At 43.4% G+C, this 144,179-nt stretch overlaps 2 protein-coding genes across 10 annotated transcripts in view; one reads left to right on the top strand and one right to left on the bottom strand.

Moving 5' to 3' along the window:
• Nucleotides 1-43,237: 43,237 nt before the first annotated feature.
• Nucleotides 43,238-101,799, bottom strand: CTSB (cathepsin B). 3 transcript variants are annotated; one of them, XM_085862372.1, is made up of 10 exons: nt 101,671-101,799; nt 81,576-81,715; nt 81,349-81,434; nt 75,163-75,274; nt 74,965-75,080; nt 69,610-69,695; nt 63,448-63,594; nt 51,770-51,886; nt 46,407-46,535; nt 43,238-45,173 (listed from the first exon to the last, which is right to left on the bottom strand). In XM_085862372.1, the coding sequence occupies exons 1-10, from the start codon at nt 101,762-101,764 to the stop codon at nt 45,094-45,096; spliced, it is 1,107 nt and encodes a 368-aa protein (XP_085718498.1). In that variant the 5' UTR covers nt 101,765-101,799; the 3' UTR covers nt 43,238-45,093. The 3 variants fall into 3 exon arrangements, with proteins under 3 accessions (XP_085718498.1, XP_085718499.1, XP_085718500.1); XM_085862373.1 differs by lacking the exon at nt 101,671-101,799 and adding an exon at nt 88,306-88,327; XM_085862374.1 differs by lacking the exon at nt 101,671-101,799 and adding an exon at nt 84,681-84,701.
• Nucleotides 101,800-122,061: 20,262 nt separating this feature from the next.
• SPO11 (SPO11 initiator of meiotic double strand breaks) overlaps nt 122,062-144,179 on the top strand; it is a 51,076-nt gene continuing 28,958 nt past the window's right edge. For 2 of the 7 annotated variants that reach the window (XM_085862364.1, XM_085862366.1), the window contains exons 1-6: nt 122,062-122,304; nt 130,556-130,669; nt 132,429-132,480; nt 136,175-136,325; nt 137,660-137,726; nt 138,474-138,582. In XM_085862364.1, the coding sequence (XP_085718490.1) occupies nt 122,159-122,304; nt 130,556-130,669; nt 132,429-132,480; nt 136,175-136,325; nt 137,660-137,726; nt 138,474-138,582 (639 nt within the window). In that variant the 5' untranslated portion in view covers nt 122,062-122,158. Of the gene's footprint in view, nt 122,305-122,747; nt 122,817-130,555; nt 130,670-132,428; nt 132,518-136,133; nt 136,326-137,659; nt 137,727-138,473; nt 138,583-144,179 lie in introns of those variants that run through there. The other 5 variants (XM_085862365.1, XM_085862367.1, XM_085862370.1 and 2 more) reach the window with 4 other exon arrangements.

Genomic DNA, 144,179 nt, shown 5'->3' with positions numbered 1-144,179 from the left:
TTTTGCTTCGCTCGACGTTACGAGTTCGTTTTAACTTCGATTTTAATTTTGTCTTCGGTTTTTGCTATCGCTTAGGACGCTTAAAACTCGATTGTCGAAATTCTGGTAAAAATCGGATGTTTTGGAGACGTTTTAAGATTGTATAAAAAATATTTCACTCGACGCGTCACGGGTCGTCACGTGATGCAGTGCACTTGAGCAGAGGCGTCGTTGACCACGTAAAGGTTTTCCGTGTTCGCGCTGACGGTGTTTTCGATAAAGATGGTGTTTAAAAGGCATTTTTTTTATCCCAATAAAGGTTATCGTCGCGTGCCTGACTCGCTAAGCCGTCGGATTGTGTAAAGATTGTTGGTGGATGGCCGAATATTACGGTTTTGTGACTTTGATAAATAATTGCGTGGAGAAATGGAGATTTTTGCTTCGGTCGACGTTACGAGTTCGTTTTAACTTCGATTTTAATTTTGTCTTCGGTTTTTGCTATCGCTTAGGACGCTTAAAACTCGATTGTCGAAATTCTGGTAAAAATCGGATGTTTTGGAGACGTTTTAAGATTGTATAAAAAATATTTCACTCGCGCGTCACGGGTCGTCACGTGGTGCAGTGCACTTGAGCAGAGGCGTCGTTGACCACGTAAAGGTTTTGCGTGTGCGCACTGACGGTGTTTTCGATAAAGATGGTGTTTAAAAGGCATTTTTTTTTATCCCAATAAAGGTTATCGTCGCATGCCTGACTCGCTAAGCCGTCGGATTATGTAAAGATTGTTGGTGGATGGCCGAATATTACGGTTTTGTGACTTTGATAAATAATTGCGTGGAGAAATGGAGACTTTTGCTTCGGTCGACGTTACGATTTTTGATGGTTTGGTACAGAATCATCGTAGAAACTTTTGGTTTGCGTCGCTACCTTCTCTCGAGACAGCTTTTATGCTGAACGCTATACTTTGAACATTAATCGGAAGACAAACGTGCGGTTCAGCACAACTTTGTCTCTGAATTTGTCCCGAATCTGGCACCAAAACACAAGGTCAGAGGTCAAGTTGACGATTTCGTAAGTACCAGTCTATGACTGCTTGTTGGTTTGTTCTTTCTTTCTGTTCGTCCACAGAACGTGAGTATATGCATTCATTACATTAGACCCTTTACAACCAAAAGACCAGAAAAACCCTTTAGCACCTTTAGACCCCGAAGACCTTTTGGACCCCTTTCAGACAATTCCGACTTCAAATTGCCATACACTCTTTCGACCCCTTTGACCTTTTTTTTTTTTAGACCTTTTCAGACCTTTGACCTTTACGCATTTTCAACTCAACCATTTAGAGTTTAGACCTTTCATTAAGTACATCCTTCTATTTATTTGACACACAAAATACACCACATAAAACAAGTCCTGGTGAGGGCCTGCAAGCTCTGATTGCTCTTCCTTCTTCTTATTTGTGGTGGTTTTGAAGTCGGGTATAAAATGAGGAGTTTGACCATATTTATACACTGATGAGCCAAAACATTATGACCACCTGCCTAATATGCTGTTGGTCCTCCGTGTGCCGCCAAAACAGCGCCGACCCGCCAAGGCATGGACTCAGACTCCATGAACCCTGAAGGTGTCCTGTGGTATCTGGCACCAAAACATTAGCAGCAGATCCTTCAAGTCCTGTAAGTTGTGAGGTGGAGCCGCCGTGGATCGGACTTGTCGGTCCAGCACATCCCACAGATGCTCAATCGGATTGAGATCTTGAGAATTTGGAGGCCAGGGAAACACCGTGAACACTTCATCATGTTCGTCAAACCATTCCCGAACAATGTGTGCAGTGTGGCAGGGCACATTATCCTGCTGAAAGAGGTCAGTGCCATCAGGGAATACCATTGCCATGAAGGGGTGTACCTGGTTTGCAACGATGTTTAGGTCGGTGACACGTGTCAAATTGATGTCCACATGAATGGCCGGACCCAGGGTTTCCCAGCAGAACATTGCCCAGAGCATCACACTCCCTCCACCGGCTTGTCGTCTTCCCACAGTGCATCTTGGTGCCATCACTTCCCCACGTAAACAGCGCATACGGCAATCCACATGATCCAAAAGAAAACGCGACTCATTGCACCAGGCGACCTTCTTCCACTGCCCCAAGGTCCAGTTCCAATGCTTGCGTGCCCATTGTCGACGCTTTCGACGGTGGACAAGGGTCATCACGGGCACTCTGACCGGACTGCGGCTACGCAGCCCCATACGCAGCAGGGTGTGATGCACTGTGGATTGTGACACATTCCTCCCGTGACCACCATTAAAATTTTCTGTGACTTGTGCCATAGTAGACCTTTTCAAACATGGCTGGGGGGGTGGGGGTGAGTTTGCTGGGGGGGGTCGAGTTTGCTGGGGGGGTTGGGGGGGGGTCGAGTTTGCTGGGGGGTTGGGTGGGGTCGAGTTGGCTGGGGAGGTGGGTGGGGTCGAGTTGGCTGGGGGGTGGGTGGGGTCGTGTTGGCTGGGGGGTGGGTGGGGTCGAGTTGGCTGGGGAGGTGGGTGGGGTCGAGTTGGCTGGGGGGTGGGTGGGGTCGTGTTGGCTGGGGGGGTGGGTGGGGTCGAGTTGGCTGGGTGTGGTGATGTTTTTGGCCAAAGTCTCTCACGAACTGGCTGGCCAAGCCTGATGCTTAATTAAGTAATTAGGGCTGGAATTTATTCAGAGTGCCAGCGATAACTCACCTACTCTTTGCAAAGGACACAATGAGATCATTGAAGTCGAAAAACTAACGCCAGCAGACGGGACGCCCAGTTTAACGTCTATTCGACGGACGGCACATTCAACCTGCCTTGAGACACCAGGATGACAATTAATAGATAGGTCGGGGTTCAAACCCAAGCTAGACAGGTTGGAAATGAGTACGTGTACCTCTCGGCCAGTGATTCTCAACCCTTCCTCTGTCATTTACCCCCTCGGCTTGATGTATTTCGCCATTTACCCCATTACTCCCATGCAAAAAAATGCATTGCCGGCATCGACGCACAGAAAAAAAAGATGAAACAACTTTATTATCAAGGTTTTGCACAAAATAAACTTTGATAAAGGAAAAAAAAATACAGTCCACTTATATCAACTCATAACATGATGTATCAAATAACAAAAACTAAAGTTACTATCAGCATCAGCATTATAAAAATAGCGACATTGAGTTAGAAATGAGAATGATGTATGAATAAAAAAGTACATCATCATTGTAGTCTTGCAAGCAAAGTATACAAATATATGAACAGTTTTGTTTTTATGATTCATAAATTTTGAACGAATATATATGATTTTATTATGAAAAACAAAGGAATTTTAGGGGGGTATGAAAGATAGTTCATCCTCCCCATCCAACAGGAAGTGGGGGGGGGGATGCATCCCCCCGATCCCCCCGATCCCCCCAGGATCTACGCCCATGCCAGCCATAATTTTTATAAAACAGGCTGACCAGGTATAGTGTATTACAAAATTAATACTTAATTTTCAGGTATGATGTATTTACCCCCTGCCATGTAAATTTTTACCCCCAGGGAGTAAATTTACCCCTGGTTGAGAATCACTGCTCTAGGTCATTCTGCCGGCCATAATTTGGAAGCAGGTCACTCTGTGAAAAGAACAGCTACCCCTTCCCAAACCAGGTCTACCTTCAAATTATTTCTCAATTTAGGGATGCTCTAAATACAGCTGATAATGCACATTTGCAAAGTGTTTGGGCACCACAAACCAATCGCACAACAATCTCAGACAAAAGCCAGAATGCCATGGTACTTGTCAGTTACAACTGTTGGGCAAGTCTGTAATCAATGCTTCTCCACCTACAACCCTGGCCAATGTATAATATTGTAGCAGAAATTGCCCTTAGTGTGTTATTAAATATAGGATTAGCCCAGATCCCCCATTAAATGCATGTTTAGCCAGGTTGTTCGGTAAATGGACATTACATGTGTGTCGGGAGGTGTAGGAGGCATGTTCATTGTTCGTACGGTGGTGGTGTACCGAGAGCTTCTTCTTTGTTCCCCTCTCTGGACAATAGGCCCGCCCAGCGCTCTGAGAGGGAGTGGCCTAGAGAAGCGAGCGCCGGGAAGGCGAAGGTGGGACTGAGAGCGCCGAGTTGGGCGGTCGGCTGTACAGGGGACGTCTGTGTCTATTTTGCGATCGGCTTTCGTGAGGAGCGAGCCGAAAGAAAGGCTGGGAAGGGACTGCATGAGGTCTGTCTGCCATCTGCCGAGGGAGTAACTGAGCCTGAGTGTCGAGTGAGGATTCTGCTGTATAGAAACGACTAGTGGGAGGCTGCAATCTGCGTCTAGAGGAACTGGCTGCTGTGCGAGTCGGCCATCAACTTTATGAGGAGGTCATCGACAGGTTCAACCTGCGTCTAACCAAGGAGCCTCTGTCCTTACTCACGGCACGTCTCGATACGTCTTGTGGTCCCATCGATCCGCCTGCGGAGCCCAACACCCCGATTTGGCCTAACCTGGTGAACAGGCCAGGCCCGGACTTGTATACTGGACCTTGTGAAAAGCCAGCTGGAGCATACCATAGATCTTTCGTCTTGGGCTGTCGATCTCGTGGGGTCTGGGCGCACAGGGCTGCGTGCGCAAACTGTGCCGGGAGAAGAAAAAGGACGATGCCGCCATCTTGCCACGCGGCATGCTCAAATCCGTTGACATCGGCTTGTCAGGAGCCGCATTCGGGCCTTTGACACTTTTCCTCTCGTCCATGAAGCATCACCAGGTACTCTGTGTCTTGTCTGCATGCTGTCCGTGTCTTGTCTGCATGTTGTCTAAGGTTTATCTCACGAGGGTTTCCTTCGAAACCCGTAGCTCCCGAGTTAAGAACGGGTTATACATTAATTATAACATTGTCGTGAATGCTTTGCTTGTGTTGTGTTCCCCGATGTGTCCCCAATAAATCTGGCTGAGTTATACGAGATTTGCTGCCTTGAATTTTTCGTGCCGTGCTGAGAAACAATTCGCTCGATTGGTATATAAAACCAAAATGGTTACAGACTGGCAGAATTCGCTCGGTCTCTGACAAAACCAGTCTGTAACCGGGGTCTATATCCCCAACTGGTAAGGTCCAGGTGTACGTTGGTATTGCGATTCGAGGCGCGTGACCCGAGGCCTGTGCCGAACCAGCCGGCGTTATAACCCTGGAGACGGCGGTGCTGTTAAGGCCTACGTCACATTTGCCACGGCGGCCGTGGGGTCTCCAAAATCTACGGCCACTAGCAATTATACGGTGGCTGCGGTATTTCCATGGTCACACAATGCAGCAGTCACATATGTTTTTATTTTTCGGGAGCTGCATGGCGTATTTATAAATTGTGGAGACCGAAAACGTGGGGTTGCCGTACGGTCTTTGATTTGATGTCACACGGTGACCTTAGGGCATTCCTGCGGCGGTCATAGAATTTTCTAGGCAGACGCAATGTGCCCGCAAGGCGACCGCAGGGGGGCCCTAAGGCGAACGCGCGGCCAGACGGATGGTAACTAATGGGTAAATTTTTTTTTTTTTTTACCAGTTTTTTTTTTCGGCTTGTCGAATTGCTATGGCGAACGTAGAAATGAAAAAAGTTATAACTGCGCGTTGTAATTCCACGGCGACCTTACGACCTGTAAAATATAGCCATACAGCATAGGGCCACCCTGAGGCCACCTCAAAAACTGCGGCTGCCGCACGTTTCTGTCAATTCAGAGGGCGTACGGCCTCCGTATCCTTGCCGTAGAGCAAATGTGACTTAGGCCTTAGGTCTTAGAAATTGTGGAGACCGAAAACGTGGGGTTGCTGTACGGTCTTTGATTTGATGTCGCACGGTGACCTTAAGGGGGCCCTGCGGCGGCCATAGAATTTTCAAGGTGCCCGCAAGGCGACCGCGGGGGGCCCTAAGGCGAACATGCGGCCAGACGGACGGTAACGAATGCGTTAATTTTATTTTATTTTTTTACCAGTTTTTTTTTCGGCTTGTCGAATTGCTACGGCGAACGTAGAAATGAAAAAAGTTATAAGTCCGTGCTATAATTCCACGGCGCCCTTACGACCTGTAAAATATAGCCAAACGGCGTAGGGCCACCCTGAGGCCACCTCAGAAACTCTGCAGCCGCCGCACGTTTCTGTCAATTGAGAGGGCGTACGGCCGCCGTATCCTTGCCATAGAGCAAATGTGACTTAGGCCTAAGTGACGTCAAATCCTTAACACTGGGGTCAAGAGTCGGGTGCGAATCCCGCCACCGCTGAATCTATAATACTGGTAGTCAGGATTGGGATGTGAACCCATCCACCCCCATAAATTTACAGGACACCAATTCAACAACAACTGGTGTCGTTCGCACCTTCAACATTGGTTACAAGAGGCGCGGGAAAAAAAAAAACAGGAAACAAACAATCAGAAACTGAGACAAAAAGGTTTTGGGCAAGCAGCTGTATTTTTTTGTTATGGCATATAATGTTGTCATCAAATAAAACTTTGGTGGCTTTGAGAAACCCATAAAACACAATGAATTCAGTTGAAATTTTGCAAGTGTTACTTTTTAAAATCACCACATAAATATTGAGTTCTGCACTGCCATCTTGTTTACTTAAAATTTTCCCATATATTGTAAAATCATGCTGTGATACATGTTCCTGTGCACATAAAGCTTTCATGATGGAAATTAAAAGTTTTAAAGTTTTGCGTTGGAAATGAAAATTTTAGGTTTTGTGTTGGAAATGAAAAGTATAGGTTTTGGGTTTGAAATGAAAAGTTTTCAAGTTTTGTGTTCGAAATTAAAAGTTTAGGTTTTTTGTTGGATATTACAAGTTTAGGTTTTGTGTTGGAAATGAAAAGTTTTCATGTTTTGTGTTGGAAATGAAAAGTTTAGGTTTTGTGTTGGAAATGAAAAGTTTAGGTTTTATGTTGTAAATGAAAAGTATAGGTTTTGTGTTGGAAATGAAAAGTATCGGTTTTGTGTTAGAAATGAAAAGTTTAGGTTTTGTGTTTGAAATGAAACGTTTTCAAGTTTTATGTTCTTCATGAAAAGTTTAGGTTTTGTGTTGGAAATGAAAAGTATAGGTTTTGTGTTTGAAATTAAAAGTTTTCAAGTTTTGTGTTAGAAATTAAATGTTTCGATTTTATGTTAGAAATGAATAGTTTAGGTTTTGTGTTGGTAATAAAAAGTTTAGGTTTTGTATTAGAAATAAAAAGTTTAGGTTTTGGGTTTGATATGAAAAGTTTTCAAGTTTCATGTTGTAAATGAAAAGTTTAGGTTTTGTGTTGGAAATGAAAAGTTTTCAAGTTTTGTGTTTGAAATGAAAAGTTTAGGTTTTGTGTTGGAAATGAAAAGTTTAGGTTTTATGTTGTAAATGAAAAGTATAGGTTTTGTGTTTGAAATGAAACGTTTTCAAATTTTATGTTCGAAATGAAAAGTTTGGGTTTTGTGTTGGAAATGAAAAGTATAGGTTTTGTGTTAGATATAAAAAGTTTCGGTTTTGTGTTGGAAATGAAAAGTATAGGTTTTGGGTCTGAAATTTAAATGTTTTTTCAAGTTTTGTGTTGGAAATAAAAAGTTTAGGTTTTGTATTAGAAATAAAAAGTTTAGGTTTTGGGTTTGAAATGAAAAGTTTTCAAGTTTTGTGTTGTAAATGAAAAGTTGAGGTTTTGTGTTGGAAATGAAAAGTTTTCAAGTTTTGTGTTAAAAAGAAATGTTTCGGTTTTGTGTTAGAAATATAAACTTTCCGTTTTGTGTTGTAAATGAAAAGTTGAGGTTTTGTGTTGGAAATGAAAAGTTTTCAAGTTTTGTTTTAAAAGGAAATGTTTCGGTTTTGTGTTAGAAATAAAAAGTTTCTGTTTTGTGTTGCAAATGAAAAGTATAGGTTTTGTGTTTGAAATTAAAAGTTTTCAAGTTTTGTGTTAGAAATGAAATGTTTTGGTTTTGTGTTAGAAATAAAAAGTTACGGTTTTGTGTTTGAAATTAAAAGTTTTCAAGTTTTGTGTTAGAAATGAAATGTTTAGGTTTTATGTTGTAAATGAAAAGTATAGGTTTTGGGTTTGAAATGAAAAGTTTAGGTTTTGTGTTGGAAATGAAAAGTTTTCAAGTTTTGTGTTTGAAATGAAATGTTTAGGTTTTGTGTTGGGAATTAAAAGTTTAGGTTTCGTGTTGGAAATGAAAAGTATAGGTTTTGTGTTGGAAATGAAAAGTATACGTTTTTTCTTGGAAATGAAAAGTTGAGGTTTTGTGTTGAAAATGAAAAGTTTAGGTTTTGTGTTGGAAATTAAAAGTAAAGGTTTTGTGTTGGAAATGAAAAGTTTCGGTTTTATGTTTGAAATGAAAAGTTTAGGTTTTGTGTTGGGAATTAAAAGTTTAGGTTTCGTGTTGGAAATGAAAAGTATACGTTTTGTCTTGGAAATTAAAAGTTGAGGTTTTGTGTTGGAAATGAAACGTAAAGGTTTTGTGTTTGAAATGAAAAGTTTTCAAGTTTTATGTTGTAAATGAAAAGTTTAGGTTTTGTATTGGAAATGAAAAGTTTAGGTTTTCTGTTGGAAATGAAAAATTTTCACGTTTTGTGTTTGAAATGAAAAGTTTCGGTTTTGTGTTGGAAATGAAAAGTTTTCAAGTTTTGTGTTTGAAATGAAAAGTTTAGGTTTTGTGTTGGAAATGAAAAGTAAAGGTTTTGTGTTGGAAATGAAAAGTGTCAGTTTTATGTTTAAAATGAAAAGTTTAGGTTTTGTGTTGGAAATGAAAAGTTTAGGTTTCGTGTTGGAAATTAAAAGTAAAGGTTTTGTGTTGGAAATGAAAAGTTTCGGTTTTATGTTTGAAATGAAAAGTTTCGGTTTTATGTTTGAAATGAAAAGTTTAGGTTTCGTGTTGGAAATGAAAAGTATACGTTTTGTCTTGGAAATTAAAAGTTGAGGTTTTGTGCTTGAAATGAAAAGTTTTCAAGTTTCATGTTGTAAATAAAAAGTTTTGGTTTTGTGTTGGAAATGAAAAGTATAGGTTTTGGGTTTGAAATGAAAAGTTTAGGTTTTGTGTTGGCAATGAAAAGTTTTCAAGTTTTGTGTTTGAAATGAAATGTTTCGGTTTTGTGTTGGAAATGAAAAGTTTAGGTTTTGTGTTAGAAATGAAAAGTTTAGGTTTTGTGTTCGAAATGAAAAGTTTAGGTTTTGTGTTGGAAATGAAAAGTTTTCATGTTGTAAATGAAAAGTTTAGGTTTTGTGTGAGAAATGAAAAGTTTAGGTTTTGTATTGGAAATGAAAAGTTTTCAAGTTTCATGTTGTAAATGAAAAGTTTAGGTTTTGTGTTGGAAATGAAAAGTTTTCAAGTTTTGTGTTTGAAATGAAAAGTTTAGGTTTTGTGTTGGAAATGAAAAGTTTAGGTTTTGTGTTTGAAATGAAAAGTTTAGGTTTTGTGTTAGAAATGAAAAGTTTAGGTTTTGTGTTGGAAATGAAAAGTTTTCAAGTTTCATGTTGTAAATGAAAAGTTTAGGTTTTGTGTTGGAAATGAAAAGTTTTCAAGTTTTGTGTTAGCAATGAAAAGTTTAGGTTTTGTATTGGAAATGAAAAGTTTTCAAGTTTTGTGTTTGAAATGAAAAGTTTAGGTTTTGTGTTGGAAATGAAAAGTTTTCAAGTTTTGTGTTGGCAATGAAAAGTTTAGGTTTTGTGTTTGAAATTAAAAGTTTTCAAGTTTTGTGTTAGAAATGAAATGTTTTCCAGTTCCAAAACAATGAGTGTAGTTGATCGATTATTGCAAGGTGTCTGCACAAGTAGTCTCAACGTTGTCGTCGGTGTGCGGAGGCCGAAGCTGGTTGAAAGGGACCAAGTCGGAGAAAAATCCTGAATTGGTTCCAGATTCCCCAGCTCCGGCCAGGCACCTTCTTGCCAGCTGCAAAGCTCCCCAAGCCGCCAAACATCCATCAGTCTCTTCCTCCTTGTACACTTCAAAACATGTCCGGTATACATAGAACGATCTACACCGATTAATATGGAATCACCGGTGTGATGTCTGAATAATGGCTTCGCAAGCTGGAATGACCATAATGTCGTTTATCAGCAAAGTTAACAGAACACGCATCTCGTGGGTTTTGATATCGTGGGATGTTGACTACAAGGTCTGGTGGATGGTTTATGCAAACGAACATACTTCTTTACATTCCATAGCCGAAGGTATCCGTATGGCCAGGTAAAGAAGCATGTCCGTGTACGCAAGCTGCTCGTCGAACTGACACCCTTGGGTTTGACCTTTTGACTACTTTGTTTCCCCACCACAACTACTTCTGCAATATAAATAAATATTTCCTAGTCCAGATGTTAAACTAGGATGTTCCGTCTGCTGGCATTAGCTGGTTGATGTTAAAGATCCTGCCGAGTCCTTCCCAAAGAGTAGGCGAGCTATCGCAGGCATACTGAACAAGTTACAAATTCTTACCTGAACTGCATGTATGCCGTGGTCTGGTCGTCTTGAAGGTTCCTTGACACCAGGTTACACTGCATGCTATCTCACAGTGTGGTTCCTGTTCGGTCAGTAGCTTCTGCACTTTAAACAAATAATTGATTGGGTAGTTCACATGTTTCATGTGAATGGTGATCTTTGGATATGAAGAGGCAACCAAGAACATACCATCCCCAGTGCTCCTCACGTGGTTCGGCATCCTAGAAGCAGGTAAAACAGCTGTTTCACTGGCACTGCTGATGAGACATCAATTTCATGGTATTTGCCACAGCAAAACCAATAACCATTTCATTCTGCAATTTGCATTTCACAACCAGCTCGTGGAATAGGGTATAAGTGCATTCTCTACCTTTCAGGCAACCTTAATCATCATTCTATTGCTCCTCACCTGCAACATGAATGTGAAAGATCTCATTGGATGGGGGGTGTAAAGCCTGGTGTTTGCTTAAGATATAAGGGTGTTTAGTTCGAGCTCTTGTTGGGACATTAGAGCAACACCAGGTGAGTTAACTCAGTCTGTCATCCTTCCAAGGTCGAAAAAATGAATCCGAGCTTGATGGGAAGAATGAATGAGCCATTTGAGTATCCCGCATCGGAATGGTGACCCATCCAGGATTGTGTCCCCTAGCCAAGGAAAAACTAGCTCGCAGCCCCTATGAGTTTGAAAACGCGAAATGAATGGTTTTTCTTCATAGGGGTGGACCATTGCCTTGACCCGTTACACCCTTCTGGTGTATAACGATCAAGGTTGATACCTTGAATTGTGAGCCTCCAACATCATGAGATGAGGACAGATGCGTTCGTTTTCAAAATTATATATCAATATTATTTTGTCGTACATTACATGAATCACATTGTTGGTGAAGAGATGGATGTCAAAAAGATCCCACGGTGTCATCTTCAGAAACGAACCTGCACGTGAGCCTTGACTTTGGCCAAATTCCCGGAGCGGGTCGATAATGTTCTGGTTTCCCGGAGAGGGTCGGTGGATCATTACCCATTAGCAGCCACCTTTTAATAAGCCATTGTCTCGGTGGACACTAAGACCCGTCTCATGCAAGAGCTTCGAGCTGGATATCATTTAATTATTTTATAAACCGTATCCAAAATAATTACAGTGCACCCAAACACGTACATCATCAAAATAACCCGATTCCTTTAGTCGACGAGACGAGATGTGTAGTGTCGTCTCTGCCATTGATGTGCCTGAATCAGGAGATGTACTTAGGATAAGATGGACAAGAATCGATGCGGAAACTTGATTAAAAATGACACAAAAAAAAAAACAATACAAGCTGAGTCACTTCCAAAGGTTAAGACGTAAAGTCAAGTTAAGGATGGAAAATGAAAATTGATCAAACCTTGCCAGATGACCGACCGTGCGCGTTCCGTTAATTTCTGTAACAAAAACCAAATGCTTGTACAAATCGATTAACCGAAGAAAAAAAAATTCTCCATTATCGTACAGGTGTTCAGAAAACGTTGCATTGTTAAAAAATGATAACCTGGAAGTACTACCGAAATAATTATTATTAACTAGGTATCTGAGATCACAAAACGATCACCAAAGCTGTAAGCTTCCCCGAACACAAGTCCAATGATGGCATTTTTGTTTTTTGGACCACCATATGACCTTGACCTTCAACATTTAGTGATAGAATGAATTAAGAAAATGTGTCCCCATCTACAGTCGATCCATGAAACTCGACATCATGAAAATCTGACAAATTACTCAAGTTGTGATGAAAAAGGTAATTTTTGTTAATTAGGTCACAATCTAAAAAAAAAAAAAGTAGGGTCAAGGACATATCAAACATCAGGTGGACAACGTCAGTCAGTGCAGGACCACTGTTATGATGCAAGAACATCTTGGAAAACCAAGCAGTCTGAGATTCCACAGCAGACGAGATTGAGCGATGACAAAAAACGTGCTTTTTTATTTATAGAAACCAATTATTGAAACAAACCCGACAACAACTATAAGCCAGCCTTCCCCTACAACAGCTGCAACAGCTATAATTTCAAGTCCTCAACTCCCCTGCCTGCCCCTGCCACCCACCCCCGCAAATCCTCAACCCCCCTCCTCATAACCCCAAGTTCTCAACTACCCTCTCCCAACCGCAAGTCCTCAACTACCCTCTCCCAACTCTGTTCCCTCTTTCCCACCACCCCAACTCTCTGTCCTCCCCCTTTCTTCAAAGCAAGACAACATTCTTACATCTTTGCATATTATTTCTTCATTACTTTATTAAAATGGTCGAACATTTTTCACTCTTTCTACATCCCCTCCCCCACACACCCATCCATCCATCCATCCCCCTTATTGTTATGCCTTTCCCAATTTCATGAAAACCAATCAAAACAACAACAGCATTGTTCCTACATCCATCCATTGGGACCATACTCTGTGCAGAGCTGATACTCATTTTGCCAACCTCAGAAGGATGGCAGGCTGAGTCAACCCCACCTGGTATTAATTCAACCTGGACCAATCCAAGTCAAGTGCAATTTGAACTCAGGATCCCAAGCCCACCACCCGAACCATTTTGCCAACACCAGACATACATTGTTCCGACATGTCATGGTTTATTCGTCAAAAAAACGTCCAATTCACAATCTCGTGAGATTCCGTCATCTGGTGATGAGAGAGACAGACAGACAGACAGACAGACAGACAGACAGACAGCCGAGCATATTATTATCTAGGTAATAATAATCCTAATACTTATTTAACAACCCCAATTATTCCTATCTTCTTGTGGGGTTAGCTGGGTTAGAACATTGTTTTTGTCACAAGTCTTTCACGCATCGGCTGGCCAGGCCTGACATTCGACTTCGGTGATTTAGGCAATAATTCGGAATTTGTATCAGATGCTGAGGAGAACTCGCTTACTCTTCATGAACGGCACTGTGGGGTCTTCAACGTCCCCACAAGGCCCCCACTGTGCTGGCAGATGGGACCCTCTGCTTAACATCCTTCCCATAGATGGCGCACACATCAATGCATTACCCTGTATGTGAAACATCAGAATGAGAGTTTATAGCTGAGTTGAGATTCCAACCCAGGCGAGACAGTTTAAAGACGAGTGTGCATCTCTGTTGGCTTTCCTGCTTCACTCTCATGATGATTATGATGACAATGACACAAACAACAACTCGGGTTGCTGACAACTATCTTGACTTCTCAGCAGTAACACCTTCATTTGAAAGAAGGAACCATGAAAAGCCTTCATGTCATCTTTTTCTCTGCAGTTATCGGGAATTTGAGGATAAATATCCTCCTCCTCATAGATGCCAACCCAGGGTGTTATCCAGGTGCTATCCTCTAAATTCTGAGCATCGAACGAGGAAGCAACACGTCTTGTGCTGCACCACTTGCTTGAAGCCCCGAATGAAGGATGGCATTGAACACCCTCAGGTTAGGTGGTTTCACAAATAGGAGAAAAGAGGAACAAAATGGTGGTTAGGTGGATAGCCTGAATGTTGACAGTTTTACCACAAGGGGGTTGCTAAGAGAACGCGAACATCATGCAGGAGATGGGGATGGTCAGATGAGAGAGAGAGAGAGACCCATAGAGGTGTTTAAAAAAAAGGAAAGCACTAGACCACTGACCAATATCTGATTATGATTCCTGAAAAAGAAGAACTCCTCCTTTCACGTCTTCGGATGCATAGAGCTATAGAAACAGTTTTTCCTTGGTTAGGGAGCACAATCCTGGAGGGGTCACCACTTTGACACAGGACACTCAAATGACTCATTTTTCCAACCTCAGAAGGATGACACAATGAATCAACTCACTGAATATTATTTTTTGACAGCAGACAGGGGCTCAAACTCAGGACCTTAAGACCTTTAGCCAGCGACCTTAACCGTTAAACCAACACTGGGTTTTAATGATGACACCAACTTCAAGTATTTGACCAAGCTCACTGTACTTACTGATCTTACAGATGTCGACAAATTGCATTTCACTAAGCTCAGAAAAAACAATAGCTGATGCATTTTGTTAAGCTCACTATTTAAATTAACCAAGCTGAGAAATGTTACCAACCTCGATCACCAACTCGCTCAACTCAAAGTAAAACACCAAGCTCACAGAGCTTCACAATTTCACCACAATCTCACTGTTCTGATGGGATGATGTACAGGTAAGTTCACTTACCATTGAGTTGTCTACAGTCTGAGTCTGATTCCCGACCCGACTGTAAATTGTCCGATTCAATCTTCACAGTTGAAGAGAGGGTGTTCCATCACAATCTGCGTCAGTCCCTCAGAAGGAGGTTAAGTCAGAGGACCCACCTGCCAGCACCAGGCGTTCGTGGATGTTAAAGATCCCAAGGTGTCTTTCGCGAGCCTGGTGTTGGCTTTAATGATCAAGGTGGCTGGCTTAATATGTTAGAGTCCTGAGTATGAGCCTTGTCATCTTGTTAAAATAACACCTGGTGGGTTGATTCGCCCCGTCATCCTTCAGAGGTCAGCGAAATGAGGTGGTAAGAATGAGCCGTTTGAGTACTCTACGTCGGAGTGGCGACCAATCCAGGGTCGTGTCCCCTAGCGAAGGAAAAACTGTCTTGGCAGCTCTATGCGTCACAAGATGCGAAAGGAGTGGCTCTCCCCCTTCTTCTTTCTCTTTTCTGTCTTTTGCGAAGGATACAGGTGAGGTTTCACTGACACCTGGAACAAGCTCCAAATTCTTGCCCCAAACCACAAGGGCATTCCATCAGCGAATTAGTTGCTCTCCCCTGAAATGATGTAACATGCAGGTCGAACTCGTAATTCACTTACAGTCCAATATGCCTCCAAACGGAAAAAAAAAAAACCACTAACCTCGTCAACCCCCCTAACATCATAGATTACACAAAGGTCACAAACAATGTACTGAGGTGATCACCCCAAGTTGACAAAACTCAGCAAACTCACAATTTCAGCTTCACCACGATTCGTCTTCGCTCAATAGCGTTGTGGATAAATCCACACCTTCTGCTCAAAGCCCCTTCAACAAATCTCCGTTCATCTTTTTCTCTCTTGATCCTTGGCTCGATCACCATTAATTTGGAGAAAAACTGAGCTTTCTTTTTGGGACGGCTCCTCAAAAGCGGTCCGCGTTTATGAGTTGAAACAAAATGCCAGATCCTCTCCAAACCAGGGAAGCTCCTCTTTCGAACCTGTAACTTTGGCAAGTCTGGAAAACGACATCAGCAGCTCTTGAGGATTTAGAACACTTTACGAGACCGAGAATAGTCTTTAATCCCGTTGTCCAACTGTATTGTCCAACAATGAGTTTGGAAGTTGCAGATGTGAGGAAAGCCATTTTCACCTACTGCGCATTCAACAACAGCCTTGGCTGTCCTCTGTACACCTTACCATGACCAACTTGGTACACCCCTCCCCTGCCCTCACACCACCCCTCCATCCAAGCATCCTCCAGCAGCGCTGCCCTCTTCACAACGTCAATCAAGCTGTCAGACACGTCCAAGCCGGCGCCCAGCTATCAGCCGCTGCTTCTCATATCTTTGGCCTCAGGACACCGTTCCACTCTGCACCACTCACTCGGCACTCCCTTCTGTCTTCCTCGGCATGGTCGATTAAGGGACACAAGCTAATACACATTCGCTGCCCCACCGCCATCCAACCGTGCAGAGCCTCAATTTTCCTCCTCCCTGTTGGCTGGAAAATCCATACAGATTATCATCAGCTCGAATCGGAGGAACAGATTTTGCTCTGCACTGCTTTATAGGTTGGGTGTCCTTTATTTTCCCTATAATTCCCCCTCTTCAACCCTCCACGTCCTCCGAGAGGCGCATTGCGATTGCATTTGGGTTCTTGTGAACTAAGGGGGGGTTCTACAGTGTACATCATATGTACGATGGGGATGAGAGGTAAATTGAGATAGCAGACATTTCAGGAAAAGAAGAGAAGGGAGGGGGAAGGGAATTGTACGGAACATATAGTGAATGGGTAGGGGGGGTCAAACGTTTCACAATTTTCCAATATTTTTAAAAGTAGCATGATGTATAGGAGAAAAACAAGACCAATTGTGATTCACAATGACTTCCAATAACAAAATATGGGAATAAAGGTGAACCACAATGGGTACACTGGAGCATCACATGTATAGATTGGCTGGAAGGATAGCCTAGTGGATCCACACACTTAGCTCTAAGCTGTCTAGCCTGGGATCAAATCCTGATTAGCGATGGTTAATCAATGTGTGTGTCGTCTCTTGGATGGGTGTGTCTGCTGACATGAGTTGGTGGACGTTAAGATCCCACGGTGTCCTTCGCAAAGAGTAGGCGAGCTATCGCCAGAACCCTGGAGAAATTCCAACCCCACAGCCTTGTGCTGCAAACTAAAGAAGAAGACATGTGTATACCAGAACAGGTAAGGACAGGCAGATTACCACCTCCCTAAATGTCATTAGGGAGACAACTGGGTTTTTTTTATCACTAACGATGTGGCAATTCTAAATCTGGCTGGACTTCCTGAAGCTCAGAATTCAAATCACCAATTCTACCTTCTTCATTTTGGGTTTGAATCCACAACCTCTGAGATATACAGTACTCATGTGTGGACATCAACTCGCACATGATGTCTCTGTGTTCATGTAGGTTGTCTCATAAAGAATTGGATTGATTAGTAAACAGCTTCCTCCTTTCATTAACTCACCAAATCCTTTCACCTCGTGTCATTGTGTCCATTTGTAAATGCATTGTCTCGGTTGGTTGCTTTAATTCCACCTGTGGCGTTTTCACCTGCGGCATTCAACGTCAACACACCTGGACTCAAGTCGGATCAGGAGCACCTGTAGGAAAAAAAAAAGAAGCAAAATTGCTGCTTCCTGTCTACCTGCTTATCTAAATGAGACAAAATCCATCCCAATTTCTCCCAATCAACTGGAACACTGTAATGTACGTGGGCCCATTCTTTCACGCACAGGTGATTCCGAACATCATGCTTCTCCACTCTGGCTTTGGTCTGCAAAGTAAATGAGCTGTGGTGGAATTTGGGAACTTTTAATGCAGGACAGAGGAACATGTTTTCAATCTAAAGTTGAAAACCAAGGCTTTCAAGATCATTGGAGTCTCCCACGATGAAATCAAGTCTCTGGGTCTGTTACTCTCGCATTGAGGACAGGTCGACTTCTACCGCCTCCTTTCTGGCCATGCACCCTCTGCTCTTTCTGTGCTTCTCTGCCACCCCCCCCTCCCCTTCCACCCAGGTTTCTGCAGAGTCCACGCAGCACGCAGTCCATCAGTATTCTACTTCTGGTGAAACTCCCAAAATCCTGAATCAATACTCACCTCCACTCTTTTTGTTCACCTTTTCTCACCTGCAGAACCAACTTCCACATTCTCTTCAGTCTCATTCTTCCCTCCAGATCTTCAAAACAACTGTTCACCACGATCTCAGATTATACCCAATCCAAAACCATGATCTTTTCTACCCTGTTAACCCCCTACCCTCCCACCCCAGATCCACCTCCTTCCAAACTTCCAGTTTTACCTTCCTGAGAGTTTGCTTCCTTATCTTCCAGCTTGTCCACCCCATGTATCCTTCCCTACCCCTCATCCCCGCGTTTGTCCGTCCCTGTCTATTTTCCCCTCAACCCTGCCGTTGGTGAACCCCCCCCCCCCATTTCCACTGTTCCTTTTGTTCTGTTGTATCCTAGCTCTTCCATGAGCCTTGACTGTGTATTTTTTTTAAATGATTTTTTGTTTTGTTTTCTCCTACATGCAGACCGCATCACCAGTGGTGAATTCCCCTCCATACACGATTTACAGGTACATGTGCTTGTTTTGCCTCATTACGCGATTCTGTGTTCGTGGAGAAAGTCATTTGGTTAATGCCATTTTCTGCTGATGTCACATTTTGTCTTCATTTGTTTGTTCATTTTTATTCTCAGTACCATGCAATTATAGTTATAGAATAAAATAGGCACCTTCTCCTCTTGAGTGCAAACATTATACAGCAAGAACAATACAAGGTGTGTTTTCACAATTAGCTCAACAAAACTATCAAACAACAAAAAGAGCAATCAGACATTGAGTGGTATATTTTTTTATCGGTTTTAGGGTAAATCCAACATGGCTGCCAAACCATGTGACCTATGACATCATGTGTCCACAGCTCTGTTGTTTTAGATGGCATTACATATCATGTAAATGTATACTGGCTATATGTTCACCTTTTGTTCCTCGTGGATAGGCGGTCATACGTGTAAAGTTTCACCTTGATCTGTTCAGCCACTTCAGAGAAGAAGATTTTTGAAGGTTTAAAAGACATACATAAATATGGTTGCCGAATCACGTGACCGATGACGTCACCAATTTTTTCTCTGTGGACCATTTTATCCCTAGATGACCCTCAAAAATGGTCATACTAATGAGATGTGGCATTATACATATGAAATTATGAAGGCCCTTGTGACGTCATCGAAAAATCACACTAATTTCTCATGAGGAGTACTTGCCATGGGTCAAGTTTCAATTTTTGCCCTTGGTGCGGTTTCAGAGACACAGAGGTCCAAAGTTTTTTTTTTTTCTTCTGTTTTTCCAACGTTGCTGCCGCACCATATGACCTATGACGCTAATATAGGCCCTGTCACACCTTGACGATTTAGCCAGCGTACGCCGACTTATGAAAAATTTGTCTAAAAACGCCGGCACACGTGGAATACGTTATGGGTAAGTTTGTATATTTTAAGAGCATGCTGAAAAACACTGCCATACATCGTAGTACGCTGGCTTTCATCGTTGTACTTTGCGGTTGTTCTCAAATTTTAGCATGCTTGAAATTTTACAACGTATGCCAGCGTATGACTCACATGTTCCGCTACACACACACACACACACACACACACACACACACACACACACACACACACACACACACACACACACACACACACACACACACACACACACACACACATTTAAAGGCCATTTTCCCTGCTAAAGCGGGGGTTAGCCTTGCGGGCCCCATGACAATCTTCTCCACTTTACCCTGTTTTGTGCATCTCCCCTTCTTAATCCCCTTGCCCACATTTCCTCTTCCACCACATTTAGCCAAGTTTTTCTCGGTCTTCCCCATCCTCTACTTCCGACTACACTCATTTCCAACACTCCTCTCACCCAGTCACTTTCATCCTTCCTCAACACATGACCCAACCATCTCAACCTGTTTCTCTTCACAACCTCCATCACAGACTCTATTCCCATCATCTTCCGCAAGTCATCATTTGTCTTCCTCTCTCTCAACGATACTCCACACATCCACCGAACCATTCGCATTTCCACCCTTTCCAGCCTTTGTTGCTGCTCCATGTTCAGTACCCATGTCTCACTCCCATAAATCATCGTACTCCTCACACATGAAGCATACACCTTTCCCTTCAGCTTCAACGACACTCCCCTCTTTGTCAGCACGCCACTCAGTTCCCGAAACTTCTTCCATGCACATCTCACTCTAGCAACCGTTGAAGAGTCTGATCCACCTTCTCCATTCAGCATGTCTCCGAGATCGCAAAATGTTTTCACCCCTTCCAGCTTCACACCATCTCCGAGATCCAACTCTACAATTCCTTCATCTGCTGCTCCCTCGATGCACACCTTACACTTGAATGTAGCTGCCACACTGGTTAATGACCCTCTCACCCCACTACATTTTCGATGAACCCATTCAGCACACATTGTACACTGAATGGAGTTCACTCCGACACCCTTCCCGCACACAGCACACGGCCACTTCCCAGTCCTTTCCACCTCACCACATGCTTTACCACTTGCCATCACCTTCGTCTTTCCGATATTCACCTTCAAACTTTTTGCCTCCATACATTCCTTCTACTTGTTCATCTTCTCCTTCAGTCCATCCATACTCTCTGCAATCAACACCAGATCATCTGCATACAGCAGCTCCCACGGTAAACCCTCCTTTACCCTCCGAGCCAGCACCTCCATCACCACTACAAATAGAAGTGGACTTGGTACCGACCCCTGGTGCACTCCTACCCTCACCTCAAACTCACCACTGTTCCCATCCTTCGTCCTTACAGCTGTGCGCGCACTCTCGTACATGGCCATCACTACTCTGAGTAGTGAGGCGACCGAGCACGAACCACTCGCTCAGGGTGACCAAGCACGAGCCACTCGCTCAGGACGATGGAGCATGAACCACTCACTGAGGGTGACTGAGCATGAACCACTCACTGAGGGTGACGGAGCACGAACCACTCGCTGAGTGTGACGGAGCACGAACCACTTGCTCAGGGTGACTGAGCACGAACCACTCGCTCAAGGTGATGGAGCATGAACCACTCGCTCAGGGTGACTGAGCACAAACCACTCACTCAGGGTGACGGAGTACGAACCACTCGCTCAGGGTGGCAGAGCACAAACCACTCGCTCGGAGCGGCAGAGCATGAACCACTCGCTCAGGGTGACCGAGCACGAGCCACTCGCTCAGGACGACAGAGCACGAGCCACTCGCTCAGGGCGACGGAGCACGAGCCACTCGCTCAGGGCGACGGAGCACGAGCCACTCGCTCAGGGCGACGGAGCACGAGCCACTCGCTCAGGGCGACGGAGCACGAGCCACTCGCTCAGGGCGACGGAGCACGAGCCACTCGCTCAGGGCGACGGAGCACGAGCCACTCGCTCAGGGCGACGGAGCACGAGCCACTCGCTCAGGGCGACGGAGCACGAGCCACTCGCTCAGGGCGACGGAGCACGAGCCACTCGCTCAGGGCGACGGAGCACGAGCCACTCGCTCAGGACGACGGAGCACGAGCCACTCGCTCAGGGCGACGGAGCACGAACCACTTGCTCAGGGCGACGGTGCAGGAACCACTCACTCAGGGCGACAGCACTGACCACTCGCTCTGAATGACGTGGTGGGCAAAAGCATCTGCAGTGAGTGAAGGATTCGCTCAGAAGGATGCAGCGCAGAACCTCTATTGACTGTAAAGTGTTCAGCAACTGGCTTAAGCACTCACGCAAGCACTCCAATAAAATGGTTGATAAGGTATGGTTGGCCAGGCTGTCGCTGCAAATCATATAGGATCCCTATAACTTTAAAACCGGTCTTCTCCACGCAGACAGCAGTTAATGAAATAAAAACAATTTGTTCAAATAATGACTTTATCCACAAAAGAGTTGCAGCTTAATACAGAATAACTCTGGAGACATCGCAAAGTTCAATCGCCCGTGAAATAAACATTGCAGAAAATCTGCCATGTTGCCTGCTCGTCTGTGCACGCGTCAAGTGCTGCATCAGTTCGAGATCCGCGCAAACGTTATGACTTTTTTTTTTGTAAAACGTCCGTTTTTTTACCACATTTGCTTTCATTCCATGTCGAGCACCTCGCGAAACCTCTGAAAATAAAGATACAAATGTGGCAGACGTTATGGATAGGCAGTCCCTCTCGGGGACATGACGCGACGTCAAGCAGTGAACACATTCAATCACATATCTCAATAAAACTGGTTAATTTTGTTACATTCCTAAAGTTTTTGTTCACTCAATAATTCTCCAAACAGTAGAAAAAGATAAGTTTAATACTTTGGAAATTTCACATCTTCTTGTGCATCTATGGAGAAGGAGGGACCATAGGCCTTGCTTGATTAAAGTAAATAGGTATATCGGATTAGTTGAAAAAAAACTCATTATTTCTTCAAATTATCAGATTTCACAACAGATTTCGACACTTATTTAATCCGGACGATATCCAATCCTCAAAACCGAAATAATATTTCGATGTCCTTTTATTAGTCCATGAGAGCACATCATGGAAAATCGTATCAATAATGCCTGAAATCACTCCAAGGTCCTAATTTGAAAACTATAGTACTGACAAAAGTGATGCATACAGCGATTCGGAGCTATGATGAACATGCATTCGACAATATGAGTGAGGAAAGTGAACAAAAACTTTATCGTGAAGAAATCGTTGTGTTCTGTTCCAAGTGAAGGTAAGCTTGAGCAGGCCAAAAAACATGGTGGCTTCAGACCCCAGCGAGGTTACCCAGGAAATGCCTGAAGACCCCAGAGAGCAAGGTGGCTAAGGATCACCTGATGAGAGATATAATTAAATAAGGCCATTAATTATCTTCAAAAGGGATGTTTTAATGAACCCAAACACCCAATTTTCACTCTTGCACTTCCTTGGAGTTCCCTTAGTATGCATGCAAAGTTTCAGGCTGCTAGGTTTTATGGTTTTGGTGTTATGGAGGAGTTACACACACACACACACACACACACACACACACACACACACACACACACACACACACACACACACACACACACACACACACACACACGTACACATTGACATTTATTAGTATAGATGCAATTACATTGTATTTTGGGTCACTTGACACCACTTTTTTTGGTCAGTGTTTGATGAAGTTAATTATGAATGGTCAACCTTTTTAGTTTCTTTTTTGTCCTGCATATCATTGTAGCCTTGTGCTCTTAAATATAAAACTCTCTCACAAACCACTTCATCAAATATATAAAGCTTATATTTATTATGTCTGAAGCAAGCCCCACTGATATGTATATATATATATATATATATATATATATATATATATATATATATATATATATATATATGTAAAATTATGTTTACACACACACACACACACGCACATACATTTTGAACCAATGACTCACTCACTGATATAAATGTTTAGTACCTTCTAGGTGTGGTGGAAAGCTGAAATCTTGCACACATACAACTCAGAGCCAATATCTCAGGAAAAAAAAAACAGTTGGAAAATTTCTGCAAATGAAAATATTCGCAAATCAAAGCCAGTCGAAGCATCCTCGGTCTGCTCACTGTGGGTCACGTGACCCAAGACAATGGAGCTTAAACTGGAACTGGTTAATAGGCAACGCTAACACGCACCTCTTCTGCCTCTTATTTTACAACTTTTGCCATATTTACATTAAAATTATGAAAGCTAAAAACTATAACATATAAAGCTCTTCTAATTACCAATTATTGATTTAACTGCTTTATTTACCTGCTTACAGAATGCAAGCATAATATAAATATATATATATATATATATATATATATATATATATATATATATATATATATATATATATATATATATATATATATATATATATATATATATATATATATATACAAAGCTCTTTTACAATCCACATTATCAAATATACAAAGCTTATATTTTTTAGCTCACTTGAAATGTAGTTCCGGGGAGCTTATGGGATGGCGCGTCGTCCGTCCATCCACAAATACTTACAACTTCTCTGAAACTACACATACAATTTGGATGAAACTTTACCACAACATTCATCGCCATTTATGTACCAAAGTTTGCTCACGACATGAGAAAAATTGGGGTCGAAGGGGTTCTACAGAGGTTGCCCCTCAAAATATGTATTTGCTTTTTTCTCTGAAACCACACACACAATCTCGATGAAACTTGACCACAACCTTTATCACCCGTGATGTAACAAGGTTTGTTCATGGCATTAAAAAAAATCCATAGGTATTTACTTTATTCTCCATTACATATTTTATGGGTTATCCATGCCGACCAGTGGTTGCCTGGTCATCTTATTTAGCCACAACCAGGTGAGCACCCAGGGGTATTGCCCCTGTGTTGGTATATGTACGCAGGATGTCCCCGAGTAGTTGATTGAATTGTGCAAGGAATGCCGTGCTGGTACATCAGGAATATATATGTAAATGTATACTGGCTATTAATGCACCACTGACTGTGACTGGTGAGGCCAGATTGTATTTGGCCCCCAACAAGTACCATCTGCCACATGGACACATTGCGTTATGTCCACCAATCACAACCAGGAAGCACCAATGTTGTTATTAAGCAGTCGAGGAATGTACCAATGGAACAATGAACCAATGCTTAATAACAATAATGTACCAATTGTATTTTTATTTTTTAATCTTTTTTTTTTTTTAACAGGAATAAATTCCTGTGTGGGGTTGGTGTGTGAAAGTTCTGACTCAACCTGAGACTCAAACCCAAGCATCTCATGACTTACATAGCAACAGCTGATTGAACTATTGAGTCCTTGCATCAACCTCAGAAATTTCCCACACTAACACTGCAATCTTTATCATGGCCGACATCTTACGTGCCTGCTCGGCATACCCCATTACCCCGTGTGTATTTCATAAACTTTAAATTTCATAAACAGGAATAAATTAAATTAAATAGACATAATAATCTGCAGGGATAACACGAAGAATATATTCTCTTAACAGAAAAAGCATAAATGTTGAATGAAATGAGGGTGAATATTATGAATAATTTACAACGTAATGAAGAAATGAAACAAAGTTGAATGAACTCACACTGGGATGAAAGTTTGATCAAAACTTCAGCTTTTAGAAGTTCTTTAAGCTTCCTTGAAGTCTTCAGCGAAATCCTCCCGAATGAGTGGATAAAGTCTGATTTTGGTTCCTTCGTTTGCGTGATCCTATTAGTGTTATTGTTAAAAATTAAATTTATCATATGATTCGCTTGTATAACGGATCCATTTTTATTCGTTGATAACTTAGGCATGGCCAGTTTTATACTCCGCAAAATCAACAGTACAATGTCCAAAACATAGACCTTTTGCGAAAACACCACTGAGTTTATGATCTCGCAGGGAGAGTTCGAGGGGAAAAAAGAAAAGGAAAGACCTGCTCGAGGTGCGATGTTTGGCACCTTTTTATAATGGCAAGGCCATAATAAGCCAGCACGTAGCCTCGAGGTCGGCACTCCAGGCAGGAGAATGGACTTATTTGGAGATGGCCGGCCAGGAATAGCGAGATATGTGGACTGCCGGTGGGGGTGGGGGTATGAACCAGCTGCCTTTGTGGGGAAAGGTGGGTAGTCAAATGCAGACAGAGGAAGGAGACCGAGTTAATAAACGAAAGATTTGCTGAACACCACCGTCCTCCCCCCTCCAGACCCCCCAACCTTCCCTGGCACCCAAACACTAAGATAAATTTCAATGCAAAAGAGATAGGAAACGGGACCAGAGGTCACAACTTCAGAGAAAAGAAGAGGAGTGTTAGGAAGGTAATTAGGTCGCAGTCTTTCACTCATAAAGTAGTTAGTTAACCCATGGAATGGTTTTCATGGAAATATAGTGGCAACAGAAATGGGTGATAAGTTTTGCACTGGCGTTGGATGGATATCTAGAATATTGAAGATTGAGGGGTACATGCAGGATATTGGTAGGACTGGTATATAGTTCAGTTAAGGATAGGTTATTGTAATAATGTGCTGTGATTATGATGTCTGAGAGAGCGAGGGTCTCGTCGAAAGAGGAATGCGCTGTCAGAGTTGTGGTTTTGTGTTTTTTGAGTACATGGTCGAGGTTCGTGGATGAGCTACAGTCGAATGGAAAGGGGGAAACACCAAGAGCACAGTAGAAGTGTCCTGTAATCTTATAGTGTAATGTAATAATGTAAGTGTAATATCATGTTCGTGTAATGTAACGTTATATAATATAATGTAAGTGTAATGTAGTGTAATATGATGCAATATCCTGTAATGTAACAATGTAATATAATGTAAGTTTAATGTAGTGGAATATAATGTAATATAATGTTCGTGTAATGTAACATAATGCAATATAATATAAGTGTAATGTCGTATAATATAATGTAATTGTAATGTAACGTAATGTAATATGATATAATGTAAGTGTAATCGTGTAGTGTTATAGTGTAATGTAATGTAATATAATGTAAGTGTAATGTAGTGTAATATAATGTAAATGTAACGTAACATAATGTAATGTAATATAATTTAATATAATGAAAGCTTAATGTAGTGTAAAATAATGTAAGTGTAATGTAGTGTCATGTAGTGTGAGAGTCTAATGTAATATAATGTAATTGTAATGTACTCTAATATAATGTAAATGTAACGTAATGTAATGTAATATAATTTAATATAATGTAGTGTAATATAATGTAACGTAACGTAATGTAATGTAATATAACTTAATATAATGAAAGTGTAATCTAGTGTAATATAATGTAAATGTAACGTAATGTAATGTAATATAATGTAATTGTAATGTACTCAAATATAATGTAAATGTAACGTAATGTAATTTAATATAATGTAGTGTAATATAATGTAACGAAACGTAATGTAATGTAATATAACTTAATATAATGAAAGTGTAATGTAGTGTAATATAATGTAAGTGTAATGGAGTGTCATGTAGTGTTAGAGTGTAGTGTAAAATAATGTAAGTGTAATGTAGTGTCATGTAGTGTGAGAGTCTAATGTAATATAATGTAATTGTAATGTACTCTAATATAATGTAAATGTAACGTAATGTAATGTAATATAATTTAATATAATGTAGTGTAATATAATGTAACGTAACGTAATGTAATGTAATGTAATTTAATATAATGTAGTGTAATATAATGTAACGTAACGTAATGTAATGTAATATAACTTAATATAATGAAAGTGTAATGTAGTGTAATATAATGTAAGTGTAATGGAGTGTCATGTAGTGTTAGAGTGTAATGTAATATAATGTAAGTGTAATGTAGTGTAATATAATGTAAATGTTACGTAACATAATGTAATGTAATATATTTAAATATAATGAAAGTGTAATGCAGTGTAATATAATGTAAGTGTAATGTAAAGCCTGGTGTTGGCTTCGTGGTTGGAGTGGCTGGCTTGGGATCGTAGTGTATGGAGTTTGAACCTTGTTGTTTGCTGAATTAATACCAGGTGGGGTTGACTCAACCTGTCATCCTTCTGAGGTTGGTGAAATGAATACCAGTGTACTCGTATAGGGGCACAGCATCAGTGGCACCGCTGTGCTCCAATGAAGTGATGGCTACCCAGCAGCCAAGCTGCCATATACAAGAAGAAGAAATGTTGTGTAATATCATGTTATCTATGCTAATAAAAGGCAATGTGTGTGTGTGTGTGTGTGTGTGTGTGTGTGTGTGTGTGTGTGTGTGTGTGTGTGTGTGTGTCAGTGTGTCTCCTCCATAACTGCAAAACTATAATACCGAGCAGCCTGAAACTTTGCATGCACACTAAGAAAACCCATGGAAGTGAAAGAGTGAAAATTGAGTGTTTGCGTTCATTAAAACACCCCTTTTGAAGATAATTAACGGCCTTATTAAATTATATCCTTCATGACCGTCGGCCACCTCGCTGTCTGGGGTCTGAAGGCATTTTCTGGGTAACCTGCTGGGGTCTGAAGCCGCCATGTTTTTTGGCCTGCTCAACCATGCCTTGACTTGGAACAGGCCACAACGATTTCTTAACGATGAAGTTTTTTTTTCATTTTCCTCACTCATATTATCAAATGCCTGTTCATCATCGCTACGAATCGCTGGGAACATTGCAATGCTTATAAACACCTGGAGATGCCAGCGTTCGTGGCTTTATTTCATTTACGCATATGTGATCACCACAAGTATCTCTTAAAACTAACCAGAATTACAAAATGTAAGCTCCAGATATGAAAGTATCAGCAGTGCCGACTCCCTAAAAAAAGTGTTGATTTGTCCAATTCGGACATTGCTTGGGTGTTTCCGGGTGCACAGTTATATCGATGGCAATTGGTAATCATTTGCTCAGCCAGGCGTTCCGTTGGAGTGCTGGCTTGAGTGCTTAAGCCACTTACTGAGCTTGCCAGTTGATAGCGGATTCTCCGCGGGTGTGTGGACATGCCATACAGTTCATGTCAGTCGATAGCTGTACAGTTCGTTTCCCGATCGGGATGTAGAGTCAACAGTTACTACAAGGTAGAGGTACGTGTACAGCACACACAGACGTGGTACATATGGGTAGATTTGGACCTGTACGGACTCTCCACAGGTGTGTGGGCATGCCATGCCTGTTACAGGTGCTGTGGTGGCAAAGTTTCATCCCCTATCTTATGGAGGTTTTATCAGGTTTTCCTTTGTCCTCACTCCTATTTCTGAAGCATTTCGTTATCGGATTTGTTTTACAAAGGTTATCTGTTTCTCTTTGTGAGTTTAAAAACAAAATATATTTGATAACGCCCAATTTCCCAGCCGATTGCCGTATTAATGTGTTTTCTAAATTACCGAGCCAATTTGCTTTCCACATTAACGTCTACATAAATGTAACATTGTTTTTCGGTGGAAGCTACACAAGGTTTCTGGGTTTTATACAATACATACTGGAGTCGGTAATCACACTGACTCCAAGTTGCCGATTCCCAAAAAAGTGCCGATATTGGCCGTGTGTGTGTGTGTGTGTGTGTGTGTGTGTGTGTGTGTGTGTGTGTGTGTGTGTGTGTGTGTGTGTGTGTGTGTGTGTGTGTGTGTGTGTTGTTCACACAAAGCATAACGTATTGTTGTAGATCTCCGCCCACCGGCGTGCGAACGACCGCGTTTAACTAATAGCGGCCGCTTCGCCCACTGAATGGACAATCCAGTCGCGGCTTTCCGGATCAACGCCGAAAACCAGCCACGGGTGTTTTCAAGCACACCACAACCTTGTCCGTACTCTACCCGTGCTACAGGGTCCGATCGCCAAATTGTCAATATACCTAATTAATCGTGCGGGTAGATTACCGAGAGATTGTACCTCAACGGGACCACTTGGAAACGAGCCGCTTAAGCAGCTCGCTTCCTTTTGGGATAACCGAGCGGGGTATTATCGCGCAGTCCCGTTGGACTTGATCACTTTACCGGATATTTAAAAACCAACTATATTCCGAGTGCAAGATGGCAGCTCAATTAAGGAAAAGACGCAACGAACGGGGTACATTTAAACAAGCACATTTATTACAAAGGCACGGATGCAGGCATGCACGTATGCAAAACACGCATGCAATGATGCATCAATCAAGCAAAAGTAATGTGAAAAAGAGCTAATACCGTCTATCGCTTATGTACAGTCACTTATACAGTTCTACTTGCGGACATAGTGCCACAACATTCATTCAAAAGCAAGGGAAAAAACCCCATGAAAGACGAGGGGTAGACTAGACCTCTTTGGGTCTTTATTGCATGGAGCCGTGTAGACCGCAGAGGCTCTGCGAGGCCGCACTGGTTACCTTCACCTCGCTGGGGCGACTCGCGACGTCCCGTCCCTACGGCCGCTGTCGCGACCGCGGTCCGGCCCAGGCCTCGTCTGACGGCCCGGTGATTTGGGCCCAGCCAGCAACGCCTCAGAGGAACGAACGGGCCTTATGCTCTTTCCGAGTTGATGCTCTCTTTAAGAACCTGTCTATCCCTCAGCGATGCTTGGATGTCCTGAAACCCGATCACCTCTGACCGTTCGGTGCTGGCTGGCGAGCAAGCTCCAGGTGTTTCCACGTCCCGTACATGCACGCGCAGCTCTGCGTGGCACAGCAGGCTGGGCTGTGCCTACAGCTCCCGTCTCCTCCGCTCTCCTCAGCTTCCCCACCGACTGCAAGCTCCAGACTTCTGCGCAGCTCCTCGACCCTCCAGACTGACTGAACTGGCGCTCTGCGCGCTGTTTTATAGGGTTCGTGAGGCGAGATCTGATCTCTGCACTCTCACCTCTGACCCCAACTGGCTCCGCCCCTCTCGCTCTCCTGATCCGTATTCCGAGGCAAAGCTTGCACAGAGCGGACGTGCACGAAGACAGTGACCCTGGCGAACAGACGTGCGTGAAATCACCGACTTGCGCGGTGAGGAAACCCCCGCGTCTGTTTGCAGCAATCTCACCGTTGCCGGCGCAAAGATGGCGGCGCCCGCGGAGTTGAAGGTGAAGAAGCGATGTTGTTCCGTTGTTGGGTATTGGGGGAGATGAGGTTTGGGAGATGGTGGCTGTGATTGGCGTTGTGGAGAAGGTGGTTGTGTGAGGGCGGTTGTGGAGGAGGTGGTTGTGTGAAGGCGGTTGTGAGAGTTGGCGGTTGTGAGAGTTGGTGATTGTGTGAAGGCGGTTGTAAGAGCGCTGTTGGTGGTGGAGGTGGTGGTTGTGAGCGGTTGGTCCAAAATAACGATAGCAAAAGAAAAACGGCTAACTCAAAGATCACAGCCCCGATCACACGAATAAGCCCATTAGACAACGGTGGGGAAATCTGTCTGAACACAGACCTATCGGCATAACTGATCTAAGGACCTAAATGGTGCTCTGCGAATTTCCATAGCCGTAACAATATTCTCTCTGATAACTCCCCTACCGCCCACCCCTCTTACTATATCTCTCTCTCTCTCTCTGTCTCTCTCTCCTCTCTCCTCTCTCCTCTCTCCTCTCTCCTCTCTCCTCTCTCCTCTCTCCTCTCTCCTCTCTCCTCTCTCCTCTCTCCTCTCTCCTCTCTCCTCTCTCCTCTCTCCTCTCTCCTCTCTCCTCTCTCCTCTCTCCTCTCTCTTCTCTCTCTCTCGACATATCCGGACAGTCGTTATGCCTGGACGGTGGTTATGTCTGGGCAGGGGGTTTGTCTCCAGACGTGTCCGGATGGTATTTATCTCCAGACGTGTCCAGATGGTATTTATCTCCGGACGTGTCCAGATGAGAGTTTGTCTCCGGACGTGTCTCGGTGGTGTTTATATCCGGACGGGAGTTTGTGTCCAGGCGGTGTTTATGTCCAGATGGGAATTTATCTCCAGAAGTGTTCAAGTGGTGTTTATCTCCGGACAGCTTGGCTCTGGACGTGTCCAGGCGGTGTTTATGTCCTGACAGGAGTTTATCTCCGGACGTGTCTTGGTGGTGTTTATGTCCGGATGGAAGTTTGTCTCCGGAAGCGTCCGGGCAGTGTTTGTCTCAGAATGTGTCTGAGCGGTGTTTATGTCCAGATGGGTGTTTGTCTTCAGACAGCTTGGTTTTGGACGCGTCTGGGCAGTATTTATACCCGGGCGGTGTTCGTCTGCAAATGTATCCGGGCGGTGTTTATGTCTGGACGGGAGTTTGTTTCTGGACACGTGCATATGGGAATTTGTCTCCGGATGCGTCTGGTCGGTGTTTGTCTCCGGACGCCTCCGGGCAGTGATTGATTGTCTCTGGACAGCTTGGTTCTGGACGCATCCGGGAAGTGTTTGTCTCTGGGTGGTATTTATAGTATGACCGGTAGAAACTGGATTTCAGACATTATTTTTATATGATCATATGAAACCACAAAAGTAATCCGCTGGCACATCTGCAAAAATTTGAAATTCCAGTTTCAGAAAATTTGTGGGAAAATTAACCAATGGCAATCACTGAAAACATTGAAGTACCGCTCACGTACGACCTAATGATCCTATCGGGCATGAACATCGAAAACAGTGTTGCGACGAGATATCATACTTGAGTACAAAAAAAGAGAAGGCATTGCTAATTGAGGTGCTAATACCAGTGATTCTGGACTAACGATGCAGAAATCTAGAAAATGTCGGAATACCAAGACCTTAAGAATGAACTGAAAACATCCTGGAACCTCAAGAATGCCAAAGTTGAACCATTGATGATGAAGAACCTCAAAGATTCTGGTTTCATCATTTTCCATTCCTGGGAATATCACGACAAACGAGCTGCATTTGGAAGCCGTCCTGAGCTCAGTAACGATCCTTGAGAGAGCCCTCGGCACAAAACTTTGAGAACGGAAAACTTCACAACTTGGTTCATGAATCACGCGTGACCCCTTACTGAAATGAAGGTGGATACTTTGAGCCCGCCCTGGGAGGACTCCATTCCACATTCTGAAACCCACACATGTAGATACCAATCAACGACACACACACACACACACACACACACACACACACACACACACACACACACACACACACACACACACACACACACACACACACACACACACACACACACACACACACACACAGTGTCTTGTTTAGGGCCAACTATGATTCAAAGAAAGATGTAGGGATGGTTTCACATGATCATTTTTTTGTGACCATCCCTACCTTGTTTACATACTTTTTGGAGGAACATCCCTTCATCCTTTGGCATTTTTACCTCCACCACCAAAGGTGAAGGAGGTTATGTTTTCACCCCTCTCTGTCTGTCTGTTTGTCTGTCTATTTGTCGCCTACAGGTCACAATTTTAAACCGATCTTCATGAAACTTCACCATATGGGAGAGTGTCATAAGGAAGAAGCCTATTGTTTTTGAGGTCAAAAGGTCAACATAGGCCAAAGGTCAATAACTTAGGTGAGATTTCTAAAATCCTCAATTTTCATCCGATTGACTTGAAATTTGAAGAGGATTTATATTTCAGGTCACTGAATTCAACTAGCCAATTATTTTTGATGTCAGCATCGACCAAAAGGTCAACATAGGCCAAAGGTCAACAACTTAGGTGAAATTTCTAAATTCTTCAATTTTCATTCGATTGACTTGAAATTTGAAGATTTATATTTCAGGTCACTGAATTCAACTAGCCAATTATTTTTGATGTCAACATCGACCAAAAGGTCAACATAGGCCAAAGGTCAACGACTTAGGTGAGATTGCTAAATTCCTCAATTTTCATCCGATTGACTTGAAATTTGAAGTGGATTTTTTTAAGGTCACTGAATTCAACTAGTGAATTATTTTTGTGGTCAACATGGACCAAATGGTCAACATTGTTACTGAGGTGTTATTTATAAAATCCTCAATTTTCATCTGATTGACTTCAAATGTGAAAAGGATCTCCATACCAGGTCACTGAATTCAACCACCAATTATTTTGGAGGTTCACATAGGCCAAAAGGTCAATATAGGCTGAATTTCTAAAATTGTCAATTTTCATCCGATTCACATGAAATTTTAAGAGGAGTTGCATATTTGGTCATTGAATTCAACCAACAATTATTTTTAGGTCAGCATCGACCAAAAGGTCAACATAGGCCAAAGGTCAACAACTTAGGTGAAATTTCTAAATTCTTCAATTTTCATCCGATTGACTTGAAATTTGAAGATTTATATTTCAGGTCACTGAATTCAACTAGCCAATTATTTTTGATGTCAACATCGACCAAAAGGTCAACATAGGCCAAAGGTCAACGACTTAGGTGAGATTGCTAAATTCCTCAATTTTCATCCGATTGACTTGAAATTTGAAGTGGATTTTTTTAAGGTCACTGAATTCAACTAGTGAATTATTTTTGTGGTCAACATGGACCAAATGGTCAACATTGTTACTGAGGTGTTATTTATAAAATCCTCAATTTTCATCTGATTGACTTCAAATGTGAAAAGGATCTCCATACCAGGTCACTGAATTCAACCACCAATTATTTTGGAGGTTCACATAGGCCAAAAGGTCAATATAGGCTGAATTTCTAAAATTGTCAATTTTCATCCGATTCACATGAAATTTTAAGAGGAGTTGCATATTTGGTCATTGAATTCAACCAACAATTATTTTTGAGGTCAAATTTGTTTTATGGATTTTGCAAGTGTCGTGCTCTGCTCGACGTCTTCTTCTTGTTTGTTACTTGCAAAATCGAAGATTTTTCAAGTATATTGGTCAGTCGATTTTGTTATTCTGTCTGTATGTTTGTTTGTCTGTCTATTTGTCGCCAACAGGTCACAATTCTAAACCGATCGTAATGAAACTTTACTAAGTTATAGAGGTAGTCTCTACTGAGAAGCCTATTAATTTTGAGGTCAAAGGTTTGGTCATCTTGAGGTCAAATTTCTGAAATCGTCATTTTTCATCCGATTGACTTGAAATTTGAACAAGATTTGCATATTACGTCACTGAATTGGGAATCCAACTATTTTTGAGGTCAAAATGTCAAAGGTCAACTCAAGGTCAAACTTCTAAAATCATCAACTTTTTATCTGAAAAATCATAATTTTTCATCTGATTGACTTGAAAATCAAACAGCAATTGCATAGTCCATCACTGGATTAGGAAAGCAACTGTTTGAGGTTAAAAGTTCAAAGGTCAACTCAAGGTCAAACTTCTAAAATCAGCAATTTTAATCTGAAAAATAATCAATTTTCATCCGATTGACCTGAACTTTGATTAAGATTGTGAATTTTAATCTTAATGAAATGGACAATTTGATATATCCATGGCAATCTTTGGAGAGGGGGCAGAATTTACAAGTATCGTGCTCTGCACGATGTCTTTTTCTTGTTTGTCTGTCTGTCTGTTTGTCGCCTACAGGTCACAATTTTAAACCGATCTTCATGAAACTTCACCACATGGTAGAGTTTGTCATAATGAAGAAGCCTATTGTTTTTGAGGTTAAAAGGTCAACATTAGTCAAAGGTCAACATAAGCCAAAGGTCAACAACTTCGGTGAGATTTATGAAATCCTCAATTTTCATCCAATTAACTTGAAATTTGAAGAGGATTTATATTTGAGGTCACTGAATTCAACTAGCCAATTATTTTTGAGGTAAACATGGAGCAAATGGTCAACAACTAAGGTGGTATTCCTAAAATCCTCAATTTTCATCCAATTGACTTGAAATTTGAAGATGATTTGCATATCAGGGGTTACTGAATTCAACGACCAATTATTTTCGAGGTCAACATAGGCCAAAAGGACAATGTGGGCCGAATTTCTAAAATTGTCAATTTTCATCTGATTGGCTTGAAATTTGAAGAGGAGTTGCATATTTGGTCATTGAATTCAACCACCATTTATTTATGAGGTCAAACTTGTTTGCTGGATTTTGCAAGTATCATGCTCTGCATGATGTCTTCTGGAAAAAAAAATTGTCAAAATATTTGTTTAAAATTCTGTTAAAAATTTGCACATCCAGGTATACATGATAATTTGGGAAAATATATATGCTGTGATTGTTGTACATATATGTCACCATTGTTTTCTCTCTTTGTAAGTCGTTGCATTTTGATTTCTGTTACTAAAAGCTATTTCTTCAAGAAACTGCGTCTTGTCTTATTCTGTCTATTCTGTTGGTGGCATAAGACTGCTGAGGTGTTTGACCAGCACTAATTTGTTATTTAAGTTTGATCTCAGATGTGGTTATGCAACATTGGTTCTGCTCGGTTGACTGACGAAGGTCTGTTGCATAACTGCCGACACGGTACCCGCTCACACTCAGTGTTTTGCGAATGGTAACACGACTCTGGGTGTGGGATCCCACGGGAAGTTCTGGAGCGACTGGCAATCATGGTCTCTTAAAGACACGCCCTCCTGTCAGAGTTATCGAGGAGCGATGTCTGTCACAACATATTTAAACAAAATAATCACCCTGGTGATGTCCCGAAACCTGCCCTACTCCTCCTCTCCTGCCATACCCAGTGACTTGAAGTCTATAAACTTTTGCATTTAATTAATGTGGTGTTGATAGAGCACAGATATGAATGGGCCAAATATCCACCTGTGTTCACAAGGTTCCTTGTATATAACCTTTATTTTGTGCTGTCCTCCTGCACTTCTGACTATTCACACTCCCTTCTTTCACCCTCAGGTTGAGCAACATGTGTCAGTGCCACAGCTCCAAGGCAGTTCTCCTTATCAGCCTCTGAAGCGAGCTGAAGCGAGCTGAAGCCATGTATGGCTCACAGCCAATACTTACATTGCGATTGTGAAAAGGCTCCTGCTAATGGGCATTGGTCCAGTTCGTTTATTATTAGCGTGGATTGGGCTTGCAGTTTATGTACCCATCAAGCATAGTATATATATATATATATATATGTATATGTATATATATGTATATGTGTGTATATATATATATATATATATATATATATATATATATATATATATATATATATATATATATATATACACAGCTGTGGAATGTAGTTAACAGCTACATGGAATATTGTGCATGAAGCTATATATACATACTGTACATATACATATATACGTATATATATATACATACAGTTTTTATATATCTGGCAGACTTATAGTTGTTTGTTCATTCTCTGCCCTTTTTAAATGCTGAGCATCAAGCAAGGAAGCAGCACAATTTTTATTATTATTTGGTATGACTTGGCCAGGGTTCAAACCGCCGGCCTCCCAGAATCAGAGTGGACTCTCTATTACATCGCCGAGTCTGGTAAGGGGGAGATCTGTTTGACAAGGTTGAGTCTCAACATTGCCATCTGATTGGTTGCAACAAGGCAAGTTGTATTTAGAGAGTTATCAGTGCCTTGGAACAAGAACATGGAGGAGATTCATGAGAGGAAGAGGGAAGGTAGACTAGCTTGAGCTGGAAGCAGAGTGTGGGGACAAGGGTTGGTAAGTTTGTCAGCTACTGTATTTGAGGTGGGGTGTGGAGGATGTGAGGATCGCTCTGACACCAAAAGTGGACAAAGTTATGTTTTCACCCCTGTTTGTTTATCTATGAGCAGGATATCTCAAAAATTTTGGACAGATTAGGAATAAATTTGGTGAACATGTTTGATGTGTGATGAGGACTAATTGATTAGATTTTGGTGAAGATCTGGTTCCTTAAAAAAAAAATTTTTTAATATGCTCAGTGATTCTTCACCATCGAGAGATGGGACCAAAAATGATATGTTGCATGATATTTCAAAAAGTTGTGGACACATTATAACAAAACAAGGTGGATGAGTGGGTAGGTGTCAAGAGCAAGCCGATGAGGTTTTGGTGTTTGACAAGGACGAATGGTCCGGATGCTGATCCAGCCTATCAGTGGGATGCAAAAGGTAATTATAATTGGTTGCCTTTCTTATCTGAACAAGGCCATTTAATTGTGAACTTCCTGGTTTACAGTGCAGAAGCTGCTGCCCTGACAGCAATTACACTCAAACTTAGTAAACAGAGTAACCTAGTGTTAAGGAACCTGTGTGAATACCAAACCACTTACTTCCCTGGAGTCTTGGCAAGGATTTGTCATTTGTTCAGGGTACTGGTGATAACTCACCTTCTCTTAATAAAGGACCATGAGGTATTTGACATCCACCAACTAATGCCAGCAGAAACAGCACGCAGTTTTGTATCTATCTGATTTTAGCAGCACATACATTGTTACCTCACCTTGCCTATGAAACACCAGAATGACAGTTTACAGTTGGGTCGAGATTCGAACCCAGGCTAGAAAGCTGAGAGACGAGTATCCATCCCTTCAAGCCATAAACACACAAAAATAATAATTCCAACATCCTTTAAATCTGTCATTCGCGGGGGAATCGTGGGTCTTCATTTTCGTACACAAACATTTTGCTGAAGATCTGAAGATCAACAGCAGATTCAAATTGATTGGACCTGCCAGCAGGGGTGATTGATTGATTTTTTTTTTTTTAACTCAGCGAAACAAGCATGAAGACAGTATCGAGAGTTCAGAAGGTAAGACTCAAAAAATACATCATAAAATATAAAGTAAAACATTCAAAGAAAACAAAAGAGAAACAAACACAAGAGTTGATTTTAACCAATGATTACCCCAAGAAGCCAATTACATTGTCTTATTTCTATTGGATGCAGATTTCCATATAACCAATAAATCCATAAATTGAGAAATTCCAGTTTTATCAGTTTTACCAAAATCTGCCTCAATTATTATTATTTAAAAAATAGGACCACTGGACCTGCAGCTTCTCTGGGGCCTGGTCTAATGTTGCAACCCTAATTTGGTAGAATTCTAACTGGTGGGTCTGGAGAAGAAGATTTTTGAAGAAATTTACTAAGTCAGCCATTTTGACCTCCTTAAAGTCAAGTGACCGGAACGAGCTTTGCAATCCCCATTACCAGTCAGGAGCAGAATGTTGCTGCCAAATTTCAGCCGGATCGGCCCAGCGGTTTGGCAGAATTCGAAATAGGAGACGGACGGACGGTGCATGATAACAATACCTTCTCTGGAATTTAAATTCCAGATAAGCTAAAAATTATTTTTTTTTTAATTGTTATTGGAAAGTCGTAATTGTTTATTGGGTCCTTGCCCTTTATTCTCCGAATAAAGTCATACCCTGCTTATCGGGAAACAGCTCGGTTTTATTGGGAAAGTCGTATCCTTGCCCTTCGGGTCCTCACCGAAAGCAGACGATTGTTTCAGCAGGGGCTGCTTGCAGCCTATGTTGATCTCTGTAAAGCGTTCGAGTCAATGAATTGGCATGCCCTCTGGTTCTTGGTCTTCGTGGGGTGCCACCAAAACTGATCGGTCTGATGTCTGAACTCTACTCTGGTACTGAGAGTGCTGTGAGATGTGGTGGTTCCATCTCTGACTTATTTCCAGTTGTTCCTGGAGTTCGTCAGGGGTGTGTACTGGCCCCCACACTTTTCAGCGCTTGTATGGACTGGAATCTGGGGAAGATGTTGGCGAGATCAAGCTGCGGTGCATCATATGGGAATGTCAAGATCTCTGACCTTGATTTCATTGATGATGCAGTCATCTTTGTGGAGACTTTAGATATCATTTTGTGGGGCTTGAGGTGCTGAATGAGGAGTTGCAGCCAATGGCATTATGGGTTTCCTGGGTCAAAACTAAGATCCAGGCTTTCAATGACATCTTGGATGCTGCTATCTTGTCTGTACCTGTTTGTGGTTTCACTTACCACAAACACTTGGTTTCAGTTGGTGGTTTGTGTTTGTGAGAGATTCACTTACCTTGGCAGTGATATTCATGTCTCTGCTGGTTGTGAGTCAGAGGTCAGTAGACGTCTTGGTCGGGCTTGGGGAGACATGGATTCACTGGATAATGGGGTGTGGTACTATCAGTACATGTGCAGGAGGACGAAAGTCTGAATCTTCAGGTCCTTGGTGCTTCCAGTCGTACTCTACAGCTGTGAGACTTGGACTCTGATCAGAGATCTGAGACAGAGACTGAATTATTTTGGGACCAGGTTTCTTCTGAGAATCCTTGGAAATCGCTGGTCGGACTTTGTGTCAAACAAGTGGTTGCTGAGAGAGACTCAACTGAGATTTGTTACCTGCATACTTCGTGAGCGTCAGCTGCTGTATGGACATGGGGCTCATTTTCCTGACGCTGATCCTGCTTATCAGATTCTCTCAGCGAGGGAGCCTTATGAGTGGAGGAGGCCAATGGGCTGACCACATGCCTCCTGGTGACAACAGGTTGATCAGCATCTCAACGAGATGGGGATGGGCCAGGTATCTGCCTGGGGGACGGCCAGACGGAGGCCCCTGGAGTACTTGCAAAAAGTGGACGCAGTGACGCGCTGCTCCAGCGCATGCTCCCATACCTGACCTGACCTGAATTGTTTACAATCTACAATTGCATAAAATCCACATTATTCACAATTCTTAAGTCCCATTTATTTATTCGTTGGGAACTGGTGACTAGTAATTGACACTCTTTCTCTCATTAAATAACTATCGTAGTAGGTGTCCACAACCATCCTTGGCCATGTTGTGGAAGGTCAGCCGAAGCCCTCACGTTTTTTTTTCTTCCTCCCTCACATTTTCACCTTCATTAGTTTCAACCCAAAAGGGATGTGAGACGATTGCAACGTTCCCGTCTGTGTCTATATAATTTCGCTTTAAAAATGGTTTTCCCTGCAACTGCCTGTCTGATCAATGCAAAACTTTAAACCCAGGAAGGGCTCCCCATGGAGAATATTTTATTGCGAACTCTAACATCATCGATCACATGGTTTTATTTATTCGCATGCAGCCTGTGGCTGCATCATTTTCTGGGGGCGAGGTTGTGCCGCTGATGCAGTGCCACGTTACCAGTAAGCTGGTACTCATTTTGCCAAACTCGAAAGGATGACAGCCTGAGTCAACCCATCTTGTGTTATTTCAACAGCACAACAGAGGGGTTGAAATCAAGGCCCAAACATCTTCAGCCCGTCACCTAAACCGTGAAGCCAACATCAAGTTTGGTCCCATGGTATGGCAGCCATATTGGATTAAAGGGAAAAAAATTGGACATCACGAGTTCATTTTAAAATTTATCTTCTCCACAACCACTTGAGCGATTGACATTAAACTTTCAACATTGGAGCAATGTTTTAACAGTTACATGATGATTGGATGGAAAATGTGGCCAGCATTCCAAAAAGCCTGTTTTCTGTAGGCATAGGTTGCAGGGTGTTTCACACATCAAAAATACACGACCTCGACCTCACCTCACTCAGCCGGATTAATCAATGAATTTAAATTAAAAAACATATTGCATATTAAAATAAATTAGAATTAAATTTATTGAATTGGGTGAATTGAATTCTTCTTCTTTAATGGCGATAATTATTCCCACCTTCTTGTGGGGCTGGCCGGGGGGGGGGGGGCGGGAAGGGGGGTTTGGTCCAAGTCTTTCACGAACCAGCGAGCCAGCCAGGCCTGACATTTGACAAAATTTGTAATTTGTTCAGGGTGGTGGTGGCGATACCTCGCTTACCATTTGTGAAGGACTCCATGGGATCTTAATGTCCACCAACTAATGCCGGCAGACGGGACTCCAAGTTTAATATCCATCCGAGGGATGGCACACATATTGATGAATCACCCTACTTGGAAAACACGAGGATGTGAGTTTATAGCTGGGTCGGGATTCAAACCCAGGTAAGCAGTTTTGAGGCAAGTGTTCGTACCTCTAGGCCACTGTCAGCCCAATTGGGTGAACCGATTCAAAATAATTAAATTAATTACATTCCCCAGACCTTGCTCAACCAGAAAAAATAATTACTTCAGTTTTAGTTTGAGGAAAACTGCAGTGTTTACACAGTTAAATCAGAGATCTCAACACGTGTACAAAAAAACGATCGAACTTCAATTAATCAAGAATGAATACGGTAAAAAAATATTTGCACGTTGCCCTTCAAGAATGGAGCCATTTATTTACAACATACGTATGGAGGGGATCAAATTGAGAAAATGTATGATGATAATATTGGAACTTGTGTTTTGTTGCATTCTGTTTCTGCTCTTCCATGAGCCTCGACTTTGTTTTCAAAACAAACAAGGGAAGAGGGGACAGAGAAAGGAGGGAGCGCAGGAATGGAAGGAATAGGTGAAAGATTTGAAGTCTTGATTATTCAAAAGTATTCAGCAAGACCACCAAAAACTCAGTTTATTCCTAATTTTATTAAAACTATGAAAAAGACCCACAATTATTTATTTTAACTTCAGCCAATAAGGACTAAGGATACTGTTCACACTCAATCTGAACTTGTAGTGATAGAAAAACTATCACGGTTTAAACTCTCTCCCCACCCCCACCCCAAACTTGACCCAGCTGTCAATGTCGGCCCAACTATGAACCGTCATCCTGATGTTTTGCCGGCAAGGGGAGGTGTCAGTTTATGCAGTTCATCAGATGGTGGTTAAGCTGGAGTACCCATCTGCCAGCACTGGTCATTGGTAGTCATTTAATAACCCACAGTATCTTTTGGGAAAAGTAGTGGAGTTATCGTTGGTTGCAGTGTTTTTGATTCATTCATTTCTTTGCTCTTCAAAGAGCTTTGATCTTGTACAAAAATAATAATAAAGTACAATAATCTGTTTTAATGTCCCCATCTGTCATAAAATTCAAATTCCTCGGCGACTTAAATCATATAAAGACCACGACCAAACAAATATCCAAAGAAAATCACATTTTGGCCATATTCAAATTGGCGTACACAAGAGGGTATTTGCATTGTTCTCCCCCCTTGCAAGAGGATTGCGCCAGAAGCAAGTGGGCATTGGATTGCATGCAACAATTAAAAAGTTTTTCTACTCCAGCAGAACATGGCAGGTCATGAGTAAAGAGCGATTCTGTGACTGTAACCGCAATTATTTTTCGATTGTCCTCTTCCAAGAGTCGTGATCACTCATTTTGATGGGGGTTTCTGGGTTAACTCAACTGTTTGAGCTTCCTTCATGTAATATCGTGAATGGAGCTTCAAATCAGGGTGCTACACTGGCAATGGCAAACTGTCCTGTGTGTCTATTATCACACAGCACTGCATCAGTGGCATAGCGATCACCAAATATTGCTGATCCAACCTACATATGCTCGAATGATTGATCATTTTGATGGAGCATCAGAAGCAATTTGATCGATTTGTATGGTTGCATCAAATATCTGACAGGATGGTGGAGAAGTAGTGCATTTTCTATTGAGCATTCTTGCCTGGATTTAATTCCTGACCAGACTATAAACTGGTAAATCATTGTATCACAAAGTGTGCTTTTCCTTGGATGGATATCAAGCTGGCTGTCCCCTCTGCTAATATTAGCTGATTGACAATAAAGATTCCATGGTGTTTTCAATGAAGAGTTGGTGAGTTATCACTCGGACCCTGAAATTTAAAATCCCTGCCGTAAACTGCGGGCAACAAGTGGTCTTGGCTGATTGCATACCTCTATGCTATCTTTATTCACGTCTGAGCTGTCAGGCTTGGTTTTGAATGTCAACACAGCTATAAACTGTCATCCTGGAGTTTCTCCAGAAGTGGGAGGTATCAATGTGTATGTAGTTCATCAGAAGGAGATTTAAGCTTGAGCACCCGTCTGGCAGCACTGGTCCTTGGTTGATGTTAAATATCCTAGTGTGTCTTTTGTGAAGAGCAGTGTATTTATCACTGGCCCCCTTTACAAATTCCTCCAATGACCAACTGCTAGGAAGGCAATGGCAAACCATCCTGCACCAGTGAATGCTGTCAAGAGTATGGTCGTCATGAATGATGAGCAAACAGTTTGGTCTTTTCAGCTGTTCCTTGCCACCATGTTACACTGCTTGTGGCCTCAGAGTGCCATTGATCTGGACACCAGCTCTGACACGAAAAAAGAATTTGCATATCCAGGTATTCACATCGTGGATGAACCTGAAATCTGTCAAAATGACAATGCCCTCCAGCAACGAGACTGCAAACAAGCAGAAAGTTTACACACACATACCAACTAAAATTTCCGAAGTAAGCTACCCAAGCAACTTATTTACAGCAAAATAACTTGACTGTCAATCTACATATGTACTAACATCACAATTAGCAAAACAAAGATATCATTAGAGCTTTATTCAAATTTTTTTATACAGTCATTGGATGAAAGCAAAGTACCTTATCTCGTCTAAAAAAAATTTCTGAACTTCCTTCAATCCTTCCTTTTTACAAAACCAGTTCTTGAAAACCACGATCACAATGATGATGACAAGTCTGAAGACGACGATGGTTCACGAGCGGTATTTGACGATGTAGATTGTTTCAGAAGTTAAGGATGAGACAATGTGATAATGTTTGACCAAGTTATAAAAATGATCAACATGATGTGGTACGTGTGACAGGTTATTAGCTGCAAAATGTCGAAAACCCGGTTTCGTTCAACAACTTTAAAAACTTGACCTTTGCATAACCTTTAAGGGTCACAAAACAATGTTGTGGACATTAAAATAAGGAAACAGGATACGTGCTATAGCTTATTGGAGTTAGTTCGTCGAAGGTCAAAAACCCGGTTAGATTCCCACAACTTTGAAAATTTGACCTTTGTGAACTTTAAAGGTCAAAGGTCAAGGATTATGACCTTGATGTAAAACTTCCTCTGGAACATTCCAGGAACAATACAACGTCATATTGGCTATATGGCATTTCGCACTCCTCGGATTATCCATACTTTGATGAAATCAGCGTAAAAACAAACTTGTAGGGGGCGCCACGGGCAAGGTATTCGAGATAGAGCAAAATGGTTTCAAGACTTTAGGTGGGGAATGACCTCAAGATTATGCATAAAAAATATTGTCATCCAAGCTCTCAAAGTTTGTGCGGTTGTATGATTTTTATGTCAAAATTCGTAATTTTCTAAGTTCGTGACCTTGTGACCTTGACACGAAAATTAAAAATAGAGCTCCGTGGGGCTATGCAGGTGCCATTGGGCTAACCAAATACCAAAACCCCTGCCAGATTCGACAAACCCCTCGGAGAAGAAATTTTTTTATGTCAAAATTCGCAATTTTCTAATTTCGTGACCTTGTGACCTTGTCACGAAAATGAAAAAATTGAGCTCCGTGGGGCTATGCAGGTGCCATTGGGCTAACCAAATACCGAAACCCGTCAGATTCGACAAACCCAAGGAGAAGATACAAATTGAAATCGGCTACCCCCTAAAAACATGTTTTTTGGGCGTGGCTCCACCAATAATGGGCGCACCACGCCCATTTTCAGGAAAACACAACGATCATGATATAAACCTCCCACCAAAAATTTATCAGGATCGGATCAAAACCCACGGAGCTATGCTCGGGACAGACAGACAGACACACAACAATAACGAATATAGTGGTCACTTATTTTTTTCGTGGAAATATTTTTTCGTGAACCAATAATAGTATTCCTTTCATGCCGTAAAGGCACATAGGGCTGCTGAGGCAGTTTCATTGGCAAGGAGTACAGTCCTGGACGGGTTGCCACTTAGCCACAGGTTAACCCCGAATGGTTCTTACCCCAGTACACTGGTACTCATTTCACCAACCTCGGAAGGATGACAGACTGAGTAAACCACACCTGGTGTTAATTCAACAGTCAACAGGGGCTCAGACTCAGGACCCTAACATTCCAAGCCTGCCACCTTAACCACGAAGTCAACTCCAGGCTGATCACAATGATACATAAAGGTAATTCAGAAAGTGTCATTGAAAAGATAAAGTTTATCCCGCCAAGTCATTTGCAGGATCATCACGGGTGGGGAAAAGATGGACATGCACTATCTGTAACATCAACAGAATAATATTTTTTTAACCTATACTTTGAAGTGCAACCATTGCTGATAAAGGAGTAGACTTAAAATTCCTAAAATTATACATTGTATCTGGCAAAAGAACACTTCAAAGCATTTTAAAGAATGCAGAGGGACAATAACAACCGTTTCATTCAAGTTTTGGAGTCCCAGCAACGATGTCGCTTTCGATCCCGCATTCGTCATGACCACGAAGAATCTTGAAGAAACCTAGAGAGATAGAGAATGGAGGGAATGAACATCAGGAAAAAAAAGCTTTTTGGTATACATAGTCAAGGCTTGTGGAAGAGCTAGAACAATAGAACACATAATGGATAAGGATGCAACACAAACAAAAGGAACACCAGAAGCAAAATGGGGAAATACCAGCAGCAGGACTGAGGGAGAAAATAGACTGAGATGGACAAACAAGGGATGCAGGTAACGATGAGCGGTAGGAGAGAATGCAGGAGGTGGACAAGATGGATACAGAAACATGGGGGATGATCTGAGATGGTGAACAGCAGTCTTGAAGACCTGGAGGGAAGAATGAGATTGAACAGAATGTGGAAGTTGGTTTCAACCAACTTCCACATTTGCTAAACTCAGTAATTGTAATTACTGTCCCATTGCTTACAGGCATCCCAGGGTGCAGGGAGGAAGTGTCGTCGTTTTCTTGTGAAAATGGTGCACAGGGTGCAGGAATATAATTTGATTGATATGTATAACATTTTAACATTCTCAAACTAGAGGGGGAGCACTTGGTAGAGTGCAAAACCTCCGCCACCAATACTGCTCGGTCACTCAAGTGAACCTGATATCCTATTCATTCAATTTGACGTCAACAGTGCTCACAGAGTTATAGTTTGCAACTTTCCCTTTTACATATAATACTCAATTCATTCGTCATAACGAGATTCCTCGAGACAGAAATTGATTTTACGTGGGTATATGCACCTGAAGTTCCAAAATCAGCCGCAATTATAATTTTGGCATGTTTTTTGTTGGAAATCACTTATAACATGTAGAAATGCAAAAAAAAAAAAAAAAATCGAAATTTTGTTGAAAGAAAAGTTGCAAAATTTTGTTTTTTTTTCTTTTTTTTCCTCTAACAATTTTTTTTTTGGGTGGAAATCACTTAAAACATATAGAAATGCAAAAACAAAAAAAAATCAAATATTTTTTAAAAATGTCCACCATAGTGGCCATATTGGACTTTGGACCAAGTCCAAAATCTAATGGCATGATCCTTGGACCATACCTAATCCCCCCACCAAGTTTCGTCGAAATCCGTCGAGGAGTTTTTACGTAATACTGTTCACAAACAAACAAACAAACAGAAAGGGGTGAAAACAGTAACCTCCGATCTTCGATGGCGGAGGTTAATCAAGGTTTGAGTTGTTATAATTGTACAATTACGATATCCAACAACAACAAGAAAATTAATTAAAAAGGCATACATACCTCCATCTCCCCAGTCGGTATTCCAGGAGTTTGCGGCCAGCCAGTATGGCGTTCCACCTTCTTCACCAAAGCCCAGGAGGCGAATGGCATGGCCACCCATTAATGAACCAGCTACGTGCTGGTAAACCCCTGTGAAACACAAGCCGACCACATCAGCATCTTCATTCATTCACTCCCAGCCAGTGCGAGTGTCTCAAAAAGTCTTGTTTGGCTTCATCATGGCAGTTGAAACATTTTTCCGTTCGCCTTCAATCTACCACCCAACTCAATAAATTGTAATGACAAGGTGCCCAGCTAGTCGATTCATCATCACACAGACAGCTCAAAAGTTTATAGTCCCAAAAGGTCCTTGTTGGGCACTATGCCTACCAACTTGCACTTAACGCAACTGACAGTTTCACATTAAGAATCTACCAATGGCATGTCATCAGTGGTGACACTTCAGTCTGTCTTTCTAGCAGTCAAACAAAATTGAAAATCATTCCAAACAGGAAACTTACTGTTTTTAGGGACGTCATAAAAAGACACAAACACCGGGCATGAATGACTAATTTCACCTGTTAAATAAGGTGGTGTAAAGGGTGCATCAGCGATTCCTCCTTGGATGACTGCTCAATGTTCCATATCTGGAAGAAATACATCCGTTCCAACCAGCACACAGTCGACTGCCAAGACCGGGATCTACAAGCAGAACTCTTGAACAGAATGGAGAGTTGACGTGCGGAGGTGGATATTGTGCCAATAGGTCTTCCAATGTGGGCCCACAACAAGCGGCAAAGAAGTAAAGAGCAAGAAATGAGAATAAGCAAGACTGAAGTAGAAAATAAGATGGGGGTTGGTGTCATCGACTCTGGGAGCACACGACAGTACACCGACCCACCTCTGTCCAATATGCGTGCCTGCTGCCCTGCCAAATGATGAAGTGTCCATCGATCATTTGAATACAATTTCAAGATGGATTCCTCAGTGTTTTTAAAAGACATTAACTGTACGTTGTTGATATCCTGAAACTTTCTTTTAAACAAGGTTCATCATCAAGGAATAAACGAGATCAGCTCTTGTATGCTTGAATCTATAAACTATCATGTACTGTTAACAGTCTCCATAGATCGGTCATGTGATGTTAAAGCTCGTGCGACCTTTGCTTATCCACCATTTTACAGGTCACGTTGACCTTCATTACATACAAAATGAAGAACTTGATTTGCTCCTGAAGGCTAAGTGTTGATCAACAGGTGGAACAACGGATGGAATCAATCGGACTTTGATCGAGGTACTTTGGGAAGTAAGAGGAAGCTGACATTCAGGCGTTAACCCTTTGTTTTTCAAGCAAAATATGCAATTTTGTTGCTAACATCCGATACTTGTGTTGCGTACGGTAGATATACATATACTGTATATATATATATATATATATATATATATATATATATATATATATATATATATATATATATATATATATATATATATATATATATATATATATATATATATAACACAGGATACTTGTTTTGCGTATGGTTGCACTTATCGTCATGTATATGAACAAGGGCTTAATTTCTACCTATTCCCAGTGGACTTAAGAGAGTGTCAGAAAAGATGGATAGTTGCCATAAAGTGCTAGAACTGGCAACCAATTGAACAGTACAAAGTCTGCGGTCATTACCCGTCAGTGCATCAAGGTAAACTGGCTTACGGTACCTCGCATAATCGGCGTCACCAAAACAAAACCAGTCCTTATGATAAATGTGTCATGTCGCTGCCAAGGTCTGTAGACCAGTCCGGGTCAGTGCGGTCTCCGGATCGGATGAGGTTGGCAAGGTTGTTGAACAAAGCAGGTCAGCTTGCCCCAAGCAGGGTTTCACTTACTGTTTAAGTGATAAACAAATACATGGTTCCAGGCAAACAACAACATTGAAATGCCATTGGCTAAGAGAGCAATTCTGTTTGAGACAAAATTATCAATTTTTACAGCATCGGCTTCTTTCATCTGTGACAAATTTCAGCGTGTTACTCGACATTTAAACGTGTTAAAAGTGAACAAAACAACACAAGATATAGCCGAATATCACAAATTATTCATACGTCTGTGAGGCGGTGTATTGATACAGCGAGAGTTTAATGCTTGTTCGTGCAAAATTCGATAAGGAACATATAGGTCATCATAGAAGACCAAGGTTTTTGGAGCGGAGATGTTTATTCTGAGAGTTGAGTGATGAAAAAGGGCAATGAATTGAAATGTTGAAGTTAGCCTTGAATTTTTGTCCAAGAACCAGTAGGGCATGAGCGATTTCTGGGTCCTTATGGATTTAGAATAATCTAGCGAGCATGAGCAGTTTGTAGATGGGATTTTTGTGAAGATCCTCTCTCCAATGACATATAAATGGGGAAGGAGGGTGAGACAATAGTGAAGGGGGGATGTGCGGGGTGGGGGTGGTGGTGAGATGAGGGGTCTTTGCACTTTTGATATCAATATTTTTTTGTGTTAAATTGTTAAAAGACCTCGATACATATCTGAGTTGTTGCGTACACCAATAATAGGTTGTATCAGATGAAGGTTGACAAAGAAGCGTTAACCGTCGTAGGAAGCAAAGCAACGCTGACTTTTCAGGTGTTTAACCCTTCATCAGAGCAAGATGCAAGTCGACACAAGTAAGTTAACTGACAAATGTAACATTCCACTTGTTACGTTATAAAAGGACGAGCATTCCAAAAGCCAATGGACAGATTCTAATGACAATGGACTTTGTGTACAGCCGTTGGATATCTTGCAAGGCCTCGTCTGCCTCTAGACAGCCTTAATCAAAAGTGGAACCCTTACTCTTTTGTTAACACTTATTGAGAGGTCAGAGGTAAGATTCTTCATCACTCATCACACAGACTGTCTCCTTGTAATTTCAAATTTTGCACTTTGTGTTGTCCACTCCTTTAGTGGCATTCAAACAAATCCCAAGGATCCCATCAGCAGACTTGCTCCCTCCCCACCACCACCCCAAACCCCCTTTATTTTTTATTTATTTATTTTTTTTTTTCCCCACTTTTAACCAATGTCCTCTCCCATTTTTTCCAATTTACCTCCACATTAAAAAATATGGACAGCCTGTTTGCTAATGTCATCTGAGAAATTTCCACCTTTATCAAAAACTGTAAAATAAGAAATAGCTACAAAACATTTCACAACATTAATGTACTTTTTGATGATCTGTCACCCCGACCCCCTCAACCTCTTCCCCCATCCATATCATCAGCCGGGTGTGTGCTTGCCCATCATTTACTTCTTTGTCAGCCTTCCAACCTCGCTCACTCAGATATTTAGATCACAGTCTGTATATTCCTTTCACTTCAGCTTGATGGCATCAAGTCAAAATACGTTTGAGGTACCTCCGATCTAAACCCCAGAGAGAATGTGATATTTGGAGAGTTCATATTTGGAGGAAGCCTGGTGTTGGCTTTGTGGTTAGGGTGGCCGGCTTGGGATCCTCAGGCCCTGAGTTCGAGCCCTGTTTGCTGTTGAATCAACACCAGGTGGGGTAGACTCAGCCTGTCATACACCTGAGGTCGGTGAAACCAATCAAGTACCAGTGTGTACTGGTAGAGGGGCACAGCATCATTGGCACAGCTGTGCTCGAAGAAATGGTCGGAGTGGCGACCCGTCCAAGATTGTGCCAAATAGCCAAGGAAAAACTGCTTTGGCAGTTCCAATGCTCTGTTCAAGAGTATGGGTAGAAGAAGGAGAAGAAGAAGAATATTTAGAGGACCCAAGTAATTGCAGTGCTGCCTCTCGCCAGTGTTTAGGAGATGCTGTGTTTTTACCCCCGCGGAAAGCGCAAAGCGGGGTTTCAGCAATTGGTTCACTCTGTCGGACGTCAGTTTATGATTGAGGAACTTCTTAACTTCAATGAATTTTATATTTTGAACACTGCAGAACACAAACTGCCTCATTTGCACTTCAAAGAACCTCAAGTTTCGCAGTACTGTTAGGGTGTACACCAAACCTGTCCACCAAATTCTGTCCACAACTTTTTGAGATATCCTGTTTTTTTGATACACTGTTGGAGCTCGTCTGAGAGCTCACAGACAGAACATACAACAAGGGGAGCAGGAGAGAAGAGGGGCACGAGAGGGAAGGAATAAACAGTGGGGGAACAGAGACATGAGGAGATCTGTGGAAGGGAGAGGGATGGGGCAGGGTACACGAGGTAAACAAGATGGACACTACAAGGCCTTTCAGGAAGGAAAGCAGGGAATTTGAAGGGGGTGGGTTTGGGGTGGATTAATAGTGGTAGAAAAAAATTGTGGTTTTGGATGGGGGAAGATAAGAGATGGTGGTGAACAGCTGTTTTGAAGACCTGGAGGGAAGAGTGGGATTGAAAAGAGTGTGGGAGTTTGTTCCAAAGGTGGGGAAAAAAAGAGGAACGAAAGAGTGAAGGTGAGCAGTAATTCACGATTTTGGTAGTTTTACCAGAAGGGGGTTGCTGGCGGACATTGAGTGCCCTGCGGAAATATGGTGGGGACAAATTGCAGACAGAGCAGGGGGCCGAGGCCAGAGAGGAGACGGTAGAAGACAAAAAGACCACCGACCTGCCTGCGGTGAGAGAATGAGAGACCCAAAGACTCAGCCACACCGTGGGAGATACCAATGATCCTAAATTCCTTGGTTTCCATAGTGAAGCTGAGAAAGGTGAGAGGCGGGAGCACCAGCCCAGAGGGGAGAGCAGTACTCCATCAGGCTGTGGACGAGAGCTTTGTATATGGTCTGGAGCTCAGGTGTGCCAAGGAAGGACTTCGCACGATGGAGGATGCCCAATCGGCGACTGGCTTTGGAGGTCAGCTTGAAAATGTGGCTTTCCCAGGAAAGATCATGGCAGATAGTGTTCACAGAGAGACAGACAGACAGGGGGGAAACATAACCTCCACCCACCTTCGGTGGCTGAGATAAAGATTGCAAAGTGTTCCACCAAGAATGACCCAACATCACATTTTCAGTTTAAAAAAAAAAAACTCATTTTGTCCCCTGTGACCCTAACTCCTTACCCCTGGGGCATGAACTAGAGGTCAAATCCAAAAAAAATCATTACATTGTTCACGCGCCCCAAATGTTGATTGCATAAAAAGTTTCATTTAAAAATGCTTTAAAACGTGCCCTTAATTTTTGGTTTTTGACCCCGCCCTATGGCCCGAGGAGGGCGGGCCAAAAATGATATTGCTCTAACACCTTATCATGTGGGTTGAAAGTGTTTTGATCATAATCACCAAGTTTGGTGAATTTCTGCACAACTGTTTCAGAGGAGATGTAGACAGACAGACAGACAGCAATATCCCCCCCCTTTTTTTTTTAAAAAGCATGGAGATAAACATACCTGACTTGTAGTGCAAGAAATCTCCATACACGCTGAAGTCAGCTTCCACAGGACCATTCAAGTATATCTCTGTTCGTATCTGTTCCTCGTTTGAGCTAATACTGTAGGATTTCTCACCTATAAATAAATAATAAAAAAAAACTGCCATCAGGTAAAATTAATCCTCCTCGAATGGAGCAAATGTGGACGTCATCAAAACTTCATAATTGACAATTAACAGTTCTTGAGCCTACACAGGGGTTCCAAACTCGGTTCTACCTCTGGTTTCAACCCCAATACTGGCCTTAAATGGCCACCCAAGGCCAGCAGACGAGCACGTATTTCAGTCTTACATACTCCGGGCTGAGCTCACAGTATTACAAATCATCTTCCTTTACCTTATGTGATATGATATGTTGTGATCAACAGAATTTCCTTCGAAAATGATAAAAATTGTAAAGTGCATTTCCAAGAATGTTCCGCAGCACATTGCCCACCGCAGGTGGGCCGAGAAGCCCAGAGGGTGGGAGTGCCCGCTAGTAACGATAATAAATGAAGTACCACAAATGACAGGTGGTTACACAGAGCACCAAATAAACGACATGTTGTACATATTTATGACTTAAAAAGATAAACCAATTGTAAAAAAAATCAAATTCCACTGCTGTTCTAATGCAATTACCCAACGGTTTAAAATGAGTGACATTGCAAAAGACTCAATTGATGAAGTGAGGAGTGGCAAGCGTGTCAACTGTTAGCACAAGAGCAATGCACTTTGCAAGTCCCTTGCTTGTGTTTAATTTGCTGCATTGGTTAAGTTAGGCAAAGACAGCAGAAAATTAAAATAAAAAATTAGCTCAACCTGCAGGCTACAAAATTTGGATTTGGCAATGGTACCCACACAAAGGTCCACTTGGTCAAAAATTACCACGGACCCACAAGAGTGCAGATGGGTCTGATGTTGTCATGATCTTCTGAATGAAGATGTCAAACTATTACTACTCCCTCCCCCCCCCTCCTCCTCCACTTCTCCCTTATTCCCAGTTAGTGGAGACTATGGAAGGTCATTCCCATTGCAAATACTTGGATGTTGCTCATTTAAGAGCTTTGGTGGACAAAATGAGGAAAGGGATTTGTTAGAGCATAGCGAGTGTATGTGGTCAGGTGGAAGGGTCCTTAATAGAAGGGGGTGGTGAGATTTGCAGCAGTTCTTGAGAAAGAAATTGGGATTTATTTATTTATTTTTTAGACAAGAGACTGAGGAGGTTGATGGAGGGTTGGAGCAGCAGAGGATGGTTGATGGAAGGGAAAGGTTAAACATGTTTTATAAAAATGCCAAGAGCTTGAATGGAAAGATAGAAGAGCTGGAAACGAGGATGGATGGTGAGGGGTATGACATCGTTGCTGTAACTGAGACATGGTTTATCGTGAGCAATCCAACTGGAGACAGAAATTCAAGGGTTGAGTATAAACAGTCATGGCCAAAAATATTGACACCCTTGCATTTTTTCAAATAGCTCACAATTTTCTCGAAAAATAAGTTGAAAATGATAAAAGTATTTTGTCTCCACAATTCTATATTTCAGTGTGATTATTACCGAAGCTTTGTTTTTGATTCAGAACTTAATATATCCTTTTAAATCAGAAAATTAAAAAATGGCATTGACAAAATTATTGAAACCCAAGACTTAATATTTGGTACCACATCTTTTGGACAAAAATAATTGCAGTGAAGCACTTCCTACACCTCTCCACTGACAGTCTGGCCCACTCTTATTGTGCAAACTGCTCCAGTTCTCCCAGATTTGAAGGATACCTTCTCCCAACTGCTGTTTTCAGATCTCCCCACAGATATTCAATGGGATTTAGATCTGGACTCATTGCTGGCCACTTCAGAACAGTCCAGCGTTTTGTCTTGAACCATTCCTGGGCACTTTATGTAGTGTGTTTGGGGACATTGTCCTGTTGCAAGACCCCTGACCTTCGACGGAGACCCAGCTTTCTGACACTGGGTTGAACATTGTGCTCCAAAATGCCTCCTTGGTAATCTCCTGATTTCATGATGCCATACACACATTGAAGGCACCAAGTGACAGAGGCAACACAGCAACCCCAAAACATCACTGAACCTCCTCCATGGTTGACTGTAGGGAAGGTATTCTTTACTTTGAAGGCTTCATTTTGTTTTCTGTAAATATAGAGATGATGTGCTTTACCAAAAAGCTTTAATTTGGTCTCATCTGTCCACAGGACATTCTTCCAGAAGGATTTTGGCAAATTCCAGTCAGGCTTTCTTATGTTTCTCTCTCTCAGCATTAGGGTCCTCCTGGGTCTCCGACCAAAGAATCCCCTTTCATAGAGTTGGCGACGGATGGCGTGAGTTGAAACAGTCAGACCTTGTGTCTGAAGGTGAGCTTGAATCTCTTTGGCAGTAGATCGAGGTGCTTTCTCCACCATTCGAACAATCCTTCACTGCAATCTTCAATCAAGTTTTCCGTTGCGGTCACGTCCAGGGAGGTTGGCTAGTGCCATGGACCTTAAACTTCCTGATAACATTGCGTACGGTGGACAAAGGAACATCAAAGTCTCTGGAGATAGAGTTGGAGCCTTGAATTGTCCATGCTTGGCAATAATCTTGTGCCTGACCTCCTCAAACAATCAAACTCTGGTGTTATTTCTTTTCTCCATGCTCATTGCGGTACACACAGTGACACAAAACAGCAGAATGATTCCTTTTCTCTAATCAAACTGGTTGAATGAGTGATTTGTATATTGCAGGCACCTGCAACTCAACACAGGTGAGTTCAATTCCAAAGTAAAGGAGAATCACCTGCTTGAAATATAATTATTTCTAACAGCTTCTAAAAGGTGCCAATAATATTGTCCGGGCCATTTTAGGATTTCTGTGTAGAATAAGTTAAGATGTCGTAATTTTTCCAGCTTTTTTTTGTTTTGTTCCACTGCAAACCAAAGAAATAGATATGTAGACACCAAAAGATTTCTTAATTTCAACAATTTTCTGGAAGAAATGCTGCATTGTTTGGAAAAGTGCAAGGGTGCCAATATTTTTGGCCACGACTGTAGGTGTGACAGGAAAGAGAAAAAGGGAGGTGATGTGGCAAACTGGGTATTGTGTTGAGAGAAAGTCATGATATTAAGGAAGGAATTGATGGAGGATTCTGTATGGATTGAGATTAGAGATTGCAGGAATAGTAAGATACTTGTAGGATGCTTTTATTGGGCTCCTGGTGTGAGGGGAAGAGCAGGAAAGATGGATATGTGAAGAATTCAAGAAGTGTGTTGATTATGGGGGATTTTAACTTGCCTTGAGATAGATTGGGTCCAGGAACAAGGAAAGGGCAGAGCAGATGAAAAAAATTTTTTCGACATAAAGCAGGATTGGTTAACCCAGTTTGTAGATGAGCCCGTGAGGACAAATGCAGTGTTTGACCTCCTTTCAAGTAATGATCTCAATATGGTGGAGAAGGTGGAGGTGGGAGAGCAACAAGCAGCCACAGTATGTATGTATGTATGTATGTATGTATGTATGTATGTATGTATGTATGTATGTATGTATATATACGCTACTCTATTGTTTGACGTGAAGTTTGGGATAGTAGTGTAAAGCTGTTGGATTTTAAGAGGAGAAACTGTGATGATATAAGTGATTGGGAGATTTGGATTGGGTAAAGTTAATGGATCTGTGGTCTGCATTAGAGAAATGGACAATCTTCAAGGAGAAAATGTGTACGGTGGAGAGTAGGCATATTTACAGGACGTACCATCTTGATTAACGTGTTGCTGAAAACAGAGCATTAATCAAAACAGCACTGAATAAGGTAATTATAACATGGCTGCAATGGAGATGTGTTCTGGACAGTGCTATTTCTTACCTGTGTATGATATGAGCACTTCATTGGGATATTGGTTATTGCACAAATAATGATCATGTGCATTTTTTTGAGTTTTGAATCAATTTATAAATAAAAGCAATAATTTTTAATGACAATGACATTAAAAAAGAAAATACAAGTTACGGAACTATACAATGTATTCAGTCGGAGCAGCATTAAGCATTAAAACTCTCCTTAAACAAATTATCTTGGTTGAAACTAATGAAGTATCACCGTCGTGCCGGTGGGACTAATGTCATGAAACTAATGCCATGTCCCACCGTCGTGTCAGTAGCGTGCCGATGTCCTACCCCAGTGGAGGGAGAAGAGGTGTTAGACATTGTGGGTTGTTGGTGAGGTGAGATCAGTCATCAGCAGACTAACACAGGTGTTTGATTTACCGCTCAAATCACCTGTGTACATGTGCTGGTATCTGGGTAGAGATTGTTTGACAGATTTGAACGATGGCTGTTTCTTCTGCTTAATTGCAGGGATGGCATCCTCTCTCAATCACGGTGGATAACCACAACATCTAGCCATCTCCATTGTTTCATAACAGTGCTCTGCAAAAGGTTCCGGGCACAAAAGTGAGCATTTTATCGGCCCAATCTATACTCGGGTATTTCGGACAAACCTCGTCCAATGTCTGGCAACCTTAAGGTCTTTTGGCTATTGGTGTAGCATGAAACCATCTCAGTTTGTATGACAACACCGACCTGCTCCATTTCTCCCAGATTTGGGAGAACTGTTGGGGTTAGGGTTAGCATTACTAATGCTAACGACCCAACATAGCATTACGAACAGCTCGGGACTTTAAAAGCACTTCACAAATCGAGGCTTTATGGGAAAGTGGACAGACAGTAGCCACTCCTGAGAAAAAAGGCACATGACAGCATGCCTGGAGTTTGCAAAAAGGCATGTGAAAGGCACTGAGAGCATGATTCTGTGGTCTGACGAGACGAAAATTGAACTCTGGCCTGAAGGCGCTGTCACACCTTGACGATTTAGCCAGAAATGGCAACGTATAAAAAACGTTAGCATACGCTGAACCATTGATGTTTTTTAAGTTTTGGGCGTATAATAACGTGTTGGACGTATGCATAACATATTAGTAACGGGCACAGAACGTTTCGTTGTCTTATAGATAACTTATACCAATGAATGCTTAGCCTGTTGTCGGCATTCACAACCTATGCCCAACGATAGTTTAACTTAAGGCCCGGTCACACCTTGACGTTTTAGCCAACGTATGACGATTTTTGAATTTTTTTTCTAAAAGGCTGGCACACGTTGAATACGTTATGGGTAAGTTTTGATAACATTGAGAGCACGCTGAAAAACACTGCCATACGTCGTTGTACGTTGGCTTTAAACGTTGTACTTTTCGGTTGTCCTCAAATTTTTTCATGCTTGAAATTTCACGACGTATGCCGGCGTATGACTCACACGTTCCGCTGCTCTGGCCACAAGTTGTAGGCACGGTCTGCGATCGTTGACAGACGTCAACACATGCTACTTGTAAGTTGATCATAAGTTGAGACACGCCGAGGTAATGTTTAGCGTACCCGAAACTTATTTCTAACCTATGATTAACGTGTTGTTGGCACGTTACGCGATCGTTGCCACACATCGACAGACGTTACTTTTAAGGTACTCATAGGCTGAAAGACGTCGGTATAATGGATCGTCCTTGCGTCAGCGTCCACGGCCACGGCCAGGACACTTATTTGCAGCATTCTTCAAACTTTTCTTTGGCATGACGAGGATGTTCACACTTCGATGTCTAGCTTGGCTATGATTCCAATTGTCCATCGGCAGCGTCTATTTAAAATAGTCGAGTTTGAGTGTTTTAACACGTTCAGAAGAAACGCTTCAAATTTCCAAACTCCAGTGTCAAAAAACAAAGGCGAGTGACAGCAATTTAAATCGTTCATTGTAAACAATGAAAATAGTTGAGTGGTACAGTTTAAAAGTCGTTGAGTGTAAAAAAATCCAATTGTTGAGCGCAAGCGTCTACTTTCAATAGTGGAGATGCAGCCATTTAAATCGTTGAGTTTATCATTTAAATCGTTAAACGCAAGGACGATCCATCATAACCCACACCCTCCCCCTCACACTCACTTACTACTGCCAACATGAACAAACTACTACTACTACTAATACTAATACTGATACTGATACTGTTACTGCTGACATGGACATCGACTCAAAAAGGAATCGAAAACACTGTTGGGTTCCCCTTTTATGAACACCATTTTTATATACCAATTCCCAAAACCGCTGGGAACACGTCTTTATATGGCAGTTGTAAGCTAGAAACACGTTCATTTTTTTTTTGTCGACCGGAAGACATCATTGGAATACGTCTACATACGTCGATGTGTGTTGGGACTACGTAAAGAATTGGTTCAAAGCACGTCAAACATAAGTTAGAAATGTTTCGCGTAAAAAAAGACATTACCGCGACGCGTTTCGACTTATGAGTAGCTTATAAGTAGCGTTTGTGGACGTGTGTAAGCGTCCACATATCGTGTGTAAAACTTATCCCCATCGCATGCGGAACGTGTGTCATACGCCGAGTACGTCGTAAAATTTTGAACATGTTTAAAATTTCTTGACATACTCTACTTACTACGACGTATGATAGCGTACTTTAGCGTTGTACTCACGTATACCAAACTTACTCATACCATATTTGACGTGCCCCAACGTTTTAGACACATTTTTCTTCGGTCGGCATACGCTGGCAAGATCGCCAAGGTGTGACCGCGATGTTGACACTTCCATTTCTACGGCAGTTATGATTCGAATCGTTGTGCGTCAGCCTTTTAATAGGCTACGTCACGACATCGTCGGCAATGCGTGCAACGCGCTATGCCTAAGTTAGACTATCGTTGGGCATCGGTTGTGTAGGCCGACAACAGGTTCAGCATTCGTTGGTATAAGTTATCTATAACACAACGAAACGTTCTGTGTCCGTTACCAATGCGTTATACATAAGACCAAGTCGCTATGAATACGTCCGAATCTTTAAAAAAAAACATCAAAAGTTCAACGTAAGCCAGCGTTTTACATACATTTTAATACGTTGCCATCGCTGGCTAAAACGTCAAGGTGTGACCGGGCCTTTAGGCATAGCGCGCTGCACGTATCGCCGACGAACTCGTGGCGTAGCCTGTTAAAAACCTGCCGCACGCTGATTTAAATCATAACCGCCTGAAAATTGGAAGTGTCAACCATGCAGTCACACCTTGACGATTTAGCCAGCGTATGCCGACCTATGAAAAATGTGTTTAAAACGCTGGCACACGTCGAATACGGTATGGGTAAGTTGTGTATACGTTAAGAGCACGCTGAAAAACGATGAAGTACCCTGTCATATTTCGTGGTACCTTTAGTACGTTGTAAAATTTCAAGCATGCTGAAAATTTTACGACGTACTCGCCGTATGGCTCACACGTTCCGCTACGCTGGGAATAAGTTGTAGGCACGTTATGCAATCGTTGACACAAGTTCCTTGTAAGTTACTCATAAGTCGAAACACGTCGTGGTAATATTTAGCATACCCGAAACTTATTTTCTCCGTCAAGGCACATTTTTTTTTTCTCCTTGGCTCCGTGAAGGCACGTAACGAAATATCTGAAGTTGTTTTTGTTGTTGTTTTTTTATTATTATTATTATTTTTTTTTTAGTCTATCACGAATTTTAAAATATATTCTGACATTTGCTTTTAAGTTTCGACGTCAACGTGACAATTTCCTGAAACAGAAAATATTCACAGAGGAGGAACTAAGAATAAGACATGAGCAAACTGAAGAGGCAATCGGACGTGACGTAACGGCACGTGACGAAATATCGGAAGTTATAGTTTTTTTTTTGTTTTTTTTTTAAACGCTGCCAATACGCCATTATACGGTAGCTGTAAATTAGAAACATGTTCAGCAAGTTCTGTGGTCGTCCGGAAGACGTCAATCAAATACGTCTACATACGTCAATATGCGTTGGAGGTACGTTACACATAGGTTCAAAGCATGTTACTCATAGGTTAGAAATAAGTTTAGGGTACACTAAGCATTACCTCGACGTGTTTCGACTTATGAGTAACTTACAAGTAACGTGCCTCGACGTGTGTCAACGATCGCATAACGTGCCTCGACGTGTGTCAACGATCGTGTAACGTGCCTACAACACGTTACTCATAGGTTATAAATAAGTTTCGGGTATGCTAATCATTACCTCGACGTGTTTCGACTTATGAGTAACTTACAAGTAACGTGTGTCGACGTGTGTCAACGATTGCATAACGTGCCTACAACTTATGGCCAGCGTAGCGGAACGTGCGAGTCATACGCTGGCATACGTCGTAAAATTTCAAGCATGCTAAAATTTGAGGACAACCGCAAAGTACAACGATGAAAGCCAGCGTACTACGACGTATGGCAGTGTTTTTCAGCGTGCTCTTAATGTTATCAAAACTTACCCATAACGTATTTGACGTGTGCCGGCATTTTAACCCAATTTTGCATACGTCAGGCATACGTTGGCTAAATCGTCAAGGTGTGACAGGGCCTTGAATGCAAAATGCTACGTCTGTTGGAAACCAAGCACAGCTCACCACCAATCTAACACCATCCTTACCATGAAGCATGGTCGTGGCAGCATTATGCTATGAGGATGCTTTTCAGTGGGAGACTTGTAAGGATCGAGGGAACAATTAATGGAGCCAAATACAGGCACATCCTTGTGGAGAACCTGCTTCAGAGTGCAAAAGACCCAAGACTGTGGTGAATATTTACGTTCCAACAGGACAATGACCCCAAGTATGCAGACAAAACAACACTGGAATGGCTTCAGAACAAGAATGTGAAAGTCTTTGAGTGACCCAGTCAAAGCCCAGACTTGAACCCCATTGAGAATGTGTGGAAAGACTTGAAAATTGCTGTTTACCAACACTCCTCATCCAACTTGATAAAGCTTGAGCAATTCTGTAAGGAAAAATGGAAGGAAATCCCCAAATCCAGATGTGTAAAGGTGATACAGAGAGACTCAAGAAGACTCGAAGCTGTAATCGCTGCCAGAGGCTCTTCCACAAAGTGTTGACTACAAAGTATATTTATTGATGCAAGACATTTCAGCCTTTAATTTTTAATGAATTTGTAAAAATTTCTAAAAACATGTTTTCACTTTGTCTTTAATGGGGTATTTTGTGTAGATGAGTGACAAAAAATTAAAATTTAATCAATTTTAAAATCAGGTTGAAAGAGCAAAATGTGATAAAGTCAAGTGGTGGGAATACTTTTTTGGAGGCACTGCAACAACTCGGAGTCAGGACAGGTACTAAAGGATTGGAACATAGCAAATGTAAAACAATTACTTAAGAAAGGATCCAGAGAACAATTGGGGAACTATAGACCTATTAGCTTGACTTAATTGGTAGGGAAGGTGTTGGAGACATTAACTTAAGGAACAGATAGGGAATAATTTGCATAATTTCAAACTAATTGAAAGGAGTCAATATGGATTTACCAAAAGGAGATAATGTTTAACAAATTTATTGGGGTTCTATGAAGCAGTTTCTGATTGGGTGTATGAGGGAAGTGCGGTGGACATAGTATTTCTAGAGTTTAAGAAAGTATTTGATAAAGTACCACATAGGAGGTTGTTAACCAAGGTGAAGGGGCTTGTGGAGTAGCTGAGGTAACTAATTGGAATGGAAACTGGATTAGTGATAGGAAACAGAGTGAGAGGATGTCTAGCTGGGAGATTTTAAGTTGTGAGATAACTTGGGGATTAGTTACTGGTACCATTATTGTGAGCTCATCCCCTGCACAGTGGAAGATGGGGTTTTGCAATTGTGTGTGTGTGTGTGTGTGTGTGTGTGTGTGTGTGTGTGTGTGTGTGTGTGTGTGTGTGTGTGTGTGTGTGTGTGTGTGTGTCATAACTTTACCATTTGAGCTTTTGACATCGAATTTTCAACAAAGCTTTATTATGAGAATATGGAGAAGACAAATTAATAATTTTGTTTTAATAATTTGTTGTTTGTTATTCTTCGACAATTTTTTTTGGCCTTTTTTCGCTGTTTTTTTTTTTTTTTTCTTCTTCTCAGCAACCACTTGTCTGATTGACACAAAATTTTCAGGGTAGGAGTAACCCCCCCCCATCCCCCCCATGGAGAATATTTGAATTGTGATTGTGACGTCATAGGTCAGGTGGTATGGCAGGAATCTTGGATTGAACGCAAAAAATTAAAACATTATATCTCTGAAACCCTGATCATAAAAATTTGAAACTTGGCACATCTCATCTGACTCCCAATGGGGAATAAAGGATTGTAAGGTTGACGTCATTCTTAAAGTGGTAAATTTGCCATAAATGTTTTCATCGAAATCCTTGTTTACCATTGAGATTCAGTGTGTATGTCCAGACCGTAACATTTTTTTACCAATTGAGCTTTTATCATCAAATCTTCAACAACCCTTAATTATGTGATTGTGGAGAACACAAATGAAAATGTACAATTTTTTTAAACTGGCGTTTTCATCAAATTTAGTTCAAGTACAAAGTGGACACGGACAGGCTTTGCATTTTCAGATGCTTTCCAGTTAAAATTGAAATCAATAATTTGGATAATGTGGTTGAGTTGGCGCTCTGGATAGTGGGGTTAAGAGTCTGCTTTCTAAACTTGAAGATGACACCAAGTTTGGAGGTAAGGTAGACAGCCGAGAAGGGGTGATCACATTCAGAAAACTCGATACTTTAATAGATTTACAGATGGAGTTTAACATGAAGAAATGCAAGGTGCTGTGGATGGGTAAGAATAATGAAAATAGAGATTACATGATGCAAGGGGAAATTTTTGAGCACGTCACACAGGAGAAGGATCTGGGGGTGGTAATAGATACGGGAGGGTAAGCAGGTAGCACAGTGCCAGGCAGCTATAGGTAAAACAAATAGGGTTTTAGGTTGTATTCGGAGGGGGATCAATTGTGAATCAAAAGAGGTGGTGTTAATAATGTGGAGGAATTTAGTGAGACTTATCGTGTTCGGTTTTGGTCACCACATCTGAGGAAAGACATAGCGACCATACAGCAGGTACAATGTTGAGCTACTAGATTGATTCTGGGCCTAACTAGACTCAGGTATATGAGGGGCAGCTGAAGAAGACGGGACTTTAAACATGAGAAAGGAGGTGATTGTGAGGGATCTGATGGAGATGTTTAAGATAATGAAGGGTGTGGACAAGATAGGTGCAGTGGAGTTTTTCCACCAGAGTAGACAGTGTAAGGACCAGGGGCCATTGCTTGAGGGTAAAGAAAAAAAAAAACGATTTGGATCTTTAATTAATCATAAAAGTTAAGTTTCTATAAAGCAGGTTACAACAACAAGTTGTAAACATATAAAGCAAGTTACAAGCAGTTGTCTATAAAGCAGGATATTGCAAGTGACAATTGTTAATTTTCCTTTTGTAAGCTACAGGAAGTTGTTACGATCCTAAAAAAAGGTTAGCTTGCTTACTCCACCCAGATCTGACTGACACATTGCATACTTTTATGTTTATACAATTTATAGGCTCAAGGAAGAGTGAGCTCTTGATAAAAGGTCAAACTTGCAGTTGAAATGTCAAAGTGAATTTTGTTTTTTGACAGGTAGCACTTTTTTTTTTTTTTTTTGCGGTGCAATTCCATCCAAGAACGTGGTAATGGTAGAGGTAAATGACACAAGAGGTTTATATTGAGCAGACAGTATGGTGAATAAAGACCATGGGAGGTTAGTGGAGACATCACAATGAGGCAAAAATGAAGTTACCAAAGTGCTTGTCCTTTTCATATGAGGGCGAGTAGCCTCGGCTGCACATGTGTTTGCACTGAGGTGTGTCTCCACGCTCACTGGAACATTGTGGGCGAGATCCATTAATGTGGTGCTCACATGGTGGAAATGTGTATGGGCGACACCCTGAAGATGACAGGACGTACACAAGATGATTCCAATTATACATTTAAAATTCCCGAATTCCACAAGACTTCCTGCAATCAAGACTTCCATCCATTAAAATCTGATACTCCTCCATAGACATTTTAAAATATGCAAATAAATTTATGAGGCAATATGTATATTAGCCTAATACTGAAAATCATATATATATATATATATATATATATATATATATATATATATATATATATATATATATATATATATATATATATATATATATATATATATATATATATATATAATCTGGGTGTTGTATAGGTAACAGATTGCCGCTTTGATCACTCCCGATTTTTCCCTTTTCGTTGCTATCAAGATATATATATATATATATATATATATATATATATATATATATATATATATATATATATATATATATATATATATATATATATATATATATATATATATATATATATATATATATATAACCCCAGCCACCTGGGTTTAATTGTTTAGGTAAGAGCTGATCTTCATTTTTCATTTATATGTTGACCGCATTTGACGTTTACATGTGGTACGTGCTCGGGAGCCTCATTCATCTGCATTTCTGTCTGCACTGTCGCTGATGATTTGCCAAATGATGAAACCGGTTCAACAGCTGAGGGTCTGTGTAGCATTGGGATTGTCATGTCTGTACTATTTGTGAATGTCCGGGAAGGGTTTGAAACAGCAAAGGACTTACCTTGGTTAGCCTTTCATGGTTGCTCTATGCAGATTTTTAGACTGGAAGAGCATGGGAGGAGTCAATTTATATGGGTGTTTCAAAGAGATTGATGAAACTTTGACCTCCTGTCATTTCTTTGTTTTTTGACCTATACCGTTTTCCTTTTCAGGGTTTGGTGGTGTTATCATGGTTTTTGTTCCCTGTGATTTCTAGCTCAGTACCTCAACTATGCCATTGACAGTGAAGCAGAAGACAAATGTGGTGGCTCTGTGGTATGAGACTAAATAATATGTAGACAACCGCCGGAGGTTCTGCCGGGAATATGACCTCAGAACACGTGATGGACCCACAAATTGTGCCATTCAACGTATTGTGAAACATTTTGAGCACAAGGATACAGTGCACAACCAGAGCAAAGGCAACAGTGGCAGGCCAGTTTCAGTAACCAAGAGCCAAGCTAACATCAACGCCGTGCGGGATTCTGCAGTGGACAGTCCCAAGAAGTCCCACCGCCGGCACTCCTGGGAGCTAGGCATCAAACCAACATCAGTTTAGCGTATCCTCACTAAAGGCCCTGTCACACCTTGACGTTTTAGCCAGCATATGGCAAGGTATCAAAATGTATGTAAAACGCTGGCATACGCTGAACTATTGATGTTTTTTTTCCAGTTTTGGACATATTCATAACTAGTTGGACGTATGCATAACGTATTAGTAACGTACACAGAACGTTTCGATAACATATAGATAACTTATATCAACGAATGCTGAGCATGTTGTCGGCGTTCACAACCTATGCCCAACGATAGTCGAACTTATGCATAGCGCGGCAGCGTATCGCCGACAATCACGTGGCGTAGCCTATTAAAAGGCTGCGGCTCGACGATTCAAATCATTAGCGCACTAGACATCGAAGTGTCAAGCCGCTGTCACACCTTGACGATTTAGCCAGCGTATGCCGACGTATGAAAAATTTGTCGAATACGTTGTGGGTAAGTTTTGTATACGTTAAGAGCACGCTGAAGCACGCTGGCATACGTCGATAGTACGTTGAGTACGTCGACAAATTTTCAGCATGTTGAAAATTTTGACGTATGCCAGCGTACGACACACGTTCCGCATACGCTGGCCATAAGCTGTAGGCACGTTACGCGATCGTTGACACACGTCGATACACACTACTTGTAAGTTACTCATAAGTCGAAACACGTCGAGGTAATGTTTAGCGTCAGTGTCCCAGACTCCTTTTTTTTGTTTGTTTTGTTTTCTCTTCGGTATGACGGTGATGTTGACACTTTGATTTCTAGTGCAGTTATGATTTAAATCGTTGAGCGGCAGCCTATTAATTATATTATATTATAACCGCACTAGAAATAGAAGTGTCAACATCACCTTCATGCCGAATAAAAAAGCAAAATTAAAAATTAAAAAAAAAAAACAGGGAGTCTGGAACACTGACGCTCACCATTACCTCGACGTGTTTCGAGTTATGAGTAACTTACAAGTAACGTGTGTCAACGATCGCGTAACGTGCCTACAACACGTTACTCATAGGTTAGAAATAAGTTTCAGGTATGCTAAACATTACCTCGACGTGTTTCGACTTATGAGTAACTTACAAGTAACGTGTGTCAACGATCGCATAACGTGCCTACAACTTATGGCAGTGTATGTGGAACGTGAGTCATACGCTGGCATACGTCGAAAAATTACAACCATGTTAAAATTTGTCGACGAGCTCGGCGTACTACGACGTATGCCAGCGTGCTCTTAACGTATACAAAACTTACCCATAACGTATTCGACGTGTGCCAGCGTTTTAGACAATTTTTTTCATACGTCAGCATACGCTGGATAAATCGTCAAGGTGTGACAGGGCCTTAAGGAACTGAAGCTTTTCTCATGCATCATCTCTATTCGGCATAAACTGAGTCAATATGACATGTGTAGGTTGACCTGATATGTACAGTTGGCTCAGTGACAGGATGGAGCGGTACACAAACTGGATCAACCTGATCTGGTTCAGTGATGAAGCCCATTTCCACTTGAACGGTGCCATCAAAAACTACTACATTTTCTGGGGGGCAGAACCACCTGAGATCACCGAGAGGTACCTGAAAGGGCCTAAGGTCATATGCTTCTGCACCTTCAATGCCAGATGGTGAAAGCTAGGGCCTTACTGGTTTGAGAATGACAACAGCAGGATAGTGACGATCAACAGAGAGTGCTACCGGGCCGTGCTCCAGAAGTTCAAAAATGATCTTGCCCAAAGGGTCACCCCCAAACCAGCTCAGCACGACGTGGTTTATGCAGGATGGTGCACCCACACATACCGCTGGTGACCTCATCACTTTCCTGCGGCAGCTCTTCAGAAACCGCCTCGTTGCCTTGGGTACCGCTCATGACTGGACACCCCATAGCCCAGACTTGAATCATCTGGACTACTGTTTCTTGGGGGCTGCCTAGGACTCTGTCTATGCCAACCGCCATGGCACACCATATGATCTGAAGTAGGAGGTGTCAGACTACCTCGAGGCAGTGCCACATGAGACCTACAAGAAATTTGAACAGAACTTTGGGGTCACGATCAACGCCTCTCTGAACACATCGAGGGGCACACATCGAGAATGTCAATTGCAAAGGATTTTGCGTAAATGCCAATTTCAGACATTGGGCTCTCACCAACTCGAGCAGTGACTAACTGCAATAGCAATCAGTGATCAAAAATACCATGTCATAAGCTTTCAATCAATGTTTGGTTCACATTCCGAGATGTATGTGTATATATTATATATATATATATATATATATATATATATATATATATATATATATATATATATATATATATATATATATATATATATATATAGTTGCGAATTCGCGCCCGCCGGCGTGTGGACGGCCACGTGACTCGAATCGCGGCACGTCGCCCACCGGACGGACAATTCAGTCGTGACCCTCTCGGACCAACGCCGGGAGCGAGTCACGGGTGGGGGTTTAATCTCACCACGATCGTGCCAATTGCCCACCCGCGCAGGATAGGGTCGCTCGCCAAATTCGATCCACCTCAGTAGCTGCGCGAATGGTCGACCGGGCGATCGCACCATGCCACAGGCCGACTCCGGACACGAACCGCTTAAGCGGTCCGTTCCGTGCTACAGTGATAACCGAGCGGTGTTATCGTCGGCCTCGACGGTTCCGATTAATTATCGGGCGTATTCAGCCCACTACGAACTCTTTACGTGAAGCAGGATGGAGGGTCAATTAAAAGGAAGGAGACGAAGCGAAACGGGAAAACAGTTCAACACAATGCACATTTATTCCGCGGCACACGGAAAGCACGTATATACAGCCACAATAATCAAAATGCACATGTAAAGCGAAAGCAAGAGTTAAACCGAATACGCATACACACGGCAACACTTATACAGTTCTACTTTACAGACGGCGCCAACACACATTTATTCAAAAGCAAAGGAAAGAAGCCACCCTCATAGACAAGGGGGCAGACGGGGCCCGTGGGCCTTTATGGTGTGGGACTTGGCAGACCGAATGAGTCCCACGAGACCATTGCAGGTTACCTGCACCCTCGCGGTGCGATGGTGGGCGAGCTCTCTCCGGCGCTCCTTGTACGAACGCGCAGGTCTGCGCGACACAGCTGGCAGAGCGGCGCCTCCAGTCCGTGTCCCCTCCGCGACGTCCGGACTCTCCACCGACTGCAAGCTCCAACGAGCGGGTCGCTCTACGGACTGCTTCTCCAAGACCCAGATGGGCAGAAGACCATGAACCGCCGACTGACACTGACACTCTCACCGACTGCCCTGATCTGAACTCGTCTGACCTCCTCTCAGCGGCGCCTCCGTGCGCCCTTTTATTTCCCCGGCACCCCGCCCCTCCCTTCGCAGCACGCGGGGGGGGGGGACATTCCACTCGAGAAATCGGGGTGGGAGTTCCAACCGTCATTCTTGTTTACCAGGGAAATCGGGGTGGGAGTTGAGTTCCAACCGTCATTCTTGTTTACCAGGGAAATCGGGGTGGGAGTTGTTGTTGTTCCCCTTTTGTGTTCATGGAGATGTTGACGGTTGCTGGCAGAGTGGTGAGGATGGCGTGGTTGTTGAGAGGCAGGTGTAGTTTTGGTTGTTGTGAAGCGGCGTTGTGATTGGTGGTTGTTGTGTGATGGCGGTTGAGACGTGGTTGGTTCAAAATAAAGATATAACAGAATAACGCCTAACTCAAAGCGTCGCAGCCCGAATGAATATCATAAATTCCCTCGAGACAACGGATTTGGGGCTAACTAAACATGTAATTAGAGATATCTCACCTACGGGCCCTTCATGGTGTAATGCGAATTTCCACAGCCGTAACTATATATATATATATATATATATATATATATATATATATATATATATATATATATATATATATATACATACATACTAGTGGGGTGTGCCTACATTGTGTAAGCATACGATCCTTGTTGCCCCATTGTCGGGTCGCTCACCTGCATTTAATTTTTCATTTATGGATGTTGTCCGACAATTCTGTGAATTTTTCTGGTGTACCCACTTCGATGCCCATCGGCACAAAAAATTTCAGCTTTCTGTCACCCGGACGGTACTGATCTTTAATATCAGTTAGTCAGTCAGTGGTTAGAAAGATATATATGTATGTATGTATATATATATATATATATATATATATATATATATATATATATATATATATATATATATATATATATATATATATATATATATATATATATATATATATATATATACATATACATATACACACATTTAACTTTCATCACTGGTTGCTCAGCTAGGTGTTTGTGCCTTCACTAAAACAAACTTGGCACTGCCTGTCATACACTTATTGCAAACGTATACTATTGAAATAACCAGTATAATCTAAACCCAATTACCCCGAAGCCATATTACCTGTTGACTTGTTGAACCCCCCAAAAAATTAGTGGTTAACAATACTATACAACTGCTGTCAACTTTGTACCAAGGGAAATTAAAGTCGCACTTCATTTAGGTTGGTAGAAAAACCAATTGGGCCATAAGAAAAAAACTTTACTTTCCTAAAATGCAATTGCTTCAGAAACGAGGATCAAGTGACCTTCAGCAAAAAGCAGTTACAAAGCTTCAAAAGCTAAATTGTCCAGCAGAATCTCAAGCCGTAATGGTAGGAAGGAAAGGTGACAAGCGGAGATTTTAAGAATAGGAAAAAAAATTCAAGGTATCAATCACAATAATAATGACGACGACGCCGACTACACAAACTTAAGGTACCTTGTTTACTTGCATAGTTTCCACCTGTTACCAGCCCCGACCGAGTCCAGAATTCCCAAGCCGAAGCAGGAAAACCACCGTTACACCTAGGATGCAAAAAGGCAAAAAGAGCTTGCTTGAACATTTAATATGTGAGGGAGGAACTTTAATTGCAAGAGCGTTATGCAGCATATAACAAAACTTGCCGAGCAAAAACAAAAACTCAACAATAATAGAATCATACGAGGCGTTAAAACAACAAACAGACATACACCGCCGATATTTTAGGATGCACTGCCCCAAAGGCAGACACACAAACATTAATGACTCAAGGACGTGGAATGGTGGTTGTTACCAACACATGATTGGTGTTTGCATCGACACAATCAATGTCATTTGCCCAACACCCCCTAGTGTTGCATGTGTGAAATACTTCACTGCTGGATTGACAGATTGCATCATAAATATTTTATTGTTTTTTTTTATTTGTTTGTTTGTTTTTTGGATACACCGTCGAGGCTCGTTTGAGAGCAAACACACAGCTAACGCCTTGAGGAACTCCAGCCTGGACAGGAAGAGGGGATGAGAGAACTCCATTTCGGGCCACACATTGGCTGCGGCAGGAGAGGAAGTCCGCGAGCCATTGGTGGAGATGCCCTTGGATACCAAAGGAAGAGAGTTTGCTGAGCAGAGCAGGGTGCCAGACTATCGAAAGTACGTGATATGTCTAGGGAGATTGCTCTGATTTCATGTCTGGCATTGAAGATCTCCATACATTGTTGGAAGAGCAGAAGCAGCGTATCCAGGTTAGAGTTACCTGGTCTGAATCCAAATTGATAATTGCAAAATCAAGCCATTGGAGAAGTGGAAGGATTTAATGTCAGAAGCAATGATTGATTCTATAACCTTGCTGATGATTGGGAAAAGGCCGATTGGTCTGTAGTTGTAGGGGTCTGTTTTCGCACCTTTTTATGCAGAGCGCTCATGTTTACTGTTTCCAAGCAGATGGCAGGTGACCTTGAGCAAATGAGAGGGTGAATAGAACAGAGAGAAGGTGAGAAAGAGCAGCAGAGCAGGTTTGAATGACACGTGGGCTGATGCCGTCCGAACCAGTTGCAGAATCTGAGTCGAGGTTTGACAGCAAGCTCTCCTTCTTTTCAGGAGAAAAGGACACAGAGTCCAGGAACAGCAGGGTGCGACTGGGTAAGGTGGGTCCAAAAAGTGATGGGTTTGGGACGCAAGATTTAGAAGCAAACACGGAGTTTAGGCAAACAGCCTTTTCACGTGCAGTGTCGTGTGTGGCCATTTGAGGTAAGGGAGGCAATGGAGTGGAAACGTCCACCAAAAACAGACTTAACTAGACGCCACCAGGATTTTGAGGAGAGAGACAGGTTTGAGAGTTCAGACTTGAGCTTAGAAAGATGTTGTTTTCTGTCTCTCCTGAGGGTAGACACACACTTGTTCTGAGCTTTGTGGAAGAAACTGAGATTGCCTTCAGTTGGATTAGCCTTCCATGAAGCGAATGAAAGTTGTTTCAGAACTGCCTTGCCAGAAGCTTCAGTTTGCCATGGGCAGGAGGTATGGTAAGACAGCTGAAGACGAGATGGGATAAATCTGTGCATGACAGAGAGCAAGTTTCTTTGAAAGAATTTCCAGGATGAGTTTATGGCGGAGGAAGTAGAGATGGGAGACCAGTCTAGAAGTTTGATAGCTGCTTGGAGACCCTGTCAGTCAGCCTGAGTGAAATTCCAGACTCAATGGCACTGAGGTGGTTCTTTAATAACAGCCAGAGAGATGTCCACTTTGACAAACATGTGGTCAGATGAACTGATGGGAGCGGAGGAAGAACAGCAGATATTGTCAGGCAAATTTGTCAAAATCAGATGCAGAAGAGATGGAGTATCGTTGGTTGAGATCCGGGTCGGGAAGTTGACCGATTGAGTCAGTCCCAATGAGTCGCAGAAAGCTTTTGCTGAAGTGCCATTTCAGGTCAGGGAGGTACCCACACCCAGCCAACTGTCATGATGACAATTGAAGTCACCACATATGAGGAAGAGAGAGATGGGATGAGAGGATAGAAGTTGGTCCATGTTTTCAAAGAGTGAGATGTAAATGGAGTCATCATTGTTTGGTGGACAGTACAACACACATATAAACATGAGGTGGGAATGGAGGGGAAGCCATAGCCAGAGGCATTCCTGGGGTTGTGGGGAGGAGAGGGCAGTGTATGGTGAGTGAGGAATAGAGTCTTTGATGAAGAGAGCAACTCTGCCGCCAGGATGAGGCTCAGGTTTGTCATACCGGAGGAGGGAGTAACCAGGGAGAGATACTAGGGAGTCAGGGACGTCTTGAAGGACGAAAGATTCTGTTAAGCAGATTATATCTGGTTTGTCAGTTGCAACCTGTATGGAAAGATCTGTCAGGTTTGAATGAAGGCCCCGGATGTTTGAGGAGAAGGTAAGGAGAGTTGTTGAAAGAGTGTGGGGGCATTTCAGAAGAGCTAGGGAAGAGGGCAGGATGAGGAGGAGAAAAGGCTCGGTGGTGATGGGTTGAGGTACAGTGGGGAGTAATAGGAGAATGGGCAGAGGGCAGTTGAAGATTGGAGGGGGAGTGATGAGATGGAAGAGAGAGGGTGAGGGAAGGAAGCAGCTTTGTAGTGAGGGAAGGAAGCAGCAAATTTACTTATGGATGAAAGTCGGCTATATAGTGTATTATAACCAGTTGTTCACAATGGTATAACTCTTCGAGTCCATAACCCGGCACGAAGGGGTGAAAAAAGGGGTGAAAAGTCAGCGATTTCGTCGCGAGCTGTGTAGGGCGGTGGCCAAACTCATTGGGCGTGAGAACCAATCAGAGGACGCCACACGGGTCACGTGACAGCTCTCCATTCGGAGAAACTTGCGTGAGGAGGCAGTTCAAGATGGCCGCGCCCATGGATAACATGTGGTGATCGGCCGAAAATATTTTCATTTTTTCAACATTTTTTGCCGTTTACAAGACATCTAAGGAATATGAAATGCATCGTACATGTGAGGGCAGCCCCACGCACAGCGAAACTGATAAAACTGGGGCACAAAAGCTGGTCAAAAATCAAGGAAAGTACGAAACTCTGGTGTAACGTGGACGTCGATTGCCCAGAAAACGAATAGGCATGGCAACGTTTGGAAGATTGGGAATGTGAAGAGTTCCCCACTGATGGTGGGTATCACCAGTTGTGCTATAATGCGTTTTGCAACACAACAAATATCCAGAGGAAGATTGCCCATCATGGTAGTCGGAGTGCTGATGATGCCTCTGCCAGAGAAGTGCCCATTCCTGTCAGCCAGCCGACAAGAGACCGACCAAAGAGAACAGGGTTGATATCTCATGTTTTGCCGAAAGATAGATGTTTAATCTGCTACAAACCTCAACGATTATTCAAGTCTCATGGTAAGTCGCAACGCAGTCGGATGATGATGGCTGAAACTGAGGATGGAGGCAAGTACCGAGAGGAATCTAGCCAAACTTTCATTGATGTGCAAGTATATAAAGACTACGGTTGATGTCAATGTGCTGCGATTTTACATTCAGTTCTAAAAATCTCAAAACTTTCTTTCCAGGGCTCCTAAGGGCAGCTGCAGAATGCCTGAAACGTGAAGACATACTGCTACAAATCAGGGGATATGATTTAGTGGCCATTGAAGCACACTATCATGAGAAGTGCCATTCAGAACTCACCACAGAGTATCAAAATCGACTGGTACATGGTGAAGGCACAAGGTAAATTAACGTTTATCATAGGCATGAATGCATCTGACGTCAGCCATTCTTCATACCTCTTTAGGTCGTGCTACTTACACTTTCTCATTCATTTGAATTGAAGTCCAGTTCAAGAATCGAATTCAAGTATTTTCAGAATAGATGTCATTCAGTGACATGTGAACAGTTTATAAAGCATCTTTGAATATTCGTGAACGCGCCATTTCCTTCATTGAATGCAACAGTCTGTTTTTTACATTTTCTTCCAGTGCTTACAAGCCGAACAAATTTGACAAAGCATTCAGTGCTTTCGCCGATGAGGTAATGGCAAATTTCATCGCTGAACAGAAACCGCGGACGCTAGCCTGGATGTTGGAGAAATTCAAACCTCACGCCGAAGCAGCTGGCCTCGCCTCGGAGAGCCAGAGGGACGTATATCTAACTGCTAATTCCTTCCCCCGATCATTTGGAACATAATAAAGGACCGTCCATCATTAATGCGTCTTAATGTTCTGTCAATCTGCGTTACAGATCCAGTCGTCTCAAAGAAGCGATCGAGGCCAAGTTTCCAAACGTTCACTTCGAGCAGCCCACACGTATGGTTGAAAGCTACCTCGTCTATGCAAGCGATTCCACTGCCAAGCCATTGATTCAGCCATTGTTGAGCTGTGTAATGCTGTCAGAAACTTCTCAGTTGGAAAGCGATTCCCCATGCTCACTGATCAAAGTGCCGGTCACGCAGGGTATGGACTTGCGCGAGATGTATCTAGTATGCATGAGCCTTCGACAGGAACTGAAAGGTGTGCCTGACTTGCATGCATTGATCATGACATGTAATATATGCTCTCTGAACTTTGTCCGGCTGTTGTGGTTTGTTTATATGGGACCTCCCCAACTTCCTTACGTCCGACCGCCCTGTGCAGTTGTCTTCATTCTTCCATTGTCGGCCACGGTAAAATGGATGGGCTGAGGAGATCGGGAAAGTCGGCAGCAGGAAAGAAACTCCAATGACCGCTTGCACGAGCAGTTCTCCTACCGTAATGTCCACTACACAGTCAATGACATTGGTGGGAAATCACCAGTAGTCAAAATTGCAGCGTACGATTAACGATTATGTAGCGGAATGGTAATTTTTCTCTCGAACCCTGCAAAAACACGTACTTCTGGGTTGTGGCAATCACCATTTTGTCCACAATTCCCCCAGTTCCTCTGACTGGAGAGCTGTCACGTGACCCGTGTGGCGTTCTCTGATTGGTTCTCATGCCCAATGAGTTTGGCCACCGCCCTACGCGAATCGCGACGAAATCGCTGACTTTTCACCCCTTTTTCACCCCTTCGTGCCGGGTTATGAACTTGAAGAGTTATACCATTGTGAAGAACAGGTAATAATACACTATACAGCCGACTTTCATAAGTAAATTTCTGTCACGAAATTTGATTTCTAAGCATTTCTCGCTGAACGTAACACGGCCTATAATTAAGTATTGCAATGTTTATATGGATAGTATTATCGACAATCTATTTCAAGATGGGTCTACTGGACCATCATTGTAAAACTTATTGTATAAATACATTATTTTCAAAAGAGAAGAAAAGAAACAAGGTAGACATTAAAACAAACAAATATATCAGACACACCCCATTCCACAAGAATCACAGCAGGAGAGCAGATCTTCGGCGGCGATGTGAACGTTCACCTTCCCTTTGGAGTGGATGCAAAAACGATCAGAGATGGACTCCACGGCACCAAAAGCCTGCAAAGGGGCATTACATGGAACATGAGGTGCTTGATACAGGTCAGCAGGCAAAGTGAACTGAGAAGTTTGAGCGACAGACCCAGCATGAACCGCAGATGCCCTGATCACGGATCTCTCGGATGGTCGGACAACGAGGCCATGCTGTCCGCGAGTCAAACTCTTTAGGTAGCTCTGGTTGAAACCTCAACTGTCTAGAACAACATTGATGGTGGTTAGTGTATGGGTTAGGACCATTAAAATTTAGATATATCAAAAATCCAAAAGGAAATATAAAAAGGGGGAGGGGTTAAATTGCATACAAGGGAAACAGATAAATTCCAACAAAAGTCAAATTTCAAAAACAACTAGGATTTCATTTTTTTTTCTTTTTTTAAAATTAAAATATCTTTACAACCTTGAGAGACAGGAGAGCCTATAGTTAGGCACTCGTCTCTGAGCTATCTAGCCTGGGTTTGAATCTCAAATCAGCTAAAAACGGTCAGCCTGTTGTTTCACAGACAGGCCGAGGCATCGATTTGTGCGACGTTCCTCAGCCGGACTTTAAACAATGGGTGTCCCGTCTACCAGCATTAGTTGGTGGATGTTAAAGATCCCATGGTGTCCATCATGAAGAGTAGGCAAGCTATCGCCGGCACCTTGAAACAAATTACAAATTCCTGCCCTTACCAGCAGAGGGGCATTGCATCAGTTGCAGAGCCACACCCTCAGCCAATGATGCTACCCTGCAGAATTGTGCGATATACGAATGAAGAATAATAATCCCTTCACAAAGAGTCGGTGAGTTATCTAGAGCACACTGAACAAATTACAAGCTCCTGCACTCTCAGTTGAGTATCCTGCGTCGGAGTGACGACCTGTCCTGGATTGTAACCCCCGCAAAAAAGAGTGCCCGAGGCAGAACTGATGTTCCGTAAAGAGTATGGTGCATTAATGATGACGACGAGAGGAATTCCAAAAGTTTTATGAATGAGATTCTTTCAATAATAATTCAAGATGTGCTGACGTTTTTATCTTTATAAAAAGCGTGTAATTAAGAAAATGCACAAATGGATCTTTTATTTTCTGTATGCCTCATTATGCCTGTTTTTTGGTGCCCATTGTATCCCATTCTTAGAGTTCTGAACAATATATAGACATATAAACAGTGTATTGTTGTGGGAACATGATGGGGGTAATGGGAGTGATATAACCTAGTTACGCCATTAGTAAGTGTCTCGCATAAGAGTATGGTATCTTTGTGGAAACGATAGGGAACATGTCGAAGAATGTATGAGGAGCTGATAATCGTGAGTCCCTTCCCCCTCCATACTTCTCAACCCCCACTCCTCTCCTGAAATAATTCCTTTGTTATCTGTCCATACAAGTTTTCCTATAACAAAATATTGACTGCCACTTCGTTGAGGGTGGGTGGTTTCCATCTGAGTGTCACCAGGACGTTCTGCAGCCAAGCGCTGAGGTGAGGTGAGGATCCGCTGAGGTGTCACGGCACGGGTTTGTTCGTGCGGAGAACCAATCAGTGCATGGTCGTGAGTTAATTATAGCCCGTGGGAGCTCAGACCAGGAGTTGGCGTTCAGACAGGGTCTGGAACAGACGAGCTGAATAGCAATGGCTGCGAATGGGACACTGAAGGAGCTTGGATGAATTGGCTGTGACCGAGCCTCACAAAGAAGTCGGACACGGCTGCGACAGGAGGCATCCCTCTCTCCCTCTTGTGCCCCCCCCCTCGCCCCACACACATCAGTGTTCAGAAAGTGTTGCCCAATAAATTTGTCTTTTCATCATATTCTGTGGTCTCAGCAGTTTCTTTGCTGCAACTCTGCCATGGCGACCTGCTGCAGTCAGCTTTCTGCCCACAATGCTGTATGATATATTAATGTTCAGGCCTGCTCTCATTTCATTCATCAGCTGCTGGCTTGATTTTCTTCTATCACATAAGCTGAGGAACTTCAAGTGCTTGTCTTGCCTTGTGGAGGTTCTTCTGGGTCATCCTGGATTGTTTTTTTTTTTTCTTGCACCAAGCCAGTTTATTTTAGGCATTGCAAAGTGAACCTCACAGCATTGCAGGAGATCTTCAGCTTTTCTGCTATATTTTACATAGCATACCCTTCTCACGGAGTTTGCATCTTCACACGATGTTCCGTTGAAAGGTCCGTCCTTGGCGCCATTCTGAACCCATTCTTAGGATTTCACAAAGGGGGCACAAGAGGATGAAAACTCATTTCGCATATTCACCAATTTGCAACTTTTATTGTGGTTTCTTGTAATTCCCATTGATGTAACTGGTGTTGATTACTTTAATTTATTATTACAAGCCCAGAACACCAGCAGATGTCGATCACTGGTTCAAAGGTACCGAAGGTACCCCTCCTCTCTCCCTCCTCCTCTGTCCCCCCTCCTCTGTCCCTCCCCTCACCCCCTCTCTCACCCCTCCTCTCTCCCCCCTCTCCTGTCCCCCTCTCACCCCCTCTGTCGCCCTTCTCTCTCCCCGCTCTTGCCCCCTCTCTCTCCCTTCTCTCTCCCCCTCTTCTCTCCCTCCCCTCTCTTGCCACCCCCCTCTCACCCCCTCCTCTCTCCCCCCTCCTCTGTCCCGCCTCCTCTCTCACCCCCTCTCTCTGTAAATGTCTTCACAAATGTTTACCAAGCACAACGATTAATTTCAACCTTGGGAAAAAACAGCTTTCAAACCCTTGGGAAACAGCCGTTTCCTTCGGGAAAATTCAAACCTTGGGATTAATTAATAATTTGAATAATAATCAAACCTTGGGAGTAAATAATTAAATTAACTAATAATTAAATAATAATCAAACCTTGGGAAAGAACAGCTTTCAAACCTTGGGAGACACTTGGGAAACAGCTGAAATGGATGAGGAAGAACGATATAATATCAAACTTTGAAAAGGCACATACCCAGGTCCCCAGTGTCAATTGTGACGTCACACCAAACGAAGAAGAAAAATTGTGACGTCAATCCTTCAAAAAAAATTTTTGTTTAATTAAACAAACATTAATTGTGACGTCATAGCACCGTGTCCTGTGATTGGTTCACAGATACATGGCCGTAACTTGGGAACCGCTCATCCGATTGATATCAAACCTCGAAAAGGCACATCCGCGGGTCCCCGGCAATATTCCTGGCAAGTTTCAATCAGATCGGACCGGCGGTCATCGAGAAACGGCGGTCGCAGACAGACAAACAGACACACACACACACACACACACACACACACACACACACACACACACACACACACACACACACACACACACACACACACACACACACACACACACACACACACACACACACACAGATTGCTGGAATTATAGATAGATTTACTGTACAAAAATCCACAAACTGTTTCCTGCATATTTTTTTGTGATAATGTAATATGAAAAGCAAAAATAAATTTTTTAATTTCGTAATAAATATTACATACAGGTACTTCAAGGTAACTGTGATATTAACTTGACACTGACAGAAATTTGAATAATTATCTACCTAATATTGCACACTTCTAACTTCCTACAAATGTTTAATGGAGAAGAGCACAACGAATGTGAAAATAACCTAAACTTTTTTTACGGTCCCGTGTGTTTTTAGTGTATCTATGCCCAGGCAGTGGACAACAAAAAACGCCAATGCAAAGTCACTTAATAGGACGTTGGGCCATCACGTGCAGCCAGTAAGGCCTGTACGTGCCGTGACATAGAGTCCACCAGTGTCTGGAATTCTGCAGGAGGCACCATTCATCCACGAGAGTCAATCAACTCACACCTGTTTGATGGAGGGGGAAAACGCTGTCTCGGGCGTCATTCTTGAATATCCCATAAATGCTCGATTTGGTTCAGATCTGGTGACTGAGAAGGCCATGACATATGGATAACATCAGTGTCATGCTCATAAAACCATTTGGCGAACACACATGCTCTGTGGATGGGGGCGCTGTCTTCCTGGAAGAGGCCCCTCCTGGCAGGAAAAAAATGCTGCAACATGGGGGGTGAATATGATCACTCAGTACCATTAAGTAGTGATTGGTATTAACCTTGTCTTCTCAGGGAATGACTGCACCCAAACCATGCCAGGAAAATGTGCCCCACAACATTACAGAACTACCAGAACCCTTCACTGTCAGAATCAAGCACTCAGGGTTGTAGAGTTCTTCAGGTTGGTGACACATGTGCACTCGTCCATTTGGCAAAGATTCATCTAACCATATCACATCTCTCCGCTGCTCGGTAGTCCATTGCTGTGCTCTTTGCACCACTGGACACGCAGACGTGCATTGCCAGGTGTGATGAATGGTTTGTGCACTGCAACCTGACTAAGGTATCCCACTCTGTGGAGTTCTCGGCAGACCGTTTTCATAAAACTGGCTGCTCGCACCCAAGGTTGAAATATAGTCAATTGATCTGCAGTTGCTCACCTGCTTTGCTTTGGACTTCAAATTAATGCATGGACAGCACGAACATGGAGTATGCACTTCCGCTCACCGCTGCCCTTTGATGATGATGTCTTTCCCTCGGAGTTCCGTGCCAACATCACCTTAGACACCGTTGCTCATGAAACGTCAGCAAGTTGAGCTGTCTTTATCCTGGCAAATGTACCCCAACAATCACCCCTCTTTCAAAGTCATTGAGGTCTCCTCTTGCAGCCATGCTACCCATAATTATAGGCAACCAGACCTGTGCAGCATTTTATACATGACCCGAAGCATCTTGAGATGTTATTTGCTGAATAAACACATGGGCCACACCTGTGTGGAAGCCATTGCTTTCAATATACTTGGTGTCCCTCATTTACCCAGGTGTTTCCATTTTTTGTCCACTATCAGTAGTTTCTAATGGAGAATAATTCTCATTGGTACGATTGCTTCTTTGTTTCTCCCTCCCTTCATCTGCAATAAACCCTGTTCTTCCACGAGTGGAGTGTTGGTCGAGTGCGCGGTACAAATTGGAAACGATACTTAACGACGCGAGTAAAGCTGTGACCATTAGAAAATGGTGTGAAAACCCCTCATTCTGAGGAGTCATACGCAGTGGTCCGTCAAGGGTTCTCGCTCGGCCCATCCTTTTGAACTGCCGAACGCACTGGAAGCGACACTCGGTTCTGTGCGTTGAAAACTGAAGGAAATATTTATTTTGGCTTTAGTGTTGAGCACTATCCATCGCTTGATTGGTGACCGTCCGGGTGGGGGATTTGCCTGTGTCTATCCGGCTCACCATAACAATCCATACATATATATATATATATATATATATATATATATATATATATATATATATATATATATATATATATATATATATATATTGCACAATTAAGCAGAAAGCGAAACGCCCAGTCATTTATATGGATGCATCCATGTCTTGTCCCCAATAATCTGATGCCTCCAGGTGATGTCACTGTGGAATCAGCCAATCCTGGACACACAAACACAAGTGACATCACATGGAGAAAATGACTGCCTCAATGGGAATCATGAGGAAGTCACTGAAATAGTAAGTGGCATTAAAAGGCAAGTGTATTGTTCACACAACCTTGTAAATGTCAAAACCTTAAATCATCCAATTTCAGTCCAATTCAGGAGAAAGAACTCACTCAATTCATGTTGAGACAGTTATTGGGAATACTCTCCACACTTATCCAGAGCAGGTCAGTAATAAGGAGTAGCCATGAGAATCGAACCCTCCACCAGGAGAGAGGAGGAGGAGATTGGGACCATACTCTGTGCAGAGCGTTGGTGCTGCTTAAGCAGTCTCCTTGGCTATTGGGCACAATCCTGGACGGGTTGCCACTCCGACACAGTATACCAGCATGCTGGCACTCATTTTGCTGACCTCAGAAGGAGGACAGGCCGAGTTAACCCCACCTGGTATTAATTCAACAGCTGAGTGGGATTTGAACTCAGGATCCTCGGATCCCAAGCCCACCACCCTTACTATTAAGCCAACACCAGGCATGCCAGTGGAGAAGCAAACACCCTCCACCAGCCAGTGGAGAAAGAAGCAAATCTCTAACCAGTCAAAGAAACAGCTGACTCATAAATAGCTGACTTATGTTACACTGTAAGGGATGAGAAAGGAATGTTTTAAAAAGGGCAGGGGTGGGGAGAGGAAGCAAATAAAAAGTTCATTCAAACAGTTGAAAATGCATTTCTTTCCAAAGATGTGGCAGGACATGATGCAAGCTCGTGTGGCATCTGACGACATGACATTCCCAACAGCAAGAGGACACCATGAGCAACAGCAGAGGTATGCACCTACCGGACAGGTTGGCGAGGCCCATGGAGGATGGTTCCACAGAGATGCTTCACATAACCCAAGGGTACACCCTCAAAGTTGTGTCCAGCCTGGAATAGCAGAAACAATCAAATAAGTGTGGTACCTATAATAACCTACAAGGTGGTGTGAGGTTCGAAACAATAACATGGTAGATAATGAACGGTTCATGGAGAGAAAAACCACGAGATTGAATCAATTGCTTAGCATACCTTCCACGTGGTGTTCAGATGATTGACGTATTGAACCATCTCGTTGGTCAGTGGAGCCAGTGGGGGTGGTGGAATACATTGTGCTTGCACTATTAGCAAAAGCAGAAATGGCAGTATTGACACCATCATGATGATTCTTCCTGCACAAAATCAAGGGCAAGATGGAGAGAAAAGAAAGTACATATCAATAAAGATAAAGACAAAAGTGGTATTATTTCAAAGAGCATCTCTGTTAACAAAAGTAAAGTTAAACCAGACTTAATAGCATTGTGGTTGGAATGTCCGCTCCGAGTCTGGGAGGTTGGCGGCTTCTGACCACAGCAGTCATGCCAGAGACTTTAAAAATGGTATGTGCTGCTTCCTCGCTGATACTCAGCATTTAGAGGATAGAGAATGTTACATTCTCTTTAATTGTCTGCAGACTGCAAACAGAAAAGTGACATCAATGGAAGGAATCACTAGCACCCAGTGCTCTGGGAAGTTGCGTCATTTCCCCCAACGTCACCGGCTGTTTGTCTGAAGTAAAGTCCAGTGTTGTTCAAAGGCTGTCTGCATTTGTGTGTAGGATCTGTGTAACAGCTCCTTCATGAACTTTCAACCCTGTAACCCCCCACCCCCCACCAAAAAAAAAAAATCCAATCCCAAGTTTAAACTTCGTAAACAGAGGTCCTGATGTTGGCTTAAATACCTTCTTTTTATCCAAACGATCGTCATAATAAAGCATTTTTACACTCATGTAAGCAATAATTTACATTACAAACCAAAAATGTCAAATTATCATTTGAGATAACATTAGGCCGTGGTGATCCAATCGCTCCCGCTCTGAGTCTAGGAGGTCTATCTGAGAAATCACCAGCGATCTTAACGGTGATGTATCTCTGAACGAATGAGAATAAACCGTTGAGCCACTGGGACCATCATAGGCCCACAGGAATGTATAATCCAAGACATAAAAAAACAAAATCCATCCACTGCAACTACTCACAAATTCAAGTTCAGCAATATGGGATCCTTTCAAAATGGTGTAATCCACCTTAGAATGCTTGGCACACATGCGCAGAAATAAACGCCGAGCAACAGGGGTCACTCGGGCAGCTGAACGTACATCATGTGTGCGAGGTAAGGATTGTTACCCAAAATAGTTCACAAAACCTCTAAAAGAAGCCGAAAATAGTTGGAACCGCACCGGCGAGAACATGCCTCGCGCAACGAAAGAGTTGGAGAACTTCCTGAATTCGCTCAAAAAGCTGATAGCTTGCAGCTCCCAGTACTGAAAATTCCGGAGGTCACACATGGATCGATAAAAGGGCCAAAAAAGTTCATAGATGGGTGAATTCTACCCAAACCTTTGACCGTCGCTGCCAGTGAGTAGACCTTCAACCTTGCGGGATTATCTTGTGTGAACATAGAAGGCTTGGTGATTTATTTAATGGAGTCTGAAATTGGAAAGACAATGCAGTCATTTCCAATATTCAGGCAGATTTCCGAGAGGAAGACACCGTATCTGGTTCAGTTATTTCTTAACACCGATGGGAAGGTCATATCTGGACTTGCCAATGCACAGGGTAAGTTCAAAATGATATTTACTATATATCATGTTGGGAGGGTGGTGGGAGCTTTGGGAGCAATGAGGACTGTTATAGTTTTTTTTGGTTCAGGGCCGACAAGGGGGGGGGGGGAGAGAAAAAATAATAATAATAAATAAAATAAAAAACAGGAGCACACGTCCCGAAGCTCACCTGGATCAGGAGCAGTCAATCAAACCCCCCCCCCCCCCACGGACCTGCTTAAACCCTGCTTTTTTCATGCCATGTACAAACTTTGGTACATCACGGGTGATGAAGGTTGTGTTCAAGTTTCATCAAAATTGTGTGTGTAGTTTCAGAGAAGAAAGCAAATACCCATTTATTTTTTATATATTTTTGGGGAGGGGGGTCAAACCTCCCCCCTGTAGACCCCCTTAATGAGCGCAGATTTTGATGCGGTCAATAAATCTTCATTCGGTATCAGATTATGAAGCTTGTGGCCAAGTTTAATTAAAATCATGTGTTTGGCTGAAGTGATAATGAAGAACTTAAGTTCATCAAAAGCGACAATGACTGAAGTGTTTACGACCGACTGACTCACCTACGGACGCTGCCCGATCGCATCAGCTCACCTGACTAAAGTCCAGATGAGCTATCTATACTAGCTTTTTGCATCCATTGGAAAAAGGGGAAGTGTGTGTGTGTGTGTGTGTGTGTGTGTGTGTGTGTGTGTGTGTGTGTGTGTGTGTGTGTGTGTGTGTGTGTGTGTGTGTGTGTGTGTGTGTGTGTGTGTGTGTGTGTGTGTGTGTGTGTGTGTGTGTGTGTGTGTGATACACTGCTAATTTGTACCAACACAAAATGGTAATAACTTGACACCTCTCATCCACGGATATTTCTCACATTTCTTACATTTCCATGAGTCCGATTTGCGTTCAGGAACAGAACAATTAAGGTTAACCATTTCGAAATTGCCACGCTTTCGTCTAAATGCTGAAAATTTTGCTCACAAGACTATTTGTGCTCAGCAAGCTGAACAGTCATTGAAAACACACACATAGCGCGTGCGCATTATGCCTCGTCCGCAAATCGTACGTCATTTCGAAAGTAGGGCATTCCAAGCAACTCACACTTGTCCCAACACAAGCTCAGCATAAAATTCCATCCGATTAAAATTCCATTTTTGGATTAGGAAACGATAGTTTCCATTACACAATATCAGGGATCCACTCCAAAACAACGGAGGTCACCGTCATGGCAACAGTGGAAATGTAGTTATCAATTTCAAGATTCAACTTCACATTGACCAATTATTATTTTTTTATCAACAGGATCTTCGGAACATAGAGTAGTCGGTAAACAATTCACGCGCAAGACAAAGACACCGGCAGACATAAGCGTGACACGTCAATGCAAATTGCAAGAAAATTACATATAGTGTGTGCGGTTTGAGCCTGGGTCGTAAGCGGGATGAGCCAAGGGTTCATACGAGAACATGAAACAGGCCGACCCACTTCTCAACCAACAAAACATGATTACACCAACACAAGTTTGAACTTGCAGAGAGTCAGGGAGAACTCACTTGTGGGGAGGTCGGGCGTGGAGCCTGACATAAACTCCAATGTCGGCACAAGGAGTTCTTGGCAGGGACAGTGTAAAGCAGCGACACATCACCATTTCATCACACGTGACGATAACGCAACCTTCAGCCGTTCCCGAGCTCATACACTCATAATGCACAAAAACAATCACGATCACCCTTTGGCAATGCCTCGCCACAGTTATCAAATGTACACACATGCTCAGGAAAATGACAACAGAAGATCTCTCCTTATCTTCCCGAGTCATGTAAATCAAGCTTCTCTCATCTACTACAAATGGACGAGGTGTGTGTGCGTGTGATACTTTTTGTCTATTAATTAATTATGCACGATTGAAATGTACCTTTTGACCCTTTCAAACTTTGAAGACCCTTTAAGACCTCAAAGACCCTTAAGACCCCAAAACTTCCCGAGGACTCAAAAATCCCAAAAGTTCCCGAGGACACAAAAGTCCCAAAAGGTTCCCAAGAACCCAAAAGTCCCCTAAGACTATAGATCCTGTAGAGCCTTTAAGACTCGATTATACGACAAAAAAAATCCATTAGAATTCCCATGTTTTAAACGCACGTTATGTTAAGGTATATAAAGCAGATTAACACATCCTTCTACCATAGCATCCATCATCCATTGGGAACATACTCTGTACACATACATTGGTGCTGCCAAGGCAGTCTCCTGGGCTATTGGGCACAATCCTGGAGAGGTCACCACTCCGACACAGGATACTCGAATGTCCCAATAATCCCAGCAAGCTGGTACTCATTTTACCAACCTCGGAAGGATGACAGGCTGAGTCAACCACATTGGTATTAATTCAACAGCTGAGCAGGATTTGAACTCAGGAGCCTAAGATCCCAAGCCCACCATCCTAACTATTAGGCAACACCAGGCAGAACATCCCCTCAATCCATAACCAAAATCCACAAACCAGCTAACATCCCCTCAATCCATAAAACGAGCTCATATCCCCTCAATCCATAAACAACATCCACAAACCAGATAACACCCCATAAATACAAAAAAACCACCTAACATCCCCCAATCAATAACTCAGGTCAGGTATGGGAGCATGCGCCAAAGCAGCGCGTCGCTGCGTCCATTTTCCGCCGGTACTCCAGGGGTCTCCGTTTGGCCATCCCCCAGGCAGATGCCTGGCCCATCCCCATCTCCTTGAGATGCTGATCAATCTGCTGCAACCACGAGGAATGTGGTCGTCCCATTGGCCTCCTCCACTCACGAGACTCCCTCGCTGAGAGAATCTGGTGAGCAGGATCAGCATCAGTAAAATGACCCACATGTCCATACAGCCGCAGCTGATGCTCACAGACGATGCAGGTAACAAATCTCATTTGAGTCTCTCTCAGCAACCGCTCGTTGGACACAAAGTCCGACCAATGATATCCAAGAGATCTGGTACCAAAGGAAGTAAGTCTCCGTCTCAGATCCCTGGTCAGAGTCCAAGTCTCACATCCATAGAGCAAGACTGGAAGCACCAAGGACCTGAAGACTCGGACTTTCGTCCTCCTGCACAGGTACCGACAGTGCCACACCCCATGATCCAGTGAATCCATGACTCTCAGGGCCTGACCCAGACGTCTGTTGACCTCTGGTTCACAGCAGGGGAGACATGAACATCCATAAAACCAGCCAACATCCCCTCAATCCATAACTAACATTCCCTCAATCCATAAAAAGCATGGTATTCTAATTCCAAAATAAATAATAAAAACAATGATAATATTGCAACAAAGCATATATTAATGAACACTAATAACATTTGAAATAACAAGAAAAAGAGCAATCAGAGATTGCAGACCTTCACCAGGGCTTGTTTTGTGTGGCATTTGTGCACTGGAGTGTTATATAATTAATAAGACAGAATTAGAACTGACACTTTATCGCTGCTGGCGGTGATGACCAGGTACCAAGACGTCCCGCTTTGATGCAACCCCGCTTTGATCAGACACCTGACCCTGACCCAAGGCTTTTTTTATTATTAGTATGCAATTGAATTAAGAATTGGATCAAAATAAATTCAATTCAAATCAAATGGAAGACCATCAGAAGGAACCCCAACATCAGAAGTCATCTGATGCATTGGAGTCATCAGAAGGAACCCCAACAAGCATAAAAGCAAAGATGAAGTCATCAGGAGGAACCTGGATAGGATTTATATTTCAGTTGCTACTCCTCTACCCTCAAACCTATCCAGGCACAGCCAAATGAGTCTTATTCAAAAAAAAAAATATATATATATATCAAAAAGAACCCAGATCAAAAAAAAAAAATTATGCCTGCCAGACCACGAGTCCGATGAAGTTTAAATTTAAAACATGTATTCCTATCACTACTAGATCATAATTGTGAAGTTTCACGACAATTGATTAAGAGGTTCCAGAGAAAACATTATTTAATATTTTCTTCCATCCAAACCATGTGACCTATCAATTATTCCTTAACAAACTTGTACACCCATGGCTTGGGGAAGATTTGTGTGAAGTTTCCCTTCCATCTTTCTCGCCGTTCTGGAGAAGATTTTTTATAGGTTTTAGGGTAAATCCAATATAACTGCCAGACCATGTGATCTATGACATCATGTGTGTGAACCTTTTCTTCCTCAGGGATAGGCGGTCATACATGTAAAGTTTTGCCTCAATCAGTTCAGCCACTTCAGAGAAGATTTTTTGAAGGTTAAAAAAAAAAAAAATTTTAAATGGCTGCCAAATCACGTGACCAATGATGTCATCAAATTTTATTTGTGTGATCCATTTTATCCAGAGATGACCCTCAAAAATTTTTCATACTGATCAGATGTATGGTATGCAGGCTGGTATGCAGCAAGGCTGTGAATATCAATGAAAATTTGGTCCATCAGACCAACGAGCCCACCAGTCCAGACTAAAACTTAAATGTTTTCAAACGGACGGTCATATGAAGTGAAAACCTTGATGCTACTTGATCAAAATTGCGATGAGTGAGCCTCTCTCCTGATGTTGTCGCAGTTGTCTGATGGAGTTGATGGACATCAAGGTGAACCAACTTATATGACCCTGCTGTAGCAGCCAAAGGACCACTCGACACCACTCACGATGTACTCTTGGAACAGAGGTTTTCACAACGGGCCCTGGATAAGTAACGCTGAAAACCACGCAGGAATTTTGAAATGTACAAGCGTGCCAACACACAATGACCTGCTCCTTTCAAAAAGGCACACAGGGATCTTTCTTGGCCACAAGTACATGCTATCTAGACAGTCTGTTTAACACAACTCCATGAAGGAATAAAGGATAGCTTAACCTATGATAAAACATCCTCCCTGCACCTGATCATCAAATGTAGACAGAAGTAAATAATCTCAACACTTACGACAAACGGAGCTCTCATAATAGGTTATCCGACTCCCGGGACAACCAGAACATTTTGTCGGACAATCATACCTTGCTGGTTGCCAGCCCCACGGGCAACCAAATTTGTTATCTGCCGAATAAACCTTCCTTTGGTTTTATTTATCCATGCTGTCGCTACTTCGACTTAAAATAGACAAAATTAAATCATGGCTGTATCTACCCCCCCCCCCAAAAAAAAATTAAACATCAAACCTATTACCAATCCTCGTGTTGCCACTTTTGTTCTCGGGAAGCAAGTTCAAAACACATTGCATAACAAAAGCAGTTCCGCTTATTTGGTGACGTACAGTATATGTTCATGTACCTCGCACTATGCTGTGTCATCATGAATGGGTTGTAAGTGGACATGAACCATTTGTTGAAATTGACACGTACGTCTTGAAGTCGCTACATTTTTTTTTATTGTTTCACATTTACAAAAATTTTAATTTTAAATATTTTGTTTTTTTAATGAAAAACCTTATGTTGATTGACACTGATAGTTGTTAAATCCATGAAGACTGTCCGGATGAGGCCATTGACAGTTGGTTTAACAATTACAAGGGAATGTGGCATCTCGATCACAAGACTCATGTTCAACCAACAACTAGCAACGCTATGGCCCAGTGAGTGAGTCAGTTGCACAAGGAACTTTGGCACAGGAGGAGGCCATTTGGCCCATCATGCCTGCGCTGTACCAACCCCAGCCACCAACCATGCACACAAGCCAATATCCCGATACCGCTCCATCTCTGATGCATACAGGTACCGATCTAAATCCCATTTATAGTTAGCCACCACCTCTACTGCCACTACCTCTTTGGGGGATGCCATTCCGTGCATTTTAACCACTCTCTAACTAAAATACCCCTGCCGTAAAAACTGTCCTCTCATTTCTTTACCCTCAAGCAATGGCCCCTGGTCCTAACATTGTCCACTTTGCTGAAAAATTTCACTTCACCGATCTTGTTCACACTCTTCATTGTCTTAAACAACTCTATCAGATCCCCTCTTAATCACCTCCTTTCCCATGTATAAAGTCCTGGCTCTTTCAAACATTCCTCATAGCTTAGCCGAGTACCTTTTCTTATCTGTAATCCCTATTTTCATCATTCTTATCCATCCTCAGCACCTTGCATTTCTTTCTATTAAACTGCATCTGCCAATTTTTTGACCGATCTATTAAGGGATCTTGACTTTCTTGCGTCTGATCACCACCCCCTCTGCTATGTACCTTACCTCCAAGCTTTGTAATCTGCAATTTTCAAAGCTGCCTCTTAACCCCACAATCCAAATCGTTGTTGTAAATTATTAATAATAATGGTCCGAGTAATGAACCCTGTGGTACCCCACTACTTACTTCTTCCCAGCAAGACATCTTCCCACGTCTCACTGGAAGAAGTAAGTAGTGGGGTTGATCCCAGTAAATAAAGCTATGAGGCAAAACATTGTGGACATTTGTGGGGCAGCTGAATAAATAAATAAATAAAATGATTCGTGCAACCAAATTTGCAATGGCGTCTACCCGAAGAGCAACCACAATGTCTAAAATTTTGCGAGCCCTGACAAATGAGAAAGGGGCTTTTGTCTGAAATAAACCATGATCAACAAAACAAACAACAAAACACAGTTGTCCATTTCCATTCCTCCACAATTTCCTCATGTCTGAAGCCGAATAAAGCTCGTTTTCTGATCATCCTCCCCCCCCCCTCCTCAGTGGATCAATTACCTGAAAGTGTGCCACCTTCATGGACAAAATATTGAAACCACCAAAAGCTGTGCCACCACTCCTTATCCCTCCCAGAAAACCTTTCCTTAAAATGGACCTCGGTAGAGGTGAGAGTTCAAATCAGACTACCTGAAGCACAGCATTTTCCCGGAATTGTCATGATGCCACCCCCAGGCAAGTACAAGCTGCAATCTTAAGGCAAGGGCAAAGGGTGAGACCTTCCACCACCGACTTGCATACATCTGGTGCCTTCTGTGCACAAGTATTGTTGCTGCGTTTACAGTTAATCCATCCCATGATCAAGCTTTCATTTTGCAGTAAATAAAATTTTTAACTGCATCGAAACAATGATCAACCATGAAACGTTCGTACTGTGAAATTCAAATATTCAAACACTATTCGTACCATGAAACGAAGTTGCTTCGTCACGTACTCGAAAAGACCAACAAGGAGCCTTTGTGCTGAGATTACAAAAACGAATCGACGAACAATTGATGCGCCTGAACAGAAAAGCTTAGTTTCCAGAATGTCAGAAATAGACATCTATTCAGGTAGGGGGGGGAGGGTTGCTGTGGTCTAAACAGGCAATGAGAATAAAGTAAAAGGTCTTCAGCTTGGCATACACATGGACGATGATCGATATTACGCTGCGTGGTTTTACTTACAAATTTTCCACAATTTTTTTTCCATCCTATTTTCTCATTAAAAAGCTTTTAAGTCAGGGTTGTGGGAATGGTTGAGTGGAGCAGCAAGTATAGAATGTCCACGATAACAATGCAGAGAGGTTGACATGATACTTTAAATGAATACCAAGGAGCTTTTAGGTGAAACAGATGAGGAGGAAGAAGAATAAACATTTTGTGAGTGCTCAATGCAAACTGGTCGGTGGGGGATGGAATTTTTTTTTTTCTTTGCTTCACCTCTGGCCTGTGTCCGTTTGCTCTCTCACTTGTTCAGCCGTCCTCAGCTCCTCCAGTAACCCCCTCCTCGTTAAACTCCCAAAATCCAGGATTTCCACACACCTCCCTGTTTGGTTCATCCGTTCTTCCGTTTGTGGAACCACATTACGGAGACAGTTCAATCGCAGTCTTCCTTCCAGGGAATGCAGATGGTACGCCACCATCTCAGATGTCATTCCCAATTCCTACTCCCCAAATATTTTCTACCCCCCCCATGAACCCGATCCTCTTGTACTTGCAGGTTACTGCATTTCTTCTGCCCTACTAGGCATCCTCAGTCTCTCTTCTTTGCTTGGCGCCACTGCCCTACTGCCTGCATGGTGCCCTTTTACCCTCTGTCAATCCGCTCTTCCACCAGCTTAGATTTTGTAAACAAATAAAAATAATACCCGTGGAAGAAATGAGTAAAACGTGTCCCAAACAACCCCGCTCAGAACAATGCACAGAAACCCAACTAACACTCCAGGTTGCGATACAGACAGAACCACAGCCGGTCACACCTACTTAGCATATTACCAGATGTTTCAGCGCCTACGTACTCAAGACCTTTGCACAGTGAACCGTTGTCTCATCTCAGTGATAAACTAGAGGGGGAGCACTCGGTAGAGGGCAAAACCTCTGCCGCCAATACTGCTAGGTCACTCAAGTGAACCTGATATCCTATTCATTCAATTTGACGTCAACAGTGCTCACAGAGTTATAGTTTGCAACTTTACCTTTTACTTTTAACTTTTACATACTCAATTCATTCGTCATAACTAGATTCCTTGAGACAGAAATTGATTTTACGTGGGTATATCCACCTGAAGTTCCAATATCAGCCGCAATTATAATTTTGGCATGTTTTTTTTGTTGGAAATCACTTAAAACATGTAGAAATGCAAAAAAAAAAGAAATCGAAATTTTGTTGAAAAAAAAGTTGCAAAAATTTTTTTTCTCTAACAATTTCTTTTTGGGGGGGGTGGAAATCACTTAAAACATGTAGAAATGCAAAAAAAAAAATTCTAATATTTTTTCAAATTGGCCACCATAGCGGCCATATTGGATTTTGGAACAAGTCCAAAATCTAATGGCATGATCCTTGGACCAGACCTAACCCCTCCACCAAGTTTCGTCGAAATCCGTCGAGGAGTTTTTCCATAATACTGTTCACAAACAAACAAACAAACAAACAAACAAACAGAAAGGGGTGAAAACAGTAACCTCCATCCTCTTCGATGGCAGAGGTTAATCATTGTGTAATAGATGATTATTTAGTGCAGTTATTCATTGTCTTGTTCATTACCATCTCTTGCATAATTTATGCTTTTTGTATTTATGTGAAGTTTAAATATCTTCAATCATATTTAGTTTAAAGAGCAGGTTTTTGGTCGCTGATGACCGTGTGATTCGAAGGTTGTAAGCACATTAATAAACGTGGGCTATTTATTTTCTTACATTTGAAACTCAAAATATGCTAAAATTAACTTTTAAATCAAAACTTTTCTCGGTGATCGAAAAACAGACCGGAAGTTACCAAAGATGCTATGACGTCACGTTCTCCGAAAACTTCGTGAACATTCGGAAACAGCGTGTGAACAATGGCGAGATGCGAATCGGAGAGCGATTTCAGCGGCGATGAAATTGAGTGTGTTCATTCCGATATTGCTGAGGACGAGTCGGAGGATGATGGGAATTTATACGATGGAGTTTCTGGCCCTGAGCCATATAAATTCGAGCCACTTGCAAGTGCCAGAAAACCGCCTATTCCGTGTACAAGTGGCAGGACTGACTGTCCGGCAGTTCACACTGACAGACTCCACCAGACAGATTGGTTTGTAGATTTTCATTTTCTTGTTCGATAATATCTCTTCTGGATCTGATTTTGACAAATTTCCCTGACAATATCTGCTGCTCTTCCTTCGCTCCAATTGGTTCTTCTGACCACGTCCTTGTTAAAGTGGACATCTCTCTGGCTGTCATCAGAGAACCACCTCACCGCCGTCGAGTCTGGCATTTCACTCAAGCCGACTGGCAGGGTCTCCGAGCAGCCATCAAACTTACAGACTGGTCTCCTATCACTACTTTCTCAAACATCAACTCATCCTGGGAATTCTTTCAAAGAAACTTGCTCTCCCTCATGCACAGATTTATCCCCTCTCGTGTTCAGTTGTCTTACCCTTCCTCCCGCCCTTGGTTTACTGAAGCTTGTGGCGAGGCAGTTGTCCTGAAACAACTTGCCTTTGCCTCATGGAAAGCAAACCCAACTGAGGGCAATCTCAGTTCTTTCCACAAAGCTCGGAACAAGTGTGTATCTACCCTCAGGAGAGCCAGAAAACAACATCTTTCTCATCTCAAGTCTGAACTCTCAGACCTCTCTCCCTCCTCAAAATCCTGGTGGCGTTTAATCAAATCTGTTTCTGGTGTATGTTCCCCCTCCATCCCCTCCCTTACCTCAAATGGCCGCACTGCTGATTCCACACGTGATAAAGCTGAATGTCTAAACTCGGTGTTTGCAGCTAAATCTTGTGTCCCAAACCCATCACTATCTCTACCCACTTTACCCAGTCGCACCCAACTGTCCCTGGACTCTGTATCCTTTTCTCCTGACAAGGTGGAGAGCTTGCTTTCAAACCTCGAGTCAGATTCTGCAACCGGTCCAGACGGCATCAGCCCACGTGTCCTCAAAGCCTGCTCTTCTGCTCTTGCTCACCCTCTCTCTGTTCTATTCACCCTCTCATTTTCCCAAGGTCATCTGCCATCTGCTTGGAAATCTGCTAACATCACTGCCCTGCATAAAAAAGGTGCAAAAACAGATCCCTGTAACTACAGACCAATCAGCCTTCTCCCAATCATCAGCAAGGTTATGGAATCCATCATTGCTTCAGACATGAAATCCTTCCTCTTCTCCAATGGCTTGATTTCCAATCATCAATTTGGTTTCAGACCAGGTCACTCTACCCTGGATATGCTGCTACTGCTCTCCCATCAATGGATGGAGGTCCTCAATGCCAGACAGGAAATCCGAGCCGTATCCCTGGACATATCACGTGCTTTTGACACAGTCTGGCACCCTGCCCTACTCACCAAACTCTCTTCCCATGGTATTCAAGGCCATCTCCACTCATGGCTCGCAGACTTCCTCTCCTGTCGCAGTCAACGTGTGGCCCTAAATGGAGTTCTTTCATCCCCTCTTCCTGTGCAGGCTGGAGTTCCTCAAGGTAGCGTTCTGGGCCCTGTTCTTTTTCTGGTTTTCATCAATGATCTCTCGGACTCTCTGGAAAATCCTCTATTTCTCTTTGCCGATGACTCCACCCTCTGCCGTACCATCTGTCATCCCTCAGACCGGCAAGCAGCAGCTTCTTCGCTCACTGCAGATCTGGATAAAATCACAAACTGGTCCAACACGTGGAACATGTCTTTCAATCCACACAAATCTCACACTCTCACTATGTCTCTTCGAAAGGACCGTTTACAAAACCCCCGCATCCACTTTCTCAACAATCCACTGGAAGAAGTCTTTTCTTTCAAGCTTCTGGGTCTCACTATCTGCCATGACCTTTCCTGGGAAAGTCACATTTCCAACCTTGCCTCAAAAGCCAGTCGCCGACTGGGAATCCTCCGTCGTGCAAAGTCCTTCCTCGGCCCTCTTGAGCTCCTGACTACTTACAAAGCTTTTGTCCGTAGCCTGATGGAGTACTGCTCTCCCCTCTGGGCTGGTGCTCCTGCCTCCCACCTTTCTCGACTTCACGCTGTCGAAACCAGGGCTTTTAAGATCATTGGCATCTCCCGCAATGAAGCTGAGTCTTTGGGCCTCTCACTCAATCACCGCAGGTTGGTCGGTGGTCTTTCTGTCTTCTACCGACTCCTCTCCAGCCTTGCCCCCCTGCTCCCTCGCCGATTTGTCCCAACCACATTTCCACAGGGGCGTCAAGGTCCGCCAACAACCCCCTTCTGGTAAAACTACCAAAATCACGAATCACTGCTCATCTTCACTCTTTCATTCCTCTTTTTTCCCGCCTTTGGAATAAACTTCCTCACTCTATTCTTTCCCATTCTTCCCTCCAGGCTTTCAAAACAGCTGTTCACCACCACCTCTTATCTTCCCCCATCCAAATCCTCGATCTTTTCTACCCCCGATAATCCACCCATGCCCACTTCCTTCAATTCTCCTGTTTTCCTTCCTGAAAGTCCCTGTAATGTCCATCTTCTCCTCGCCATGTTCCCCGTCCCATCCCCATCCCTCTCCCTTCCACAGTTCACTTGTGTCTGTTCCCCAATGTTTTGTCCCTTCCACTCCCACCCCTCTTGTCTCATGCCTCCTTGCTGTGAGTTGTGTGTTAGCTCTCATACGAGCCTCGACCAAGGTATACAAAAAAAAAAAAAAAAAAAAAAAAAAAAAAAAAAAGATGCATAAAATAATGTAAAGTTTGATTCGTCTGTGACTTGATATAATATTTGTTTTAACCCTCTCGTAGCCTGGTGTTGGCTCAGTGGTTATGGTGGTGGCTAGGGATCCTCGGGTCCTGAGTTCAAGCCCCGTCGGCCGCTGAATTAATACACCAGGGGGTTGACTCAGCCTGTCATCCTTCCGAGGTCGGCGAAATGAGTACCAGTGTACTGGGCCGGTGTATACCCCGGTTAAAATAGGTGTACCATATCCCTGTGTCGCAAGAAGCGACCAGGGTTGCGTCAGGAAGGGCATCCGGCGTAAAACATGTGCCAAATCAATATGCAGATCATACGGATGATCCACTGTGGCGACCCCTAAAGGGAGCAGCCGAAAGAAGAAGAAGAAGAAGAAGAAGAAGAAGAAGAGGGGTTGACTCAGCCTGTCATCCTTCCGAGGTCGGCGAAATGAGTACCAGTTCCAGTGTGTGTACTGGTAGAGGGACACTGCATCAGCGACACAGTCACGCTTCAAGAAATGATAGCTACCCTGGCAGCTCAGCTGTCATACGACCACCACCAACCCTCTAGTCACTCAAGAGTCAGAAATCGAATGAATCAATAATGGACCCAAATATAATGGACCCTTGGTGTTGAAGTCTTTCTGACAGCTGAGCTTGACCCCAGCGAAAGTAATGATGGCGTGGCCGATGGGGAAGAGATTCTCAGCCGCGTTCCCCATTACGGGTCACAACGTACGGATTTCCGGATAGTGATGAATTACTCTATTCTAATAATTTCTCGATTTCTTACGCGCATTTATAGATAAACACAATGCCCCAATCCTTGAGAGGTGACACAGTGTGAGAAGATGAAGCAGGAACCAGCTGAGGAGGAGAAGGCTGAATGGTGGGCACAGCGTCACGCTTGTTTTGAAACCGAGCTCACTCATTGCGTTGCCTTCGTAATCCTCGGCTGTGAAATGGTCACCACAAATGACAAGTCTATCCAAAGGGTCCTCTTTACCCGTTTTCTTTGGGGGAAAATTCGCCCGTTTTGTTTGTACAAATCTTATCCACTGCCGGCGAATGTTTGATTCCTTTGGGAATCGGTGGGAGCGATTACCCGTTTTCCAGCCATTTTCGCAAAACACGACGATACACGTACGAGGGATTTTGTACAAATATCCAAATAACTTTGTTCTGCAATAATTCAAAATTTAAAAAAAGGATAATATAGACAGTTGCAAGCTCAAAATAAGCGAAAGAACGGCCCGCTCAACTGGACACTTCTTCAATGAGAGAGTGAGCGACGCATTCTTTTGGAGAACGTGACGTCACCATCCGTATATGGGCACGCGGCTGTTTTTTTCAACGGCCTCGAGAAATAACAACTTCGGAGTTAAATTTCATTAATTTTCCCAATAGTTAGGCAACCACAATAGTTTGCATCGAACTATTTAATGCACATACAATCATATTGATAAATTTTCAGAACATGTTGGTGACCTGCAAACTGCTCTTTAAACTTGGATCAAGCAATCTAATAAATAAGATTCATCGGATGTCTGTCTGTCTGTTTGTCCGCGGTTTTTTTTTTTTTTGCAAGGACCGCTGGACAGACAACCACCAAATTTGGCACACAGCCAAAGTCCAATCCGGTGAATGTCCAAAGGGAATTTTCATCCACCACCTGAGCCTTTAAAGATCACTTTTCTGGCTTTTTCATTTATATGCGATCTCATTGGTTAACAACTTTATTTTTTCCTCTATTTTCAATTTTCCTCCACAACCTTTAAAGACCCCGAAAAACCATAAGACCTTTTTTTTTAACATGCTCGAGTGAAGACTTTTTACATACTTGGGAGTTAAGACCCAGAAGATGCAAAGACCCATAAAACCCTTAAGACCGTTGAATTGCCCAAATACAATTGAGACACTTTGAAACCCAGAATACCCTAAAGACCCTTTGGAAACCAAAGACGGTTAAGATCCCTAAGACTCTTGAAGACCTCCAAGACCCTGAGGAACTTTTGAGATCCTCAAGTCTTTTGAAGACTCTTAAGACCCCTCAGAGTCAGAAGACCTCAAAGACCCTTAAAACCCCAATGACCAGTAAAACCTTAAGATCGCAAAGACACTCAAGGCCCCTTTACCCACTGGCGTTCTGGCTCTCCAGTTCAATATAGTTTCCCCTACCCCATCAGTTCTCCTGCCCCATTCTCAGCCCTGCTACTCCCATTTCTCAACACCCCTCCCCCTCCATCCCCACCCAGGCAATGCCGGGTAACCCTGCTAGTTTAAAACTAATAGTCTAATAATCTAATGGGATGCATGAAAGCCAGATCTTAGGTTTGATAAAACCTATGTGTTCTAATTCAGCAAATTTTGACATCAGTGTCTTCATGATGATGCATCAAAGTGGTTGCTTCAATAAAGCAATACTGTACTTAGATCTACTTAAAGGTGAGGTGGAGTTGTTCAGACTGGTGTGCAAGGGAAGGAAATGGGCGAATGAGAAATAGACTCAAATATTTTGCCAAACTAGTGGGCCCGTTGGTCAATTGGACCAAATTTTATTGGTCTTCACGAGGCTTTCGCAAAAAGAACCGATTAACCAGTTCAAATAGATTCCCTCCATCGGAACCGAGAATTGAACCCTAAATTATACACAACCGATTACCCGCCTGTACCAGTTCCAAGTCTCCGCAGTCGATTCCTCCAATGCCTTATCTCACTTTGTCCATTGGTTCAGCAAGTTATATCAAAAGCTTCTGTCATTCTTTACAAAACAGACAAACACAAGTCCGTTTCTCTGTGTCTTGTTTGTTCAAGTTGTGAAGAAAATGAGCAGACACGTACTCACTGTGTGCACGTGAATCGGACTTGTCCTCCCGGGATCCGACAGACAGCATTAGCCTATTAATCTGTATAGAGTATTGTGAAATTACAAAATAATCATATTTCTTAACAGCAAACACAAAAAAAGTTAAGAGCGATCGAGGAAAGGTCATCCGTTGCCTTATATACCGCCCAGGTAAACCGGATTCAATTTTTCCGGAACTTTGGATTAATTTGAAGCAATGTTTACTTCTTTGGCATGACTTGTACAATATAAAATCATTCCACTGATTTTATTCACTCAGGAAGATATATTTTATGCTCAAGTTGTTTCTCTTTATTCTCTCTGCTACTGAAGATGGATGGATGTTATGGTTTCATCCCTGTTTGTCTGTGTGCAGGATATTTCAAAAAGTTATAGAGACGGATTCGGACGACGCCAGTTGAGCAAGTTGAGTGTTTGACAAGGACGAGTTGATTAGATTTTGGTGAAAAATCGGAATCAAATTTTAAGAAACGCCCAAGTCTAGTCTTCATGGCCTTGTAGCATGACAACACGATAAATATGAATCACTACAGTCTCCAAAGCCAGCCACCAACGAGACATCATGCATTGTACAAAGTCCTCTCTTGGCACACCTGAACTCCTAGCCACCTACAAGGCCTCCATCCACACCTTGATAGATTACTGCTGCTCACTTTGGGCTGGCTCCCCTGCACTTTACACTGTGGAAACCAAGGCCTTCAAGATCATTGAAATCTCACGCGTTAATGCTGAGTCGATAGGCCCATCGCAGACAGGTCAATGGTCTCTGTCTTCTACCATCTTCTTCTGGTCTTGCACCCTCTGCTCTTTCCATGAATTGTGTCCCCTCCACCCCCAAGTTTCTGCAGGGCACATGTGGTCCACTGGAAACCCCTTTCTGGTGAAACTCCCAAAATCCAGATTCACTGCTCACCTCAATCACTCATTCGTTCCTCTTTTTTTCCAATCTCATTCTTCCCTCCAGGTTTTCAAGATAGCTGCTCACCACCATCTCAGATCATCCCCCTTCAAAAAAACAGGATATTTTCTACCGCTGTTAAACCCCTCCCACCACCACCCCCACCTCCAAATTTCCAGTTTCTCCTTTGTGAGAGTTTGATTCTTTATTCATCTTGTCCACCCATTGCATCCTCCTCAACCCCTCATTCTTACCCACATCCCAAGTTTGTCTGTCTCTGTCTATTTTGTCCTCCTTCCTGCTGTTGTGTTCGTTCGTTCGATCTCTCGTCCCAATATGTTCATGTTCTAGCTCTTCCACGAACCTCGACGTGGTCTACAACAACAACAAACTAGAAGGGCACTCGGTAGAGCGCATACCTCCGTCACGTAATGCCTGATCCACGAGAACATATCGGGCCCAATCAATACATTTTTGAAATATCAGGCTATGTATCGTTTTTGGCCCAATCTCTCAATGGTGAAGAATCACTTAAAAAATTCTAGTAGTAGGATCCGGATCTTCACCAAAATCTAATCAGTTCATCCTTGTCACACACCGAACCTGTCCACAAAGTTTCATCAGGATCAGTCCACAACTTTTGGAGATATCCTGTACACAGAGTCACAGACAGACAAACAGATAGGGGTGAAAACATAACCTCCTTCACCTTCGGTGATGAAGGTAAAAAAAAAAAAAACAAGAGCCCAGAGTCAAACTAAATCAAAGTAAAGTGTCATTCTTGGGATGAGGTTGGCAGTCAAATGAGTTCATCAGCTACCAATCAGCAAGTATGGTACACAATGCGAAGCATCATGAAGCACAGCATCTTCCTTTGAGAGGACCCCCCCGCCCCCAGTCACAAGTATTATACAGGATGGCCTGAAAGTCACTTTACCCCTGCTAAATGTCTTGCACCCCCCTCGCTCCCTTCCCCTCTATGGTATGTGACAACACTGACCGATTAATGATGGTATATGTACATTTAAGGAGTTTAAGAACCAATCCTTCACTGGGGAGGGGTAAAACAACTTTCAGGTCACCCTGTAGAAGTGAAACCACTCACGTTCTACAATATTTAACGTAACCAAATCGTACAGCCAATGTAAATTGAATACAAGCATTAATAGATTTTTTTGATTTTTTTTCTCTAATGAACACGTAGGGAATGATATAACAATCATGCACCCTCCAGGTTATTTTCCAGATCAGTAGACAGGGCCCTGTGGGATAAAGGTATGCTGGGATGGTTTCTGGCTTTGGAGACAGTGGGCAGTCAACAAAAACAAGCTCAAATGAGAAAAGATCCTCGTCCTCTTAACGATGACGTCATAAAAACGAATATTACGTCATTGCGATGCATCAGGTTTGCGATAAATTATAATCTGTGCTAATGCCCGGCTTGATTCCCGCAAACAAAATTCAAACGGCTTGCCTAGTTTCGGAGATAATGGTATAGGCGATTTCCATTATCGATGATATTATGACGTCAACTTTTTTTTTCTAGGAAGAATTTCCAAAATCGGAGATGGTTACTGCCTGCGCGTGGGCTTTCTGCATATACATGGCAAGTTTCACGAAGATCCGATGAGAACTCTGGGTTGTGAAACAAAAAAAAATGTCTAAAAATAGGAATGACGTCATAAAAATCGATATGACGTCATAGTGATGTATCATATGTACGGTAATTTCATCTCCGCTAATGCCCTGTTCGATTCCCGCTAACAGAATTCAAAAAGCTTGCCGAGTTTCGGAGATAATTTTTTTAGGCGATTTCCATTAGCGGAGATATTTTGACGTCATAACTTTTTTTTCTCGGAGGAATTTTCAAAATCGAAGATGGTTACTGTCTGCGCAGGGAATTTTTTACATATATTTGCCAAGTTTCAGGAAGTTTCGATGAAAACTGGAGGCTGTGAAACACGAGATCGAGATCCTCCACGAGGATCTCACAATTCAAGTGACGTCACACAAACTTGTATTCATTGTCTCGTGATTCGACATAGTGCTGCACATACGTAGTACTGCAAAAAAACCCACATCAGGTTAAATTAAATAACTGAAAAAAAAAATATATATATATATATATATATATATATATATATATATATATATATATATATATATATATATATATATATCGTCCTTAAATGAATTGGAAAAATTACAACAATACGGAAAATAAAAATATAAATCAAGTTTATACTTCGAGGAGAAAGCGATCGATACATTTATACAGGTACATAATGTACAGGGAAATTTAGCGCAGGAGGAGGTCATTGGGACCATCATGCCTGCGCTACACCAACACCAGATACCATCACCCGTCCACACACAAGCTACCAGACAGCGACAAGTCCCTGCCAACATCCCCATACCCCTCCACTTCCACAACTTCCAGCTACCTATCTAATTCCAATTAAAACTTATCTCCCGTTCCTGCTGCAAACTACCTTTCCAGGGAGACCATTCCACGCATTAACTACTCTCTGAATGGAAGACCTGAACTCTTCTCTTGCTGACTCCGAGGCCACGGCCACCGGTTCTACGTCTATGTATTTTTTGCTGAAAACCCTCCTGCTCTCACCTCGTCCGTTCAGCCTTCATTCATGTTGAAACGAACGACACCACCACTCATCGTTATGATAAAAAAAAGGCAAACAGCACATGGATTTCAGTGAGCATGACACAAAATCGTGTACAAACCTTGAACAACAAACAACGGCGCGTTCAGAATAGAAGAGCTTCTGGGTTTGTATTCGAAAGAGGGAGCGCAGATCACATGAGCGTCGTGCGTCATGCGTCACGAATATTACGTTCGTCGTGCGTCATGACCACATCGTGCGTCATGAATATTAATTAGATTCGATTTTCCTCCTCTCGCAGTGAAGCGGCGTTTACAGATCTGATAAATTGGACAAATGAAGTATTAACGGGAAGCACAAAGCGAAAAATGTTTGAAAAATCGTGTGCGTGAGCGGAAATCTGATCGAAATATAAATCTCAACGCGAGGATGAGGTAAGCACGCTGCGACGACTAATACCACCATGGCGTCTATACAGTGGCTAAGCGATGAAAAGTTTTTGAGAATGAGCCACCAAGGTAACAATTTGAGAACGCCCTTATCCGCAATAATAATCGAATCAAAAATTACGCATTAAGGTGAATTGTAAGATGAATGAATTAGAAACCTGTCCACCGAATTTCGTCCGAATCCGTCCACAACTTTTTGAGATATATCCTGTCCACAGATAGACAGACAAACAGACTGGGGTGAAGACATCTCAGGCAGATAGACAAATAGACAGGAGCAAGCGCTAACCTGCTGCTTGGTAACTGAACACACCTGCACCCCAGGGTGGAGGTGTGTTCAGTTACCAAACATATAGGTAGCGCTTGCCAAGCCAGGCGTTCCTTATCAACGGTTTTGAATGGAGTGCTTGCTCCAGTGCTTAAGACACTTGGCGAATGCTCGACAACAACCTTGGTAACTGACTACTCCCCACTTTGTCTGTTTGTTACTTGCGAAATCAAGGATTCGCAAGTAATTATTAGTTGGTCTGCTCTGTTGTTACCTCCGCCACCAAACGTGGGCAGAGGTTATGTTTTCACCCCTGTCTGTCTGTTTGTTTGTGAACAGTATTATGGAAAAACTCCTCGACGGATTTCGACGAAACTTGGTGGAGGGGTTAGGTCTGGTCCAAGGATCATGCCATTAGATTTTGAACTTGTTCCAAAATCCAATATGGCCGCTATGGTGGCCAATTTGAAAAAATATTTGAATTTTTTTTTTTGCATTTCTACATGTTTTAAGTGATTTCCACTGGCCAGCACAGGCCTTGAAGAAAAACAGCCAGCCGGCAGATGAAGTGGGCCGGCACAGGCCTTGCAGCAACACAGCCAGCAGATGAAGTGGCCAGCACAGGCCTTGAAGCAAAATACGGCCAGCCGATGGCACAGGCCTTGCAGAAAACAGCTGCAGACGATCCGGCCGGTACAGGCCTTGCAGCACAGCAGCTGCAGCCGATCCAGCCGGCACAGGCCTTGCAGCAAAACAACAGCTGTCGATGAAGCTGGCCAGCCTTCGCCGTTCAGTGGAGGTTGGTGGAGGGAGTGCAGTGGTGCTGGCCACTCGGAAGGCGGGCTCGGACCTACCCTACGGTCTCCCTCCCAACCTATCGCCTTTGTCTGTAACTGTCCATACCCACCCCCTTAATTTGTGAAACCCAATTTAGCTCCAACTTATTTTTTTGTTGTTTTTATTTTTACTTCCCCACTATAAATCGTCCCCTAACCCCCTGTACTGTCCTTGTTCGGCTAACCTATCCTGTCACCCAGCCTACTCCCAACCCCTACGTTCCCTTCCCGGAGGGGAACGAGGGAGAGCTAGCATCCTGCGTCGAGGCCCAATGAAGCCTCAAGATGGCCTCCCCAGAGTTCAGCGATCTATAACACAAAGTGGGTCCAGCGGCCCACAACGAGAGCGAGGGGATGGATGGTGCGGAGGGGTACACTTCCTAATCTACCCTATCCATTTAACTGTTAAACTACCCCGGGCTTTCAACAAGCGCCTCTCGCTTAAACTATTGGTTCTAACAACCCAGATTCCCGTCGCGTGTGTTGGTGTCCTCACAATTTCGGGCCTCGCCCCCCAATTTTCTTCCCGTGCCCTCACACGGTCTCATGGCTGGGACACGTGGCTCCCTTTGGCAGGCACGACCCTCTGCCGAATCTCCCGCTATGGCACCCCCGGGCACTACACTGCCTCCGAGCCTACCAGCTCCCTAAACACCGGGGAGTGCCCCCCATGGCACCTCCCCTGAAACGCACACGTGGCAGGCTGGCTTCCCAGGCCCCTTTCCGAAGGTCACCCGTGCCCACAACACTGCCCACGCGGCTAATGGCGCCCCGGGCCCCCGCACCAAGCAGGCGCACCCGTGCCCACTACGCTATCCCGGCCCCCCATGGGCCCTTGGCCTACCACGGCCGACTAGCCTGGTGCCCGGGGTACCCACTCAGCGATACTCACCTTTCGCAGCCACGCTCCCAGCCCGTCAACAGGGCTCCTGCACCCCTCCAAACGGGTTTCGAGCCTACATTCACACCAACAGCAAAACGACTTCCATTTTTCAATTTGACTAACCCCCTAACTCACTCTACACTGACCCCGGGGTCCCTTGGGCGGTAGTCACTCCTCCCCCCAATCACTCATCGCACCATGCATTCCCCATTCGCTCCACTCACACAGACCCGCTGGCCTCACTCACTCACCAAGCACATGCTTCCACTTCACTCACCAACTCTTCAACACACTCACCGTTGAACTCTGCCATCCTTCTATCTGCATCCCCTAACTAACTCGTGCTCCCATGTCGTCCCTTACACTATAGCACGTTCCTTTTAACACTACGTAGCTAAACTACGTCCCCTCTACACACTCACAAGTCTGTCACTGTCTCCAAATCTCTAAAATAACTTTCCCAACCTAAATCTCGCTACAATCACTCTAACTAATCCATTCCACGGACTCCATGAGGACTTACCCCTGCCCCATGAAGTCGGTCTAGCTAAGCTCACCCTTCCCCCTAACTAGTTTCCATCCTGTGCCCTGGTAAGGGGGTCTTCCACCCCTTGCCCGGGAATCCTGTGCACCCGAAAGTGAGGCTTGCTTTTTTTCTTTTTTTTTTCCACATGCGCAGCACCAGCGCGGCAACTCACAGCTCGCGCACTTTGCACCTGCCCGTGACGTCATGCAGCTGCACGTGTACCTCGTCCCTCCTTGGACGGTACCATCCGGCAGGGATACCCCTCCTGCCGGATTCCAACCCCGCGTGCAGCCATGACGTCACCGTGCGCATAAAAAAAAAACACAAGCCCCACGTCTCGAGGGGTTCCCCACGCGAACACGTGCTTTGCCCGTTGGAGCTTAACACACACGATCGCGTGGAGAACCCGTCCGGTCCAAATCCGTAATCCTGCCTAAACTTTGTCCGTCCGCGGGATCGGCAAATCCACCGCTGGCGTTTCCGGACCGGGACTTCACTCTCGCAAGCGAGCACATGGGGGCCCCGTGCGTTGCACAGCACGGACCTCGCGCGCGCTGCTGGGCGAACCCGGCACGGTGCCCGAAACAGCTCCAGCCGCTACTCGGCTTTTGTCTCTCAATTGTCGTCGTCTCCATTCAACACACGCACTCCCGCGTGTTACGACGCTAACACACCTCACCGTTAAACTCACACCGGGAGACACGGCTGCATGTTCACACATGCCGACCGACATCTCCCTTACACACAACGACCTTGCACACGCTGTCTCTCTCACACTCGGCCGCTCACTCACGCATGCCATTTCCCTTGCACACGTGGCTCCACTCACTCGCGGCCTTTCACTCACTCGTGCCATTTCCCTCACACAAACCATACCACTCACACACGCGGGGGCACTCATCCGCGGTGCCTCACTCATACACCGTGCCTCACTCACACACGCGGGGGCACTCATCCGCGGTGTTTCACTCACACACGGCGCGCTGGGAAGCACGCCCTTCTGCACACTTACCACCACACCACTCACACACGGGGTCGCTTCCACACACGGGGTCTTTGTCACCCACCCGGTCGCTCTCACACACGCCCTTGGACCCGCGCTATGCGTGCGTTGCAGCACGCATTTCGCCACACTCGTGAACACACACCTCGACACCACACACACCGGGACAACCACACTGGGGATTCGTGTCCCCACAAGGGTCTCCGGGGCCTCTATACCCCCCAAGCTCTCCGTGCACCTGTCCACAGCACTCCTCCCCTCGACCTCGCAAAGCACGACCGAACCCACCTGGTCGTGACTCGCCTCAAGGGGGCAGACTCCCTCCCCTCGTTCCTGGAGGAGGCTATCCCGCTGCTCGCACCGGGTCCCTGCACGGTCCGCCAGCTCACCCTCACTATCCTCCACTACCTCCGTGTGTGTGTGTACGTCTCTAGCCTTGTCATTATCATGCTGTCTCTCCTCTATTTTTTCTGTCTCCCGTATCTCTCTCTATACATTTATAAGTTTCTGTTGTCCCCTCCTGTCTATTAGTCTCCGCTTCTTTCTGGCGTCTTTCCCTTATCTTTATGTAGGTCAACCTTGCTTTCTCCTTAAGTCGCTCCCGTCCTTCCCTGTTTTTCACTCCTTGCTCTTTCACGATCTCCGCGTACCTCATCCTTGCTTTCCGTATTAATTGTTCTTTTCTCTCCCTCCCAATTACTTTCACCTCGTCTCTTGTCTCCCGAATTATTTTTTCCTTACCCGCCTCCACCGCGGGCCTGACAGCCGTTGCACTCCCTCCCAGCTCGTTCGCTCCCACACGTGGAGTCGCCATTTTGAGCTCCCTGGCCACTGCCTTCATGCCCGCCTGCAGGCTTTGGCCCATGTTCTGCGTCTCACCCCGCAGCTCTTTCATTTCGAGTGCGTTTGTTTCCATTTTCGTTTTCATTTCGTTCATTTGCTTGTTCATGCCTTTTAATTCGTTTTTCATTTCATTTGTGTTTGTATCCATCCTCGCTGTCATTGCCGCCAGCATGGCGCATAGCTGGGCCATGTCGGGTGCGCTTGGGTGAACCGATTCGGCAAGGATCGGGGGGTTTTGGCGGAGAGGGGGAGGGGAGGTGTCATACACCGCGGCCGCCGCCTCACCTATTTCGGGCTCTGGGTTCAGTTGGGCGAGTTCGTGTTCCTGCACAACCAACATTTCCTGCACGGGGTTTTCATTCTGGACCATGGATTCTACACATTCTACATCCATTTCTAATACCCCCGGCTCCCGCTCGCCTTGAGACGCCATCTTATTTCTCGTAAAGGGTTAATTTAGCTCGCTCGTAATTTGGAGGGAATCGGGGGTCGCTCCTCTCACCCCTGGACCGATTCCCGTGAATTTAGCTGGAGACAGGAGAGCCCGTTGTCCCGTTCTCCGATACCAGTGCCGCGAGGAGGGGGATGGGTTTGTGTCCCACTCCTGACAACAGTGTTGCGGATTTCGCGCCCGCCGGCGTGCGAACGGCCACGTAACTCGAATCGCGGCACGTCGCCCACCGGACGGACAATCCCGTCATGACCCTCTCGGACTAACGCCGGGAACTAGTCACGGGTGGGCCTTTCGGCCTCACCACGATCGTGCCAATCGGCCCCCCGCGTGGGATAGGGTTGCTCGCCAAATTCGACCTACCTAAGTACCCACACGGAGGGTAGACCGGGCGATCGCACCTCGCCGCAGGTCGACTTCGGACACGGGCCACTTTAAGCGACCCGTTCCGTACTATCGGGATAACCGAGCGGTGTTATCGTCAACCTGGACGGTTCGATTAATTATCGGGCGTTTTAGCCCACGACCAACCCTTTACGTGAAGTAAGATAGAGATTCAATTAGAGAAAAGACGAAGCGAAACGGGAGAAACAGTTCAACATAAAGCACATTTATTTCGCGATGGCACACGGATAGCACACATATACAATTATACACCAAAAGCAAATGTAAAAGAAGAAACACCACAATAATGCACAAAAAGCAAATGTAAAAGCAAAACACAATGCAGATCTACCACCGACTACCGAGCACACGGCAACACTTATACAGTTTTACTTCACAGACGGCGCCGACAACACATATACTCAAAGCAAAAGAAAAAGGGACCACCCTCCACGATGAGGGGGGCAGACGGGCCTGGGGCCGAGACCGCGTCGAGCCTACCCGTCTGGTGATGAGCCGCAAAATGGTGCTGGCGCCCCGACTCCGCGGGCCTCGTGGACAGTGTCTGGAATGGGGTGGGAACGGGGCCCCCTTCTCGCACTATCTCAGCGCGGGGGGAAACAGGAGGGGGTTGTTGATGCTCGGGGGAAGGAGGATATCTCGCTGGCTCGGGTCCCGCGACGAGCGTCTCCACCACGACCTCGGTCGCGTTACCGGCCTCTCCTCTCCGCAGCTCCCCGACTCTGACACGAGCACCCCCTCGACTGCCTTCGCCGCCGCCACCTCTCCAACTCTCCACAGCTCCGTCCAGCTGCTTTCTCCGACTCTTCTCTTGACTGGCTTCCCAACTCAACTCAACTGCCGGCGAGCGAACGCGGGCCTTTATAGCCCCCGGGGCCTCGCTCCTTCACCTTCGACCCTTTACCTCTGGCTGGCTCCCCATTGGACAGAGGAAAAGTGGGCGTGAATGCTTTTTGATCCATGAATCTGCATATAGCGATATTACTCCGACGCACCTGGAGGCGGGGCCAAATCGCCCCATGCTCGCTGATAGGACGGAACAGAAGTGGGCGTGAGTCGTTTTTGATCCGATTTCTTCGGAAAGGCTGGTGTTTCTGCACCCGCTGCTCGGTGCGCGCCCTGCACGAGTCCAGTATCGGTGCCCACAAGCGGCGCGGGAATGATGGTGATGCGATGGTTGTGAGAGCGAGATGTGACGGCAAGGGTCGTGGCTGTTGGCGTTGTTGTTGTCGTGAAGCGGCGTTGCGGCTGGTGGTTGTTGTGTGATGGCTGTTGAGACGTGGTTGGTGGTGGTAGTAATGGTAGTAATGGCGGCTGGTCCAAAATAAAGATAGTAAAAGAAAAACGGCTATCTAGAGGGGTCGCAGCCCGAATGAATGACATTTATTCCCTCGAAACAACGGGTTTGGGCCTAACTACACATATACTTACAGAGATATCTCACCTAAGGGACCTGAATGGTGGTTTGCGAATTTCGTCAACCACAACAATATATAAATATATATATATATATATATGTATGTATATACATATATATATATATATATATATTATATATATATATATATATATATATATATATATATATATATATATATATATATATATATATATATATATATATATATATAAAGCTCTCTCCCTACTGACTGACTGATATTAAAGATCTGTGCCTTCCAGGTGACATAGAAAGATAAAATTTTGCCTGCCGATGGACATCGAAGTCAGTACACCGGGAAAAAAAAATCACAGAACCGTTTGATAACATCCATGAATGAAAATAAGAATAAAAACAAACAAATGAAAAAAATGCAGGTGAGTGACCCGAGACAATGGGGAAGCATGGTCATGTTGTGTGCCTACAGACATCGAAGCCGATACACCAGAAAAAAAAATGACAGAACCCTCAGAAAGCATCCATAAATGAAAATAAATGAAAATTAAAAAAACAAAAATGAAAATAAATAAACGAAAAATCAAATGCAGGTGAGTGACCCAAGACAATGGAGAAACACGGTCCGCATGCTTACATAATGTGTAAGCACACCCCTGTAGTGTGTGTATGTGTGTATATATATATATATATATATATATATATATATATATATATATATATATATATATATATATATATATATATATATATATATATATATATATATATATATATATATCCCCTTAAGGCCCGGTCACACCTTGACGTTTTAGCCAGCGATGGCAACGTATTAAAATGAATGTAAAACGCTGGCTTACGTTGAACTTTTGATGTTTTTTTTTAAAGATTCGGACGTATTCATAGCGACTTGGTCTTAGTATAACACATTGGTAACGGACACAGAACGTTTCGTTTTGTTATAGATAACTTATACCAACGAATGCTGAACCTGTTGTCGGCCTACACAACCGATGCCCAACGATAGTCTAACTTAGGCATAGCGCATTGCACGCATCGCCGACGATGTCGTGACGTAGCCTATTAAAAGGCTGAAGCACAACGATTCGAATCATAACTGCCGTAGAAATGGAAGTGACAACATCGCGGTCACACCTTGGCGATATTGCCAGCGTATGCCGACCTAAGAAAAATGTGTCTAAAACGTTGGGGCACGTCAAATACGGTATGAGTAAGTTTGGTATACGTGAGTACAACGCTAAAGTACGCTATCATACGTCGTAGTAAGTAGAGTACGTCAAGAAATTTTAAACATGTTCAAAATTTTTGGACGTACTCGGCGTATGACACACGTTCCGCATGCGATGGGGATAAGTTTTACACACGATATGCGGACGCTTACACACGTCCACAAAGGCTACTTATAAGCCACTCATAAGTCGAAACACGTCGCGGTAATGTCTTTTTTAAGCGAAACTTATTTCTAACTTATGTTTGACGTGCTTTGAACCAATTCTTTACGTAGTCCCAACACACATCGACGTATGTAGACGTATTCCAATGACGTCTTCCGGTCGACAAAAAAAATAAATTAACGTGTTTCTAGCTTACAACTGCCATATAAAGACGTGTTCCCAGCGGTTTTGGGAATTGGTATATAAAAATGCTGCTCATAAAAGGGGAACCCAACAGTGTTTTCGAGTCCTTTTTGAGTCGATGTCCATGTCAGCAGTAACAGTATCAGTATCAGTATCAGTATTAATATTAGTATTAGTAGTAGCTTGTTCATGTTGGCAGAAGTAGGTGAGTGTGAGGGGGAGGGTGTGGGTTATGATGGATCGTCCTTGCATCCGCGTGTCCACGGGTAGGAGACATCTTTTCACCATTGTTCGAAGTTCTTCGCGGCTAATTTTTTTATGGGGCTTTTTCAACAATGAGCTTTAGCTTGTTTTTACGATTTAGGTCTATTCATAACGGGTTGGACAAATGCACAATGAACTAATAATGTGCATAGAGCGCTTTGATTACTTATAGATACGATATACCAACGAATAATTATCGTGAAGCCGGCGTTCACAAACTATGCCCAACGATAGCCTAACTTATCCATATCGTGCGGCAGTTTATCTTTGCCGGTGACGTAGGGTTTGCTATTCATAGGCTGCCACTCAACGATTTAAATGGCTGCATCTCCACTATTGAAAGTAGACGCTTGCGCTCAACAATTGGATTTTTTTTACACTCAACCACTTTTAAACGGTACCACTCAGCTATTTTCATTGTTTACAATGAACGATTTAAATTGCTGTCACTCGCCTTTGTTTTTTGACGCTGGGGTTTGGAAATTTGAAGCGTTTCTTCTGAACGTGTTAAAACGCTCAAACTCGACTATTTTAAATAGACGCTGCCGATGGACAATTGGAATCATAGCCAAGCTAGACATCGAAGTGTGAACATCCTCGTCATGCCAAAGAAAAGTTTGAAGAATGCTGCAAATAAGTGTCCTGGCCGTGGCCGTGGACGCTGACGCAAAGACGATCCATTATACTGACGTCTTTCAGCCTATGAGTAACTTAAAAGTAACGTCTGTCGACGTGTGGCAACGATCGCGTAACGTGCCAACAACACGTTAATCATAGGTTAGAAATAAGTTTCGGGTACGCTAAACATTACCTCGGCGTGTCTCAACTTATGATTAACTTACAAGTAGCATGTGTTGACGTCTGTCAACGATCGCAGACCGTGCATACAACTTGTGGCCAGCGTAGCGGAACATGTGAGTCATACGCCGGCATACGTCGTGAAATTTCAAGCATGAAAAAATTTCAGGACAACCAAAAAGTACAACGTTTAAAACTAACGTACAACGACGTATGGCAGTGTTTTTCAGCGTGCTCTCAATGTTATCAAAACTTACCCATAACGTATTCAACGTGTGCCAGCGTTTTAGAAAAAAAATTCTAAAATCGGCATACGTTGGCTAAAACGTCAAGGTGTGACCGGGCCTTTGGAGGACTGACATGGGGGATTCACTACTGATGGTTATTTCCCCAACAGGTGGGGTGAAAATAAGGGATTAAGGGTAAGGGGCCATGGACCTCTTTCTGAAGTGGTATGGTCATGGGGAGCACAATCTAAGTTAATGGCATGGTCCTTATGTTTCATGAAAAGTTTGGTTTGCATCTGTCCGTCGGTGTCTGAGAGGATTTTAAAATAAATTAACTGAATTTGAGGCGAACCCCCCCCCCCACCCCTCCTTTTCAGCCTCTTATAGGAGCAGATCCAGATGGGGAGCACAAGCCCATGACACCTTGCTGTCCTGATGCGTCATGCCAAATCTGGTCCATATCGGTCAGGTAGTTTGTGAGGAGGTGATTTAGTCAAATGTTAACAGACCAACGACCGGACACCGGGACCCACTCTATGAGCTTATTTTGTAGAAATAACCTGAAAGAAAAAAACATTTGAAGCCGTCCATGAAGCCATGAGGCCTTATGACTATATGTCGATTAATTATGTACTGTTTTAATGTCAGTTGCATCCTGACTACACAGATGTCTATTAATTACGTACTATTGGAATGTACCTTTGAAACCTTTCAACCCTTTAGACTGCTGAGACCCCTTAGGGTTAGACCTCTGAAGATCATTTAAGACCCTTTAAACCCCTGAGACCACTCTATACCTTTAGACCCCTTGAGTCCCTATAGACCCCAAAGACCCTCTAAAACCTTAAGGCCCTTGAAGCCTCTAAGACCATCAAAATCCCCATGACCATAAAGACCCTTGAAGGTTTTTAAGACCCCCCAAGACCCTCAAGATCCTCAATACCTTTTTTTTTTGTATACCTTGGTCGAGGCTCGTATGAGAGCTAACACACAACTCACAGCAAGGAGGCATGGGACAAGAGGGGCGGGAGTGGAAGGGACAAAACAGTGGGAAACAGACACATTAAGTGAACTGTGGAAGGGAGAGGGATGGGGATGGGATGGGGAAAATGGCGAAGAGAAGATGGACATTTCAGGGACTTTCAGGAAGGAAAGCAGAAGAAATGAAGGAAGTGGGCTTGGGTGGATTATCGGGGGTAGAAAAGATCGAGGATTTGGATGGGGGAAGATAAGAGGTGGTGGTGAACAGCTGTTTTGAAAGCCTGGAGGGAAGAATGGGAAAGAATAGAGTGAGGAAGTTTATTCCAAAGGCGGGAAAAAGAGGAATGAAAGAGTGAAGATGAGCAGTGATTCGTGATTTTGGTAGTTTTACCAGAAGGGGGTTGTTGGCGGACCTTGAGCGCCCTGTGGAAATGTGGTGGGGACAAATCGCAGAGAGAGCAGGGGGGGCAAGGCTGGAGAGGAGTCGGTAGAAGACAGAAAGACCACCGACCAACCTGCGGTGATTGAGTGAGAGGCCCAAAGACTCAGCTTCATTGCGGGAGATGCCGATGATCTTAAATGCCCTGGTTTTGACAGCGTGAAGCCGAGAAAGGTGGGAGGCAGGAGCACCAGCCCAGAGGGGAGAGCAGTACTCCATCAGGCTACGGACAAAAGCTTTGTAAGTGGTCAGGAGCTCAAGAGGGCCGAGGAAGGACTTAGCACGACGGAGGATTCCCAGTCGGCGACTGGCTTTTGAGGCGGGGTTGGAAATGTGACTTTCCCAGGAAAGGTCATGGCAGATAGTGAGACCTAGAAGCTTGAAAGAAAAGACTTCTTCCAGAGGATTGTTGAGAAAGTGGATGGGGGGGGTTTTGTAAACGGTCCTTTCGAAGAGACATAGTGAGAGTGTGAGATTTGTCTGGATTGAAAGACATGTTCCACGTGTTGGACCAGTTTGTGATTTCAAGACCCTTAAGACCCCCAATACTCCTAAAGCCCCCTAAGATCCCCAAGATCCCTAAAACCCCAAATAACTTTCAGACCCTCGAAACCACTATGACCCCTTGATCCCCAGGAACCTTAAGACCCCAAAGACTTAAGATTACAAAGACCCCCAAGACCCTTTAGAGTCTACAAATCCCCAAGATCCCTAAAAACCTAAATAACTTTCAGACCCTCAAAACCACGATGACCCCTGGACCCCAGGAACCTTATGACCCAAAGACTTAAGATTACAAAGACCCCCAAGACTCTTTAGAGTCTAAAAAAAAAAACAAAGACAAAAATAGAGACACAGTTTTTATTATGTTCATCACGATATTATGCAAACGCTTGTTAAGAAAATTCCAAAAATAATTAGAGAAATTCCGACTTTTTTCTCCGGGCTCGCGCCCCCTCTGGAAATTACTCACTGCCTTCGACCTGCCAGGTTAAAAGCCAATGCCTTCGACCTTTGAGACCTCTAAGAGCCCAAAGTCCCTGAGAACCCTAAAACCCTTAAGATCCTTAAGATCATTTGGACCCTAAAGACTCTTAAGATTCTTTAGACCTCGAAGACCGTTTATAACCCAAATACTTTTTAAGACCCCTTAGGTCCCTGAAGACCCTTTTTGGCCCTTCAGATCACAAATAAGTTTAAGACCCTTTCGAGTTTCGATGCTTTATAACCTTAAGACCCTTAAGACCCTTTATGACCCCCAAAGACCCCAAAATATATCTTCGGGCCCTAAGATCCTGTAGACCCGATAGATGCCATTAAAACCCTTAGTCCCATAAGACCTATATAGACCCCATTAGACCTTCTGTTTGAGGGTCTTCTCAACATTAATTCCAATGTATATCGGAATATGCCTGCCCTGTATGGGAATGAGCGACACATGCAAAGAAGCTAGATCCCGTTCTCAATGTTAGCTGCCGCCTCATTACAGGCTGCCTTAGACCAACACCTTCGGACCGTCTGTATATCCTGGCAGGCATAGCCCCATCAGAGATGCGACGAAGTTCAGCAAGTAAGAAAGAGCGTCAACAACAGGCTACAGATGAAAGACATCCTCTCTTTGGCCATATGCCAGCTCAAAGCCATCTGAAGTCTAGAAAGAGCTTCCTAAGGTATGCCACCCCCCTTGAAACATCAAGCACAAGCAGTGAAAGAGTTATTCAATGGGAAGAAAGACTGAGCAACCTTCCATTAACAACAACAATGCAGCTAAATGTGAATGAGGCACTCCCCCCTGGAGCAGATTTAAGCAATGCAATGTGGAAATGCCTGAACAGACTAAGATCTGGTGTTGGACGAACAAAAGTCACTCTCTCCAAATGGGGATACTTAAATGACAGGGACGCTGTGTGTGACTGTGGTACTGAACCACAAACCATGCAGCATCTCCTGACATGCCCCCTGCTGGAACAGCCCTGCACAGCATCGGATTTGGCAGAGTTTAATTATAAGGGTCAGCAATGTGCTTAGCTTTGGCTGAACCACATCATTCTAGCCATGTGCACTGCAACTGCTGTTTTTGTGGACACGATAAGTAGGTAGGGCCTTCTGCAATAACACTTGAGGTGTCATAATCAACCCCCCCCCCCATACCCCCACCCCCTTTGGTGAACGACTTCAGTGGGAAGCAAGCTGAGAGGGCGCAAAACAGAATTAATTAATATTTTTCAGGTTCTGCTCTTCTTGGTTGGTGGCATCGCGAAAAGTCCCATCGGCAAAGAGAAAACGGTATCAATGACAACAATTGCACCCCCATTATATTCAAATGGGATTTTTTTTGTAATTTTATTATTCCAAAACCTCAGATTTTTTCAAGATATCAGATTGAAACTTACGCAACTTATTTGTACACGTGTGTAGTATATGTGTGCAAAATCTGGTCAAAATTCGTCAAAGGTCAAGGTCAATGCCATCCAGAACATGTAAAACACATGTTAGGTGGCAATTAGTAAATGTATCAATCAAATTTGTTTTGATCCTGGATCAAATTGCCACCATGTTCAAAGGTCAAGGAGACGGTGACATCATTTGCACGATTTTCGTGCTACCTGTCAGCCTGACACATTCTTGTTTGTCTATCTGTAAGCAGGATATCTCAAAAAAATGATGGACGAGTTATGACAAAACGAGCTGGATGAGTTGGGTAGGTGACAAGAGAATAAGCCGATTCGATTTGGGTTCAGGTCTGGATCCAGATCTGGCCTAACCTTCCCCCGAAAGGGATAGTGGGGCAGATAAGAGCAATTTTTGAGAGGAATCGTGCAAACGATGATACAAGCATCAAATTTGGCACATTTGTTCTCCAGGGGATTCTAATCAAATCTGCCCGATTGGCCATTTGAAAATGCAAATTTCATTTGAAAATGCGAAAAAATAAACTTCAAAAAAATCAACATCACGAATCAATGTTGGATGCTGGCTGAGATTGGTGGATGTTTCTGAAACATCATCAAAGACGTTCCAAGTCTGCCATGCAGTTTTCTTCCCTTTACCGTGGAAGGCAGACACGACGTCACATTCAGTGAACGCATGGAAGTATGGGATCCCTCTAGCTTTCTCAGGCCCTATTACAGAAACTACCTTATGGACTGGAATCCATCGCGCCTTGGCTCCTTGGCCAAAGACAATCCACATGTTCTCAAGACCTAGTTCCTGTAAGGATGGCAGTACAGATATTGCTTTGACTAGTACGTCCATGTCATTAGCCTTAATGATAATGGACTTGCTACCATCTGTCGTTGCATCCCTGGCGTGTACAAATATTCGAGTGTCAGCTTCTTCATGACAACATGGAGACACAGCATCCAGTGACTTCCTTGTGTTGCTAATGGCATCTTCTCCTTTTGTGACAATGACTGTGCTTGTCGTCTGTGCTTCACACATCTTTTCCGCAAGGAAGTGAAACAGCTCAGTCTTGTTGCTGTCATCTCGAAGAAAGCTTCTCCAGTTACTTGGGGTCTTACTGGTTCCTGTCACTCTTCTTCTGATTCCTTGCCCCCTTTTCGACCTTGCCTCGGACTTCAGACTTGACTTCTTGTACACATCAAACACTACGTCCACCCTCTCGTACCTGGCACCATAGGATTCCACCTTTGGGATGATGTCTTCTTTAGCATAGTCATCAAATATCATTGAAGTGCGTGGAGAGAGGGCATTGATAAGTGCTGAGCCATCAATGATGACTGCATCTCCCCTTGGTTCTCTGTCTGGGATGTTCACTTGCACTTCAAGAATTTCAGCCAGCTGTGACTTCAATTTTTTTTGAAGTATTTTTTTTTCTTCAAATTTTTCAAAATTTGGATTTTCAAATGGCCAATCAGGCAGATTCGATCAGAAAGCCCTGCAGAACAGAAATTCTAAATTTGATGCTTGTATCATAATTTGCACGATTTTTCTACTATCTACTACACTTGGATTGGGTTTGTGGTCTGAGACGGATTTGTTTGGTCTGGTGTTGGTGTGAGGCACGCATGATGTCCCTCCGTCTCTCATAACCCTCGCCTGAGTCAAGGGTGTGATGAATTGAAGGACGTGACGCGTGATCACATGTCGCGTGGCTCGCACACGGGACAGATAAAACCGAGATTCCGTGCGGTCGGGGGGATTGTCCCTGGGGCATTGTCATTTACGGCGGTGGTTCACTTGGTGCTCGTTGAATGGTAAGAATTGAGAGTATACCGGACTCTGTGCTAATTGCTGATTTATTTTGCGGTGATCGACTGCACGTGTATACCTTGCTGCACATGTATTCCTTGCTGCACATGTATTCCCTGATGTGTCTGTAGAAGCGGCTTCAATCAAGTGAAATAAAGCCTACACTCCGAAGGTTTTTCCCTCGCATTCAATTCAATTTATTTCACTTGATCCCTTTGGCTCCCTCAACCGATGATGGACAAAATCTACAAGCCGGAGAGGTTCGATGCGGACCCCAACGCTACTGACTCGGAAATGAAGTGGTCGCATTGGTTCCGTTCCTTCTCACACTATCTGCCCATTATTGAAGAGGGAGCCGACAAATTGGCCGCCCTTGTAAACCATGTCTCGCCCAGTGTATTCGGGCTCTTCTCGGAGTGTGACACCTACGACGCAGCGATCGACGTGCTGCGGGCGCTCTACGTGAAGCGCAAGAACGAGGTATACATACGACATCTTCTCAACACACGCAGGCAAGCAGCCGGGGAGACAATCGATCAGTTCCTGCAAGCTCTGAGGCAGTTGGGCAAAGACTGCAGTTTCCGGGCCGTAACCGCCGATGAACACCGAGATGAAGCGACCAGAGAGGTGTTCATCCAAGGACTCAGGTCAGCCCCCATTCGGCAACGCTTACTGGAGAAAGCACAACCCACTCTTGAAATGGTAGCTGACCAGGCCCGAGCTCTGGATACGGCTCAGCAGCAATCTGAGTCATATGGGACACCGGTGTTGCTAATGAACGCTGCTACGGCGGAAACTCAAGGAACCCCCCGGGGCACCTCCGACACTGAGGATGGAGATAAACCCGAAGAATTGGATACCCAGACCTCGACAAACTCCTCAGCAACTACTTCGGTTGGTAAATGCTTCTTTTCTGGGTATAAAAGACACCCCCGCAACAAATTCCCCGCCAGGGATGCCACATGCATGAATTGTGACAAGAAAGGGCATTATGCCAGGGTATGCAAATCTACTCTTAGAAGAAATAAACCCACTTCTGCGGCTCTCTACTCACAAAAGAAAGTAACAGCAGCTTCACCGGGGAATCTATCCAAAGTTATCATCAACGTACGAATTAACGGGCATATGGCTGAGGCTCTGATTGATACCGGTAGCTCTGAAAGTTTCGTCAACAGCTCGCTAGCGAAGGGCAGGAAATGGAAGATCCACCCGACAGACAATACGGTATGCATGGCCTCCACATCACTACAGTCCCGCGTACGAGGGTACTGCAATGTTGAGTTGGACGTAAAAGGGTACACGCATCGGGATGTAAGGGTACTGGTGCTTCGTGATATATGCGCAGATGTAATTCTGGGTCATAATGTCCTCAAGCAGCACACGAGCGTCGAAATACCCTTTGGAGGAAACAAACCTAGTCTAATTCTAAATGCTCTGACCACTGCAGAGGTATCGTCCCCCCTGCTGTTTGCTAACTTGTCGCCGGACTGTAAACCGATAGCGATCAAATCGCGACGATATACCACTGCCGATATGAACTTCATCACTTCTGAGACCAAGCGATTACTGGAAGAAGGTATTATAGAACCGAGCGATTCGCCATGGCGCGCACAGGTGTTGGTGACCACCAACCAGAACCATAAGAAACGAATGGTTGTCGATTACTCTCAAACCGTCAATCGCTTCACCCAACTCGATGCCTACCCTTTGCCGCGCATAGACGAGATGGTCGAACGCGTGGCCAACTACAAAATATTCAGCACCATCGATTTGCGAAGCGCCTATCATCAAATTCCCATTCGAGAGGAAGACAAACCTTACACCGCGTTCCAGGCAGGTAGACGCCTCTATCAATTTAGGAGGATCCCGTTCGGTGTCACTAATGGAGTAGCTTGCTTCCAACGAGTTATGGACGACATCATCTCGGATGAAAACCTCAAAGACACTTTTGTTTACGTGGACAATGTCACGGTGTGCGGTAAGGATCGGGGGGAACATGATATGAATCTGGACAGATTCTTGAACATTGCTAGAAATATATAATCTGACTCTCAACTACGAGAAATGCGTATTCTCGGCAAGGTCAATTAATATTCTCGGCTACACAATAGCAAACGGCACAATTAAGCCCGATCCTGAACGATTGCGCCCACTTCGTGAGCTACCCCCACCTCATGACCTGCAGACAATGCGTCGGGTGATAGGAATGTTCGCTTACTACGTGAGATGGATCCCCCAATACTCTGAAAAAAACACATCCCTAGTGCATTGCAAAAACTTCCCACCAGATGTCGCTGTTGTAAAAGCTTTCCACAGCCTCAAAGATGATATAAGTAATTCCGTGGTATTATCGATCGACAGCTCGGTGCCGTTCGTGGTGGAAACGGACGCTTCCAATCACGCGATCGCCGCGACGCTCAATCAGTCCGGCCGACCCGTCGCGTTCTTCTCGAGAACTCTCTCTGGAAGCGAGCAGAGACACTCGGCAATAGAGAAGGAAGCGTACGCTATTGTCGAAGCCCTACGTAAATGGAGACACTATTTACTGGGCAATCACTTCACACTCGTCACGGACCAGCGATCCATTGCCTTCATGTTTGATGGGAAAAATAACGGGAAAATTAAGAACGAGAAAATAATGAGATGGTGGATTGATCTATCTTGTTACAGTTACGACATTGTTTATCGGCCCGGGAGGGAAAACCCTGCTGCAGACACCTTCTCTCGGGTCTACTGTTCGGCGACAATCAGTCGGGCTTTGCAAGACCTTCATGGGTCTCTGTGCCACCTGGGGGTAACCAGAATGGCACATTTCGTGCGCAGACAAAACCTTCCCTATTCTATTGAAGATATTAAACAAATGAATGCTTCCTGCCCTGTTTGTGCTGAACTAAAACCCAGATTCTATGGCGTCGCTCCCGGCAGATTGATCAAGGCCACTTCTCCCTTCGAGAGACTAAATATCGACTTCAAAGGGTCCCTGCCGACCGAGACAGACAACAGATACATATTCACTGTTGTTGATGAATACTCAAGGTTTCCATTCGCATTTCCATGCTCGGATATGACCTCGGGCACTGTCGTGAAATGTCTGTCTGACCTCTTTGCCATGTTTGGGAAACCTTCGTACATTCGTACATACATTCAGACAGAGGACCGGGTTTCATGTCGGCCGGGCTAAAACAGTTCCTATTTGAGCACGGCATAGCAACTAGTCGAACGACGGGTTACAACCCACAGGGTAATGGGCAGGTGGAACGGTATAATGGAGTCATTTGGAAAGCCGTAACCCTGGCGCTGAAATTGAGAGGACTGGGCCCCGAGCGGTGGGAGGTTATCCTACTCGACGCTCTGAATTCCATATGCTCTTTGCTCTGTACGTCCACCAATGCTACTCCTCACGAACGAATGTTTACTCACCAACGACGTTATGTTGACGGCCAAACGATGCCCAACTGGCTAACCTATCCCGGAACAGTGTTCATGAAGTGCCCGGTACGACAAAGCAAGTATGAACCAATGGTGGATGAGGTCGAACTCATCGATGCTAATCCAGAGTTGCTCATGTTAGACTTCCTAATGGCAGGGAGACCACTGTGTCGGTTCGCCATCTGGCTCCCACAGGTACTCCTCCTGCAGGTACTCCTCCATCTGGTACTCCTCCCTCTGACATTCCCTCCCCAGGTGTTTCCCCCCCAGGAACTCCACCCGGGAATGGTGGCGACGGAGCTGCCGCGTTCCACCCGAGAGCGATCGAGGAGTCATCCCCGGCACGAGTCGAGGCTCCCCAAGAGGATCGGAAGCCTCCCTCTGTGGTGTAGTGGGCCTGCGGGGGCAGGGCATGATGTGGGGAGCGTGGTGGAGGAGTGGTTTTAGAGTGGTCACGTGCTTGCACGGGATATAGGAGTGCGCGCTGCCTGAGGCGTGGTTGTAGTTGCTGTAGCCGTTGTGGCCTGCGGAGCCTGTAGGTCGTGTGGCTTGTAGAGTGCATCGAGTACGCAATAAAGTGGAGTTACGGGCAACGTACGCTCACGCTCTTGCTCGTGGCAATAAAGCAGGGTTGTGCTGTTCCCCCGCTCGTGTTCCCCCCCCCCCCCCCGAGAGGTCGACGGATAAAACCCCTCGCCGACTCGATCTGTAGAGGGGATTATCGGCATCCCTCGATGGCACCTTACCATGCTCCTATAACTCAAAATAATCCTCACTGCTTGGAATGTATGCTTCTGTAGTTTAAATAGTTCGCGCTGCTTGGAATGTATGCTCCTATAGCTTTGAAGTAATCATGGTGCGTTAGTTGAGCCTCTAGTTACATTTTAAAGACGGGGAGAATGTGATGAATTGAAGGACGTGACGCGTGATCACATGTCGCGCGGCTCACACACGGGACAGATAAAACCGAGATTCCACGCGGTCGGGGGGGGATTGTCCCTGGGGCATTGTCATTTACGGCGGTGGTTCACTTGGTGCTCGTTGAATGGTAAGAATTGAGAGTATACCGGACTCTGTGCTAATTGCTGATTTATTTTGCGGTGATCGACTGCACGTGTATTCCTTGCTGCACATGTATTCCCTGATGTGTCTGTAGAAACGGCTTCAATCAAGTGAAATAAAGCCTACACTCCGAAGGTTTTTCCCTCGCATTCATTTCAAAGGGTATTGCTTCTCGGCCCGTTTGCTTAAATCTGTTTATCTGTCTTTCCGCACAGAACATGAGTACGTCTATTAATTACGTACTATCAGAACGTGAGTACGTCGATTAATTACGTACTATCGGAACGTGAGTACGTCGATTAATTACGTAACTCCAGCAAACAAAACCAAAAGAAATTCAGCACTTTCAGGCAATGTATATTAAATCCACAAAATACCACAAAACGGTTTTCGTAAAAACAACAACAACAACATTAGCATAATAAATGTTACGTGGGCTCATTAATATTCATGAGGCCACAGTTCAATTCCAAACGTTCGTGAAATCACCTCAGCGGTAAAAAATAAAAATAAAAAAAAATCAAAGACTGTGAGAGCTGGCGATGGACGATTGTGAGAACAATACAGTTAAAAATGTGGAGAAAGAAAACGAAAGTGAAACAGCAGATAATATACACAAACAGAAACGGTCAATGATTCCACACAGCACGGCTCCGCCGGACATTGTCTGCACCAAGCAGCGGGCACGGTATGAGGACGTGTGAAACATTTCTTTAACTTGATCGTTTCCTCTCAGGTTTCTGTCATTTTCATCTTTGTATTTTCATTCTCTTATTCCTTCAGTACGTTCGCGCGGTTTATATTGATCAATGAATTTAATAATCCCTACTATTAAAAAAGGCGGGAAAGAGGGCTCGGCTCTGAAGCTTTGAATTTCATAAGGAATCGAATTTATTATTTGTTTTCTTATTTATTTAAAACGCCGTTAATAATATCGTCATTCACTTGCCTGATCATTATAAACACCTCAACCATCCACCTTGCCTTCCAATATGTGACATGACGTTAAATTTATATTTTACATTTTTTATGTAATCTCTTGTTAATCTTTTATTACTTGATAGTTGATCGTAATTAATTCCTTTGTTCCCAAAATTTTTTTTTTCTCCTGGTCACGTTTTTTTTGCTTTTTACAGCGCGTGCGCTGTATACAATTGCACCGAGTTTGAAATGTCCCCGGCGTCGTCTACCACGTCTCAGGTGGGTCCGGTGTCCCCCCCCCCCCCCACGTGCCTCAAGACAGCCAATGACGGCCGTCCGGTAGATGGCAGTGCGTAACCCAGATGGAAATGGCGACAATTGACGGAAATACCCGAGTATTTCAATGGAAATTTGTGAAACTAATGTGTTATATATATATGTGAAAAACATTTAATTTATTGCTTGACGGAAAAAAAAAACCGAAGAAACGCTCCCCTCATGTACGAACGAACGAAAGATGTTATTTCCTTCCACCATGGCATTTCGCGCCGAACGCAGAAAGCTAAGTTCTTCTTATGCCATCATTCTCTTTAATATTAGTCATAAACAAGTGTTTCATCATGCATTAGTTGTTGAAATTTACTTACAACAAGAACGAAAACATAATCTCCTCAGATTCAACAAGAACGAAAAAAAACCCCGAAAACATCACGTGCAGGATAAGACCAATCAGCTGAAGGAAACGATACTGTAACTGCACTGCTCCTGATTGGTCATAGGACACCACGTGTGTTGTGTGGGCGGTGTTATGCACGAGGATTCCAGGCTAAGTTCTTCTTATGCCATCATTCTCTTTAATATTAGCCATAAACAAGTGTTTCGTCATGCATTAGTAGTTGAAATTTACTTACAATCATTCTTTTGCGGCCTTCTGCCACGCTGTATTGAACGATTTCATTCCTTCTGTTATATATAAAGGTGCTTATCACAATAATAACAAGATTTTTACATTTCAAATATTAAGTTCGCTTTTTAATTGTTTTTCAACTGAAAAAGCATAAATTGCATATTTTAAAATTAGTGTACTCATTTGATTCACCACACGCGCTGTATTGAAGGATTTCACTTGTTTTTTTTTGCTGTTGCGGTGATAAAATGTGGTAAATGGTTGAACTATAAAGGGAATTTGAATTCACAGGAAACATCCACTCCCTGAGGGAGGACTGGCAAGCCGTCTTACCCCCTCCTCCCAGGGGAGGGTGGTTTGTGTGCCCAGTGCCAGAGAATACAGTACAGTACTAGAGTTTGGTGAGCTTAACATGTTATATTGTTGTGGGCCGGGGTTCGGTGGCGATAAACGACCACTATGGGGAGCAGTAGGGTCGTCTCCACCGAACAACCCAGAATTTAGGTCGTGACTCTCGGATAAGTCCGAAAGGTCACAGGTCACTTAAAGGACTGTGGTCGCCAATATTTTGACTGCGTGGGGTAGGGTTAATTGCCTAATTTCAATATACCTAAGTACCCACGTTATCTAACTTCTGGGGAAAACCACACCCTCGATGGACCTCGGTCCGGTGTAACCGAGCGGAATTACCAAAGTCCGTCGGACCCAATGACAACTTACCGGCCCAAACGGCCTCACTATTTCTCAAGCCCGCACCGTGCTGGCTCAATGGGAGAAAACACGGGCAACGAACTGGAACATTTAACGAGAGGGTTTATTTATAAGGGAGGGAGACACAGAGCAGACTTGATCACGAAATAAATGCAATGTACAATGAAAAGAAAGCACTTATGCAATTCTACTTAACAGACTGGCGCCACACACACACACACACACGCACACACACACACACACACACACACACACACACACACACACACACACACACACACACACACACACACACACACACACACACACACACACACACACACACACACACACACACACACACACACACACGAAATGGACCCCATGGGTCTTTATTCGGCCCCTCAGCCCAGGAGGAAAGGTGAGCTGGGGCTAGAGGAACAGAGCCTGGCCTGGTACCTTTCCCGCCTTGTGCGGTCACACCGGACTCCAACCCACCACGGCGGGACTTGAACCCACGTCCTGAAATCCACGGGCCCACGACCCTAGCTGCTCGGCCACCACCACCACGAGGAGCCACCGCAAATGACCGTAGACCACAACCGAGACCAAGCCACCACGACAGACCAAAAGCAATAGGCCACGATGACTGCAGTACTCTGGTCCTGACAACCACTCTACTGTTTCTCTTTGGAGGAGGCGAACACTTCATCTGGCTAGGGCGAAGCCGGCCCTGAGGAGATGACCCTCCTGATTAGGCGGGGCGTCTCGGGGGGTGTGTCGGGGCGTCTCAGAGGCCCGCCCCCTGAAGAGGCTCTGTAGTAGCTTTCGGCACTCTGGCATCCCATTGGCCGGAGCACCTCAGCCCTGCTCGGCCTTCGCCCATTGGCTAGAGGAAACGCTCCATGCCCTTCCTCGGAGCAGAGCCTCGATCTGAGGCGTTGGAGGCTCTGCCCATGCCTTCAGCCAAAAACACGTGGGCAATGGAGTCGGTGGTTTGAAGAAGTGAAGGGGATTTGTTGTAAAAAAACTAACTATAAAGAAACTTCGCAGCGCACGCATGTAATTCCCATTAGACATAGGGGATGGGACCCTAACTATAACACATACTTATCAAAATAACTGAAATGTGGGGGCTGCTGACTGTCTGTGTGCAAAAGGCTTCCAAATCCGTAACAATATTACCCAACTGTTCACGTGCATGTAGCGTTAATTACGTACAACTGGAACGTACCTTTGAGACCTTTTGATCCACGAGACCTTTACAGACCTTTTGCTTTCGACCCTTTAAACTCTCAGACCCCTTAAACCCTCTGGACCTTTACAAACCTTTGATTTTAGACCCTTCAGACATTCCGACTGTTTCGACCGTGATAGACTTTTGACGTTAAACCCTCAGACCCTTTAAACAAACCCCTTTGGACTTTTAGACCCTTATTAAAGACATTTTAGGACCATTTTTAGACCTTCACAGACCTTTGACTTTGAACCGTCAGACGCTAGACATTTGAGACCCCTGAGAGTCCTTAAACCTTTAGAGCTTTAACTTTAGACCCTGAAGACCCCTTTAACCACTCGAGACCCTTAAGATCCCATTAGACCCTCAAGACCCTTTTTTGACAATGGCAAAAAAACACACACACACGTCTTTCTTGGCATGTATATATAGTTGGATTCGTATCCTGCCTGTCATCACTATCATCATCCAGAAGCAGAAGGTAGTCCTGTTAAATATTACAATTTGGCCGTTTTGATGGGAGTGGATCAAATCCAGAAGGAAATCTAGTCACTGAGGTCGCCAGTCACCACAACTGAAAGTCAAACTTCTTAAATCTCAAACGTGAGCTTCTCAAACGTTCACACAATTGTGACATTGAATGAAAGATCAATGAGTTACAGAAAGTTAGATGTAATGAAGAGAAATTGAGAGGACAAAAACTTAAATTTTGGGATAAGTGAACTTAGTGAACAACCAACTGGTTTGGGACAGTTTTAATCTGACGATTACAAAGTGTTGTTTTCTGGTAAAATAAATGCAGTGGCAGTGATTTCCAATTATAAGATGGCAGGGTCAGTACTAGGACACAATCCATTCAATGATATGTTAGTATCAGCATGGTTGAAAAGAATCCAGTGAACACCAACATCATTCAGATATGTGCTCCAACTTCAGCAGCAGATGAAGATGTGGAGGAATTTTATGAAAAGTTGCAGGAACTGGTAGAACAGGTGCCAAAAGGAGATGTTTTAATTATTATTAGTGCTGTATGCATGGCAGACTGGAATGCAAAAAAATTGGAGAAGCAGGAGCACCAGGGATTTCAGGAAAGCACAGACTTGGAATCCCAAATGAACCAGGGGAGCGAATGTTGGAGTTCTGTGTGGAGAATGATCTCATAATAGCAAACACATGGATCAAACAACCCAAGAGAAGAGTGTACACATGGACTTCACCTGGACTCTGCTGATGTGCAATATAGAAATCACATTGACTGCATTCTAATCAACAGAAGATTGAGACGTGCTGTGCAATTTGTCAATATTCAGCAAGCCACAGATTGTGGGACAGGTTATGAACTCCTTGTGGGAAAACTACAAATCAAATTGAGAAAGGTGAAAACAAAACAAAAAACTATGACCTTCATAACACATCGAAACAATATGCAATACAGGTTTAAAAAAAACAACCAAAAACCTAGATCAACAATCAATAGAGTGCATACCTCCGCCAGGCTGAACAGTTTCATTTTGTATCCCACTGATAGGTCGGATCTGAATCCGGACCTGAACCAAAATCAAATCAAATTGTTCTTATCACCTAACCAACTCATCCACCTCTGTTTTGTCATAACTCATCCACAACGTTTTGAAATATCATGCTATAAATGGTTTTGGCCCTATCTTTCAATGTTGAGGAATCGCTTAAAAATTCTAGTAGCAGGGTCCAAATCCGGAACATCACCATAATCTAATCAATTCGTCCTTATCACGCAGCCAACATGTCAAATTTTGTCTGAATTTGTGCTCAACTTTTTGAGAAATCCTGTTCACAGACAAACAAAAACAAACAGACAAACAGACAGGTGTGAAAATATAACCTCTATCCACCCTCGGTGGTGGAGGTTGAAAAAAAAAGTTTTGCAGAGCTGAATTGGTTGCCAGAATGCCAGATTAACTGTGGTAAGAGGTTGAAGACATTGTAAAAGAAGCGGCCAAAAACAACATCCCAAAAGCAAGCAGAAAGAAGAAGGCTAAATGGCTGTCAGAAGAGGGAATAAATATTGCAGACAGAAGAAGAGAGATGAAAAAACAAAGGCACATTAAGAGAGGGCATGAAGAGATCTTTTTTTAATGATCAGAGATATCACAGGAAAGTTTAGTTCTAGGATTGCGATCCTTAAGAGTAGAACAGGAGAAGATCTGACAGTAGAAACACAGGTGGAATAAAGATGGAAGGATTATCCTGTATCTCTATACAAACGAGATATCACTACGATGGCAACCTTTGAAGAAAGAGAATATGAGCAAGAACCAATAGTGAGAGAATGTGAGGTACGTACAGTCCTGAAAGAGCTGGCACATGGAAAAGCATCAGGTAGGGATAGAATTTCAATAGAACTCGTTATGCTAGTTGGGGAAGAGGCCATCAAAATTTTAACAGCTATCTGTACACAGATCTGGAACAAGATTGTATGGCCTAAAAGGTGGAAGAAATTAGAGCACCGTGTATATTCGAAGCATTGATGCAAAAACAGACACTGTCATACTTTGTATATATTGTTACGGATCTGGAATTCAAATTTCACCATGAGGGTAAACATTTGATTTCCTCCGAACACCCAGTCATGAGGCCACCGAGCATGGATAACTCCTCGCGCCAGTGGGTGCTAATCAACCATGAGCACCAATTGGTACTGCCAATCCTGGCAGAGTTCGCACTGCTTCGCGTGTTACCGTTTCTGGTGGTTTGGCAGCATTAAGGGGGAGTTTCGTACCCTCGATGCATACTTGCATTAACTTACCTGATTAGGTGCAGCCGAATGGAGCTGCCAAGTACGCACCGGCTATTGAACCAATCGGTGGGGTAAAACTTCCCAGCTAAGAGTACATGTGGACTATGCTTGACCAATGGAGGAAAAGACAGGACAAACGAGGTACATTTATAATGATGTAAATTTTTTTATAAAGCGAGGGCAAGGAAAGGCATGTGGAACAAGAAGGAAAGGTTTCAATGCAAAAGCAATATGTACAGCAGGGGAAAGCAAGGATTGATGAGGTGCAGCAAAATAAATGCAAGTGTTTACAAAACAGACACAGGGCACAGCTGTTCCGATCTAATACTTACACAGGCTTATCTCATACTAACACAATAGCTGTTATCAGAAACATACCAGAAGGAAAGTTAGAGAGCAAGAGAGATGAGAAAATAATTAGGTATTTGCAACCTCTCTGTTACTTTGTGCGGTCGATAGACCCATGCTTCCAAGTCGCTTAGGAGGGAGGGGGGAGAAGGGAGAAAAACTGAGGGTATTTAAGGTGTGTGGTCGGAGGAGGTGTGATGAGGTGTGCGGTGACTGGCAGATGAAGTGCAAAGAGGAGGATGTAAAGATGTGGATCAGGGGGTTTTGGAAACAAAGAAAATGACATGTGAGAGGATAGACTATCGTGAGTGTAAAGAGGTCAGTACGTGTAAATGCTAATGGGCCAAGGCAGCGCTCGGTCTGGTGTCTCCTGCTCGCAGGTGGACTCCGTTCCGTTCCCTCCATCAAGCTCCGCTTGTTCTGTCAGCTCTGCGACTCCAAGAACAAGAAGAGTGAAAAATAAGAGAACGCCAGAGAACCAAGAGCTCTTTTATAATCCCCCAGTGGGGCTGGCACTTGAAAGCAGAACAGGAGGAGCAATGAGTGTTAACCTGCACCCTTATTGGTGTACGGACCATTACCCTGGCGCTAGCTCAGGCAAGGATTTGGCACTGGAAATGGCTTCAGTCGCTCTCTCTCCACCTGGGCACGCAACGGAGCTCCGAGAACAACATGACACCGGGGTATGTGGTGGCACTCTGACCACAAGCATGTGTCGGACACTCAATGAGGACCGCAGTTGAGCGGAACGTGAGGGCTATCCCCACGATGTTAAACTGCACCTAGCGCACACTTGTGTTCTGAGATGGATACCAGGACGTCCAGACTCAAGTATCTCTGATAATTCAGGGCACTCCCTTGCTCCCTGTTGGTCCTGAAAGACAGTGTCGGCATCGATGGTGATGGTGGTCAAGCGTTGGGAGTGGTAATGCAGCGGTGAGCGTAGTGGTGAGCTCCCAGTGTGGAAATTAATGGCTGTTGAGGCGTCATGGTTGTGGCGGTTAGTGGCGACGGTAAGCGAGTGGAGGTTGTTGTGGGAATTGATGTGGGGATTTTTATAATGGCGTTCTGGTAGTTGTAGAAATGCTGCAACATTGGGATTCGAGTACGGCGAAGATCTGAGGTGATGTGCCATTGGAGAATGGCACGAGGTTTGAATGTGAAAGGGCATGTATATGCAAATGAGCTGCTTCTGTTGCTCAGGTCTTGAACTACTATAATTTTTCTTGAACCTTTCTATCCTCTTCATTCACACCAGGAGCCCTAAATCTTTAAAAGTCTTAAAACACCCTTTAAGTATTTGATTGTTCTTACCATCTTTAATCTCTATCCACACAGAATCCTCTCCATTAATTCACTAGGTTATGTCACATTTTGTCCTCCGCCCCTTTCACAAGGTCAGAGATGGGGGACATTAAAATGACCTCCATCAAACCTTCCGATCATCTGTACACATACTTTTGTGTGCGCAATGTTTCAAAAACCGTTGAACATTTAGCTTGCGTATTGCAGATATCTAGTCCTCGTGACATTATCTCAACCTAATTAGATAACGGCGGTGATAGGCTGAATTATGTTGCCATGGCAACCATCTTGGTAACCTGACTTGTGTATGCAATATTTCCAAAAAACGTTCTCTATTCCTCATAACTCCCAAAAGGTGGGGGGGGGGGTAGAGTATCAGCTCCTTGTTTCTCTTGATACAATACAGTACCTACTGTCTCTTACTCCAATTGGTATACTTGCCATGGTTCATCCGACTAATAATTTGCACCACCACATCCAGGAGTGCAAGGTGGTATGCAGGGACCCCAGGCAATTGTGGACAGCAAATAATCCATTGCACTGGGAACTAAAGTGGTTTGTGCTTTGAGGAGTTGAGCAGTTCCAATGAAGGAATTGGCTCGGCAAACTTCACCGAGTCTATGCCTGACGTTGGAGGGAAGCTTGTCCTGAAAATGTTTTTAAATGTTGGGTCACAGGCCCTTATGGTAGCTGTATGCATTTAGTTTGAAGCAAAACTATTGCAACTCACAAAATACTGTTCACTTTGTACCCAGAGAGGAAGTCATCAAAGCCATTGAGGAGGTTGTGCAACATTTTCTGGATGACCTCAGCCAAGGGCAATGTCCAACACTCGTCTGCAATGCACGCCATAGATGGGACAGTGTCAGGTGATTTGTCACAACACTCCTCAACAAATATACCATATAAACCCTTGTTTGTCTGTTTTTCTCCAATGAAGGGCAAGGCCCAAAATATCATCATTTTATAATATTTTATGGCATATAACTTTAACTGTTTTATTCCACTGTGAACATCGTCAGATTTATAACAAGTGTGGTGCCCTATTTAAGTGCTTCATATCAAGAATAGGATGGCTCTTTCAATGATAGACTCGCCATATTGAGCTGCTTTTATTTTCGTTTGATTCGTGATGGGATGAATCTTAACCACAAACTGTAATTCTGATGTGAGAAGGACTTCATCTCAAAGCAGATCAGTCATACTTTGGATAGGTATGTAAGGCCAGATGTCCCAGGTGCATCAATACGTTGTGAAAGTTGAAGAAACCACGTTGAATCACTGCATCATGCACACTCTCCCATGCTCCTTTATATTCAATCACCATATCAAACACACTCTCCCATGCTCCTTTATATTCAATCACCACATCAAGCACACTCTCCCATGCTCCTTTCCATTCAATCACCACATCAACCACACTCTCCCATGCTCCTTTCCATTCAATCACCACATCAAGCACACTCTCCCATGCTCCTTTCCATTCAATCACCACATCAACCACACTCTCCCATGCTCCTTTATATTCAATCACCACATCAACCACACTCTCCCATGATCCTTTCCATTCAATTACCACATCAACCACACTCTCCCATGCTCCTTTCCATTCAATCACCACATCAACCACACTCTCCCATGCTCCTTTATATTCAATCACCACATCAAGCACACTCTGCCATGCTCCTTTATATTCAATCACCACATCAAGCACACTCTCCCATGCTCCTTTATGTTCAATCACCACATCAACCACACTCTCCCATGCTCCTTTATATTCAATCACCACATCAAGCACACTCTCCCATGCTCCTTTATATTCAATCACCACATCAAGCACACTCTCATATGCTCCTTTCTATTCAATCACCACATCAACCACACTCTCCCATGCTCCTTTATATTCAATCACCACATCAAACACACTCTCCCATGCTCCTTTATATTCAATCACCACATCAAACACACTCTCCCATGCTCCTTTCCATTCAATCACCACATCAACCACACTCTCCCATGCTCCTTTATATTCAATCACCACATCAAACACACTCTCCCATGCTCTTTCCCTTTCTTCTCCACTTCTCCCAAACTCTCACATGATCCTTTATCCTCATCCCCCACATCACCAAAGTTCCGAAATGTCTCTTCTCCCAACCAAACTATTTCCTCTTCCTCTTAATTGTACTTTTCTCCATGTATTCATTTTTTCCACCTTTATTAACCCCTCCCGCTCCCCACTGACATATAAATTGATAACTGATCATATTTTCTAAATAGCTAACCGCTTTATTACACTATGAATATATTGTGTCAAAACAAATTAATTAATGCCATGTTGGAAGAATTTCCTGAGAAGAATTGTTGGAGATTATTGGGAGTGGGTAAGGAGTAGAAGGTGGTGATGCTCTGAGGGGTGCAGCTTGATACTGTTTGGAATAAAATTGTTTTTAGCAGTTGAAGACTATTGGTTTTATCATTGTTCATTCTATTTTATCATTCATTCCCTCAACGAAAATGCTATTCAAAATTATTATTGCTGCATGTGTTTCTCAAATTCAAGGTGAAACACATATAACTTTTAAGTAGGCTAATGGTCACAGAAATATCTCCACAATGTCATGACAGGTTTGAAGAGAATGTTGGGATTCAGATGTTGGCAGAAAGTTCAGTTTGTGAGGTGAGGTTTAACTCCAGAACTTCCATAATTAAACTGGGTAAGCCTTCTGATTGGAATGTCGCAAACATCTTGCATGCTATCCACTTTCCTTCCTTTGTTTTCAAGTGCTGTATTTTTTTGAATTTGTTTGTTTTTGCATACAGTGTCATGGCTAATGGAGGAGCTAGAACACAGAATAGATCAGGGCGTAACAGAAGGAAAAGAACAGCAGAAAGAGAGGGGGGGTGGATACTCACCAACTGTAGGGTTGAGGGACAAAAGAGAGGGAGGCTTGGAATGGGGAAGAATCTATATAATGGAGGGAAAGTACATTGTATGTATGACTTGTGTATGTTTCATTTACTCTCCTCTAAGAAGATTTGATTGAGGAAGCTGAAACTTTCAGGGATTAATGAGGGTACCCTGAAGTTGTGCTTTGAACGTTTTATTTGATTCCATCAGGTTTTGAAAAAAGACCTTTTCTTTTCCAGATGTTGATGTCTTTGCATTTCCTTCCTTTGGAAGGGATGGAGGGTGGGTGCAATTGGAATTATCCGAGCGATATAACCACAATGTATTAATATATAATGCACATAAGCAGTACACATGTTCTTGCTTCATATACTTTTTGGGAACAATCGAGGCAGCGATCTGTTGCCTATACACTGCCCAAATAAAGAGATGTATCAGAAGTACCTGTTCCACACTTGGTACAAGATCACCTGTAGGGAGGGGTAGAGGGGGTTCTCTGCGAGTGAGAGCAATTATAGGACACAGGGGGTGAACAAGATGGATACAGCTGTGAACAGAAGTGGAAGGGGAAACTGGAAACCTGGAAAGAGGTGAACTTGGGGAGGGTTAATAGGGGTAGAAAAGATCATTGTGGATAGGGGATGACCTGAGATGGTGGTGAACAGCAGTCTTGAAACCCGAGAGGGAATCATCCATATATTAAAGTAGCCGGATTTCTCCGTTCGTTCCTCTGTCTGTCAAGCTCTTTGTGCTGGGACATCATTACCGCGTTACATCTAGCACTAGGCCAGGCTTTTGTGGCCATGGTATTCATTAATCAATGAGATGCAGTCTATTATTTTAGAAACCACTTCGGATAACTGTACTGCGAACAAGCCATCACTAATGAGCCAACATTTCTTAATTGTTGTGGTACAATAATTATTTTAGTAATACTTTACTATATTCCCTTTGTCGTGACTGCAAAGTTGATCAAGATTACTGGCGCGACTACAGACGACAGCTAAGTCACTTACTTAAAATCTGCGTAATAATTGAGTTGTTATTGTTGTTTTATTTCAGTAAGAAATACATATATGATTTATCTGCTCATTATACAAACCCCAAAAATGCCAAAATCTAACAGAAAGACAATTGTTTTTTTTGTATAGAAGATCAAGGCTCATTGAAGTGCGAGAGCACTGAATGGATCAGGATGCGACAGAACAAAAAGAACAGCAGAGAAAGAGAGAGGGGGAAACACCAACAGCAGGGTTGAAAGTCAAAGTAGATGGAGACGTGGACAAATAAGGGAAATGGGGAAAAAGAGGGGTTGGGAAGAATGCACGAGGTGGACAAGATGAATACAGAAGGAAACTCTCAAGAAAGAAAAACTGGAAATTTGGAAGGAGCTGAGCTTGGAGGTGTGGAGGTTAACAGGGGTAGAAAATATAGTTTTGCATGGGGGATGATTTGAGATGGTGGTGAACAGCTGTCTTGAAAACCTGGAGGGGAGAAGGAGATTGAAGGGAATGTGGAAGTTGGTTCCACAGGTGGGGAAAAGAGGAACAAATGAGCGGAGGTGAGCAATGATCCTGGATAAAGGTAGTTTCACCAGAAGGGGGTTGATGGTGAACCGTGTGAGCCCTGCAGAAACCTGGGGGTGTGGGGGGGGAGGAACAAAGCACTGAAAGAGAAGAGTGTGCAAGACCAAAAAGGAGGCAGTAGAAGACAGAGAGACCACGACCTGTCTGTGATGGCAAAATGGATTAAAAAAAAAAAAATGATCAGCTTTAACGTGGGAGATTCCAATGATCTTGAAGGCCTTGGTTTTCCACGGCATCAAGCTGAGCATAAGCCAGTCCAGTGAGGGAGAGCAGAGGAGCCAGCCCAGAAGGGAGAGCAGAGGAGCCAGCCCAGAGAGGGAGAGTAAAGGAGCCTGCCCAGATATGGAGAGCAGAGGAGCCAGCCCACAGAGGGAGAGCAGAGGAGCCAGCCCAGAGAAGGAGAGCAGAGGAACCAGCCCAGAGAGGGAGAGCAGAGGAGCCAGCCCAGAGCAGAGGAGCCAGCCCAGAGCTGGAAAACAGAGGAACCAGCCCAGAGAGGGAGAGCAGAGGAGCCAGCCCAGAGAAGGAGAGCAGGGGAACCAGCCCAGAGAAGGAGAGCAGGGGAACCAGCCCAGAGCTGGAGAGCAGAGGAGCCAGCCCAGAGCTGGAGAGCAGAGGAGCCAGCCCAGAGCTGGAGAGCAGAGGAGCCAGCCCAGAGCTGGAGAGCAGAGGAGCCAGCCCAGAGCTGGAGAGCAGAGGAGCCAGCTCAGAGAAGGAGTGCAGGGGAACCAGCCCAGAGAAGGAGAGAGAGCAGAGGAGCCAGCCCACAGAGGGAGAGCAGAGGATCCACCCCAGAGAAGGAGAGCAGAGGAGCCAGCCCAGAGAGGGAGAGCAGAGGAGCCAGCTCAGAGCAGAGGAGCCAGCCCAGAGAAGGAGAGCAGGGGAACCAGCCCAGAGAAGGAGGGCAGGGGAACCAGCCCAGAGCTGGAGAGCAGAGGAGCCAGCCCAGAGCTGGAGAGCAGAGGAGCCAGCCCAGAGCTGGAGAGCAGAGGAGCCAGCCCAGAGCTGGAGAGCAGAGGAGCCAGCCCAGAGCTGGAGAGCAGAGGAGCCAGCCCAGAGCTGGAGAGCAGAGGAGCCAGCTCAGAGAAGGAGTGCAGGGGAACCAGCCAGAGAAGGAGAGAGAGCAGAGGAGCCAGCCCAGAGAGGGAGAGCAGGGGAGCCAGCCTAGAGAGGGAGAGCAGTACTCCATCAAACTCTGGATAATGGCCTTGTAGCTGTATCGGAGTTCATGTGTGCCAAGGAAGGACTTTGTACAACAGAGGATGGCCATTCGACGACTGGCTTTGGAGGCCAACCTTGAAATGTGATGTTCCAATGAAAATTGTGGCTGATCGTGAGACCCAGGAGTTTGAATGACTGAACTGCCTCAAGAGGATCATTAAGAAAGTAGATGGGAGGGTTTGCCAGATGGTCCTTTCAGAGAGAGATGGTGAGAGTGTGAGATTTGTCAAGATTGAAAGACATATTCCAAGGGTTTGACCACCTTGTGATTCTATCAATGTCTGCAGAGAATGAAAAGGCTGCTGTCTCAGGTCATGATTAAAGAAGGATTTAATCACCATGGGTTGCCTTTTCACATTGAATCAAGCAATCAATTATACAAACTTGGCAGAGAGCTTCGATGCTGCCGAAGCTCTTCCTGAGCAAAGGTTATGGTGGGTGGTTTGCCATTCTTCTCCCAAATGTTATTCAGGGCAAGGATATTTGTGATTTGTTCATGGAGCTGGTGAGAACTCGCATATTCTTCATGAAAAAGATTCTTCATGGGACCTTTAAGTTCCACCAACAATCAGTGCTCCCAGACAGGTCATCTGGTGTAATGTCATCTGACCGCAGGCACACGTATTAATACTTCGCCCTGTATGTGAGACACCAAGGTGATCGTTTATGGCCGGAACGAGATTTGGACCAAGGCTCGAAAGCTCAGAAGTGATTCTCCGTGGTGTCTTCCGGGAAGAGGAGGCACGTTATTGCTGGCATTGTTACCTTATTGCTGGAACATATTACAAATTCCTGCATGGACTGCAGGTATTTTTTTTGAGGTTTCTTGACACCGGGTTACCCTACTTGCTACCTACCTGCAGAGTGTGCATGGCTGCTGTCCGGGCAGCAGCTCCTACACCATAAACAAATTAATCTGGTGGTTCGCATGTTTCATGGGAACAACGATATTCCACGAAGGGCAACCCTTACCTGCTCACCTCAAATTCTCTCGTATTGCATATATATTATTAGTTTATAGCTTTGAAACGATTTTCCTTTCTCACTTCTTTCAGCACCTTCCTCTACCATCTTTCATACATTTCACAGAAATTCCATTGCACATTATATTAAAAATTTTCGGATTTTGCCAACCTTACTGACAAAGCTTTCTCGAAAAGTACTTCAAAAAGGTGGGATGTCACATCCCATCTGTTGCACTCTCCGACTTCATCAGATTTGCCAAACAAGGCCTTCGGGCCTTTATCGATCTAAAAATACAGCCGAGACATCTTTTGCCTCAGCTGTATGTTCCTCAACTCCATAAGAAATAACCTCAGCAGTTTCTGAAAACACTTTGGTGAGAGAAATTTGTTCGACCAGCCAAACTTTTACACACGCCAGTCGAAGAGTCATTAGCAGCATGGTTGCTAAAGACAGATGAGCCAAATTAAAATAGTCACATTACCATCGGCCTGTGATTGTGATGATTTTTTTTCACCTTTGTGTTTCATACACGTAGTTTCCATTTTGGAGTTTCTGTTTTATTACCTCCACCACCAAAGGTGAAGGAGGTTATGTTTTCACCCCCTTTCTGTCTGGTTGTTTGTTTGTGTGCAGGATAACTCAAAAAGTTATGGACGGATTCAGACGAAACTTAGTGAACAGGTTGGGTGTGTGACCAGGACGAATTGATTCAATTTGGGTGAATATCCGGATCCTGCAAAAATAAAATTAATTTTCCATTGATTCTTCATGATTGAGAGATAGGACCAAAACAATATATAGCATGATTTCTCAGAACGTTGTGGACGGATTTGAACGAAACTTGATGGACACATTGGGTGTGTGACAAGACCAAGCCAATTCGATTTTGCTAAAGGTCCGCATGCAGATCCAGCCTATCGGTGGGAGAAAACGTAAACTGTTCAGCCTGGCGGAGGTACGCGCTCTTCCGAGTGCCCCCATTCTTGTTGGTCTGTGTGTCAGTGTGCGAGTCTGCACGCATATCAAATTTAAAATAGATCGTTCCTTCTCAGATGTACTGTAATCTATTTACCCGAGCGAGTAGCAAGGCTCTGCATTGTTTAATCCTATCTTGTTGACAATGTTTCTGTATTGATCTTTTTTTAATTGTCCCTGTGTGCTGCATTTCCTTGAAGCACAATATATGAAGATTTTCCAAATGATATACCATCTCGTGCAAACTGATTCATTCTCAACCAAACGGTATGTTTTGAAGATCAAAGCCCAAGTTTTATCACCCATTTGGGTTTTTAATATACAGTTGAATAGACTGTGTAGCTTTTGTACTGCTATTAGTTTCCTTGAATTCCGTTATCATTATTATTATTATTATTTTTTAATTATTATTCACAAATTTGTTTATTGTCAGTAGGAAACAGGTAATCAGGATAAAAATGCAGGAGATTCAAAGAAATATATTTTTGGTGCTAACTTGCTGACGATGATTTTTAAAAAGTTCAGAATGAATTCAACATCTCATGCAATTGAATGATTGGATTCACTGGATTATGGCTTGGCCTATTTCACACTCACAAAACTAAATTTAGGCTTCTCATGAGGTTCAATTCCTTTACGATCTTGGGATTGATTATCAGTTTTGATTGTATTCCTAAAATAATCTACAATTCAGCTGAATGAATTATATTCGACAACTTTAACCTAACTTGAACATACGACTCTTTTAATGGAAAATTATCACGAAGAAAAAACCAAAAAACGACAGGATAACTGAATTGGTAGTGGACACGCTACTATTTGAGTTGTTTAATTTGGATTCCATCAGGCCAAATCCCTTGCTTGCAGTTAGTTGGATAATTCGAACAAGTATCAGTAATTCTTGTCAGTTGGGACAACATACATTCTTAATATGTGAGTAAAGAATGCTGAAAATAAAATGCAAAACAACAATAGAATGTGTGCAACTTGCTTAAAACGGTCCTTGTTTTACAGAGACATTTATTACAATGACCCAAAGCTGTTTGGGAAGCAGACTGTTGTAGACCAAGTTATTGACAACATCTCTTGTATGCTGCAAGTACCAAGATCTTGTTTGCATGTGGTAAGACACAACGGTTACCTCGCAAATTGTGTACACACATCATTTCTTTCCTGTTGTTTTTCTGCTGTCTTCAGTTATGTGATCCCATCGAAAGAGTACAAAGTTCAGCTTGCAGCATGGTTGGGTCCATTAAGCCATAAACCATAGTGAGAAACTTCACTTTGTTCTGTGTGTAAGGGTCAAACTCGTATCTGAGAGATTTGCAAACTCGCCGCCTGTGAGTGTTCAAGTGGTGAGCCGAGTGGTGTCATTAGGTGGCCCCCAACGCTTGCCCCCATTTTTGTCCTTGCTTGCAATATGCCGTAACCCCGTTAGTCAATCAGTACTAAGCACCTTCCATAACAGCCAATCACCACTATGAGGAGGGGTTGAACATACGATTGGGTGTACACGGATACAGAATATGACAAGGACAGATGCTGAAAAGCACAGTGTCTGATTCAAGAAACCAAAATATCTGCAATGAGGTTTTTTATCCTCAAAGCTGTCCCGAAGGTAACTAGACAGTCATCGATAAAACAAACCAAACTAACCAAACAGTCGGCCAGTGATAAGGTAGAATACACTGATACCATTTGATTATTTCATTTTCAAAGTAAACATGTTACATCATTCACAACCTAAAGAAAACAAAGTAAAGAAAGAAAATAAATAATGTAAATAGAGCAAAAAGACAATTATATTCGTGAAGCGCCTACAAGTGTGTAGTAACTTTTGGGACCCCTTGCATAATGTTTTCAAAGGCTCGTGGAGGGCCGCATACATGTATGGACACGGACATTAATGGGCTTTTACTTGGATAATAACAATATGAGTCCATGGGATTTGAGCTTGAGAACACAGCATCGCAACCGAAGTGTTCAGATGGGAATGCAAAATAGGCCAAGCCGAAGTTTAGTATCTAGTCTAAATTTGTACTTTAAAATCTACTACTACAGTAGTTCACCATTGTGTGTCAAACATGAACGATCACAATCTACCCTTATTTCATGCTTCACTTCCTCATGCATGATGTTTACGTGTGAGGTCAACATGATGGTGCTATCATAGTGTTAACCAATATAAACTTACTGCCATGATTCAATTCCCTCTGTCAGCTCTCTTTATGTCAATCATTTTGACATAATCTCACCCCACTGTCCTGCTCCAAACTGCTATTTGCTCTAACCCTTAAGCTCCTCACCCCTGAACTGCTCTCTTCCAACTGCCTGTTCCGTCTCTGCGCCTTGGCTTTTCTTACCTTGTGACCATGCGCTCATTGGTTCTCCGTTAGGCCTCTTGCCATGCCCATGATTGTGAGCGGTTTCAGGCACTTATGGGCGGTTGCCAGAACTGGCATAGCTCTTTCCTAGCTGCAAGGCCTTACATTTGCCGTCCTTGGGATGTTGGGATTTGCTGGGGCTTGCGCAGCTGGTGAAATGTAGTTCACTTTAAAAGCAACACACAGACAGATTATGGAGGAAATGGTTTAAAGATGTAATGAATGGAAATGATGGGAAGCTTGTAGACACATGATGGTGGTGGGTGGTCACGGTTATCAGCTCCTAAACAAACTTCAACACATGCTGTGTTGTTTTCACACAGAAACCACACACTTATGCTGAGCATGTATTAATGGTATGCCTCGTTGTTTAACAGCTATTGCCCCCTATTCACCATTCCCACAACAATATATTTGTTTTTAAGAGATTTATTTCACCTCTCACAAAGTGTCATCCAAAACTGTAGCATTGTGATCAGGAGCTCAACAGAGGAGGAATTTGAGGAGCTCCAAGATCCACCCTGCCCTCCAATGATGATATTATAAAATTAATGTTAGAATTTATCAATCATATAATTATATAATACGATTATAATATAATAATGATATAAAAAATAATAAATATCAATAATAATAATTATTATTATGATTATACTGTATATTACAAGAATATAATCATATTTCTAATGTTATGCCATTATCTATTATAAATTTATAATAATACTATTATAATATGTTATAATTTAACCTCACGCATAACCGTGGGTTCAGACACTTGGCGCTAGCATCTGGCTGAGCAACCAGATGCGAGAGGTTACCCTCAGTGATTTTGGCTGAATGCCTCTAAGTCATAATCCCTCATGCTCGGCATGATGATGCTGTTAATGGCTCAATAACTCCAATGTCAGTTGAGCAGAACTCATTTTCTGGGTCATTCAACAAATTGTAAAACAAGTGTATAATCTCATCGTGAGCTTTGGTAAGGACTGAATGCTCATTTTGAAGTTCACAAAGCATTTCCTGTTGAAACAATATATTATTTCCTGTTTGTTGAGGAACATTCATCCAACATTCAAATACCAGCCAGCCAGCCAAAACCAGGAACAACCAGAACAAAATTCTTACATCGAAATTGTGGAGTTTTTCAAGTTCATTGATTAGTTCATAACAGGTTGATGTTAGACAAACACTGTTTAAAAAAAAGAAACTAGAACTGCTGCTGTTAACTGTGAGCAGTTATGCCAGGTACCGAACGGTGCCCGTTCCAATGACGATTGCATCCCACGCTGCCCGTTGCAATGACGATGCCATCCTAGGTCACCCATTCCTATGACGATGCTATCCCAAGCCGCCTGTTCTCATGACGATGCCATCCTATTATGTCATTTTTAATCAAGCTATTTTTCTCATGACTAGTCGATCCCAATAACTGCCACTTACATATGCGAGCAGTGATTTATACATGGGTGCTTACAAAACTGTGAGACATGAGGAATAAAGTTCGATAAGTATTATGTCATAGTTCATGTGGTTTGGCAACCATATTGGTTTGAAGGAAAACCTTTTAAAATCCTTCTCTCTGAAACCACTTAACCAACGATGTTTTAGTTATCAAACTTTTCTCCCCATGGGTACTTGATGATGCATGAGGGTGAGTCGAAAAGTATCCACAATAATTTATTAAAAACTGTGTTGTGTTGACTACATTGCTTCTTGTACTTGCAGGTACAAGCATGAACTGTCTGTGCCGTTTTGAAGCAGTTTCAACCTTGAGCAGTCAATAGTTGTGTCACTGTAAGGGAGTTAACATGACCACTCCACTGTTCATTTGCACCAAAGAAGAGCAGCCTGCAGTGATACGATTTTTATGGGCTGAAGGTGTACCAGGGGCAGAAATCCATCACAGACTTTCAGCACAATATGGGAACAGTGCTTTACCACATAGGAGTGTGTACGATCAGATTACCATGTTCAAAAACGGTCACACAAGTATCACTGATGATGAATGATCTGGGAGCCCACCCACGTCCACAACAGAAGAAAACGTTGAACGAGTTTCCGCCATGATTCTGGGTAACCAACAGTCGACTATTGATGAAGTGGCGCATCTGAATGTCGGTCATGGTTCTGCACATTAAATCAACAACCGACTTGACTTTCGTAATGTTTCTGCAAGATGGGTTCAAAAACAACTCACAGAAGAGCACAAGTGTAATCGTGTGACAATCTGCCAAAGCCTTTTGAACCGTTTTCATCGTGAAGGGAATGCTATTTTGAGACGTATTGTCACTGGAGACGAGATGTGGATCCATCATTATGAGCCAGAGAGTAAACGCCAGAGTATGGAGTGGAAATATCTGACATTACCAGTCAAAAAGAAGTTCAAAAGTCAACCATCGGCCAGAAAAGTGATATTCCCACTTTTCTGGGACTCACAAGGCCCAATTTTGGAACACTATCAAAAGGGGGGGGGGCACAATGGTAAACAGTGTCCATTATTGTGAAATGCTCCGGGACCAATTAAAACCAGCTATTCAAAAGAAACGCTGAGGGCTACTGTCAAAAGGTGTTGCATTGTTGCATGACAATGTCCATCCACACACTGCCGCACATACTAGGCTCTATCTTTTATAAAGGGAATGACTTGTAGAAACCCTCCGGCAATTGAACTTTGAGGTGCTGGAGCATCCTTCGTACAGTCCTGACCTGGCTTCTTTGGACTTTCACCTATTTGGTCCACTCAAAGATGGTTTAAGAGGCCACCACTTTGGCAGTGACCAACAAGTGAAAGAAGCGGTGCATGTGTGGCTCGTAACTCAGCCAAAAACACTTTTTTCTGTGGGCACACAGAAGCTTGTGAACCGATGGACGAAGTGTTTAGAAAAGGATGGGGACTATGTGGAAAAATGATGCTCTTGTACATGCTCAATTGTAGTTACATTATTTAAATAAAAATATATTGTGGATACTTTTTGACTCACCCTCGTGTTTAAAGTTTCGTGTCCATTCACTCAGTGGTTTGACAAAAGATTTTGAAAGGTTTTAGCTTTAATCCAATATAGCTGACACACTATGTGACCTGTGATGTTTTGGTTCTCAAACTTTATTTAGCATGGGTAGTCGATCCTATATACAAAGGTTTGTATTGATCTGCTAAGTGGATTTGGAGAAGGGGGTTTTTAAAGGATTTTTTTTTTCAATCTACTTCGGCTGCCCAACCCTGTGACCTGTGACATCATACATTTAAAGCCTGGTTCAAACTCGGTAGTCCATCACAAATATAAAGTTTTGCATTGATTGGATGCTGGATGGATGGATGGGGTAAAGGCTGCAACCAAGCTGTCTCTGTCAGAGCTTCGGGGAGCAGTGCAGGATATGGATGTTTGGAGAAATCTGATCATGAATGTCACCAGAAGTTGGGAATGACTTGACAGAACTACATAACTAACTGCCTATGGAAGGCAAAGCTTTCTGAATTATAATGCTGTTTTCCTTACATCACGATGACTTCCTGAATAATAACAATAACTACATTATTTTATAGCACGTGAGATTTCATGCTCAATCTCAATGTGCTTTACAAGAAAGGTTACATACAAAGGACTGTCATGTCTGCGTGCAGTTAAATTTAAATCACTTACATCGAACTATAATCCATATATACAGTAATGGAGTAAGTGTCTATCCAGCACCACTAACCCACGTAACTATATGTTACTTGAACCTGAGTTGCACATGGAATATGTCTATTAATTACGTACTAATGGAACATACCTTTGAAACCTTTAGACCCTTTAGGCTGGGGAGCCCACTTAGACCTTTGAAGACCCTTCAAGACTGTAAAGACATTTTGGACCGTTTAGCTGCCATTAGACATTTACATCCTAAAGAACCCTAAGACCCTTTTGAACCCTATAGGCATAGACACACTAAGACCTGATATACCCCGTAAAACCTTACAGACCCCTCTAGGTCCTTTTAGATCCTGAAGACACTCTGGACCCTTTTTACCTTTAATATCCTTTTGACACTTTCGACCCTTTGGACCTTGGGACCCCACAGACCCTTGGGACCCCACCGACCCTTTCGACCTTCACACCCTTTAAGTCCCTTGACTCGCTCTCGATCTCTTAAACCCTTCAGACCCTTCAGACCCTTTAGACCCCTTTAGACTGCTTGGACCTTTGACCATTTAGAGCTTGTGATCACTTTGACCTTTTTAGACACTTGAGATCCCTTTGGACACCTTTTGACCCCTTATGCTCTTTAGACATTCAGACTGTCTTGAACCTTTTAGACACACCACACAAACATCTATAATGTTCTTGTAAAACAC

This window comes from Eptatretus burgeri, chromosome 17 (genome assembly GCF_056783735.1).
Source record: "Eptatretus burgeri isolate ZD-2024b chromosome 17, Ebu_testis_v1, whole genome shotgun sequence".
Lineage (NCBI taxonomy): Eukaryota > Metazoa > Chordata > Myxini > Myxiniformes > Myxinidae > Eptatretus > Eptatretus burgeri.
The sequence above is the reverse complement of the archived record's forward strand: the minus strand, read 5'-3'. Positions and strand labels throughout refer to the sequence as shown.

What these genes read in the sequence shown, in the direction of transcription:
- CTSB (XM_085862372.1), bottom strand. Translation starts at nt 101,764, where the DNA reads ATGACGCACGACGCTCATGTGATCTGCGCTCCCTCTTTCGAATACAAA. An exon ending in GCCGTTGTTTGTTGTTCAAG is followed by an intron (nt 81,716 to 101,670) that starts GTTTGTACACGA and finishes GATTTTGTGCAG; the next exon opens with GAAGAATCATCATGATGGTG. An exon ending in ATCTGAACACCACGTGGAAG is followed by an intron (nt 81,435 to 81,575) that starts GTATGCTAAGCA and finishes CTGCTATTCCAG; the next exon opens with GCTGGACACAACTTTGAGGG.